Source organism: Amblyomma maculatum, chromosome 6 (genome assembly GCF_055883805.1).
Source record: "Amblyomma maculatum isolate TAMU_Amacu chromosome 6, ASM5588380v1, whole genome shotgun sequence".
NCBI lineage: Eukaryota > Metazoa > Arthropoda > Arachnida > Ixodida > Ixodidae > Amblyomma > Amblyomma maculatum.
In genome coordinates, this window is record NC_139349.1 from 139664861 (window position 1) to 139809039 (window position 144179).

The 144179-nt window shown below is 47.7% G+C and overlaps 1 protein-coding gene and 1 pseudogene across 1 annotated transcript; both read right to left on the reverse strand.

Moving 5' to 3' along the window:
* Positions 1-40455: 40455 nt before the first annotated feature.
* Positions 40456-99638, reverse strand: LOC146186881 (uncharacterized). The gene is made up of 9 exons (XM_084608134.1): positions 99604-99638; positions 97851-98348; positions 96938-97246; positions 93809-93977; positions 93540-93679; positions 91063-91192; positions 71915-72082; positions 42926-43057; positions 40456-40632 (listed from the first exon to the last, which is right to left on the reverse strand). Exons 1-9 carry the CDS (start codon positions 99636-99638, stop codon positions 40456-40458), a joined length of 1758 nt encoding a protein of 585 aa, XP_084464260.1.
* On the reverse strand, positions 43692-48691 carry LOC146186882 (uncharacterized; annotated as a pseudogene).
* Positions 99639-144179: the final 44541 nt, after the last annotated feature.

Below are 144179 nucleotides of genomic sequence, written 5' to 3' on the forward strand. Positions count from 1 at the left end.
ATGCTAGCTTTGCGCTCTATGATTCGCTGACAAGATGAAGTTTTAAGCCGAAATAAGCGCAGCGTTACCCCAGATTGTAGGCATATTGTTGCAATTTAATTTACAATTTTGGCAGCAGCGTCATAATGGGAATGCAGTTGATCTAACTAAGTTCCCGGATTTTTAATACATTAGAGCACCTAGCTATACTGCTCTATTGATCCTGTATAAATAAAACTTCTCAGGGCAGTACTCAATTGTAAGTGTTGATGGTCGTACATTTTAATAAACAACCTATATAACTGCCTATATAACTGTCTAATTATGAACAGCTTATTTTATATTTATTTGAGTTAGCGGATGGCTCCACAGATGCTGTGGGATTGAATGGAACAGCCTTGTTGATATATGAGACAAATTTCTTAGTTTCTCTGTTACGTAAATTGTTTTTGGCCTGCGTTGTTCCTTTTTGCTACTAAATATTAAAGTGAGCTTCCCTCGATGAACTCGTGCCCCAGCTAAAGTAATTGTATAAATATAGAAACTGCAAGTCAGGTCATTTTATTGCATTATACTGGTAGCTCATTTTCTCTCTACAATTTCTAGGAATGAATTCGCTCACCTTGATGTGATTCCATTAAAATAAAAAGGGATTTTTCTCGGACCTTATAAGATTACACTGCAAAATTTATTTATCCATGAGTGCGCTTACAATATTTGGCCAAAATAATGAAGAATTAGAGACCAATGAACCGTAAACAATTAAATTTTTGTAATTAATATAATTTGCGTTTAAGATTAATAATCTTAGGCGCACAAATATTTTTCCCGATTTTTCGCAGTAGCCTAAGAAGTTGGCAAAATATTGCCTTCAAGAAATTCTGAAAAAGCAGGTCTTTCATCTTTCCGCAATGAATTTTAGACAAAGAGAAATTAAATTTAACTTCGTACTTCATCACATATTCTATCCAGGCTTGTTTGCATGTTAAAAGCAGTCAGAAAAAAGCGGTTCGCGAGAGACCTGATATTTAATCAGCTTATTTCCCAAAGCCTTGATTGCTTAGCATCTAGTCGCAAACTCTAATTAGGGCTAAATGACTAAGGACGTCCCATTAAATAGAATATGCGGCAAATTTGTTTTTTCTTTAAGATAAACCAAGGGCGACCAAATTTTCAGGCAATTGTGAAATAGTTGAGCGCGTCACACATACGACGTTTGATACGAAGCGGACCTTTGGCACTGCGCCATTACTGCCGCACCCAAGATAGCTGACGCCGGCTTCAAGTTTTTGGCGCCACTTCCACTCCAGCAGCTTTTTTTTATCCGCGCCTCTGACCTTAAGAATATTTCTGCCTTGATATGGCAGCCCTCAAGAATATGCTTGGAACCAAGTCTTGTGTCTGTCTCGGCGGAAAATGTCATCGTAAGTACTTTTGCATCTTGCATTTTCATAGCCTCATGCTGGCAGCCAAGAACGCTTTAGTGTGCTGCGGAACACAGCAAACAACTGAAGCAGGTATACTGTTTCAATGACACGTTGATTTCGTCGTTTGTGTACGATTATACGCCTGCGTTCGAACGACGTATCATTGTATTGTCAGTGAAGTATACCTACGTAAATTTCCCTCAGCAGAGCTCGCGAGCTCAGTGCTTTCTTCCCATATGTCTGCAGATATGTTTGCTGTTGCTAGTGGAGATAAATGAGTCGGCATTTTTATTGAAATAAACGCTCTATGAAATGTTCTAATTTTTGTTTCCGAGCACGAATTCAACATCTGCAGCCAATCGCAGCCATCTTGTCTGATCGCGTAACTTGGTGCAAGCACTTGCTAGAAGTTTGTAACCGATCGCTTTTTTAAAGGCCTCCGTTCCCTGGGGGAAAACATTTTCCTACCGCGCGCGTTACCCCAAGTGCTTTTTGTTGTGCCAGACGTTTCTGAAACGTGTTCTTGTGACTTTCAAGTAAAAACTGTCACAGACGCTGTCGGTCAGAAATCAATTAGCATCACAGCTTGAAGTGGACTATTTGCTGTGGTAACTTATTTTTGTGAATTAGAATTCAGTATCATAAGTGACTATGGTGAGTGCCTTTCCTTCTGTAAAATAAATTGGCAGGTTTATGCACCTAACCCTCCTTCATGTGTGTCTCTTTTCCGTGTTGACACATTGTGCTTGAACGTTAAGCACTGTTAATTTGTTCTAAAAAGCAACTGCACACTTTCGGGCATAACAATGGCGAACGCGCTTTAGCTATGAAACAGTTGCGACGGCTTACAGAACGAAAATTAGGAAGCACTTCATACATTTGTTACCTCACACCGCTGGTGCATTTGCGCATAAAACTAAGGAACCGTACCGTTATCTTTTCTATACGGAATGCGTGGGAAACTTGCAAACGTGCCGAAGCGTGGTGAGTAAAATTTTTGCGACACCTTTTCATGTTTGCGTGTGCTTTCAGTGCCTTTTTTTTCAGTTTCTATATTCTTTGCATTTTATTATTTTGGTATGGATGCTATTTCTTATATTAAATGTGGACCGCTTAGAATAAGTGGCAAATTGTTGTTTCTGTGCCCAGGGACGTTATGATGAGCACGGACTTGTAATTATTATTTGCGGTAATTTTCATTCTACATTTTGTTATGAAGGCATTGTTACGACCAAGCATCCGCAATTGCGCGCTCTATTGTTCGCCTGTGGGCATGGATAAGTTTTGTGAATATGTGGTGATGGTCCAATGGCTCTAAGTGAGCCTGTTTCCAGGAATCCTGTTTTGTAAGCATGTTTTGCTTTGTGGACAACCTGCAAATGCCAAATTGACCTTGTCAAGAGAACGTCTGGAAAAACACAAAGAAACGTCCCCCTGCGGGAAATAGCAGGAAGTGCTTTCTTTCTTTTGTTCACCCTTCCAGTCGAGAAGTGCTATCCTCCAGTGATGAATGCCTCCTATCCAAAGGAGACAACAGAGTGACATGTTCGCTGACGTGCAGGACAAGAAAGGAGCATGACTCATACGGCCATTAAGTGATTTCCCGGGAATGCAGGAAAGATTTGCAATTGTCGAAAAGGGACCATGTTGGGAGCCCTATGCGGCGCCACGTGCACTCGGGTTTCTGAGAAGTAAAACCCCTTGTCAGAACCAGCCTGTGGTTTCTTTGCTGAAGAATAGAAATGTACCTCCTCTCCTCGCCGTTCCCAAGCTTTTCCCGCCAACAAGTGATCACGCCCAACGAATGAATGCCGGACCAGTCAGTGCTTCAGACCATCAGTGCAGTGATGTGTTCGATTGGATGCCGATACCTGAGGGGCGTGCCCTGGATTTGGTTGGTCAACATCTTCAGAGAGGGGCTGGACATAGGGGGGGTTTTAAGGACGCTGCAGAGCACGAAAGGTCGCTCTGGGCCTTGGGTAAACGGCTCATCCAGTCGCTTCTCGCTATGAACTCTTAACGCTTGTCATTTTGCTGATGTACCCTTCTTTTTCATGTAAATATTCTTGTAAATACGTTTTCTCAAAGTGCCAGTAAACCTGCTTGTACATATTTTACCAACTTCGAAGATTCAGTCCTTCTTCAACCCGGAGTCTCTGCACGCTACCAAGTGAAGGCCGGGTCGCCATAGCCCCAGCGTCACGACAACTGGTGACCAGCGTTGGGATCTGAATCTACAAGCCACAACATCTGATGACTGGAGGTGGATCTGAATCTACAAGCCACAACATCTTGTGATCGGAGGTGGCATCTCAAGCAACAAGCAGGAGCAACAATCGGCCAACAAGAAAGCAGCTCGGAACATCGATCGCATGTGTGGGTGAGTGCTTGGCTTTTCTTCTGATGCGGACCAGGTTCTAGAACAGGGTTAGATTTTAGATCTGGTAAAAAGTGTTGAAACGCCTTTAGGTTTGGTAGTTTGCACAGTTGTTTTGGAAGTAGCCGACACTCGGAGCGATCATGGACCTACAAAAGCTGCAGAAACCGGACCTGTTGCTATTGTGTGAGGAATTGGGAATTGATACAACTGGTTTGGCACGAAAACCCTTGATTATAAAGGCAATCACTGATCTGGGAACCGATGATGAGGAGCTCAGTGAAGCATGGAACCTCATCGGTCAAAAAAAGGAACAGCTCAGACAGCAGAAAGAGTGGGAAAAAGAGGAAAAGAAGCGTGAAAGAGAAGCAAAAAAGCTGGACCAAGAAATTGAGCTCCGGAAATTAGAACTAGAGTTGAGCAAGAGGTCGGGCGATTGTCCCCAGCTAGCGGTACCTCTTCTCAACAAGGAGGCAGATTTCAAGATGTCAAAGTACATGCAGCCATATGTGATATCAGGGGATATCGGTCTGTATCTGGCTAACTTTGAGCGAACCTGCGAAAAACTGTCCTTCCAGCGAGACACTTGGTCTCAGAGATTATTGACGGTTCTGCCCTGCGAGGCAGCGGAGGTTGTCGCGCGGCTAAGCAAGGAGGACGCGGACAACTACGAGAAGGTCAAAGCTTGCCTTCTGAGAAAGTATAGGCTTAGCGCCGAGGCGTTTAGACAACGTTTTCGGAACGCTACTAAGTCCAGGGACGAGAGTTACCCTGAATTCCTGTACAATTTAAGAGTTAATTTGGGCGAGTGGCTAAAGAGCACTGATTCCTACAGTGATAGGGACGCTGTAGTCGAGCGAATTCTTTTGGAGCAGTTCTATAACTGCCTCCCAGAAAAAGAAAGAAATTGGTTACAGGACCGAGGCGAAATTAAGTCGGCAACTGAAGCTGCCGAACTCATTGAGGAGTATGCTTCGCGCCGACAATTCAGCAACCCAGCAGTGGATAGGCCCCGCAATCCCAAGTTCAGTGTGAAAAACCGTCAGGAAAGGCACTTTGCTCGAGTTGGAAACGAAGAAATGAAGGTTTCTTCAGGCAAATTCCCTAGAAAGGACGGCAGTGAGAAAAGTGGGGAAGTGACCAACGTGCAGAACACAAAGAATAAGCTTGAGGCTAGGAAGCCGCTCACATGCTTTAGGTGTAATGAGCAGGGTCACATTGCCGTCAACTGCCGGAAAGAAAAGATTGCTTTCTCGTATGTCAGGGACTGCGATGAAAATATGCAGCTTTTAGAACCCTACCTGCATGACCTAGTAGTCAACGGGAAGCCTTGCAAGGTACTGCGCGATTCGGCCGCAACGATGGATGTTGTCCATCCGGCGTATGTATCGCCTTCCGACTATACAGGACAGTGTGCATGGATCCGACAGGTAGTTGAGGAACAGAGTGTGTGCTTGCCGATCGCGAACGTGGTCATCGAGGGCCCTTTCGGCGAATTAACAACCGAGGCTGCCGTTTCAGGAAAGCTTCCTAAGTGCTATCCGTATTTGTTCTCCAACAAATCGGACATGCTGCTGCGAAAGAGGGGCATCCTTTTCGGAGACAGAGTTGTGCAAGCCTTAACACGTTCAAAGGCGCGAGAACTAGCTACACTGCTCATTCCAGAAAAATCCACAGCGGAGGAAACGGCAGTTAAAACAGTGGTAAATGCGGAAGATAGCAGGTCAGAAAACTTTGAGAGCGAGGCATCTCAGATATGTCAACTTGAAAGGGAGCTTGATGAGACGCGGAATGAGGACGTTCTTGAGAGTAACCTCTTGCCGCCAGTGTCTAGTAATCTCACGAGACTTTTAAGTGGAACCCGAGAGGACTTAGCTATAGAGCAAGCCAATGATCCCAAGATACAGGAGATAAGGGAGCGCCACCGCGCCACTAAGACAGCAAACAATATTTCTTTCGAGATGAGAAAGGGAGTGCTGTATCGCTTATTCAAGGATAAGCGCGGAGTAGAGCGGGACCAATTAGTCGTTCCCCAAAAGTATCGCGGAGACTTAATGCGACTTTCCCATGGCAGCTCGTGGTCATGTCACCTTGGAATAAAGAAAACAAAGCAGAGGCTGTTGCAAGAATACTATTGGCCTGGATGTTTTAAGGACACGGAAAATTTTGTACGGTCATGCGACACGTGCCAGCGGGTTGGAAAGGCGCAAGATAAGTGGAAAGCTCCGATGGTGTTAGTACCAATCATTACCGAGCCGTTTCACCGGTTAGTAATAGATGTAGTTGGGCCACTTCCTGTGACAGAGTCAGGGTACCGTTATATCCTCACTATGTTATGCCCAGCCACAAAGTTTCCAGAGGCTGTTCCGCTGCGCGAGGTGACGTCCGAGAGTGTAGTGGATTCGCTGCTGTCAGTGTTTGCACGAGTTGGATTCCCTTCCGAGGTCCAAAGTGATCAGGGTAGCGTTTTCACGAGTGTCTTCACCACCTCATTTCTCGAGCGATGCGGCATTAAGGTAGTGCATAGCTCGATCCATCATCCGCAGAGCAACAGCGTAGAAAGATGGCACTCTGTTCTCAAACGAGTCCTGAGGGGACTGTGCTATGAAAACAAGCGCGAATGGGATACCTGCCTGCCTGCAGCGCTTTTCGCTTTGCGGTCAGTGCCGCACGAATCCACTGGATTTAGCCCAGCCGAGTTGGTGTACGGAAGGTCACTGCGCTCACCTTTGCGAATGGTGCGCGAAGCCTGGGAGGGGCGCGGAGAAGACCCAACAGTAGTAGAATTCATTCTGAACCTCTTGAATCGCTTACATAACACTAAGGAACTCGTTGAGGCCAGCATGAAGTCAGCCCAGGCTCGTTCCAAGGTGTACTATGATAAGACAGCCCGTCAAAGGACGTTTTGTATCGGGGACCAGGTGATGTTGCTGAGAAGTTCAAGGCAGAATAAGCTCGAAGTACAGTGGGAAGGACCGGCTGAAGTCGTTGCAAAGCTTTCTAACACTAACTACGCAGTGAAAATTCCCGGTAGGCGTAAAGAAGTGCGCATTTATCATTGCAATCTTATGAAGCCTTATGTGCAGAGGGAAGCCGTGGTAAATCTAACGTTAAACCTTCCCGAGGAGATGGGGGACAACTTGATTTGCCTCAGCGGAAAAGGAAGCAACGCTCAGGAGCTTCTCAAAAAGACGGAGCAGAGAGGAGAACTAAAGAAATCCCAGCTGTCCGATCTGGGCGAGATAATAACAGAGTTTGAGGCCTGCTTCGTGGACAGGCCAGGCAGAACTGATTTGACTGAGCACGATATTGAGCTGACTTCAGACGTGCCAGTGCGATCAAGGTGCTACCGATTTTCTCCAAGGCAAAGAGAAATTCTGGATAGGGAAGTAACTCGCATGCTGGAATTGGGAGTAATAAAACCCTCGGAAAGCGATTATGCTTCGCCTATGATCTTAGTAGAAGCTCCAGGTAAAGACCCTAGGCCTGTGGTAGACTACCGAAAGCTAAATTCTCTCACCAGGGATCAAGTGTATCCTATTCCGAATATTGAGGAGAGAGTAGAACAGGTCAGTAGAGCGGCATATGTGACTACGCTGGACCTTACTCGAGGATATTGGCAAGTACCGCTCACTGAACGCGCCAGCAGATACGCGGCTTTCGTCACTCCGACGGGCAGCTACCAGCCAACAATGATGAGTTTCGGGCTCAAAAATGCTCCATTTTGTTTTTCACGACTCATGGATAGGGTTTTAAAGGGGTGTGAAACATTCGCGGTGCCTTATTTAGACGACATTGCGGTTTTTTCCGACTCATGGGCGGACCATATGGTACATCTAAGAGCTGTACTGAGCCTTTTGCGTCAAGCTGGACTAACCGTAAAGGCCGAGAAATGTTGCCTGGCAAGGGCGACCGTGGACTACTTGGGTCACAATGTAGGTCAAGGTTTCAGGAAACCCAGCGAGATTAAGATTTCTGCGGTAGCAGACTACCCGCGGCCGAGCACGAAGACGGAAATTCGAGCATTCCTAGGTCTGACTGGATACTACAATCACTACATCCCTAACTATTCAGCTTTGGCCAGCCCTCTGACCGACGCTCTCCGCAAGACAGAACCGACAAATGTAGTCTGGGACGAACAAAAGGAAGCCTCCTTCGTAAACCTGAAGGCTGTGCTGATTAACCGTCCGGTATTGCGAGCTCCAGACTATGGCCGAGAATTCACGGTCCAGTGTGATGCCAGTGATCGAGGGTTAGGTGCTGTTCTCTGCCAGAGAGATGACGACGGTAATGAGCACCCCGTGCTCTACTTGAGCAGAAAACTGAGTTCTAGAGAGAGGGCTTATTGCGCGTCAGAGAAAGAGTGCGCTTGCATTGTATGGGCCATTCAAAAATTGCAGTGCTATCTTGGAGGGGCCAAATTCACCGTAGAGACGGACCATTGTCCCCTGGCTTGGCTGCAAACTGCGACATCGAAGAACAGTCGCCTTCTTAGGTGGAGCTTGATTTTACAGCAGTACAATTTTGAAATAAGATACAAAAAGGGGAAGTTAAATGGGAATGCGGACGCGCTTAGCCGGTCTTTCTAAGCGGTCCGAGATGTTCCTCACCATGTATCCAAATTGATAATCAGGTTTTTTTTTTTTTTTTCGTGCGCTTGTATATGTGTGACTATGTAAAGCAGCACGTTTGGTTTTCTAGGAATACGTGGGTCCTGAACGTCTTGAGAGTGGGCTTTTCTCGAACAACAATGGCAGTTTTCTTTTGACCTGGTCTCTTCAGACGGGAGCCGAGTGCTTGTTTAGACATGTGGTTGAGTTTCAGACAGCTCGAGCAATTTGGCCTACAACAATCAAGACAACGCGACAAGCAACAGCGAGCTTCAAGCGTTCACGTGCAGGCCATTAAGTCGTCTCTTCATGCAGCAGCGGCGACTGCTGCCCTCCGTGACTCTTCTGGCGGGGGAGGAGGCTGTTACGACCAAGCATCCGCAATTGCGCGCTCTATTGTTCGCCTGTGGGCATGGATAAGTTTTGTGAATATGTGGTGATGGTCCAATGGCTCTAAGTGAGCCTGTTTCCAGGAATCCTGTTTTGTAAGCATGTTTTGCTTTGTGGACAACCTGCAAATGCCAAATTGACCTTGTCAAGAGAACGTCTGGAAAAACACAAAGAAACGTCCCCCTGCGGGAAATAGCAGGAAGTGCTTTCTTTCTTTTGTTCACCCTTCCAGTCGAGAAGTGCTATCCTCCAGTGATGAATGCCTCCTATCCAAAGGAGACAACAGAGTGACATGTTCGCTGACGTGCAGGACAAGAAAGGAGCATGACTCATACGGCCATTAAGTGATTTCCCGGGAATGCAGGAAAGATTTGCAATTGTCGAAAAGGGACCATGTTGGGAGCCCTATGCGGCGCCACGTGCACTCGGGTTTCTGAGAAGTAAAACCCCTTGTCAGAACCAGCCTGTGGTTTCTTTGCTGAAGAATAGAAATGTACCTCCTCTCCTCGCCGTTCCCAAGCTTTTCCCGCCAACAAGTGATCACGCCCAACGAATGAATGCCGGACCAGTCAGTGCTTCAGACCATCAGTGCAGTGATGTGTTCGATTGGATGCCGATACCTGAGGGGCGTGCCCTGGATTTGGTTGGTCAACATCTTCAGAGAGGGGCTGGACATAGGGGGGGTTTTAAGGACGCTGCAGAGCACGAAAGGTCGCTCTGGGCCTTGGGTAAACGGCTCATCCAGTCGCTTCTCGCTATGAACTCTTAACGCTTGTCATTTTGCTGATGTACCCTTCTTTTTCATGTAAATATTCTTGTAAATACGTTTTCTCAAAGTGCCAGTAAACCTGCTTGTACATATTTTACCAACTTCGAAGATTCAGTCCTTCTTCAACCCGGAGTCTCTGCACGCTACCAAGTGAAGGCCGGGTCGCCATAGCCCCAGCGTCACGACAGCATCCTTAAACAAAAGCGCTTATTGCATGGATTCGGAAGTTGCTTCCTTTTTTCCTGGCACGATTTGTGTAATTTTTACCGCCGTGCCGTACCCTCCGCTAAGCAGGGTCAGACGTTAGTATGGTATGTTTAGACGGCAGCCGCTGCTGCCACTGCGGCTAGGTTTGATGGAGTTTCGTAATTTTACTGTAACAGCCACGCCCCCGGGACACATTATTGGTGCGGGAGAGGTGACTTCTTTTCACCTCAAGGTACTTCTGTAACAGCCACGCGAAGAAGTAAAGAGGAGTGAAGAAAAAGAAAAGTGTTCCACGGGTAGAGGTTGGACGTGCAGCTCGGTCCACGAAGTAGCAGCCATAACTGGATTTAAAGGCTTTCACGGGATCAAAATCAGTCGGCCCTCGTCCAGATACACATGAGTGCGTCAGGTAGAGCGAGCGAGACGCCTTTCCCGCTCTCGGAGCTTCGTAGCACCACCGGAAGCAGCGCGGTGACCGAGAGCCCCGAGACGATGAACACCGAGGGGAAGACGCAGATCGATGTGGACGGGAACAAGGGCAGCAGCGAGATTCCTGGTGACTCCAGGAGTTCCTACAAGGATACGCCCCCTTCGATAGGCGCTCCTAACGTCAAAAAACCTGAACAAGCACCGGTAATGCACAAAAACCTTAGTGGCTTGCACGCAAGCAAGCTTAGATGCAGTTCAGTTCAGTTCAGTCGTTCAGTCGTGTCCGACTTTTCGTGACCCTATGATCCATATCACGCCACGCTTTCCGGTCTCTCACTATCTTTCTAACATCACATAACTTCATCTGCAGTGTCTCGAGGATGCCATCTTAGATGCAGCGCCCTACAAACACCTTCAAGATACAAAGAAGGCAAATACAGTGAATATTTTTTTTCAGCAAAAATTAATTGTTAGCTAAATATGGGCATGTTGTTTGTCTTATAGTAAAATGAACTTTTATCAGTTAGGAAATTGGATTCTGAAGCAGAATATTCTTTTCTTCCCTCCGTACGATATATACTCACGCATCAATAATGAAATCGACATAGGGACCGTCACTTTGAAGTGAATAGCGGTGCAGTCTTGCTTCACAGATCCGTGACGAACGCGCTCTCCTGTCGTCATCGCACCTTATTCTGCTTAGGTTTGGGTTTGGGCTGGGGGGTTTAACGTCCCAAAGCGACTCAGGCTATGAGAGGCGCCGTAGTAGAGGACTCCGCAAATTTCGACCACCTGGGGTTCTTTAACGTGCGCTGACATCGCACAGCACACGGGCGCCTTGCTTTTCGCCTCCATCGACAAGCGGCTGCCGAGGCCGGGATTCGATCCCGCGTCCTTGGGAACAGTAGTCGAGAGCCGTAACCACTGCTCCACCCCGGCGGGGCTTATTCTGCTTAATTTGCCGTCGAAGATGATATGTGAATATCATCTTGACGCTTATCGCCCTAACCCGTTTTGTTCAAAGTCCGCCGTTTTCAGCGTTATGAGCAGATAATCATAAGAATTATTTTGTCAAGCGCTAGTTAACAAGTTAAGTGGTCGAGCGCTGATTCTTCGATGGTCTGTGTCACTTAACTAGATCAATGGCATCACAAAGTTAAGAGGAACTGCCAAATAGTGTTGCTCGTTTGAGATAGGAGGATAGAATAAGAATAAATCTTCCGAGAGTCAGTCATGCTGACTAAAGCACTCTACGCATAGGCCATGCAGACACGTTCATGTCTTTACAAAGCGCGGTTTTATATTTATGTTGGGCGGTCACTTACTACCCGAAACTGAATTGCACGATATGCTAATGAGGACATGTGTGATATCAGAAGCGCACTTTAAATCGGTAAATATGCGAGCAGAAACTACACGTAGGGGAAGACAAAACTCCAAAGGTAGACGCAGAGGTCAGCCATTATATATCATCATTGTGTCATACAAATTAAAATAAAACAATTAGAGGAGTTCAATGCTGCTGAACCGAATATTCGGCGAAAGCAATAGCTGCGGGTGACCGAGCATTCTTCTAATTCTTCTTCTTCCCCAGCCCATACATAAAGTCCCTCTTTAACCAAGTGGTATGAATGTGCCTTAGTGGCCTAGAGGGGTAACGAAATGCCAAGGTCCTGGCAGGCTGAATCTGACATAACCGTCCCAGTGAAACGAGAGACCCAAGTTGGCAGCTCATGCCAGCTTGCGGTCTTCTACTGGGGTCGTCTAAAGGGCAAAGGTAAATGGTGGTCACCGCCGTTCCACGCTGAAGGCTCAAATTGCGAGCAGCATTGCTTTCGCAATAATATGTGAACATTACGGATCCACGCACCAAACTCTTCCCACCCCGTGCAAACGGCTGGGGAAGGCTAACGAGCGGGTGCTCCTGCGCCTGCCGACCAATACAATGTTGTGCCCGGCTACTCTTAAACATTTCGATTCTCAGTTTGATGGACCGGGCTCGCACTGTGGGGAGGTTGTCTGACATCTACCAGATGGTGTGGGCCTGCCAGAAAAACCCATCCTTGCTCTCTATCCCCAACCCCACGCGAGAGAACTGGGAGGCGACGCTGTCCGGTTGCTGCACCCTCGAGGCCCAAAAGAACTTAACGCAGCGCGCCCGGGCTGCGGCAAACATCAGTAGAGCGCCTATCTAGGTATTCAACCTAGTGGCTATACCTCTTTGTAAATATAGCAATAAATGTTTTCACCACCACCACCACCATACCTTTAAACGCACAATTAAGTGCCTTGCCCACCCCTTGAGTGCCTAAGGAGTTGCAGCTTCTGAAAGCTCCATTTTTAGTTGAATAAGCACCTTTATCCGTGAAATGAGGTACTTCACTACGCACAATTCAAATATATTTTGTTCGTCACGCCCCCATGAGACATTCGCTTGACTATTTATATGACTATTTTAAAGGTGTATTTCTCATCAAGACAGTCAGGTACCAGTGCAACCTAGAAGCGCCAAGCACTAACATATCGAGACTTTTAAGGAAGACCTAAAACAGCACGACTCCCTTGAAATGTACGAGTCTAGATAACCGTGTTGCCCCCTTCCGTCCATGAAGGACTCATCAGAAGATATCTCGAGTACTCATGCCACACTCACTAGTGCTTTCTTGGAAGCCAACTGAAGAAATTGTATACTTTGAGGCCTATACTGTTATTTTTAGCGTAAGAATGGGCACTGAACATTTATTTCATCGATCTGCAAAATTGTCACAATTTTCATATGCGGCCAATAAGATATGCGACCAGAGATCCTTTCAGTCGAGTGATTCTCTGACGTTTACTTTTAAATGATTTTGATGGTCACAGTCTAATGAGAAAAATTTGCAGAAGTAGTTCTTTTTGTGTATGCGCGTCAAATTACAAAGCTCTCCGTAAATGTTACGATTTGCATATAATATTTCAAAGAAATGTAGCTCCTGTGTTACAATGGTGGCACACTAACGCGCGTAATCCACTCCTCCCTCTCGGGCATACGACGGGGAATGTGGATGAGCCATTACTCTGGCTGGACGAGGTGAGGGGCCGTGCAGACCCGTTTTGTTTATTTTTCCTGGCAAGTCGGCTCCTATAAGCTGATCTGGAAGAGAAAAGCGATTTCTATGATATCATTGGTGTTAGTTAAAAAAGCGTTTGGTGTGGTTACGAGTGACGGAATACCGATTACTAGTGCTCTTTTCTTACAATAGTAGACATCCTTTTATCCCAGGTAGCACAAAGTGGGCTATGAAGCGTTGGCCCGGTGGGCCCGATGTAGGCAATGCAGGACAGCCCCGGTGGGCTGAATGGGGGTGCTGCAAGAGGGGCCGACGTAGGCCGGAGGCGGCTGTCGACAAAGCCCCGATGGGCCCCACTAGGGACCGATGCAGGCAGCCATTGCGGGGCTGCCCACATATTTCCGGCATTGCCAAAAGGGCACATCCCGCCAACTCCCCCCGATGGTCCTACTTTGGACAGATTTGGGCAGCCGCCCTGGATGATCTTTTTTTTTTATTTCGGTTAGCCCCTCAGATAATGAAATAGGCCCGATGCGGGTTCTATAGCGCAAGCCGCACTTGGGCTTGCCCACATTATTCTCATAGGGGTCCGACGCAGGAAATTGATGGAAAGCCCTAGTCCAAGTTTTCCCAATCAGTATTTATGCACATAATTAAGTAATTATTTTATACATGTCTGTACTTTCTAAACAGCCAAAATATAAAATTTTACAATAATTCATAAGATTCATCTAGCCTAAATCACTTCATGTACATCTTTTTCATGCTACGGAGATGTGTGGTCTGAACAGTGATATTGTGCAGAGTTGCAGGCTATCCAAAGCGACCACATAAGGGGCAACAGTTAGCAATCAGTTTGTTTTAGTATTTTAGCGCAATTTGCATGAGCGCGAGAACTAAAGCCATGTAAATTTCTAATCGACTTAACATGGCAACAACTGTTATACAAATCATCTCTAACAGTAATTTAGGGCAACATCTAATACAAATAGAGGTTGGAAACAATGATTACGCAATTGCACACACGCCTTCTAGCCCCATTGCGGCCGATGTGGGACCTACAGCGGTTTTGTGTGGGCAGGCCCAATTGGGCTGGGTGTTGGCTTTGAACCTAAAGCCCACTTGCTGTTGCACGTGCCTTCAAATTCCCCACAAGGGACTGATTTTGGTATCATGCAGGCCCTCCCGCCTTCCAGCCCCATTACGGCCCATGTGGGATATAAAGCACTTTTATGTGGCCAGCCCCAATTGGGCTGGGTGTTGTTTTTGAACCTAGAGCCCACCTACTGTTGCACGAGCCTTCAAAGTCCCCACAAGAGACCGATTTTGGTACCATGCGGGCATGCCCGTCTTCCAGCCCCATTACAGCCAATGTGGGACCTAAAGTGGTTTAACTAAGGCTGCCTCATTTGGGCTTCACGAGGGCTTGTCCAAATTGAGCTTATTCATATTTCCCCTGCCCTCAAGTATCCTACAAGGGGACGATTGGGGCAGCATGTCGGCATGTCCGTTTTTTTTTTGCCCCACTACGGCCGATGTAGGTCTGGCAAAGTTTAAATGGCGGCGGCCTCATTTCTGATCTATGAGGGCTTTCCCATAAACAGCCCACATTTAGGTTGAATTGCCCTCATATATCTGGCAAGAGACCCCTGTGGTCTGGAGGAAGGAATGTGCTCTTCCTTAGCCCGAGCAACGCCGCTATGGGACCCATGTAGGAGGAACAGCGGCAAGCCCAAATGGGACTTGCCCCATTGAGAGCAGCTCTCCGAGAAGAAGTGCTTCGGTAATAAAAGTTACAGAACAAGATAAGAACCACGTGTAAAAAAAGCGCTAACGTGACATAAACAAGAAAGGAGACACATCGCGGAGCAAACGGGCACCTTGCTTTTCGCCTCCATCAAAAAGCGGCCGCCGAGGCCGGGATTCGATAGCCTCCACTACGGCACCTCTATCTCCCACTCTCATTTCACTCCCACCGTCCTCCCTTCCTTAACGGTGTGGCACATGTGTCCGCAGAGAATTGTGAGATATTGAGCCTTTTATATCCTGTAAATCAATTTGAAATGCCGCTGATGCCTGCTGTACTAACGCCTCCTAGACATATGGGTCTGCTTCTGTTTGCTGTGTGGTGCGGCGTTCAAGGAAGCAAGGCGCCGAACGGACGCCTGGATCGGACGCCCGGCGGGGTCAGCTTCGTCTATGCGTGATTGATTGATTAAAACTTTATTTTTCACCGATTTAGGAGACCCCCTACTCCCCGCTCCTGGCACGCAGGCCTGAGGAATGGGGACTTGAACCTCCGCGACTAAGGACTGGCGAATATACACTGGTGATTCACGGCCTCAGCCGCCAGGCGGCGTACGGCTCTTTGCTGGTCAGCGTGGACATGGCTTCGCAGCAGGGTCACAAAGGCTTCTCTACTTTTAAAGTTGTCCCTAGCGCCCTGAGACTTAGGGCATTCCCAAAGTATATGGTCGAGAGTCCCCCTCGCTTCGCAGGCTTTACATTTATCATTTTTTCTCTCATCTATCTGGGTGTAAAACAACCAGACAGGGTTTGGGAAATTTCCGGCTTGTAACCGCCGCCAGGCTAAGGCCTCTTTATTTTTTAGGCTAGGATCCGGTGGCGGCATCATACGTCTTCCTAATCTATAATTTTCGGTGATTTCTTTATAGGTTTGCAAACGTTCGCCCATCTCCTGACAGTCGAGCGGCTCCGCATTTGCCCGGAAGTAAAGATCTCGGGCTAAATCATGGGCCGCCTCGTTGCTGAGGACGAACATGTGTGCTGGGACCAAAATTAGGGTGATTTCGCGATCGCTGCAGCTGATAGAACTCTGACGGCTTCTTGTGAAACTCTACCTTTTACGATATTCCAGATAGCAGTTTTACTTTAGCTAAAGATCAATCTAGCCTTCATTCTGACGCAAGCGAGCGCTATTGCGACCTCTTCAGCCGTGTCTATTTTTCTGCTTCGGATGGTGGCAGAGATGGTTGGTGCGCCGCTACCATCGACTACGCGGTGACTGCCGCCCCGATCGGCCTCTTGTAGCGTCTATGTAGGCAACTTCTTTTACTCTGAATTCTTTTGCTCTTTTAACCACTGCTTCTGCTTTCTTTTACCGTCTCTCCTTGTGGTATTCAGGGTGCATGTTGCGGAGGAGAGGATGGACAAAGATGTTCTCGCGACATTGCGGTAGGGCAACCTTGTCGGCTGTGCCTCTATCTGTTATTCGACCCACCCACCCTAAGATGGTTCAACCCGTACTTGACCTACTTATTCTCTCATGTTGGGTGATTCTCACCGCTTCAGCAAGTTCCGCCCAGCTATTATAACACTCCCATTTCTAGCAGGCGTTGCGTAGAGATGGAGATGGGAAGTTAAGGAACAGCGCAAGGCTCGGTGCTCTCCCCTTTGCTCTTTAACGTGGTGATGAGAAGCCTTCTCGTCGCTCTCAAGATCATAAAAGGTCTTAAGTTTTGTAATACGCACTGAGTTGTCTGAGTTATGATACACAAAATAGGCATTACATTACTTCAGTTTCCTATCACTGGGTGCTTTGTGCCCATGAAGCTGGTAAATTAAAATCAATTATGAAGCCCTAGAATGGTAGTTGGGTGAAACAACTCGCCTGAACGCCATTAAAATAGTCGACTTTGTCTATTCTAGTAATGAGTATTGTATATTGTGAATCTATGCTATGATGGTGCTGCATCCTAGGCACCTAAAGACTTGTTTGTAAAAGTGTACTAAGCAAATATCGTCACAGGTCCTTCACAAAGGCTGTCGGGCATTCTTAGGTGACGCTGAGAGTAGGTGCGAATATTTTTTTGGGTACCGGATCTTCAGTAAGGTAGTTCAATAACTGTTAGACTGCCAAACTAGTATCCATGGAGCTCAGTATTGTGCTTATATATGATTGTAAATACTTCAAACTTTGTACATTAAAGCCCCACTAAAGTTTAAATTTGTAGGACATACAATGACAAGTTTTGAATTAAACATTTTCTGGTACCTCACGTACTCCACACTTCGTAGCTTATGGTCTTAAGCTTAGATTCCTAACTTAAAAACGATTTATGAAGACGAGCAGGCTTCATGAGTCTATTGCCAGCTTCTGCATTTCTTATCTCGTTCAGATAATTAGCTCAATTCCTTCAAACCTTCTGCTCTTGGCTTTGATAAGCCCAGCAATGGTTCGCTTGATTTAAGTTCTTACACTGTAGTTCATCCTCTTGACATTTCTTTGTGCTTGGTTTTTCATGAGTGTTGCATGGCTACTGCTGATGGAGATTGGTGTTCATTTGTAAAACAATACTTTGTTGAGTGCAATAATATTTTTCCAGTTAATATGTATTGTTGTGCAGTAGTGATTCAGCAGGTCTGCACTCACATACAGATGCATGCCTCCAGTACCCGCCTTCAACTTCCTCTACTATGGGCGAACCCCCCCCCCCCCCCCTCCTGCCCTCCCCAATTTCGGGAAGGCGTTCAGCCACCTATGACGCTGCATGGACTAACATAGGTGCCATTCAGGGATACGTAACAGCACTTTGCGACAAGGGTGTCTTTGTAACAATACAACCGAGTGCCATAGGAAATGCGCATTCTCCTTACCATCTCTGATGACGCGAAAGAATGCCCGAGGAAGCAGCTGAAACATCCCTCTGGCATAGGCCAGAGCGTGGGAACTAGAATTTCCCCTCCTCTTCCGCTCCGAGCCATCAATCGCCTTCAGTATAGAGGCTTTACAGCGTTTTCTATGTTATTCTTGGCAGAATACAATCAAATTACACGTGGAAGCGCATCAGTGGAAAGAATCAGTGGACGCAGGATTCGCATGTTCAGGAGTTGGCTCTCATCAGTGACAAATGCAATTTCTCGTTGCCGTACTTTTCTTCCTTCTAAAATTAAACTTCAGATATATAATGCATTATTCGTCTCGCGTATGAATTATTGTTCTTTCGTTTGGCTCACAACTACTAAAGCAAACATACAGAAAATGTATCTCCTTCAAAAGAAACCCATTCGCCATAAATCAAATCTTGGTTACTTATACCCATACTCGGGTATAAGTAACCAAGATTTTATTTGACCCATACTCGCTGTGACAGATTTTCTGTTCTTGGGCTCCAAGATTACCCCGGAAGGAGACTGCAGCCATGAAATTAGGAGACGCCTGCTTCTGGGAAAGAGAGCAATGGTTAGCCTTGACCGCCTAGTAAAGAGCAGAGACATTAGTCTGCCAACCAAGATCCGTATAACTCGTGCTATGGTCTTTCCAGTTGTAATGTATGGATGCGAGAGTTGGACTATGAAAAAGGCTGACCGCCGAAGAATTGACGCGTTTGAATTGTGGTGCTGGCGAAGACTCTTGAGAGTACCTTGGACTGCCAGACGATCAAATCAGTCGATATTGTCGACGATAAACCCTGACTGCTCATTGGAGAGTCAAATTTTAAAGTTAAAGCTCAGCTACTTTGGTCATCTGATGAGAAGAGAGGAGTCGCTGGAGAAAGATTTGATGTTGGGAAAGGTTGAGGGTCGCCGGAGAAGGGGTAGGCAGCGAACGCGATGGTTAGATGGCATCCTCGAGGCACTGCAGATGAAGTAATGTGATGTTAGGAAGACAGTGAGAGACCGGAAAGCGTGGGGTGACATGGTCCATAGGGTCACGAAGAGTCGGACACGACTGTACGACTAAACGGAACTGACCCATACTCGACAAGCTCTCCAGATATATAATGTAGTAAGGATTCAAAATACGTATGAATTCCGAATTCTTTTGTTATATTATTTTCCTTCCAGCTTCAGAACTATGAATAAAGATGCCACCCTGTTGAAAGAAACTAGACATCTAGTGAACACACGTAACACAGAAAAGGGGCTGGTACTATTTTTTGCATGGACTATAGGCTGCGTACATTAGAGTATACTCTTCCCTCAATTTTAAATAAATTAAGACATAAATCAGTCCACTAAAGCTACACTGCGTCAGTTTTTTGTAATTATGTAACCCGATGGTATCCTCCACAGTTATAAAGTTCGATCTTATTTTCATTCATGGCCTCTGTTATAATTTCGCACTTAAAGCGTTGTTAAAGTATGCACTGTCTGCGGTCAATTTTTTTAGTGATTCTGTGAATATATCCTGCTAGTTTGTTTTGCTTGCAGAACTGATATTTAGATGCTGTTGTGATATACCTATGTTTTCATTGCATTACTTACATTAGTGATCCCGTTAGCTGCATTTAGGACATGAAAAAAAATGTATTTCCTTCTTGTTATGTATGTATATTATTTTATTGTATGCTGGCCTGCCTTATAATGGCTGCGTGGGTCTCATCAAGCTGTTTACTCGCAGCTTTTAGCCCAGGCAGCCGACCAGAACATTCTGGGAAATAAAATTGAAATTGACTTGAGTTCGACTAGCAACGAGTGTGTCGATGGGGCGACAGGGTGCAGGGGGCAAGTGGAAAGACAGCCTCCCGACGGGAGAGGGTTCTATATCTTACCGGAGAAAGTGCTGCTGTATGTGTTTTTGACGTTAGTTCATATAGTGGGGCCCAGGGTAGGGCTAAAGTGGCAATACGAATTGACTTGTCGGCCCGGCCACTGGAAATTACTGCCCTTATTTTTTTGTTAACCAAGTGATTGAAGAAAGGGTAGTTCAGTCAATTCGGAGCTTGGACTCCATGCTCAGTCATGCAACATGGTTAGGTTGTAACCATTAAGGAGCTTAGGCCCTAACCATTTAAATAGCAGAAAGCAGTTGTTTTTGGTAATTCAATTATGATCCCTCCAGGTTTACTCTGAATATATTGTTACGATACGGCAAGCCGATGAAAACAGGATAACAGAGGACAGAGAGATGGTCGATGACAGTGAGATGACGTTTAATGAAAATGTTGCCGGGCCTAGCGCGAGAGCTCCTGTCCGCGCCACTGCCCGCTTCTTCTTCCTTGATGTCGTCCGTAACATGACCCGGGGCCACCGAGCGATCGTCCCGATCGTGGACGAGGAAATGCACGATGTTGATGATTCCATGGCATGATGATGGGCGTGTCTAGATGCTTGAAAAAGAAGAGGAAGACGGAAGAATAGAATGGCTTGTCGGCACAATGATTCGCGATGAACCTTGGCAGGACGCTCTCGGGCCACACGTTACCACAACTCGATGGCGGAGGCCAAGGCACGCACCGCATGGCATAGGCAGGGGATAGTATAGGATAGGATAGGAAATACGTTAGTTTCTCAAGGAGGGTCTTGTGCTAGTGGCAGAAGAGTTCCATCTTCCGCCTTCTCACAGGGTCGGTGCCCCTATTCCAGGGCTCCGCTGAGCTTCGCTGCTCGCTGGGCGTGCTGGATTAGACCTAGTTGGCAATCCAAATCGCCGCTGGAGAGCCGGCTCACCCACTGTTCCGCACTAGGGTCTTTACGAAAGCTGTCGTTATTACTGCATTGCCACGTGATGTGGTATAACGAAGGTGTGCTACCACACCATGGGCAGGTGTCCCGATATTGTGACGGGTAAATTTTGCTTAGGATATGCAGGTTAGGGAATGTTCCTGTCTGCAGTCTTCGCCAGTACACTGCCTCTTGTTGTTTTAGATCCCGATGAGGCGGCGGATAGCGGATCCGTACCCCCTTATAGTAATTCAGAATATCTGAGTACGTAGGGCCGACTCGCTCGGGTAGATCGTCCGATTGGGAGGAAGCTCGGCTCGTGTACCCTCGAGCTACCTGATCGGCGCGTTCGTTCCCCGCTATGTCGGTGTGTCCTGGCACCCAGTAGATGTTGTGTTTGACTTTTGATGGGGTCGCGCTCTGGAGGAGCCTGAGCGCGGCGCGACCTATGCGGCCGTTCATGTGGTTACGGCACGCTTCTCTAGAATCTGTGAGAATGGTAAGGGACGTTTTGCTTCGATACCCGGCTACCACCGCAAGAGCAACGGCCAGCTCCTCCCCTTCGGTTACCGTGCATTCCCTGACTGAGGCGCTAGCTAGTTCCTTTAGGTTGGAATCAATAGCTACCGCCACTGCGCTATTATGGGAGCTTCCTGCATACGGAGCCGCGTCCGTGTATACCATCGTGGATCTTGTAGCTAAATTTAGTTGTACATACTTCGCCCGGGCTGCTCTACGGGCCACATGCAAGTTGGGGTCCATGTTCCGGGAAGGGAGCTAACCTTAAGCGTCTGGCGAATTGCGTCCGGTATGCTCGCAGTACGATTCTCGATTTCCGCAGTTGTAGTGGCGTCTTGGGTCGTAGGGTCCTTGGTCGGCACATCAGGTCAGTGGGAAACATGAGGTCATTCGGGTCTCTCCTTGTTTCTTGTGGTCATGTGTGGCGTCTCGGGTAAGTCTCTCCTTCGTCGTGTCTTGTGGTCGGGGCGGGGGGGAAGGTCTCGCTGGGTCCGGAAGGCTGGGGAACAGCCATGCAGTGCCTCCTAACCTTTCGCCGACGGCGCAAGAAGTCGCAGGGCGCTGATGCTCCGGACCAGGATGGGGGGGGGGGGGGTGATGATGAAGTACCCAGCACCTCCAACCAAATGTTACGATACGGCAAGCCGATGAAAACAGGAGAGCAGAGGACAGATGGTCGATGACAGTGAGATGACGTTTAATGAAAATGTTGCCGGGCCTAGCGCGAGCGCTCCTGTCCGGCGCCACTGCCCGCTTCTTATTCCTTGATGTCTTCCGTGACAATATAATATGCTCTATATATATGCTCTGCTATCATCACCTTCAAGCATGCCTCCTGGTTTACCATGTCGAACTACACGACTGATACGGATTCTGGTATTTCTTGACGATAACATCTTTGACACTGGGTGGCACTGTGCTCCTGGCTGAAAGCGAGAAAATGGCCACTTTATGTCTTTGTCATAGCTGATCGAAGATTAGGACACAGAACAGTACAACTGTCATGAAGCAAACTAGTTTATCATTTCAGTTCAGTTCAGTTCAGTCGTTCAGTCGTGTCCGACTCTTCGTGACCCTATGGACCATATCACGCCACGCTTTCCGGTCTCTCACTATCTTCCTAACATCACATAACTTCATCTGCAGCGCCTAGAGGATGCCATCTAACCATCGCGTTCGCTACCTACCCCTTCTCCGGTGACCCTCAACCTTTCCCAACATCAAATCTTTCTCCAGCGACTCCTCTCTTCTCATCAGATGACCAAAGTAGCTGAGCTTTAACTTCAGAATTGGCCCTCCAATGAGCAGTCACGAAATATGGTCGACAATACCGACTGATTTCATCTTCTGGCAGTCCAAGGAACTCCCAAGAGTCTTCTCCAACACCACAATTCAAATGCGTCAAATCTTCGGCGGTCAGCCTTCTTCACAGTCCAGCTCTCGCATCCATACATCACAACTGGAAAGACCATAGCACGCGTTATACGTATCTTGGTTGGCAGACTAATGTCTCTGCTCTTTACTAGGCGGTCAAGCCTAGCCATGGCTCTTTTTCCCAGAAGCAGGCGTCTCCTAATTTCATGGCTGCAGCCTCCTTCTGAGGTAATCTTGGAGCCCAAGAAGAGAAAATCTGTCACAGCTTCCACTTCTTGTCCATTGATGCTCCAGGACTTGATAGGGCAAGAAGCCATGATCTTTGTCTTTTCAATATTCAGTTTAAGCCCAAACTTCTCACTCTCTTCTTGTACGCGCATCAGAAGTCTCTTGAGTTCCACTTCACTTTCTGCCATTAAAATGGTATCGAGGATCCGGGTCGGTGTTGCCCTTACACCAGCTGTCACTAGGACGTGGACACACTTCCAACACTTATATCCTCGCCCAGGATGCCCGATCTGTAAAAACGAAGACGTCGAGGCCGACATCCACCACTTGCTTTGGGAATGCTCAGTACTCAAACCAACACGAATCCGGCACCTGAGCATAGCTGGCCTTTCAGCAACCAATCCTGCCTCATACGTCACTTGGACTCAGGGACCTCATCATCGCTCACTTCTGGACTTCATAAAATCAGCCAACCTTTTTCCATTAATTTAATCATTCATTCATCCTTCATCTCATATCCTACTGATGCCCTGAGGCAATAAATATCAACTAAAAAAGTGGTATCGTCGGCATATCTAATGTTGTTGGTACATTTTCCAGCAATCTTCACTCCAGCTGAAGACACGTCCAGACCGGCCTTCCTCATGATGCACTCAGCATATAGGTTAAATAGGCAGGGCAACAGTATGCAGCCTTGTCTCACTCCTTTCGCAATCGGAAACCAATCAGTAAGACCATGCTGCGTTCTGACTGTGGCCCCTTGCCCTTCATACAGGGTTCTGAGGAGACAGATGAGGTAAATTGGAACTCCCATCTCTTGGAGAGCTTGCCACAATCTACTGTGATCTACGCAGTCAAACGCTTTCACATAATCATTAAAGCAGAAGTATATTGGTTTCTGGAACTCTCTTGCCTTTTCCATGATCCAGCAAAGGTTGGCAATCTGGTCTCTAGTTCCTCTGCCCTTGCGAAACCCAGCTTGCACGTCCGGAGGCTCCCGATCCACATACTGCTGCAGCCTGCCTAGAAGGATTTTCAACATCACCTTGCTTTCATGCGAAATAAGCGCGATCGTGCGGTAGTTGGAACAATCTTTGGCACTGCCTTTCTTTGGAATGGGGATGTAAACTGACCTCCTCCAATCCTGTGGCCACTGCAGGGTTGTCCAAATTTGCTGACATAATATATACAGAACGTTAACAGCGTCATGGTTGAGGTTTTGAAGCAACTCAACTGGAATGCCATCAATTCCGCTAGCTTTGTTCTTAGCAAGGCTGGCTAAGGCCCATTCAGCTTCACTCTTCAGGATGCCCGGCTCGAGATCAGTAATCACAACCATCTTATGTTGGGTTTGCACATCCGGGTTTTTCTTGTACAGGTCTTCTGTGTATTCCTGCCACCTCTTCGTTATCTCTGAGGCTTCAGTGAGGTCCCTGCCTCGTTTGTCCTTTATCACGCCCAGCTTAGCGCAGAAGCTACCCAGGTAGCACAAAGAGGGCTCTGAAGGGTGGGCCCCGGTGGGCCCGATGTAGGCAATGCAGGACAGCCCCGGTGGGTTTAATGTGGGTGCTGCAAGAGGGGCCGACGTAGGCCCGAAGGGGGCTGTAGACAAAGCCCCAATGGGACCTACTAGGGGCCGATGCAGGCAGCCCTTGCGGAGTTGCCCACATTTTTCCCGCATTGTTAAAAGGGCACATCCCGCCAACTCTCCGCGATGGTCCTACTTTGGACCGATTTGGGCAGCCGCTTTTGAGGAACATTTTTTTTTTATTTCAGTTAGCCCCTCAAATAATGACATAGGACCAATGCGGGTTCTATAGCGCTAGCCGCACTTGGGCTTGCCCACATTATTCTCATATGGGTCCGACGTAGGAAATTGATGGAAAGCCCTAGTCCAAGTTTTCCCAATCAATATTTATGCATATAATTAAGTAATTATTTTATACATGTCTGCACTTTCTAAACACCCACAATATAAATTTTACAACAATTCATAACACTCATCTAGCCGCAATGACTTCATGTACATCTTGTTCAGGCTATGGAGATGTGTGTTCTGAACAGTAATATTCTGCCGAGAGTTGCAGGCTGTCCAAAGCAACCACATAAGAGGCAACAGTTAGCAGTCAGTTTGTTTTAGTATTTGTAGCGCAATTTGCATTAGCGCGAGAACTAAAGCCACGTAAATTTCTAATCGACTAAACATGGCAACAACTGTTATACAATTCATCTATAATAATAATTTAGGGCAACATCTAATGCAAATAAAGGTTGGAAACAATGATTACGCAATTGCACGCACGCCTTCTAGCCCCATTACGGCCGATGTGGGACCTACAGCGGTTTTGTGTGGGCAGCCCCAATTGGGCTGGGTGTTGGTTTTGAACCTAAAGCCCACTTGCTGTTGCACGTGCCTTCAAATTCCCCACAAGGGACCAATTTTGGTATCATGCGGGCCCTCCCGCCTTCCAGCCCCATTACGGCCCATGTGGGATATAAAGCAGTTTTATGTGGGCAGCCCCAATTGGGCTGGACGTTGTTTTTGAACCTAGAGCCCACCTGCTATTGCACGGGCCTTCAAAGTCCCCACAAAGGACCGATTTTGGTACCATGTGGGCACGCCCGCCTTCCAGCCCCATTACAGCCTATGTTGGACCTAAAGCGATTTAGCTAAGGCTGCCTCATTTGGGCTTCACGAGGGCTTGCCCAAATTGAGCCCTTATTCATATTTCACCTGCCCTCAAGTAGCCTACAAGGGGCCGATTGGGGCAGCATGTGGGTACGTCCGTTTTCTTGCCCCACTACGGCCGTTGTTGGTCCCACAAAGATTTAATGGGGGCGGCCTTACTTCGGACCTATGAGGGCTTTCCCATAAAAAGCCCACATTTAGGTTGGATTGCCCTCAAATATCTGGCAAGGGACCCTTGGGGTCTGGATGCAGGAATGTGCTCTGCATTAGCCCAAGAAACGCCGCTATGGGACCCGTGCAGGATGAGCATGGGCAAGCCCAAATGGGGCTTGCCCACTTTTGCCCCATCGGGGACCGATGCAGGTTTTATGACGGTTGCCCCAGCCCCACTTGCCTACATCGGACCAACTGGGGCCCCACATTCTGTGCTACCTGGGTACCTTTGATATCTTTGATTGTTTTATACAGAGCTGTTGTGTTCCTCAATTGGCTGTTGTCCTCAACTGCTTGGCACTGTATATTCATGGAGGCATTCTTATCTCTCCTTCTCATTCCCTCATTCTCATTCCTTCTCCTTCTCCTCATTCCCCTTCCCCAGTGCAGGGTAGCAAACCGGAAGCTTTCCTGGTTAACCTCTATACCTTCTCTCTCTTTCTCTCTCTCTCTTATCTCTCCTTGCTATTTTCTGAAAATCCTCACTGAGAACCTTGTATCTTTCTCTTTCCCCATAACTTTTACCATCCTCCTTTCCTAAGCTATTTGCAAAGCCTCTTCAGATAACCAGTTTGCTTTCTTGCATTTATTTTGCTTTGGAACTACCTTAGTAGCAACTTCAAGTATTATATTGACACGCTGCATTCTTTATCTTACCTCTGCGCTGATCGCGAGTGTGTGCCTCCTCGAGGCGAAGAAACTGAAGTTCTGTGGAAGCGGGCCTGCTAGTTTCCTGCCGCACTGTGACTTCTGTAACTCCTGTGTCCGGCGGTGACTTCTGATCAGACTTCACACCGCGACATCTGGTGGAGCTGCTGGGTAACGCACCCATGCTCCGAACACCTCCAACCAGCCGAGACTCCAGCCCTCAAGGATCTCCTGCCATCGAGATTACGCCTACCCATCAGAGTAGCCGGCGACTTCGAGGTCTTGATCCCGAATTCGCGCCTCTCAAATTTTCTCGTACTGCGAGGCCGCCACCATCTTCTCCAGCAGCACCTTCGGAGACAACACAACCACCCATAACGACGCAAGTAGACACGACTGCCCCCTCCTTCGTGTTGCAGCAGCCGCGGGAGATACCCATCTTCCAAGCCTTTCCCGGTGACGACCCGGAAGACTGGCTAGATAAATTTGAGCGAGTAGCCCAGTACAATCGCTGGGGCGACGACCAGAAACTGCAGCATTTATTTTTTGCTCGACGGTGCAGCTCGTACATGGTTTGAAAATCATGAGACTTATATCACAACGTGGAGTTCCTTCAAGGACCAGTTCCTGCAAGCGTTCACCACCGTTTTTCGCAAAGAACGCGCCGAGCTGCTCCTACAAACGAGAGTTCAGCTCCGTAACGAGAGCGTCCTCGTTTACTTCGAGGACATGACGAGGATATTCCGTCGCGCTGATCCAAACATGTCCGAATAAAAAAAACTTCGCTATCTCATGATAGGAATTAAGGAACAGATCTTCGTTGGATTAGTGCAATGTCCCCCTAAGACCATCGGGGAATTTTTATCCGAGGCCACTACCATTGAGAGGGCTCTAGAGATGCGATTTAAGCACTACGAGAGGCCGTCCATCCCTATTGCTGCCGCCATCGTGGACACTGGTAGCACTGACGTGCTCCGCGAGACCATACGGGCCGTCGTACGCGAGGAGCTGCAAAAACTATTTCAACGGCAGCACCCGCTCAGGTATCCAGCCTTTCTCAGATGGTTCGGGAAGAGGTCAACCAGGCACTAAATCCACCCGAGCCACTCCCGACAATGCCACCACAGGCCATGACCTACGCCGCTTTCACTCGTCGTGCCTGTCCACCTCCCAGTCAGCATCCACCTCCCAGTCTGCACCAAGCAGCCACTGCATACACTCGTCAAGCACCTCCCGCTCGAATTTCTCAGGTGCGTCCACGCAAAAGCGACTTCTGGCGCACTCGCGATAATCGCCCGCTGTGCTTCCACTGTGGCGAAGCTGGTCACCTGTTCCGCGATTGCTATTACCGACGAATGGGTCTGCCGGGATTTAGCGCCGACGCGCGAAAGCCGCAGCGTGGTGAACGGCCCCCTGCCATTGATGCGTACTTGGCTGAATCATCCGGAACGCCTTATGACTACTCGCGGTCGCCTTCACCGCGCCAATACTCCTCGCAGACACATGGTAATGCCGGCCTGACGCGGGTCCGCTCCCCTAGCCCCCATCGGGAAAACTAGACGCGGCAACCTTTGGAGGGAAGGTCGCTCATCAACGAAATTCTCAAGCTCCTCCACCGCTGCAACCTGATGGTCACTCCATTTCACGACGACACGACGCGCCCCAGAATGATCCGCTGCCTCGGCGCTCCAGTTCTCCGACGACACGAAATCAGCTGGTATAACACCGCAGCCGTGACCGGACCCCGCGACGTTCCGGCAACACCACAGCCGTAACCGGCGTCCTGAACATTTCAGTGGACGAAACCGACGTGACAGCGCTTGTGGATACCGGCGCCGATTACTCTGTGATGAGTGGGCCTTTCGCCGCCACTCTGAAAAAGGTGACTACACCCTGGACAGGCCCACAAATTTGTACTGCCGGAGGCCACTTGATAACGCCTACCGGTACCTGCGCTTCTAGGGTAACAGTGCAAGAAGAAGCGTACTTAGCAACCTTCGTCGTACTTGTCCAGTGTTCCCGCGACGTCATCCTTGGCATGGATTTCTTAACAGAGAATGGAGTCGTTATCGACCTGCAGACTAAGTCAGTGACCTTATCGACTGAGAACGCAATACACAGTGCTTCAGAGCGACCGACAGCACTACACATCCTTGATGATCACGTCACTATTCCGCCCCGTTCCAGTGTGATGACGTCTGTGGCTGCGAATACACTACGAAACTTTGAAGGTGTCGTGGAGAGCAAGCAGATCTTACTTTTCGAACGCAGTCTTGCTGTAGCCAGAGGAGTCGTTCGCCTCGAAGACGGCAAAGCAGATGTCCTACTCACAAATGTTGGCGTTGAGCACCAGCATTTAAGCACTAGGACTGTAGTGGCCCATATTTGCAGTATCACGCATGTTCGAAAAGCCTCTGGACTTGCGACGCTGTCATTGACCGAGATGGAGAAGCCTACCACCGATTTACATTTCGACATTAACCCTGCGCTTTCTCAACAGCAGCATCGCCAAGTGAACCAGCTCCTCCAGCGCTTTCGGGCGACCTTCTCCAACCCTTCACGTGTTGGCAGAACCGATCTCGCCAAGCATTCCATTATGACGGATGATACCGTGCCACCTCTCATACAGTCACCCTACCGAGTGTCTCCGACTGAACGCGCCGCTATCACCCGCCAAGTGAAAGAGATGTTCGCGACGATGTCATCCAGCCCTCGCGGAGAGCATGGGCTGCACCTGTAGTTCTTGTGAAGAAAAAGGATGGTACGCTGAGGTTTTGTGTGGATTACCGCCGGCTAAACAAAGTTACAAAGAAAGACGTCTATCCCCTGCCACGCATCGACGATGCTCTGGATCGTCTCTGTCCCTCGAAATATTTCTCGTCAATGGACTTGAAGTCCGGATACTGGCAAATAGAGGTAGATGAGAGTGACCGCGAGAAAACGGCGTTTATTACTCCGGATGGGCTCTACGAGTTCAAGGCTATGCCCTTTGGTCTCTGCTCTGCGCCGGCTACTTTCCAACGGCTTATGGACACCGTACTTGCAGATCTCAAGTGGCAGACATGTCTCATTTACCTTGACGACGTTGTGGTCTTCGCTGCAACGTTCGAGGAGCACCTTCGGCGCCTTGAAACTGTTTTGCAAGCCATAACATCCTCTGGCCTTACGTTAAAGAATGAGAAGTGTCATTTTGCTTATACGGAGGTCAAGTTCTTGGGGCACGTGGTAAGCCACGCTGGTGTCCTGCCGGATCCAGAGAAAACGACAGCTATTGCCAACTTCCCTCCGCCCCAAGACCAGAAAGCTGTTCGACGATTTCTTGGCTTATGTGCCTACTAGCGGCGCTACATCAAAGATTTCGCTCGACTCGCCGAGCCCCTAACACGTCTGACAAAGACAGACACGCCTTTCACTTGGGACACACCACAGGAACAAGCATTCAAAGAGCTTCAACGGCGCCTACTAACACCTCCCATATTGACTCACTTCGACGAAAACGCCGACACGGAGCTTCACACCGATGCAAGCAACATAGGCCTGGGCGCCGTTCTAGTTCAACTCCAGGGCGACCAAGAACGTGCGATCGCTTACGCCAGTCGTTGTCTATCTAAAGCGGAATCAAACTATTCTGCAACAGAGAACGAATGCCTAGCCATTGTGTGGGCGACGTCGAAATTCCGGCCATACCTTTATGGGAAATCATTCAAGTTAGTGACTGACCACCATGCCCTATGTTGGCTTGCAACCCTAAAGGACCCTTCAAATCGTCTTGTAAGATGGAGTCTACGATTACAGGAATTCGACATAACTGTCACGTACAAATCTGACCGTCAGCATTCGGACGCCGACTGCCTCTCACGGGCCCCTGTAGATCCCCCCGCAGATGAAATTCCTGATGAGGCCATACTGTTAAATGCCATCAGCACAGAGTGAGTCGCTGAAAGACAATCTGCAGATCCCGAACTTCGTCACATCATGGACTATCTAAACGGTGCATGCACAACCGCTCCGAGAGCTTTCAAGCGTGCTCTGTCATCGTTGTGTGCGCAGTGGTGTCCTCATAAAGAAAAACGTTTCCGCCAGCCAAACGCCGTACCTGATTGTTGTACCTATGTGTCTACGTGATGAAATCTTACAAGCTTGCCACGATGAACCAACCTCTGGACATTTGGGAGTCACCCGCACGCTTGTAAGGCTCAAGGAGAGGTACTACTGGCCTCGACATAACTCAGACTTTTCACACTATGTGAAAACGTGTCGCAGCTGTCAGCGTCGTAAGGTGCCGCCGACTAAGCCCACCGGACTCTTGAAGCCAATAGACCCACCATCGAGGCCTTTCAAGCAGATTGGCATGGACATGCTGGGACCATTTCCCCTTTCACACTCCGGTAACCGGTGGGTCATTATTGCTACGGATTACCTTACACGATACGCGGAAACCTCCGCTCTACCCAACGGTACTGCCTTAGAGGTTGCAAAGTTCTTCATAAATTGCGTTGTCCTGCGCCATGGCGCACCGGAGATTTTGATTACTGACAGAGGAGCCGCATTTTCAGCCGAATCGCTGCAGCAGTTTTAATTCACAGTCATACTGAACACAGAAAGGCGACACCTTACCATCCCCAAACGAACGGCTTGACCGAACGCTTGAACAAAACTTTCGCTGACATTCTCTCAATGTACGTCGACGTAGAGCACAAAACGTGGGATGAAGTGCTCCCGTACGTTACCTTTGCATACAATACAGCAGTCCAGGAAACAACGAACATGACACCTTTCCGTCTGGTCCATGGCCGTGAAGTGACCACAATGCTTGATGCCATGTTACCACATCTAGACGACGGCAACCAACAACCAGATGTTCACACCTTTCTGCACCTCGCCGGAGAGGCCCGTCAGCTGGCCAGGCTGCAAATTCAGAATCAGCAACGCCGCGATGCCCAACGATACAACCTCCGACACCGTGACGCCCGGTACACAGCTGGAGACCGTGTCTGGATTTGGTTTCCTGTACGTCGACGAGGCCTCAGCGAGAAACTGCTGTGTCGTTACTTTGGCCCGTACAAAGTGGTAAGCCAAGTTGGGGACCTAACCTATGAGGTTGTTCCTGATGGATTTAAAAAGTCCCGACGCTCCACGCTCCCGGACGTGGTCCATGTGGTCCGCCTGAAACCGTATTACGACCGATAGTGTTGACTCTTTCTGTGCGCGAGCAACTGCCCTTCGTGCAATGGTTTTTTTTTTTATCTCTACCCACACTTCCAGCACCGGGGCGATGCTTCTTGTACCGGGGGGGGGGCAATGACACGCTGCATTCTTTATCTTCCCTCTGCGCTGATCGCGAGCGTGTGCCTCCTCGAGGCGAAGAAACCGACGTTCGTCTCCTCGAGGCGAAGAAACTGAAGTTCTTCTGTAGAAGCGGGCCTGCTAGTTTGCTGCCGCACTGTGACTTCTGTAACTCCTGTGTCCCGCGGTGACTTCTGATCAGACTTCACACCGCGACAATATCACGAACATCAGTCCACATTCCTTCAGGCTCTCTGCCTTCTAGATATATTTCCTGAAATCGATCCCTCACTTCCACAGCATATTCTGATGGAATTTGATCCAGATCATACCTGAAAGGCCTTCTAGTTTTCTACGTTTTCCTCAATCGTTTATCATTTACTGGTTTGTAATAAAAATATTTCATGTATAATATCTGAGCGTGCGTTCTCATGAGAAAACAACACAGTTCCTGCTCACTCAAAGCTGATGGCAGTAATGACGGAGTTTCAGCCGGAAAACACTGCTGTAAAAATTAACCATGGATAGATAACACTCATGTGTCAACCCGAAGTGAAAGCATGAAGTGGGGCTTAAGTAACAGTGGAAACACTATGTTCCAGCCAAGGGCTATGTTGATCATGTTGTGTACATGTGGTAAGTAGTTTTGCCTTTCATATAAGCGGCACGTAGAGCAACTAATAATGTGCACTTATGCTTTATGTTACATAGCTACCGTATCGAATGTTCTTTGTTTACCTGGTGCTCCTTTATAGTTTCACATAACTCGAACAATGCCAAGCTTGCTACTGTTGCCTACATAGCTTCAAAAGATGTAAAGTGAAAAGTGAGAATCGTGCCGAAAGCAATACGTTTCAAGAGAACTATATTTTGGGCGCAGGCACAGTCATAAACAGTATGTCGCTATTATGTAGACATTGATGCAATAGTGCTTTAACACAAGTTTGCACGTTTACTGAAAGCAGTTTGTGACACCTTTTAGAGCTAACATGTTGTCGAAACTTTGTGGCTTATTTAGCGCTTAGCAGGATGCAGCAGAATGTGCGGCTGGGTGTAAATGTTGAAAATGCTTTGCTATAAAGAGAACAAGCAATCTGATATCAGGTGCTGCAGGTACACGGCAATCACTGCTTGCGCCAGATGATGTACCTTTAACCGTGTATTTTGCAGTGCAAAAATAGAGCATTAGAAAAGTGGCAAATGGAAGCGTTGGACATCTAGCATCAAATAAACACGATATTTGAGGGGAAGCCTCCGTTCACTAGCAAACATTTCAACAAGAGGACTTCTCTTCGTCCAGGTGAAGACCAATCCTCTTGTTGAGATGTTTGCTCGTAAACAGGCTTATGCTCAACCCTTGTTTGGTTTTCTTTGATAATGTGTATACATCTTCTCATTCTGTTGAGTGCTTATGCACACTTGAAATACTGTTGTGCACTGCATATGCAGAAAAACATTCAAGAAGCTGTGGAATTAGGTAAATACAAGCCGCTGTCGTGAAAGCCATCGCCTTTAATAATGCGTCATCAAACATGAAAAAATCATGACTGCGTTAGCTTGCTCGTACAGCTGATAAAGCTCCTTTTGACGGCTGTTTTATGAGACATCCTTTAGAGCAGCTGCAAATCATTTCTTACAATTATTTGCCAGGTGTTCAAGAAAGCACACTCTACGTATATGCAAGGAAGGTTGTATGCATCAGTTTTGTATGGCCAATCTGCATTCACTTTCACTTATTCACGGGGGTTATTTATGCTCCAGTTGACGAGGTGCTGTGTGGATAAATCTGCCAAATCATTCATTTGTTTTGTTAATATCCTTTCCTTAATGTGCAATGCTTACTTCACTTTTACTTAAGCATATATCACATATATGGAATTTCCTAGAACTAAACTTGATTGTGGCAAGATGTATGAAGGGCCATCAGAAACTTGAGTTCAAAAGATCAGCTCAACAAATTTGCATTTTGAACACAGATAAGCTGTTGATTTCAATATCGTTTTGAGTTAATTCTACAACCCCTTGATTGTTTGATTACTATAGTAATGAAGGTAATTCTGGATCCGATGTGTGTATGTATATGTATGTATAAATACATTCACTGCTCGTTTAGTAATTGGCGAGGTGTGATACGCATGCGGGCAATTGACCAAATAAGCGCCCTGAAGCGGGCTTTGACCCTGGCGAATTGCCGTTTATTTGAGAGTAAATAAAAAAAATAAAAAAAATGGCTGTGGTTTAGCTTGGTTTAGCCTGGTGATTGCGAAGCAACACGTGGTACTACTATTGTACCGCTTGTGGTGATGCTTGGCTGCGCTATATTCACCATGGTGATGCTCCGGTTATGTTTGCTGTTATGGCTATGGTGACGCTTGACTGTACTATGTTTAGCTATAGGTATTTTCTTGTACACGTCGTTGTCGTCTACTACCGTTCCATCGCTCCGAACTGGTAGTGCTGCTAGTAGATGCACGTTCCAAATTATCGGACCAATTCGTACCTTCCTCTCCTGCTTCTGTCGTCGATTTTGCTACCGAAGACATTGACCGCCTTTTCCGCCTAGCTGCTTCTTGCGCTCGTCGCTTGGAAAGCCGTTCTTCTCGCTCTTCTGTTTCGGTGGCTCGCTTTTGCTTCCTTTTTGCAGTCTGCCTAAGCGTTTTGACTGTAGGCGGCATCTCATGGCTTGACAAGAGGAGGAGTCAGGCCGTAACTGCCACCGCCTTGATGCGACGTTGGGCCCCCGCTCTTACACAGATGGTATGACGTCACGCAGCGCGCAGCGCCACTGGTGAGAGGAGCAGAAGTCACGCGGTAACTGTCACCGCGCAAGGCGACGGCGCGAGTTGAGCTACGCTCTTACACAGATGGTATGACGTCACACAGCCAGGTCACGCTAAAGTTCAAGCGTGGCTGCTACCGCCGGGCGTTTTGACGGGCTGAGGTGGTAGCTAAAGTAGTATTGCTTTGCAATAAAATAGATGCCGCGGCTCGATCGGTTCACCGCGCATAGTCGTCAAAGCCTTGTCGCCGACAAAACTGTACCGATTCGGGGATCTTATGCAAAAGTAATAAGCTGCGACGAGGAAAGTGAGCGCCCACATACCGGAGAACGATCACGCAACGGGCCCAATTCTCGTAACGTGCGCCGTCCAAGATCGAGCACAGTGTCACGCGCTGCGTGGCCCGCAGATCTCGAGACACCTGCTTGACGTGGCTAACGTGGCGAAGAATTCAGCCGATCTTCGTAGACTGCTCCATTACGCGCATTTGATGATGACTTTCTTAGCGGATTGAGGTTAAAAAGCGCCTTGATCAAGCTGTCACAACTAAGAGTTGTTCATACGTGCTTGATATCGACTTATGTATGCTACGCGAGAAGTACGTATTGCAGTAGTACGTATTGTTTACTGGTACTTATCTGTAGGTGTTCCGTGATTGTAGAAATCAGTTGATACCAGGAAAGAAATCGTGCAACAAACACTGACGAGGCTATAATATATAAATTGTCGACGGCACGTTCAGTGCGTTCCGCGGAGATTGGAAATGCATCGATTCTCTGGCGCTGATCCCTAGAGCACGAAGGCAATACATGAAACTATGCACCACTGTGCTGACACGCACTGCGGAACGCTGCTGAATATGTTTTCTGTTGGTTTTTGTCTTTTTTCGTGGTGCTACGAGTGCTGTGCTCACGGGTTTCCATAGCGCGAGCGAGGGGCGTCTGCTACTGAACCTCCTTGGCGCGTCGCATGATTTCGCCGCCAGGTGCCGCATGAATTGCTGGAATCGCGAATACTCAATGCATTGGCGTTGAGCCTCAAGAACCATTTAAATACAGAGATGCCTCCAACCTCAGTAGAATCCAATGCACTTAAGTCGATTGCGGAAGTGGGGCGTCATATATCTGACGAGAAGAGCAAAACGCGAAAAGCACTTACCTCGCTAATTTAATCTCAGTAGACCTCATGCATACAGTGGTCATTGAAACGGCGTTTGAATAGCGGTGGCGATGTCACACGCATCCTGGGCAGCCTTGTCTTAACTGTGGTAAATATAGAATCTTTTCCATACATTGAGCGTGAGGCGGATCCGGTCTCATAAATGGTGACACTAAAGATAATTTTTCTGCTATTGATGTAATAATGAAAAAAAAGGGAAATCTAGACACTAATTTAAAGATGATGATTATGCTCTTGACAAGAATGACGTGTCAGATTTCAGAACAGATTAATTTTCGCAGGTAGCGGCTAGGATTAAACGCAGGTGTATTCAAAACCACAGTCGTCGGTTTACAGACGAAGCAGCTGTAATCACAGTAACTTCACAGATATCTAACCAGAACACGAGAGCACGCAAAACTCCTCTGAATTCCTAAATACATACATGTAGAAAAACTGCAGAATTATAAGGTACTCAATGACAGCGTCGCAGGAAATAATTTTTGGAATATATTTCTCGTCGGTGTTTTTGGTGGCAGTGGTTTAAAGAAAAAAAAGAGGGAGAAGGAAAACTGTTCTTGCCAGCCTCGATGATTGCGATCTGAAGCACCCGAGCCTCTGCTCGAGCTGCGGCCGGCGGAAAGAAACTGCTGTTGTTGTTGTTGTGGCTGCAGGAAGAAAGAAAAGAATATGCACAAGCCTGCTACTCGCTCTGTCATTATAACGAGGGAGAAGAAGAAGAAGCTGAGCAACCTCCGCTGCCTCATGCGGACAGAATAGAGAATGTAGAGAAGAAAAAAAGTTGGCGGTGGCTTAGCTTGTGGTTCCTTGGCGTAGTTGTGGCTGACCTTGTTCACGGTTGCACCTTGTACATATTCCATGGCTTATCACGGTGAAACATTGATTACAGCCGTACATCACATAAGATTAAACTTTATTCCGATTACACATCCTTATCTCCTTCACGCTTCTGTATAGACAAATACAGCTCGGTGAAAGCGCGCGGCACCGGTTAAAGGTCAACCGGCGTAGTCGCGGCGGCGGTTGCGGCGGGAGCGGCGGATTCGACCTCCAGAGCCTCTCCTGTGACGTCACGTGGTTTGCACATGCGCAGCTGGCTTTTTAGGGCGTCCGTCTCGGCTGCGGGAGGTGGTTCGTTCGAAACCCGCCGCCGGACACCCACCGGTAAAAATGGGTACAAGCGTCCCCCGGCCTGGCGCCCGGCTCTCACAGGGGTGTGCGCTTGGAAGAGGCTCCGCAAACCCCGCTGCGCTCCTTCTGGGGCAAAATAGTTTCGAACACTTCAGCCTGCAAAAGGTGGTTCGAGTTACCGTGTTTCACGGGGTTCAAAACTGTAAACGAGTCGTGTCCTGCACACGCGAAAACTCAGAAAATGCCTTGTTTCAAGTGCGAAACGCTTTAAGCCAGCGTGTCGAAAGACGTAAAGGTTCACTGTCACTGATGAAGTTCACTTCTCAGAGATCACTGCAGTCCCACGGCAAGTCCGGATTTCCGGCCTGTCTGACTTTGCGAGAAAAAAAAAAAAGGGCCACATAATGGGCTTTTGCCGCGAGAGGCGGACTTATTGTTGTCCGATGGCGGAACGAATCACTGCCACATCGGCGCAACTATTTAGGCCGTGACACCTTTTCCCAAGCTATTCACCCCTGAAGAGCCGAGCACCAGGCCGGGGGAAAGCTTGTACCCATTGAAAAACCGGTGGGTAACCGGCGGCACCAGGGATCGAACCCGGTACCTCCCGAATGCGAGGCGGATGCTCTACAAGTGAACCTTTACGTCTTTCGACACGCTGGCTTAAAGCGTTTCGCACTTGAAACACGGCATTTTCTGAGTTTTCGCGTGTGCAGGACACGACTCGTTTACAGTTTTGAACCCCGTGAAACACGGTAACTCGAACCACCTTTGCAGGCTGAAGTGTTCGAAACTATTTTGCCCCAGAAGGAGCGCAGCGGGGTTTGCGGAGCCTCTTCCAAGCGCACACCCCTGTGAGAGCCGGGCGCCAGGCCGGGGGACGCTTGTACCCATTTTTACCGGTGGGTGTCCGGCAGCGGGTTCCGAACGAACCACCTCCCGCAACATGTGGGACGCCTTCCAACCTGGGGGGCTCATCTTCCGGCGCCATATCGATAATGGTATTGTGACTGGCCATAGGGTTTTCTTGGCAGGAAATACTGGAGTGGGTTGCCATTACCTTCTCCAGTGAATCACATTTTGTCAGAACTCTCTGCCGTGACCTGTCTATCTTGGGTGGCCCTACACAGCAGAGCTCACGACTTCATCGAGTTTCGCAAGCCCCTCCGCCACGACAAGGCAGTGATACTACGCCAGGTCTAACCGCTCGTCGCTGTGTGCCGTGTCCTTCTCCATGACTGTGGTCCCCTGGCAGGAGCTGCTAACTTGGTTCTCTTGTTTCACACGGGACTGTTATGTCAGACTCAGCCTGCCAGGGCCCTTGCATTCACGTTACCCCTATAGGCCACTAAAGCACGTTCAGACGGCTTGGTTAAAGCGGGGCTTTATATGTGTTCCTAACGACGTAGCACACGTGAGACTCGGAGTTGACTAGCCTAGTGAAGCTTTTCGCTTCAAAAGAAAATGGAGAGAAAGACGCACGCCGCAACAGTCGTCCAGCACCTAAGCGGTGGCGTGTGCAACGACGGCCTACAACAAATAAAAATTCGGTGGCAGGCTAGCCCCTACCGGAAACGGCGTTGACGTACCAATCCCAGCCCCGTAGGGCCAGGAACAGCCGCTCTTCATCACCTCCCCGGTGGAAAGAAAAGGAGATGGAAGCAATATCAAGAAAGTACAAGAAGTGCTTTTTACTGTATTTACAAAATACAAAAGGCAAACGCTTTCGCGTCACTCATATGCAAGCGTCCAATCTCTACCCAAAAAACGGCAGCACGCGAGCGGCCCCGGCAATATTTACACAATGCCCACATTTACAGCGTGTCAATTTTCAGATTGGTTTGGAGAAATTGTGCAATCATGAGTGATTGCTGGCTTTGCATGGCTTGATATCACAAAACGACTCAGGCTACGTGAAACGCCGTAGTGGACGACTCAATATATTTCGACTGTTTGATGTTCTTCAACGTGCACTGACATTGCACAGCGTGCACACGTATGCCACTCCGTCTCGCCTCCATCTAAACGCAGCCCACGGCGGTCGGGTTTGAACACAAGTAGTCCTGTATAGTAGTCGGGCGTCATAAATTCTGCGCTAGACGCCAGCACGTAAGCATGAGGGAATTCATAATTTAAGATAATTTGGTCCTGATAATGGAGTGAGGCTACCATAGCCGGAAGAACGCCAACAGGAAGCAAGTAGAACTTTATTATAGACACAACAGGCCACTATGATATTCGCAGAGTCCACTGGCACACTTCTGCTGGGCTCTCGCGATGTAGAAGCCAACGTGTAAGCGCCGAATAAAAAAGAAGCAGAAATCGCACAGGACGTGAGCGATAGCGCATCTCCACTTTCGCAGCGTTGGGAAAAGGAGCGGTGACTGCTGGTGCACATGTGCAATGTAAACCACACCAAGTGAAATGTTTGTGTATTCGCACTTTTCACGAATGGCGGCGCCACCGACAAGTCAAACATGGGAAGCCGACATGTAATCATTTATATTTGTCGGTGTCATACAAAGAGGCGATACAATTTTCACATATGGGAACTAAACATTTGTGGCCTACAGAGCATCCTTAGCGATTGCGATGCCAAAATCGCTGGAGTTCGGAGTTCAGTGTTCCTTCATGTTAGGAAAGCCAAGAAAATGCGAGCACGTCTCCGAATCGATGCTGTGTTGTTAGAGATAAGCAGTACTTTACGAAGTCTTCGCATTACTTTACAAATCTGCACTCGTTTGCGATATAGGTTCACTTTTGACACCTGCCTAAATTTTGTTCTAGGGATCCGCATCCCCTTAACATTTACAAGCGACCGTCACTTGAGTTTAGCAAGCCATGTCCTTGTCTCCGTACGTGTCTACACTCAGGCGGAAACTGGGCGGCGCCAACTGAGGCGCGAGGGCACGAGAATAGTAAACGTGAACATCTTTTTCTGCGTTTAATCGTCGGTAATACAATTTTTAGGGTCAAACCAGGTGTGGTGCAATTATTTGATCAAGACTAGTGCGTATATGTATGGTCCTTCTTCAGCGAGTTAGCTCAATGTTCCACGCCGCTTGACATTTTCTCCCCGCTTGGTCTATACATTTCCATGCCACCGATCGATTCATACCCATGGCGCTAAGGGCGAGAATGACAAAGAGCTGTGCTGTCTAGCCCGAGAAATCGAGCCATTGCGCGTAAACAGCTGGGGCCGTTATTTAGCATAGTATATTGTGGATAATTAATCGACATGGTGCATCCTTTTCGACTGTGAGCACTTCGGGCAGTTTGAAGATTCCCTAAAGCATAAACTAGAGACTCTCATTGTTTGAAATCGCAATAAGCAGGAGACAAAATGTGACGCCGCCTACAAGTTATAACACACGACTAAATACAAACCGAAATACAGCGCTATAAGGATACGCTATAACAAGTAGAGACCAGGGTGCGCACAAACGTTCCCGTTCCCGTTCCAGCATCGTAAACTGCAACTTGCATCTAAATATACATTCAGTCACCGCGCAATATCAACACGCAAGAGATAACACTCAAACTACTTCTGCGTGCATTTCGTATACACGCTTGACACGAAGCAAAGAACATGGTTCTAGAGCACTTCGTACAGACTTGCTGCAGAAAGTTTCACAAAAACAAATAATATTTGCACTGTCATGAACACGGCTATAAATTCTGACATGCGTCAGCAGGTTGGGCCTTTGAACGATGGATACGTGGCGTTGTATATAAGAGGCATCATGTTGAACTGTATTCCTCGTCACGGACAGTTGGGGTCCGTCGGGTCCTCTCTGTACCGGTAGATCTGGCTGATCCTGATCCTTCCGTTGAGGACTTGAGAGTAGGTGGACGTGCACGCGTCCGCCCAGTCCTCGCACTCGATGTCGAATAGAGCCAGGCTTACGTTCGGTCCGTACCGGTGCCTGACTTCGCACAACTGCATGGACGGGAGTATGCAGAAGATAGTTACGGAAAACGATCTTTTGGACGAGACTTGATAGAGTCCCGTGTTTCAAAGCACGAAACTGCATGTTCTGACGCTGCGGCAACAGGCGGGAGCGCCGCTGGCAGTCTCCGCGGGAGCGGCCCCGATACATGAACCCTTGGAGACAATAAAAGTGGGCAAAGGCTTTATGCGCTAAAGTAATCCGAGGAAGGCTTTCTATTCAACGTACGTTTGGTATCAAAACAAAACATTGGTAGAAAATTAATTCAGTCTGCCTGTAAAAGACTCTAGATGCTCTGAGGGCCCTTTCAGAGAGATAACGCGAAAACTGTTGTGGATGTGTCTATTGTAGCGTTTTTGAGACACTTTAAGGCAAACTGTCATTCAGGGATCTGCTAAGTAACATCAACTTCCCGTGGTTGTTGATACTCAATCATTAATTTTAATAAACAGCGTCAGCAACACGAGCCCGTTTAGCATTACGAGACATGGGAGTTTTCTTATCCCACATCGCGCGTTTGATAGCTACCGCATCCAGAGAGAGACCGACAGGGGAATCGCCAGAAAACTCCGTCTTAAGTCCTTCACAAGGTACAGTGGGGCCTCTTATTTTGCCATGAAGATAGCAGGCATGTCTTGTCATGTCCGTCCCATGACTAGAGGACGTGTAGACCTGTAGTTGCTCAGCACCGAAACACACCATTGATAGTTGACGTTGCCCCCTGACCTTAGAATTTAACCTCTGACCTCAACTATGGTGGGCACGTTGAGCACACAATGTCTGCGCACAAGATCTGATGACAGCGACCATGCACATAGAAAGGCTTTTAATACAGTGAGACAGCGTAGTGATTTACTGACTAGTGAAACCTCCTTTTACATTTGCCTGTTCTAGCTCTCGCAGTCCTTTATAAAGCAAAATCGCTAAAGGCCACTTTCACCTAAAATTCCTCCGGCGCATTGTCTGCGTTGTGAGGGAAAAATCACGAGCATGTTGTTGGCAGGTGGTAGCTGGCAGCTGACGTAGCCGCGCACTGAAATGACGTAGTCCTGGCGGAACTTACGCTTGGCAGGAGCTGCCAATTCCTGCCTCAGCTTCTATATGCGGGGCCACATCAGCAACAGCCTTCCGAAACGCTGGCATTCACGTTACCTCTTAGGCCGTCGAAGCACGTTCGTACGGCTTGAATAAAGCGGAGCTTCATATGCGGGGTGATATCCTATGCGCTATCACGTCGTACCTTTAAGGCGACGCCTAACTGTGGCACATATTTTTTTTTTAAATGGCGACAACCATACTCCTCAGTCTGCTCATGGGGACGCACACGTTGTCGCAAGCACCGTTTCCGAGAAGCGAGCTCTGTCGAAATCGTTGATGTATCCATCTTCTGACGCATGCACATTCTGTGGTCGTTTCTGTGGTGTCATATCGTATGCTGACTTTGTGACACAATTTCACACACACAACACCGAGTAATGACTCTGAGGCTTGAGCCTTGCGGCACACAACTGCAAGCAAACGGCGGCTGCTAGCAATAACGAAAAATTAATGCCACTCCGCTACAGGTTTATTTACGTAGATAATGCCGCGTCAACGTTTTGATAAAAATTAGAGAAATGGCGCTCGCATGTGCCAGCATAGAAGCTGTGATGGCTCAGCACACATTTTTTGATGAGGAATTGGACCTAATGAGACCACATAAGAGAAAACTGGGAGTAGCTGCCAACTCGATTTGCTCATCCGACATGGGAAGATGCAATAACAATCAACGTTCCAGTGACCTTGGATGAAAGAGTCAGGTATGGTAAAATTACGCTTGGAAAATACTTTCATACGGCTTAGTTAAAGCCAGGTCTTTATAGGTCGGGTAGGAGGCTAGATAGGTTTAGGCAACATTAAAGCTTCGTTAAATCTCTGAAATAACGCATTTTTACTACCAGTTTTCGTGTTTCTGTGTCGCTTGGTGATTATCGTGTGCGCGAAGTGTATGTGTTCGCGTCTGTCAGGATTTGGAAAGCTTTGTAATATATCCGCGGTGTTCAGTTGACGCGATCGAGTTTAAGTTTTTACTGCGTGTGCTAACGTGTGTAGTGGCGCAGCATATATGGGTAGATATAGCATTTAACCGGTTCGTGAAACGTGACAATGGTGTGCGGCGCAAAAATGTTTCGCTTTCTTCATGGCTTCCCATACTGCTGGAAAACTGAACCGATAGTTATTTCCTTGTACGGAAGCGACCGAAAGCAGAAGAAATGGCGCAGCAAATATAGTTAAGTGCCTCACCTTAAACGTAGCAGTGTAGTAGTTCTCGAAAGTTGTTAAGTATTCGCTGTAGTTAACCGGAACAGCGAACGCAACAAGTTCGCCTGGCACGGTGATGAAGTCGAGATAAAATGCTCTGGGGTCATTGCAGTACTGAAAAGAAAGTAGAACGTACAAAGTCTTGTAAAGTAGGTGTGCATATATCTCCTGGGATCATAAGCACTATATCACGCAGATGTCACCTTAAGTATCTGGAGGCCATCTTCTGTGCAGGCGACGGGATTAATGATCGAATCTTAAGTCGGACATAATAATTCCACGATTTCTTGTAACTCTTCGTGCCTTTGTAAGAAATATTATTAAACTACGCAAATTTTAGCTCACCTCGGATATAATATGGCGTATCAAAACACCGCCGCTGCTAGGCCCGTAGAGAAACTGCATTTTTCTTTCATTAGTAACTCCAGCCAGAAGGGAAACGCATTAGTGTTTATGTGGCGGCTTAATGTTCCTAGCCAAACAACTCTTCAGCTTTTTATTAGTGCGGTGCAGTGTATGTTTTTCCGCAACCTAAACAATGTACAGAACTGCACTTAAGCCTTCTTAAGAGCGGGAGTGTTGAAAGTATATTTACAGGACCTATTTCACTACCTGTATCGGCATTTTCACCCTACTTTTAGTATCATTACCATTCTCGCTATTACCATCGTCATTATCACTCACTGTATCGTCGTTGCCACCACTGTTATCATCCTCACGCTAGACGACGAGAATTGCGATCGCATTCTCACGAGCCCGGCGCGGCCGAGATGTTTTCGTGCTCTGTTGGAGCTTGGAGAGCGAATCCCGGAGGAGACAACCCTTTAAGTAATAACTGGTTCACAGGAAACGAAGGGCGCATTATCTCTCACACCTCTTCTGTGGACACCTAACTGGGCTCCGAAGTAATTGCGACCACCTGGGAATCTAATGTGCACTCACCCCGCGGAAGTGGGGTGGCTGCTAATGGCCCCACGGGTATACCACGGGGCTGGGAATGGTAGCTCCCGCCATTTGCATGCCACCGGTGGTTGTACCTGTTGTAGGCCGTCATTCCACCCGTCACCGCTGATTGCTGTTGTTGAGACTGAAGGATGAACGAAAAGGAGATGTACGGGCCTGCTACCAACGCCACTTAGGTGCTGCTGCTGGCTCTGTAGCTGAGCCGCCTCCACTGCCTCGTGCGGACAGAAGAGAAAATAGAGAAGAAAGAAAAAAAATTTTGCAGGACGCTCAAGCTTCGCCTTTTAGAATGGAACGCGATAGTGCAAGAGACACCGTAGTGCGCCCGGCACTGGTAGACGCAACCGCTTTCATTACACGTCTCTCAAGAGTGAGCTCATGTTCCGACGCTTCATGCCCTAGCGGTGATGTCATCCCTACCCCTAGCGGGCTCTGCGAGAGAACCTTTCGGCTCCAGTTCGCGCGTACAAGCGTTTCTTCGCTTACAATGCAGCTGCGGCGTGCACTGAGAAGTAAGGCTCTGTTTCGAATTCCTACATAGAGCAACTTGCTATACTCATTTTTATTTCTTAATCCTTCCGGGACGGCCAGCCACTTTGCCGAAACGCGCGGGCCTCAAGTTGCAGTCGTAGTTCGGCGGCAACATCGTTGCCGATCCGAGCCGGTGCGATGAAGATCTCGGAGGCCATGCCCTGTACCGTGCGCCACACGCATGATGGCGCTACGTGCACGCCAAGCGAAGGGGAAGTACAGCGGAAAAGTAATTTGCCACTTAACTGCGTGTTCCGTAGTTCTGTAATTTAAATGCTTACAGTTATTATTATACGCCACAATACACTTCTCTGGGGGAGATTTCTGAGACAACACCGCTATCAATAGACGCGCCATTGTCCTTTTCAAACCATCTAGCTGGCTAGGTGGAGTTCAATATACAAGCACAAAACCAACGGCGACAGGAAGCAGCCTTGACTTACAGAGCGTCGCACTTGGATGCGTTCACCCACCTTCTTATTTGCTATTAGGCGCGTCGTGCACCCTCTGTACGCCATTGCGACCCCTTTGCAAATAACTGCATGAGCCCACATTTACATACTCTAAAATTGATAACAAGACATCATGCGGCAACTTGTCGAAGGCTTTCTCTAGGTCAAGCTGGAGCATGGCAACGCTCTCATGAAAAACGTCGCAACACTCCAACACAGACCGTGCCTTGTGGATATTAATGCCGCAGGTCTGATGCAGTCCTACTAATTCTTCCATTACAGTTTGAAGCCTTTTAGCTAGAATTTTCACGAAGATTTTATAGTCTGTGTTTGGCAGGGATACTGGTCTGTAACTTGTTGAAGCTTGGCTTCGTCAACATTTTTTGCTATATGAATTGTATGGGCTGTTAAAAAAGACTGGGGAAAGCATATCCTTGTCATAGACCTCATTAAATAATGTAGTCAAAACTGGGGCAAAATTGTCTTTGAATTCCTTACAAAGAGCGGCTGCAAGCCCGTCTGGTCCTGCAGACTTTCCAGGGTTGAGGTCTTCTATGGCTTTATTTACTTCTCCTTCGGAGATTGGCAGCTCTAAACGTCTTTTTGTTTCGTCATCCACCCTTGGCATAAGAGAAGGGTAACTGGACTGAACTGTTCGATTTTACCTTCTGTGTGGCTAAGAAGTCCGCTGTAGTAGTCATAAAAGGCCCTCTCTATATTCGATTTATCTCAATAGACTACACCTTTCCATTCTACTTTTGCTATGTCATTCTTGCTGGCATGCTTCTTTTCTAGTCCAAGAGCATGTTTTGTGGGCATTTCGCCCGCTAACCGGTGCTGTGCCCTCGCCCTCACCATCGCGCTTTGATATCTCTCCGTATCTATTGCCTCCAATTTCTGCTCGACGGAGCGGATTTCTTCCATGCACGATCCCGGCTCATTGCACTCTTGCGTCAGCAGAAACGCGAGGTCATTTCTAAACGCCTTTTCTTTTACCTTTTCTTGCTGTTTTATAGCACACGACCATTAAATCGCATTCATCTTTATTTCCTCTTTAAATCTTTCCCATTTTTCCCATTGAGATTCATTACTGGCAATTTGCATCTCATTTAAAGCTGACACTACTTGTCCCACAAAATTGTCGTCTTTCAGAAGCCTCTCATTAAGTTTCCAATTTTCTCATACAAATTTGTTTCGTTTTCTATTTCTTTTTCCAATCCCAAGGACAACAAGACAGTGGTCACTAAACGGCATTGGTTGTACGCGGTATTCAAAGCAGTATGGTATTAGTTCGGCAGATACGTATGCCCTATCCAAACGTGCGTGGCTTCTTCCCTGGAAATGAGTGAAAAGCGCTCCAGTAGCGTTTCCGGTGCAATCGCCCACATCATCAAGATGGCATTGCTCAATTATGTCACTCAAACAGGCAGTACGTGCATCTCGGAAAGGCGTAGTACTAGTCTTGTCTCGGGTCGTGCATACGCAGTTGAAATCACCAAGTAAGACGACCATACGTTCTGTGTCACAGTAATATCCGATATTCTCAAAACGTTTTCGCCTCTCATTTGAATTAGTGTGCGCGTAAATACAGATAATGCGCCACTTTAAACCAGCTAATGTGATGTCACAGATAATCCAACGGCCGCTATCAGTGGTCACAACGCTTTCCACAACCGCACCCAACGATTGGCGAATCAAAAGCATACAACCTGCCGAAGTCGCTACCGCATGACACACGCAAACATCCTATCGACTGCTGAAAGGGCGCACCATACTGTCGGTCTGGTCTTGACTCTCGATTTTGGTCTCCTCCACCGCTACTATATCTAGTTCCTGCTTTGTCAACAGTTGGCTTTGCCTCCTTCTGCTTCTGAAGGACAGACCCCCGATTTGAGCATTGCTACTAGAATGCTCCTTTCAAATGACGCCAGCAAGACCATCGCTTAGCAAAACCAGTACGGCGCTTACTTTTGCCCGCACAGCGCCGCGCCATGTAGTGCCGTCCCGCCATTGTTAAGTATTCCGGATTGTCGCCGCGAGGAAGCGACGACGATCGCATCCCTCTCGTGACGCGTTACTTTACATCGGCGACACACCACTGACATTCTAGACGCCGCAGTCGCTGCTCCTGGCTCTCTCTAGTCACCTCATCATGGCGCCGTTTAGCCGTCGCAGAGTCAAAGTCCATAGCTGTCTTGCTGTCTTTTCCAGTGGAGTTCAGGGCAACTTGCGGCGAAACGGTAGTACTGCTTGTGGTATCCGACTATCGTGGACTAAGCTTTGACGCAGGAGTACCTTCTTCAGCGCATCCCTCTCCATTGCTCTGACCTGCGTTCGTTTGTTTATCAACCGCATGTTCGAGGCTGCCTTCTCCACTTCATCCTCGTCCATGTGCATCTTGCTGTTATCGCCGAACGCTCCTTTTCGAGCAGCTCGGGCACACGATCTCGTGCATTCCGCCTCTTCGTGCCTAAATGCGTGGCACTCATTGCATTTGGCTACACTGCAGTCACGCCGGATGTGGCCAGTCTTGTGGCAGCGCAGGCATATCGGCGCCCGCCCTGGGACGACGACTAAAATTTGGAGGACGCTTAAGCTTCGCCTTCAAGAGTGGAACGCGATAGCGTTATTGCACCTCGTCGAGAAAACTTATTACACCAAGGGTATTGGGGCATCCTCGCACCGGTACCCGCGCGGCCCGAAGGGGAGAAGCGGGTGAGCGAAGATAGTGATCTAAAGAAAGAAAAGACGCTTGATTTTACAACCCGTGAGGGTGCACGGCGAAACGTCAGGGGCGAGTGGCGCGCCACGTGTCGGGGCAGCGCCGCATATTGCGAGGAGGGGTTCTTCTGTGTTTGCCGTTTATGAAGTGCATGCCCGGATTTATCACTTCACTGCCAACGACGCTGACGACACCGGCTTTTCTGCGACACGAGCTCCTTAACGCTACCGCGTTAAAACGGTGGCGTTCCCGATACGCATCTGATGTGGTATGCGATCCAATTACCTTCACGAAGTATCAGCCGAACAACTCAGTGGTCGAGTCAGCGTTTTGAAAACCACCGGTCTTCCATTTGTCGCCAAATACTTCTTTCACTTCGCCGTATACGGCAAACGCGCGTTTCAACGTATCGTTGCTGACGTTGAACGCGCACCCCTGCACTTTAAGTCTTACTTCTTGCCTTTCGGGGTCAAAAAGCACGCACGTTTTTCCTTTAACAAGGATTTGCACTAATCCAAGTAACTTTTTCGGTGCCTCTTTGGTTCTAAAGTTGATTGGTTGGTTGGTTTGTAGGGTTTAACGTCCCAAAGCGACTAAGGCTATGAGAGACGCCGTAGTGGAGGACTCCGGAAATTTCGACCACTTGGGGTTCTTTAACGTGCACTGACATCGCACAGCACACGGACGCCACTCCGTTTCGCTTTCATCGAAACGCAACCGCCGAGGTCGGGTTCGAACCCGGGTACTCCGGCACAGTAGGGTTCTAATCAAATAGGTAGGGGGTATCGGCGCATACCAGGTATCTCATGTCTGGTTCTAAAGTTGACTAACCAGACATGAGACACCTGGTATGCGCGGATACTCCCTACCTGTTTGATGACACCGGCGTCTTTCCTCGGTTGGCAGAAATAATCTATCCTGTAAGGTCCTCCATTGATGTCGCAGTGAAGAACAAGCATAGTTTTGTCCTTCCCCGGCAGGCATAGGTGGCAGTACAATCTTGTATTCATGAAGTCCTTCCAAAAACGATGTTTCACGGCCACCATTGGCGGTTAACACAGCTCGCGAGGAACCAGCCATCCTATGTCTGCACACTACGGCGTCCAGAAGCAGAATGACTGAGCATTATCGAGAGCAGGAGTATCCGAGGTTTTCGTATGCATGCAGCTGAGGTCCGCATACTCGTGTATGCTGATGACATTGCCGTCTTCTGTACCAACTACGAAATCATTCGCACTGTTGTAAAATTGGTGAAGGACCTTTGTCCTGTGAGTGGTGGGGCTGTGAACTGGAATAAGTGTCTGGGTTTCTGGCATGGAGAGTAGCACACAACCACTGCGATTTTCGTGAACATGCCTTGGGTAACAACCCCAGTGAAGTATTTAGGAGTGCCACTGGAAAACTACCGAGACAGTTAGTCATACTGGAACCAGCAGGCTTTAGAAGTACGTGAGGAGGCCGACAGACTAAAAGGATTCGTTTAGTCTATGTTTGTATGTGCTACGATTTGTAATTTATTTCTTGTTACCAAGATATGGTACGTGTTACAAGTACTGCATTGTTCTCGTGTGAATGCGCAGATTTCACCTTGTGTTCGCCATGTTTGTGTGGGGAAGTACTTGGGAGCGCACCCACCGAACCAGCTTGTTCTATCGCGTCCGCTTGGAGGAGTTGGTTTGTATTTGCGCCAATTGGTTAACTGTTTTATGTTCTTTCGTGATACAAAGGACCCATTTTTACGAACTGTGTGTCAGGTTAGATTGAACAGAGTGCTACCAATTTTTGTTGTAAGTTCGGCGAGCATGCAAAGGAGGATTTTCGGAATCCTTTAGGAAGTGTACATGTCATGTCGTGTATTGCAAGCCCTTTTTTCATTTGACTATTTATCAACTGTGACGCGAAAGAAAGTTTACAAGGACTTGTGCGACATCTTTCACCCGATCTAATTGTACAGATCGTTGTACTGTGCAGGTCCATGGAAGTCAGTCTTTAAACTAGTAAAATTATGGCTGTACCATGGGGAGCAAAAACTCTTTTTCAATTTCCATATCAATACACTAGAAGTTAAGACTTATTTAGAAAGGAAAGGTTTTTTGTACCTTGGGGAAATCACTGTTTCATATGCCGCAGACCGGAAACTATCGAACACGTTTTCCTAGATTGTTGAGAAGCCTTTTTCTTCTGGGTCATTCTACAACGAACAATTAAAAACGACCTACCCATGGATGCATTCGGAATTCGATTTTTACCAATTAAAGATGATGATGGGCTACCGCTGGACATAATCATGCTATTGGGCCTGCACAGTATCTAGCGATCCAGAACGGCTTTCAGGCATGTAGACATTGATGCGAGGAAAATACGGCAGTATTTTCGAGAAGCCGTTGCGAGTGTTATTGAAGTTCTCAAAACACAAGACGAAGTGCCTGAGTGGCTTCCGAGAATGGAAGTGTTGCTGCGGATTCCACTTCCGGCTTCCGTGGGAGACGGTCGTGTGATGGCAAGCTCTGAGCGTGCTTCGTTATCGGTCATGTCTGGCCGAGGATGCGGCGAACGACGCCCACCACTGGGCTATCGCATGGTTCTACCTACATTTCCTTCGAGAGAAGCAATGAAGACAACGGTTTTCCTTCACTGTGATATTGCTGGCCGGCCTTATCGCATACAAGATTTTCGTGAGCCGTTGGAAAAGGCCGGTGTACTACCCCACGCGGCTGGCATTGGGCCCTTCCAAATGTCCCATATCTGGATGCTGAACATGAAGACATAGGAAGCGAAGGAACGCCTGCTGACAGAAGGCGCGCTGGAAGTAAAGAGACGCTACTGTGCGGTCATTGACCCGAACAAGCGTGAGTTGGTTTTCAGGGTGCACTGGGTGCCTTTCTACGTTTCCAGTGAATCGGTGCGGAGGGCGTTTGAAGACTTTGGAGATGTGAAAGAAGTCACTCATGAGCAGTGGAACAGCCCGGATTTTGAAGAGGCCGAATCGACAGCTCGGCTAGTAAAAATAGTGCTCAAAGAGGGGCTTTCAATCGATGATTTGCCCCAGATGTACAACTTTTACGGAGAGCTTGTGTTAGTGCGGGTGCCTGGACGGCCACCAATATTCTTAAGATGTAAGAAGACAGGCCACATTCGACGTGAATGCCGCACTCCGAGGTGTAGGTCGTGTCATATCTTCGGGCACGACCGGGAGGGATGCGTCCGCACGTATGCCCGTGTGGCCACGGGTATTGTGGCCCCGCAAGACGACGGGAGCGAGTTGATCATGGACCAGGAGGAACTGGAGAGCGCTGGAGCCCTACCCCCTACAGGATCCGTAGAGGAACCTGCTGTCCAACAGCCGGAGCACACCACCGGCGGACGGAAGACGCAAGCTGGCGAACCCGCTGCAGAAACGACTGGAAAGGGGGCGGAGGCTGCTGCGTCGTCAGATCAGCCAACAGCGGAAGGCACTTCGGAAGGCAGCGTCGCTGAGCCCCCATGGATATGACAACCGTCTCCATGAAGGGACCTCAAGAGTACGAAAGGGTACCAGCTACAGAACGGGAACTGCGTCGACAAGAAAAGCAGTGGAGGGTGGAAGGCGCTAAGAAAGGCAAGTTAGCCTTATCGCAAACCTCGTTGCGGTCCTCGTCGCTCACTCGAGACGAGAGACAGAAGCAGTGGGCCTTTAGTCATTGTTTGTTAGCTGGGGTTAAAGTATGGCTTATTGGAAAAAGCCGCTAAAAGTGGGCACTCTAAACGTCCGAGGGCTCGCCTCGAGACGGAAGCAAGTGCAGTTGAATTGTTTGTTAAGCGAACTAGATTTAGACATCGTAGCCATACAAGAAACAAAGGTTGAGGATTAGCAGCAAACAGATAATATGGTGTTTGGTTTTCGGTCACGCTTCAATGTTTGCGTAAGCCATGCAGTCGGTTTGTCGGCAGGTTGCTGTCTTTTCCTAACGAAAAGTGTAGGCATAGCAGTGGAGCAAGTAATAACTGTGCAAGGGGGCGTTTCGTCGTGTGCGACATCAAGTACGAAACCTGTGCGGTGAGGGTGGTGGTCCTGTATGCACCAACGACACGAAAAGAACGGCGCGAGGTTTTTGAGCAGTTGGTGCCTATCCTTGTATGCAGTCGTGCGCTTATATTTTGGGAGATTTCAACTGTGTTGTAGGCTCTAAGGATGGTTCGAATAGAAATGTTGGAAAAGACCAAAGTGCCGAATTGCTTAAGTGTGTCCTCAATGAGTGCAGCTTAGAGGACGTAACTGTCCTGGTGAATGGTGAGAAACGTGTGCATTTTACACATTTTCAAGGTAGTAGTCACGCGCGACTTGACAGAATATATGTGTCGCCGGAGTTTTGGCGCTTACCTGTGAACAGTATGAAGTGAAGCAAGTGTCATTTAGTGACCATTGCTTAGTTACAGTAACGCTGGGCGGAACGAAGCAGTGTAAATCGAAAATGAACTGGTACTTGTGGAAAATAAACTCGAGGCTTACAGAAGACGAACTATTTTTAAGAAAAGTTAAGGAAAGCATGGATATTTTTTTATCAGAGCGAAACAGGCTGTATTGAATCCTGGGAACGTTTTAAACAAGTGGTTAAAATGAATGCAATTGAGCGCTCTTCCATTATTAGGTATGAGGAAAAGAAAAAGAAAAGAAACTGTAAGAGCTCTTAAAAAATTTAGGGCGTGAAGAAGAACAAATGCCGGGTATGTTCATGCATGATATAAAAGGCATCAAAGTTAGGCTAGAAGCTTTGGATGCCCAGAAGTACAGAGGCGCTGCGATAAGAGCGCGTACGGAAAAATGGCTCGGTGGCGAGACGCCATCAAAACGCGCCCTCGCTGATGAAAAGCGATATGCGCGTGCGAACGAGATAACGGTTATCGAATACAAGGGGCAGAGGCATGATGATCAAGACGGAATTACGAGCGCCTTAGTGGAGCATTACCGTGAGCTGTTTTCGAGCAAAGCACCAAGTGAAGAAGGGTTTAGAGATAACTTTTTGCCTCTGATGCCAATATTAGGAAAGGAAGGAAAAGAAGTTACTGAAGAGTTAGAGAACGAAATAAGTGTGGAGGAAATAGAAAAAGCCATTGATGAATTGCATGTCGGAAAGTCCCCGGGACCATATGGTTTGAGTGCGGCCTTTTACAAGATCCTTAAAAGTGAGATATGGTGACGCCCGATTACTGTTCAGAATTCCCGGGTTCGAACCCGACCTCGGCGGCTGCGTTTCGATCGAGGCGAAACGAAGAGGCGTCCGTGTGCTGTGCGATGTCAGCGCACGTTAAAGATCCCCAGGTGGTCGAAATTACTCCGTAGCCCTCCACTACCGCTCCTCTTTCTCACTTTCCACTTCAACTCCCCCTTCCTCCCTTCCCTTACGGCGCGGTTCAGGTGTCCACAGACGTAAGTGTGACAGATACTGCGCCTTTCCCTTCCTTGTTAACCAATCATTAATCTATCATGCTATCATGAAAAGGAGTGCTTTGATGTCGGTTATCTGCCACCGTCATTTAGCAACGCGCATACGGCCTTGGTTCCCAAGATTGATGAGCCAGCCATGCTTTTAAAAGTTACAAGCTATAGACCGATCTCGTTAACAAACGTTGAATATAAAATTCTGATGAAGGTGTTAGCTAAGAGATTGCAATACATTATAAAAGATATTGTTGGACCTCATCAACCACGTGGAATAAAGACCAGAAGCATATTCAATAATATTCATGTAGCGCGTAGTATGTTCGAGTGCTGCGATGCTCTAAACAGGAGAGTGGCCATGGTTCAAGTTGATTTTGAAAAAGCACTTGATCGTGTGTCTCATGAAATATTGTACTGTTTGTTGGAACATATTGGTGTTGGTGTCATTGTATTGAAAGGAGTTAAAATGGCTTATGCATGTTGTTCTACACGCCTTATGGTTGCAAAGCGTTATCTGAAAGAATCGATGTAAGAGCATCTGTGCGGCAGGGATGTCCACTGTCTCCTCTCATCTTTGCTATATATATATATATATATATATATATATATATATATATATATATATATATATATATATATACATATGTGTGTGTGAAGACCGCGAAAGCGTTTCGGAAGCTTTGAAAGTAACACAAAGGTATTGCAGGCAGACGGTAGTGCTGGTAATTTAAAGAAATGCCTCGGAGTCTGGCACGGGGAGAGGAACCGGAAATTTTCTGTGGAGTAAGGTGGGCTACAAAGCCCGGAGTTTATTTGGGAGTCCCTTTGGGCAAATACGGGGAAAATACGAATTACTGGAATGAAAAAGCGGAAGAAATACGGGAAAGGGCGAAAGGATGGATGGGACGTAACCTCTCTATTTTCGCGCGTGCGACTGTATGCAATACCTTTTTGGTGGCAAAATAATGTATTTACTTCAAGTATTGTATTGTGCTCGAATCAATATCCAAAGGTTCCATCGTGTATTTGCGGTCCTCATTTGGTCGTCCAATTGGGAACGAATTAGCAGAGATAATCTCTTTCGGCGAGGTAAAGACGGAGGGTTGTCTCTAATGCATCTATATGTGCGGCAGATGGTTTTAAGGTTTTGTTTCCTACGTGAACAAAAAGATGCATTCCTGCGAACGTTTATGCAAATCATGCTATCCAGTGCAATTCCAGAGTTTATAGCCTATTCATGCTCTGCTCGGAGATACACTGTGTCACGCTTCCTGTGAGAAGTGGTGTGGTCATTGAGGTTTTTTCGCGTGCGCTACTCTGTATTTAGCGACGGTACCACCTAAGCGGCTGTACAAGGATCTTATTTCACAATTGTTCCCAGCTCCATTGTAGAGAACCTTATACTGTGAAGGCCCAGAGAAAGACGTGCTCAAGCGAGGTAAAAACATGACTGTTGCACAGGGCGTAAAAACATTCTTTTTTAAATTGCATACAGGAACCCTCCCAGTCAAAACATGGATGGAAGAAAAGGGCCTTTTTGTACCTTGGGGCTCAAACTGTATACTATGTAGGTAACCTTAAACAGTTGAGCACGTGTTCCTGGATTTCTGGGATGCGGTTTTTTACTGGGATGTGTTACAAATGACCCTTAAAAAAGACCTGCCATTGACGCCACGTGGAATTCGGTACTTGACAACGGTTAATGATGATTTTCTGTATGACCTCATCACGCTATTGGGCCTTTACAGTATTTGGAGGAAAAGCATAGCTTATAGACATTGTGATGTGGATGCGCGATCTGTATGTGATTATTTTGTTGAACAAGTGTTTAAACTAAAAGAAATCTTGAAGCAGCAAGACGCTGCGGATGAGGTCTTGAGTCTGATCGGCGAACTTGGGGTAATGAAAATCCATTAGACACGGTTGTCAGCCAAGCAGCATGGCAACCACGATCTTTTATTGATGTATTTGTACCAATTCATGCAATAAAGAAAAAAAATGGAAGTGTTGCTGCAAATGACTGATTTGTAATGGATCAAGCAGCCCAAATCGCGTGGTTTTAACCCATATTGTGTATTTGTCACGTAATATTCTGTGTTTGTGTGTGTGTGTGTGTGTGGAGTAATGTTCTTTATCTGTAAATCTGATAATAAATTAGGAAATGCTCGTCTCGCAGCGTGCTCGTCTCGCACTTCGAAGACCCACGTTCGATTCCTCGGGTCGGCGATTTTTCCTGCTTGTTTTTAATTCTTAATGCTTCTGGGATTTTTCGCTCACCGTCAATGCCGGACGACGCGGGACGGCGGCCGCCGACGACGACACCGACTTTTCTGCGACACGGGGCCCTTAACGCTACAGCGTTAAAAGGAGTGAAAGACGCGCGTCGGGTCAAGGGCCGTCATTCACCACCGAAACAGTAGCAGGAGCAATGACGGCCTAGAACCAATAAAATTATGGTGGCAGGCTATCCCCCTCCGCAAATCGCAGTGACCTGTCGTTGTGGCTGTAGGAAGAAGGAAAAGGAAATGCACGGACCTGCTACTGGCTCTGTAGCTGAGCCACCTCCTCTGCCTGATTGATTGATTTATAGGAAGGGAAAGGCACGGTAACTGTCTTTGTTTTCTGTGGACACCTCAACCACGCCGTAAGGGAAGGAAGGAATGTGGGAGTGAAAGTGTAAAGAGAAAAAGAGGAGCCGTAGTGATGGAGGGCTACGGAGTAATTTAGACCACCTGGGATCTTTAATGTGCGCTGACATCGCCCAGGACACGGCGCCTCTTCGTTTCGCCTCCATCGAAACGTAGCCGCAGGGGTCGGGTTCGAACCCGGGTACTCCGGCACAGTAGTCGGGACCTCCGCTGCCTCGTGCGGACAGGAGAGAAAGTAGAGAAGAAAGAAAAAGAAGAGGGAGAGAAAGACGCGCCTGCAACAGCCGTCGTCCACCACCGAAGTGGTGGCGGGTGCTATGACGGCCTACAACAGATAAAAATCGGTGACTGGCTAGCCTCCGCCGCAAGCGGCGTTGACCTACCGTCCCAGCCCCGTAGGGTCAGGAACAGCCACCATTGACCTCCTCCCCGTCAAGCGGCAGTGACCTACCATTCCCAGTCACGTAGGGCCAGGAGTGCCACCCACAACCGCTTCGGTGGCGGACTACGGTTGTTGCGCGCGCGTCTTTCTCTCTGCTTCTTTTAGGTGCGCAGCTCTTTCGCGCCCGTTCCTGGGTTTCGCATCCGCGTCGGCCTAGTAACTAGCTTCGCCCCACTTTCAACCCCTCCAGCTCAGCCCCCTCTACCTGCGTGGCGCCGACCGCACGTGTCATCTGTTTACATTGTGTTGTTGTTGTGGCTGTAGGAAGAAGGAAAAGAAAAAATTTGAAGGACGCTTAAGCTTCGCCTTCAAGAGTGGAACGCGATAGTGAAAACTTATTAAACGCAAGGGTATTGGGGCATCCTCGCACCGGTAGCCGCGCGGCCCGAAGGGGAGAAGCGGGTGAGTGAAGATAGTGATCTAAAGAAAGGAAAGACGCTTGATTCTACAACCCGTGAGGGTGCACGGCGAAACGTGAGGGGCGAGTGGCGCGCCGCGTGTCGGGGCAGCGGCACATTGCGAGGAGGGGTTCTCCTGTGTTTGCCGCAAGATGGCTCTGCATGTGCGCAGAAGAAATGTAGCGGAAACATACTTCGCTACTCGTGTAACTGTGACTTCTGTAAGTAACGTGCTCATATTTACCGATATACACCGCAGTATAACGTTCTACGGCACGTTTCTAAGGCAACACCGCATTCACTAGAAGCGCTTTTGTACGGCTTTCAAGCACCGAACTCGTGTATTCTACTTCCGGCCACCGGTGTGTTCGGACGCAGGATCATGGGCTCCACCGAAGCAGCGATAGCGGCCCAGGCTGGCCGCGGTAACAGGTCCGATGTAAGTGAAGATAGTGAATATCAGATTGTTTTGCCGCAGCTGCCCGCAGGGCGTGTTGCTTTAAACACGGTTTTCTTGCATGGTGACGTTCGAGCTAGGCCCTACCGCGTAGAAGACTTTCGGGATGCACTCGCCGAGACCGACGCGCTCGCCGAGGTTGTAGCCTTGGGGGCTTATCAGGTTAATCACGTGTGGGCTGTCACCTTCAAGAGTGCTGAAGCCACGAAGCGTATTGTGGCTTTGAAAGAGCTGAAAGTGAAGGGCCGACGGTGTGTTATTATCGACCCTCAAGACCAGCAAGTCCAACTCAGACTACATTGGATGATACACGGTGTCGCAGATGAGGACATTCGCACGGCTTTCGCCGCATTCGGGAATGTGACGGAGGTCACTCGAGAACGGTGGCGCGTCCAGGGCGTCAGCGAGAAAGGCTTGACAACGAGGTCAGTACTTCTCAAGTTGAAGGCCGGGATGAAGGCGGACGACCTGGTTTGGGGTCGCGAGTGCCGGGGTTGCGTACCGCTGCGGCGCGCGGCCCCTCGGTAGCGTTGGCCTGGCGGCTCTGTGGACGGCGGACGGCATCAAAGGTGCCAGCAAAGACGAGGCATCTTTTAACGAAACAACCTTTACTACAACATCGTGAAGATACGGGCAGAGAAGCTGACCCGGAGAGATTACAGACACTCTCACACAGCTGGTGTCTAGCGTCGTGCCAACGGCGCGTCAAAGTAGTCTCTCTCTCAGCGGAGTCGGCCGCTGCTTTTTATAGTTTTTCCAGTTCACAGGGAAAGGGTAAACCCTCACAGGAAAGGGAGAGCCAAACATGTTGGTTCACGACGAATGACTCAATCGCAGGTGTTCCGACCTCATCTCCTCCACCTCCTGCAGACAGGAGAGGGCGACGCACTTTCCCTCGATCTCCAGGCTTGGCCAGCTTTGGCACACACACGCACGCACACACATTTGGCGCGTGGCAGGAACACGCTGAGACTTGTCGGCGGGAGGAAGCGTTGCGCGGCCGATGAACGGCGTCGAAATGGACGATCCGCTCGCGGTTCTGCCTGTTGCTATGCGGTGGCCGCGTCAGCTGTCCCACTTCTCGGTGGAGAAACGTAACAGACTGCCCCGCCGGGGGAGGGAGATCCCGAAGGGCAGGGGACTGCATCCGCTGTCCGGAGGGATCGGGATGTTGCTGCTAGCCGGGATCATCCGACTCTGTTTCTCTTGAGCCAGTCAGCCTGAAGAATTCCTTGGCAAGTCCGGGTTTCCAAGGCACTCTGCAACTTGTCTTCAGGAGAGATTTCTGACAACCTACAGCATCACAACCACGCTAAAAACTCAACCGGTCAGCCAGCAAGCACGGCACAAACTTCACTAAGTTTTGCCAGACTATTTCCCTCTTATGCCCCCATCTACATTAAAGGGCAGCTTAGCAGCACTTGGAACGCGTCCACAAATTTGAAAATCGCATTTTCAAAACAGCATTTCAAACAAAGATAATACAATACAAATGTTCAAAATCCTATGCCAGGAAGAAAAACACCAACTAGTGAATACAGGCTTCTTCTCACGTTAGCGGCTCCGACTTAAGCCATCGGCATTACCGTTGAGATCACCCTTTTCACTAAAGCTTCGGCTGTCCGTTTCTCGGAACAACCGTACCTTCCTGTTTCTGTGCGAAGAAACACATGAGCATGAATCACTCACATTTCGGAACAACCTATCCCTCTCCTTACGTGTTGCGCACCAGTCACGCATTTTCTGGGCACGGGCGCATTTGTGCCTTTGGGATAGTCGCTTTCTCTTTCGCGATAGCTTACACTTGCTCCATTCTTTCTCGCGCCTGCCTTTCCGCTTTTTTCTACGGCAGCACTGAAACACATGCTTTCTGCTTTCTTTTTGCAATCGTTTCAGTTTGCTCTCCTTACGATGGCAGCGTTCTTTCTCGCGCCTGCCTTTCCGCGTTTTTCGTCGGCAGCGCGGGAATACTAGCCTTCTGCTTTCTTTCTGCAATCGTTTGAGTTTGCTCTCCTTACGATGGCAGCATTCTTTCTCGCGTCTGCCTTTCCGCGTTTTTCGGTGGCAGCACTTGAATACTCTAGTTCCACTTTCTTTCGGCGCGAGATCTGGCAAGCTAGCGGTAACCGGAGCTAGTAGGACACCGGTGTCGTCGAAGCGGTCAAAGTGCGGCGCCGCGTCTGCATCGCGGCCAGCAGCGCATGACTCACCTTCAGACAAGTCCGAACAACAACCGCTCACGCCTGCCCCTAAGCTAGGCATTTCCTCTGGCAGCGCCGCGGCTGCATCGCTTGACTCACTTTCATTCAAATCCGAACAACCGCTCATGCCAGCCCTCAAGCTAGGCATTTCCTCTGGCGGCTCGCCACTCACGTTACACGGGTCCTCCGATGAGCCGCATTGCTCAGCGCTAACCGGCGCACGATCAAGCTCATTCGACAGCTGGGGCGCTTCGGATAGCGTGAGGGTCATGTGTGCTACGTCCGCGTTCGCACTGGGGTTGCTTTCGCGAATACAACCTAGCGTGGTATCAGGGCACGAACGATTCTGACTCTGCTCTGGTCGCTCGCTGTCGCCTTCGCAAGTCTCGCTCTCTACAGCGGACGCGCACTCCTCGTCGGTCTGCCCTGGCTGATCACAACTCGCGGGCTGCGCAGTTTCCCTGATCGGCACTTCGTTTTCCTGCGTGCCCTGCTCTACGACACAGCTGATTTCAGAAACCGCAATTTTCTCACTTCCAAGCTGGCTTCCTTCTCCGCCACGCTCTACACAAGCTTCTGCATTGAGAGGCGGTTCAGTTATTATCAGTTCCCCACACTCATTTGATGGAACTGTATCTCCTACAGCTACTTGGGTCGGCATGCAGTTCACCTCGCTGGACAGCGTCCCTGCGGATTTCTCGCCGATTAAGCCTGTGCTAACCGTCTCAGCTAGTGGCTCGACCAAGGTAACACGATGCTCTTCTGTTCGAGAATCGGTCGGCTCACTACTGCGGTCACGTTGCTCGGCCGCTTCTCCAAGCTGTTTCTCACACTCCGGTGCAAATTCGATTTGCTCCGGAACTTCCGCACTGTCTAGCCATTCGCTTACAGCGGCTTTCAACTGATAGGCCAAATCAAAGTATGCCTCGTTACAATGTTTCTCGCTCTCATATCTCTTCCGAAGATCCTGAGGCGTTATCTGATATCGTATCAGCAATGACTCTTTTAGTTCATCGTAATTTTTCAAGCGGTCGCCAACCAATAGCTTGATTTCTTCCGACGCTTCAGCGGAGAGAAGAGCTACCAACATCTGCGCCCAACTATCTCGCTCGAAACGTTTACTTCTGCAGACATTCTCGAAGTCTGCCAAATACTCGGCCACATCGTCGGCAATGAGGAACGGTGGCGGACCATCTCGCGGTATTGAACCGTTACACTGAATGGCATTGCAAGCTTTAATCCTTTCCACGCTCATTCTATGTGCTGATATCTCCAGCTGCATCAGTTTCCTTACGCGGGCGTCCTCTTTCTCGAAACGTTCCCTACGTTCACGCATCTCTTTCTCGTAACGTTCTCTACGTTCACGTTCCTCTTTCTCGTGACGTTCACGTTCCTCTTGACGTTCGTCAATGATCTCAAGGCATTCCAAAAGCTCGTCATCTTCAGCTTCCAACTCAAGAATAGCCTTTAACACTTCTGGTTTTCTGAGTTTGTCTGACAAATTCAGACCCAACTCCTCCGCAAGCTCCAGCAATTTCGGTTTGCGCAACGACTTCAAATCCAAATTCATGGCTGTTCCGAGTGCTGCCTTCTCTACTGCCCACTATTGCCTTGCTGCAATTAACCCAGCAACAACGACAACACAATTACCAGCTCTGTTCTCTACTTAACAAAAGCCTGGCAAAACTCAGTAGAAGAAAGTCCCGCACTCACCAAACCTCGCAGCCAAGAATCCAACGCAGTCGTTCCGCTGCAGGCAACCAGTCATCACACAGGGCTCTTTGCACTGCTCCCGCCTTTCCGCTGAGCTGCTTTGATTCACGAGTCACGCCTCGGACATCTCCGCTCTTCCCACCAGATGTTGCACCTCGGTCAGGCCTGGCTCGTTTCACCGACCACGGTCACTGCTTGGTCGTCCTCGTCTCTCCGCTGTTCACCAGTTGTTGGACGACGGTATCGCCTGGCTCGTCCCTCCAACCACGGTTACGGCTTGGTCGTCGTCGTCCCACCGCTGTTCACCAATTGTTACATTTGGTGTCGCGTGCTCAGCCCACCGCTGACGCCAGTTGTTACGTTTGAGGTGGCGAGTGCCGGGGTAGGCGTACCGCTGCCAGCAGTTATTACGTGCGGCGCGCGGCCCCTCGGTAGCGTTGGCCTGGCGGCTCCGTGGACGGCGGACGGCATCAAAGGTGCCAGCAAAGACGAGGCATCTTTTAACGAAACAACCTTTACTACAACATCGTGAAGATACGGGCAGAGAAGCTGACCCGGAGAGATTACAGACACTCTCACACAGCTGGTGTCTAGCGTCGTGCCAACGGCGCGTTAAAGTAGTCTCTCTCTCAGCGGAGTCGGCCGCTGCTTTTTATAGTTTTTCCAGTTCACAGGGAAAGGGTAAACCCTCACAGGAAAGGGAGAGCCAAACATGTTGGTTCACGACGAATGACTCAATCGCAGGTGTTCTGACCTCATCTCCTCCACCTCCTGCAGACAGGAGAGGGCGACGCACTTTCCCTCGATCTCCAGGCTTGGCCAGCTTTGGCACACACACGCACGCACACACATTTGGCGCGTGGCAGGAACACGCTGAGACTTGTCGGCGGGAGGAAGCGTTGCGCGGCCGATGAACGGCGTCGAAATGGCCGATCCGCTCGCGGTTCTGCCTGTTGCTATGCGGTGGCCGCGTCAGCTGTCCCACTTCTCGGTGGAGAAACGTAACAGCCCCATCAAATAAGGGTAGCAGGTGAGCTGGCCCTCGTCGTCGTTCCCGGGAGGCCTATGCAGTGCCTACGTTGCAATGGTTGTGGCCATGCACGACGCGAGTGCAAAGTACCGCGTTGTTCTCGCTGTCGACGCTTTGGACACACGGAAGTTGACTGTGTCCGCACCTACGCTGCGGCGACAGTGCCTGCTCTCAGAGAGGAGACGCCTGAAGATGTAATGGATGTTGTCGAGGCGGAGGAAGCAGCAAAGGGAAGCGAAGACGCTGGAACCTCTGCGGCATCCGTCAATGTGGAAGCACCGAACATCACCGACAAAGAGGCGGGTGATGACACAGGAAAACAACAGGAGTCGGCAACCGGGGTGCCAGCGGCGTCTGCGAACGAGAACGCACCCTTTCAAGACGCGGGTTCTTTGGAGCCTGCGACGAAGGTGACCATTGCTACGGGAAACGGCGGTCGGTCAACGAGCGCCGGCAGCGCACCTAAACGCCCCCATACAAAGGCAGGAGACGGGAGCGAACAGCAGACCCTTAAGAACGAAGATGAGCCACCTATGAAAGCGACCCTGAACCGGCGACCTCCTTTCAAGCCACGGCGCAACATCGCGGCGGGCAGGAGGCCCGAGGAAAAGCCACCCTCGCAGCAAGTCGAGCCCGTAAAAGATGATGGAGGTGGGCATGCTGGAAACGTCTAGCGCCATGCTAGACGTGAAAGGTAAGCGACATGCTCCCGGCCTCCTTCTAATGCATGATTATGGCGATGCATCAGTGTCTGAACGTTGCAACGCTCAACGTCCGAGGGTTGGCTGGTAGAAGGAAGCAAAGCCAAGTACTTCGCCTTTTAACAAAGCAAAACATAGACGTGCTAGCAGTTCAGGAAACTAAAGTGGAGGGAGAGGGGGAGACAGGGAGCATGGCGCAGCGTTTCACGTCGCGGTACGAAGTGGCTGTTAGTCACGCAGTGGGCACGTCGGCTGGGTGCCTTGTCAAACGGTTTTTTTTAGTCGATATTTATTGCCTCAGGGCATCAGTAGGTTATGAGATGAAAGATGAATAAATGATTAAATGAATGGAAAAAGGTTGGCTGATTTTATGAAATCCAGAAGTGAGCGATGATGAGGTCCCTGCGTCCAAGTGACGTATGAGGCAGGATTGGTTGCTGAAAGGCCAGCTATGCTCAGGTGCCGGATTCGTGTTGGCTTGAGTGCTGGGCAGTCCCACAGCAAGTGGTGGATGTCGGCCTCGACATCTTCGTTGTTACAGATCGGGCATCCTGGGCGAGGATATAAGTGTTGGAAGTATGACCACGTCCTAGTTACGGCTGGTGTAAGGGCAACATCGACCCGGATCCTCCTAAGCTCAACCTCCTCTGCACGGGTGAGACCGCGGGGAAGGGATATCGCACACGGAGGGATAAGTGCACGTGTGCGGCGCCGGAGGTGCTCCTTTCTTGACAAAAGGAGGGTAGCGTCGTCGCCTTCGAGAAGCCGTGGGATTGATGCGTCTTGGTTCACGAGGCGGGTTGCAAAATCAGCTTGACTTTGGGAAGGCAGCAGATCCCGTGGGACCCACTCAATGCGTATTGATTGTGGGATGCGCGCCGCAAGCTGGTGGATGTCCTGGCAAATTTTAGGGCAGCGGCTGACACGTCGGAGCAGACGTACTGCTTGAAGTGCGTCAGTGCGGATGACAACGTGGGCTGTAGGGAGCATGGTTATAGAAGTCATGGAGCAGAGTGCCTCCTGAACTGCCACAAGCTCAGCGCAGAAAGATGTAAGTGGTTCCGAAAGCTGAAACGTAGTTGTCTGATTCAGACTAGGTCTCCGTGGACAGTAGATTGCCGTTTTAGCTTCACAGCCTTGCAGGCTTCCATCTACGTACACTACTATGGAATCTTGAGGCAGGTTAGTATCTTGCTCTTCAAATCTCTGGCGTAGCAACGATGCAGAGTTGGCAGACGTCGGTCTGCGGATGTCAGTTGGCTTGTTGTCTCCTAACTGTATAAATTTCCAGGGAGGGAGAACTGGCGCAGGTGGCTGAAGAATAATGTGTGACGTTGCATACGCCCTCAGTGCTTGCGTGGAATGTGACAAAGTGGCCTTGAGTCTGCGAGCATCACGACGCTGCTGCACCAGTTCATCGATGGTGTTGAGCTGCGCATTCTCCTGTAACGCTACGACCGGTGTGATTCGTGAGAGGCATGTTATGGTCCTCATAGCTTCTCGATTTACGGTTTCAAGGCGATCCCATTGTGCCCTTGTAAGATGCTGGAACTGGGCCTGATAAACAATACGGGGCTGCAGAACCGCCCTCACTAACTGGCGTGCAACAGACGAGCCAGCCTTGTCAAACTGTTGCCAGCACTATAGTGCAGGCCGTGATTTTGTCTACGTGCGGAAGGTTGATTGTTTGTGACCTGGTTTTGCATAACAGTGAATGGCGCATTCTCTGCGTTTATGGACCAAATTCAGCTGAAGACGGGCTCATTTTCTTTAAATAAAAACATCGAACGATACTTAGATTCAACAAGGCAGCTGATATTTATGGGTGACTTCCACTGTGTTTTAAACGCCCGAGACAAAACCTCTAACCGCCCCTTTAAAGATGCAAGCACCGATTGCTTGTTGCCGAAGATTGCAGAGTGTTCATTAGAGGATGTTGCTGAGTGCTTAGAGGGAGCACGCAGCATGCAATACACCCATTTTCAGAGTTCTAGTCATGCTCGATTTGACCGAATTTATTTATCGTTGGGTGTGATTCCAAAGTGTAAAAATTATTCTGTTATCCCAATGTCCTTCTCCGATCATTGTCTGGTAAAATGCACTATAGGAGCTAGAAGCCCAAGCAAAAATTTTGAGTGGGACCTTTGGAAGCTGAATTCCAAACTTTTAGAAGACGATCACTTAATCGAAATTATACAGAAGCTAAATGACATAAATAAACGACCTAACAGCAGCATTGGGGAGCAATGGGAACTGTGCAAGCAAGAAATTAAAATGAAAGCGATAGAAAGAGCCAGCTGTATTCGCCATAACGAAAAGCGAGAAGAAGCAGGCCTAAGATCAACATTAAAGAAGTTAATAGCGCAGGAGTGTAAGGAGCCGGGGGTTTACATAGAGGACATCAGGAAGATAAAAAAGAAAAGAGAATTATTAGACCAGGACCAATATCGAGGAGCGCTCGTTCGCGCCAGGGCCGAAAGATGGGTCGCCGGCGAGACGCCCACTAAGCGGGCTCTGGGTCTTGAAAAAGCACAGGCTCATCGAAATGACATAACCGAAGTAGAATGGAACGGAAGCCTCGTGACAGATAAGAACGATTGCACGTGCGTTCTTCGACTATTATCAGGAGCAGTTTGCTTTTCGGGACATGAAGTTGGAGACGTTTAGGCAGGTGACTGGAAAATTGCCTACGTAGTTCCCGTGTATAAGACAGGCGATAGGAATAGTAAAAGTAATTATAGGCCCATATCTCTTACATCTATAGCGTGCAAATTACTTGAGCATATTCTATCTTCCCAAATGATAAATTTTCTCATCAGTGAGGATATACTTTTTGCTAACCAGCATGGTTTTCAGCGTGGGCGGTCGTGTGAAACCCAGCTTTTTGAGCTAACTACAGACATCCACTACAGTTTACACAATTTAGAACAGATAGATGCCGTATTTATTGACTTCGAAAAAGCCTCTGATCGCGTAGCACATAAACGATTATTACTTAAAATGAGGCACATTAACATTAATAGCACAGTGGTTAATTGGGTTGAGGAATATTTGAGCAATAGGCGACAGGCCGTTAAAATAGAGCATGCCCTATCTTCATTTCAGGTAATAAAATCCGGTGTACCCCAGGGTTCCGTCTTAGGGCCCACATTATTCCTGATCTACATAAATGATATCTCTCTTAACATTACTTCTTCGCTCAGATTGTTTGCAGATGATTGCGTTATTTATCGCTCTGTGACTAACCTCACCAAATGTTTACAACTAGAAAATGACCTACAACGCCTAATCAAATGGTGCTCTGAATGGAAGATGACTATGAATATTAAAAAAACTAAACTTGTTCGTTTCACAACACGTAATCAAGCAATTTACTACACTTATAAGATTGATAACCTAGCCATTGAGAACACATCCAGTCACAAGTACTTAGGAGTATACCTGTCAGCCAACCTGTCTTGGAACACACACATTGACAACATATTAGGAAACTCTTACAAAACCCTGGGTTTCATGCGACGGTCATTACGTCATTGCAACAAAGACACTAAACTTCTTGTTCGAGGCATATTCGAAACTCGAATATGCCTCGATTATCTGGAATCCTCATCAATCATACCTAATAGCTAAACTTGAATCTCTGCAAAACAAAGCTGCGCGTTTTATTGCATGCAATTATTCCTCGTATTCTAGCATTTCTTTAATTAAGCGAGAGTTAGGTCTCCGGCTTTTAGAGATCAGGCGAAAAATTAATCGCCTAATATTTTTCCACAAGCTTTACTATAACCCTTCAAATTACAGCATCGAGAAAATAAAACCGGCCACTCAAATCTTTCCTCGCCGCGACCATGATCACAAAGTGGAGCCTTCTTTTGCGCGAACAAATTTGTTACAGTATTCATTCCTTCATCTCTCAATTAGTGAATGGAACGATCTAAATAAAAATATTGTTTGCCTCACGAACCATGAAAAATTTAGAGAAGCCTTGAAAACGATGTTCCCTGCTTAGTCGGAAATGTTTAATAAATTGAGAACTACGCCTGTTTTATAGTTTTTTACGCTCGTTTATTTTTGTTTTTCTCTGATTTGTGCTCGTGTTGCCATTTATCTACGTATGTAATATTGTTTGTAATTGTTTGTTAGTTCTGTATATCACTTTTTCTCATTTTTTGTTGTTAACATGTGATGGCACTATGAAACGTTTGAACAATGTTATTATGACTTCTCCCCCCTATGTAATGCCCACTTGGGCCTTTAGGGTAATTAAATGAAATGAAATGAAATGAGGTGTTTCTTTCCTCCTTGCCACGACTGGATGCCACCACAGTCGATTTCCGAGGACGAGGTTGAACGCGCCATTGATAATCTGAACCCAGGAAAGTCGCCTGGGCCCGATGGTTTGAGCGCAGCCTTTTAAAAAGCAAAGCTAGATCTGTCCCCATTGTTAGCTGCAGTATTTACGAAGGCTATGAAATTGGTGCACTCCCTCCTTCGTTCGCATCCTCACACACAGTGTTAATTCCTAAGTCAAACCAAAACAGAGAAACTAAAATTTGTGACGTCATACAGGCCTATTTCTTTAACAAATGTGGATTACAAAATACTGATGAAAGTTCTGGCAACCAGGCTACAGACAGTGATAAAACATATCGTTGGCTCCCACCAGACGTGTGGTATAAAGGGCCGGTCCATTACAACAAATATTCATAAGGCGAGGTGCGTACTGGAATGTTGTGAAGTTGCTTGCGCGAGGGTCGCACTTCTTCAGCTCGACCTAGAAAAGGCGTTTGACTGTGTTCCACATGATGCATTGTTTGCAATATTGGATTATATCAATGTTGGTTCTATTATCAGAGAGGGCGTAGCCCTGGCGTACCGAAACTGCACAACGCGATTGATTGTTAATAAAGTACTAGGGGAACCCATAAATGTGCGGCGTTCGGTACGTCAGGGTTGTCCCCTCAGCCCTCTTCTATTCTGCATTTATATCGAAACTTTATGCCTGTCTATTATGCAAAATCCATCTACCCAGGGCTTTCAACTGTACATGTCTGAGGTCAAACTTTTGGCGTACGCTGATGATGTGGCAGTGTTTTGTACGAACAAAGATAGTATTCGCGCCGCAGTTGAAGTTGTGAAAGATTTTAGTGCGAACACCCGAAGCCCAGTAAACTGGGGAAAGTGTCTTGGCTTCTGGAACGGGGCGTGGACATCAACGCCTGACTTTTTTGCCAACGTTACATGGGTTACAACACCCGTGAAGTGTTTGGGCGTACCTCTAGAATTCTATGAAGACAGCAAGCCATTTTGGCGCGCCCAAGTTCAGGAAATACGCGAGAAGGCTGACAAGTGGAAAGGAGTGCCGCTGTCTATCTTTGCACGAGTCCCTGTGTGTAATCTATTTTTTGTTGCCAAGGTGTGGTACGTCATGCAAGCACTTCATTGTTCTAGGTTGAGTGTTCAAAAGCTACACCGAATATTTGCTGTGTTTGTATGGGCATCAAGCCGGGAAAGATGTAGTCGGGATAACCTGTTCTGGCTAATTAAAGACGGAGGTCTCGGGCTTGCTCACTTGTTAGCCAGCTTGTAAACAGATTTATTTTCTTTCGCGACGTTACCGACCCCTTTTTGCGCACTGTGTGCCAAGTGAAGCTCGCGCGGGCGTTGCCCAGATTTGTTGTTGCCACGGAAAGCATGCCAGAGCGTCTTTCTTGTTTTTTCAAAGAGGTTGTCAGCAGTGTTCGAATTCTGTCAGCTCGCTTCTCGACAGAATACTTAAGTTCAGTGAAAAAGAAGAACCTGTATAAAGCTGTTTGTGACGACGTCTTCTGCGTTCCTGTGTACAGAGCCTTGTATAGCGGCCGTTTAGGTCAAGGCGTACTGAAGCGTGTCAAAAGAATGCCAGTTTCTCCTGGGGTAAAGACGTTTTTCTTTAAGTTACATACAGGAATATTATCGGTACGAACGTTTTTTGAAAGCAAGGGCTTTTATCTGCCATGGAGTTCACTTTGCATAATATGTAAACAGCCAGAGACAATAGACCATGTATTTCTGCACTGTTGGGAGGGCGTCTATTTTTGGGATGTGCTGCAACGAACTGTTAAAAAAGAATTACCATTAGACTCATACGGGATTAGATTCCTGCCAACTGAAAATAATGATGGGATTCCACTTGATACGGTTATGCTAATAGGCCTGCACAGTCTATGGCGGTCCAGAATGGCGGGTTTTCACTGTGACCCTGACGCCCGCCCTGCAAGGCTCTACTTTCGCCAGAGTATACACGCATTGGTTGAAATGCACAAAGTGAAGACCACTGTGCCAGACTGGATTTCAAGAGTCGAACCACTATGCGAGATGAAGGAATTTTAACTTGACAAAGGCAACTCGTATGAACCTGCCGGCTTCTGTATTAACAGTGTCATGCTTGTGGTAACCGCTCTGCTGTGAGCGTTCTGTTTGTAGCGCGTTTTTGTTGCTTTTGTTTTGTGTTGGTGATGACCGGCAATAAAGAAAAAAAAAACTCGTGGCTGAGTGGTAGCGTCTCCGTCTCACACTCCGGAGACTCTGGTTCGATTCCCACCCAGGCCATCTTGAAAGTTGCTTTTTATTTATGAAGTGCATGCCGGGATTTATCGCTCACGGCCAACGCCGCCGACGACACCGGCATTTCTGCGACAGGAGCTCCTTAACGCTATCGCGTTAAAATGCACGGGCCTGCTACTGGCTCTGTAGCTGAGCCACCTCCGCTGTCTCGTGCAGACAGAAGAGAAAATAGAGAAGGAAGAAAAGGAAGAGGGAAAGAAAGACGCGCGCCGCAACAGCCGTCGTCCACCACCGAAGCGGTGGCGGGTGCAATGACGGCCTACAACAGATAAAAATTTGGTGGCAGGCTAGCCCCCGCCGCAAGCGGCGGTGACCTACCTGCCCCAGCCCCATCAGGGGACCCCGTTCGTCGCTGCAGGCACCGTGCACCCGCCAGGAGTCTCCACCAGCCGCGCTGAGTTAACCGGTGGCATGATGGAGGAGCCTTACGGCGGCACCGAGTTCAGCGCCATCAGTGGCGAGTTTGGCGTCCCGAGTGAGTGCCGTAGCAGACGATTTTCGCCACCATAACAACGGGAGCCGGCGCACCGCTGCTGATAGCTGTCGGATTGCAGCCTGCCTTTGGGCTGACAAGTTTTTTTATGCGAAGCATATTGCTAGAGGTAAACCACAGCCCTTCGTGACGGTTACACGCCGTGCAAAGAATGTGGAATGTACGTCACACCACGTGATACGCTGACGTCACGACAGAGGAGAGACGGGGGACCGGCTCGCGCCGTCGGCTGCGGTTGCACGCCGTGCGGACCACGTGGTATCGTGACGTCACACCACGTGATACGCTGATGTCACGACAGAGGAGAGACGGGGGTCCAGTACCACCGTTGTTGCACGTCAAGCCGGCTGGACACGGGTAGTTTACGGGGAGGCTTTCCCATACGACCGTGTTGTTGCCGAAGAAATCAAAATCGTTGATTCCTTTAGCACGTCAGTGTTCTAAGAGCTTTTGCTTTGCGTACATATTCGCGTAGTGGCAATCGAGTATCGCTGGCCTGGGGGACGACATGTTCGTTGTGCGTGTCGGTAACACAGTTAGATTAGAGATGAACGAGTCATGCTATTACCTAGTTTTATGCGATGGGAAAACATTGTGCATTCCAAGCTTAAACCGTGTAAAAGCACGTGTAACCAAGGAAAGAAAAGTTTAGCTAAGTGTAACCATGGAAAGCCGAGTTTAGCAATCAATATGCTTCGCATCTGACCAGGATTAACCAAGCTAAGCCTCAGCCATTTTTTTCCCAGGTGTGAACATAGCCAAATGCATCCAACTGTTTGCATTCGGACATGTTAACGATGTAAAAGGATATTCGACAGAAAACAGCAGCGAAGTGTCGGCGTCAGCGGCATCACTCAGTCGCTGCTACCTGTTCGTCGCGCAACGTTCCTATGGGCCCACGCGCTGCCTCCCGCAGCCTACCGATAACATAATTGGTCTCTACATTTCTCCGACCACAAAGCTTCTTTCATGACAGCCAAGAACTGTTAGCGGAGTGTTTCTTGAAGGAATACGTTGGTTGGTTGATTTGTGGGGTTTAACGTCCCAAAGCAACTCAGGCTATGAGAGACGCCGTAGTGGAGGACTCCAGAAATTTTGACCACCTGTGTGTATGTGTATGAAATTCTATCGGAAAGGTGAAACAGCTGATGAGCCGCGCTCAAATTCCGCATTAACGTATTCGTTGGCAATTCTTTATTTTAATTTTTTCTTCTCTATTTTCTTCTCTGTCCTTAAGAGGCAGCGGAGATTGCTCACCTACAGAGCTAGAAGCAGGCCTATGCGTTTTCTTTTCGTCTATACTACAGTCGCAACAACTGACATCGCACAGTACACGGACTCCTGTAAGGCGAAAGCCTTTCTTCGCTCATGATAAATCTCCTGTGCGCAAGGTCCGTTGCGCGAGACGTGTTCTTGACCAGCGTGTCTGCCCTTCTGATGGCAACGCGAGGAGCGCGACGACGAGCTGCGCCGTACCGGTAATCGTTATCTTCCAGGAACACTGCAACGAATGAGCGCCAAGGAAGCCCCCGCGATAGGATCGACGGTGTACCGTCCAATCCCACACTCGCAGGAGCAACGAACGCGCGCCAGGGAAAGGACATTTCCACTTACGAGCCCAGGCCTTCTCAGTAAAAGCTATTACAAGAGGCCCGTAATGTACCGTGTCCAGCAGCAACGCTCAGGCTATCGCATTTCTCCTCTGCAGATTATGCAGTGCTCTCGCAAGTTTTCCTTCTTAACTGTGAGCTGATGTGAACATTTCCTGCGTGAATTTCGGCAGCTCGTGAGCCTAGAAATGCTTGCACCTTAATGTGCAAGGCGAAACATGAAAATTACATCCGCATCGTTTAGAAGTACGACGCTTAGTGGCTTCTGTCGACACACACACACACACACACACACACACACACACACACACACACACACACACACACACACACACACACACACACACACACACACACACACACACACACACACACACACACACACACACACACACACACACACACACACACACACACACACACACACACACACACACACACACACACACACACACACACACACACACACACACACACACACACACACACACACACACACACACACACACACACACACACACACACACACACACACACACAATACCAGGAGCTACGTAGGTAAATATGGAGGACATGTCTCCTCACCTCTTCCGTGGTGCCCGGTGGAGTGGTGGCGTTCACGCAGGCATCCCCGAATTGGGCGTCATTTTGCGTAGCAGTCATGTAGACGCGCGTGCATAATGTCAGCGACATGGCCACCGATGGGTAGATATTCCACGAGGTGCTCATATTCACCCAGTCCAATGCCTGGAACTGTCCGGCCAGAGCAGTCACAGCGACGAAAAAAACACCCATACACAAGCTAACAAAGTGCGCATCTCTCCAATATGGCACATGCATATTATTAACGTGACGAAATTTCCATACCTTTTTTCTCTAACCGTGTCCTGTGGTGTGAATAGAATTTAGTTGATATCAAACTTTGAAATAGCTGTGTGACGTAATAAAAAAGGTATTTCCTGTCAATGAAAAAGTTGCATGAAGTAATGATTCAAGAACTGTGAGGCATTGATTTAGGAGCATAAAATTGGAGAGTTTATACTTTGTGGCTATTATTTTCAAATAAGTAATATAGAAATAAAACTAGTCGTAATCTAGGGTTCAGCGAGAAGTCTATTATTTTAGACGCTAAGGCCGTGAGTGTTTGAGGGTGACATATTAGTCGTCCCAGAAAGTTGCAATCAATCGTAACATTTAAAACATTTTGTGATCATTGCAGAATCTGCACTAGAGAAATGGAGAAATGGGTCAGCCTGAACGTTGTGTTGCCCGCGAGAAGTGTCAGCGAGATTCCGCGAGTGACAGGTACAGCGCCTTTCCTTTCCTGTAAACCGATTCCAGAACGCCGGTGAACTGAGTAAATGGAACGCTGGTTGCGTCCGGCAAGGGTCGCGCGATGTATCGTGTGCGGCAGCAACTCTCAGACCTTGGTATTCGTGTACTGGACATTCTGCAGTGCTTTCGAAATTTTGTAGCGAGAGCTACATTACGCGCAAGTTTCGCCATTTCACCGTGGCACCAATTTTGTCATGGCCGCACGGTTCTGTTGAGCCGTTGGCTAGCAACTGCCGTCGCCTAGTGACGCCAAGCACGCAGCTGACAGGCGCCTCGCCACCGCACCGAACGCCAAGATGGGAGCAGCCCAGACGCCCGAACAGAGACTGATTGAAAAACTTTATTTTCCACGAGAAGAGGGCGATCACCCCCGTCCCCGGCACGCAGTCCTGGAAGACGGGGGCCGCCGCGTTAAAGACTGGCTGCCAGGCCTTGGCCCATTCTCCGCCAGGTGGACGATGTTCCGCTGGAGCTCAGGGTCCGAGCTTTGCAGCAGGGTCTCCAAGTTCTCCCTAATAAGTATATTTTTCCCACCCTGGTAGAGTGTGGGCATTCCGTTATGTGGCCTAGGGTCCCTCCCGCCCCACAATCACTACATCTGTCATGATCTCTCGTCTCGGGGTACACATGGTACACCAAGACCGGATTCATGAACATATTATTTTACAAGCGCCTCCATGCAACAGCTTCTTTGTTGTTCAATTTTGGGTCTGGAGGGGGTACCAGCCTACTTGCCAATCAATAATGATTCATTATTTTCCCACAATTTAGCAACCGCTCTTCGTACCCCAGTCGTCGTGGGGTCCCATGGCTGCCCGGAAGTCGAGGGCTCAAGCTAGCTCATCGGCCGCCTCGTTGCCAGGGACGGAAGTGTGCGCGGGTGTCCAGATTATCTCAAATTTCTAGTTCAGTGATTGTTGGCTAAGGATCTTTGCCGCCTCTGGCGAGATCCAGCCTTTTTCAAAATTTTGAATGGCAGTCTTACTGTCGCTTATGATAAACTTTTATTTTGCTCCTGCGTAAGCTAAAGCGATCGCCACTTCCTCCTCAGCCTCTATATTGCGTCCCCGGATAGCTGCAGCGGAAACTGGCACTCCTCGGTCGTTTACGACCGAAGCCACCAGCGCTCCGATTTGGCCTCCGGCCGCAACAACGTCAGCTACCTCACTGTCATCCATGTTTTCCAACTTTCCCTTTAAGCCACCAGCTCGCTTCTCTCTTCGTTCTTTATCACATTCCGGATGCATATTGTCACGACTCAAGCCACAGGGAGCCGTGAAGGTACACGTAGACGAGAACCCGAGAATAAGGTCGGATTCTAGTTCCGATCACAGAAACCAGCACCAGCGCGCCTCTCGAGCCAGCAACCACTACGTCGTCATCGGCACCAAGCACGGCAGTCGCGCGGCGCTAGGCACGTGGCAATATTTTTAGGAAGTGGGGGGACTACCAAGGTATTCTTTATCTTCTGTATGTCCACTTTCTTATTCAATCCTCTCTCCGGGTTTATTCCCACTTTCGCAAGAATTACCCTGCCCGTATTCGTCGCGCTAAGTCTCTCTATCTGAGATACTTTAACCGCTTCTGCTAACTCCCTCCCGTATTACGTACTCCCAGAGCGAGAAGTCGCTCCATACGATTGTAAAAACGTACATTTGGGACGCCCAACGCTCCCCCCTACCTGAGTACGATGGGGTGCCTAATGATGCCCTAGAAGCTTCCATCATGGAGACGGAGGTGCGGGCAGAGATTTTGGGGCTCAAAACTAAATCCGCCCCAGGTCCTGATAGGGTTACGAATAAAATGCTCAGAGATATAGATGATTACTCGACTTGATACCTAACAGAGTACATTCAAGATGTTTGGGACAGAGGGCAGCTTGCAGAGCAGCTGAAGACGGCAAATATTATACTTATATAAAAGCCGCGCAAGCCGCCACAGCTAGAAAATCTTAGACCATTTTTTCTGATGTCATGAGTAGAGAAATTGATGGAGCACGGCGTCCAGACGAGGTTAAAGCCCTTCATGACGCAGAACAATCTGTGGCCGCACGAGCTGGTCGGGTTTGGAACACACTTGCGCACGCAGGACGTGATGCTCTAACTTCAACATGACACAGTGGACTCGCACACTAAAGACGCGAAGGTAATCTTAGGGCTAGATCTCACGACGGCGTTTGATTACGTCAACCATCACGGGATCCTCAACGGGCTCTATGATCTTGGGGTAGGAAAGAAAACATGCACATGCATCAAGGACTTTCTGTGAGGCAGGACTGCTTGCGTTAACTTTCAAAATTTAAAATCGCAGTTCAGGTATTTCGAATATCAGATAGCAGATACCGGGGCTGGCAAACATCTTTTCTTTCCTTTTTTATATACAATAAAAAACCACCACCACCACCACCTATTATAGACCTGGGAAGCAGGGTACGTCGCAGGGTTCGGTGCTATTCCAGAAAGCTCCTAAGCAAACTCGCGGCGTCGGAGGGGTTAAAAATGAGTATCTACGTGGATGATATTAACCTTTGGGAAAACCATGGGAGGGATGCGGAAGACGAGAACTTATTGCAGTCTGCTACTGACATCATTGTTGAGTATGCAGCTGAGAGGAGGCTCGCGTGCTCGCCGCAAAAATCGGAGCTCTTTGTGTGCAATCCAAAACAAATCCGGTGCAAAACATCCACGGATATAAAAATTGAGGTGGCAGGTAAAGAAGTACCGAAGGTGGTGTAGGGCCGCACCCGAAGATATTCACTTGCAGGTGCGTGTCTCTGCATGGCGCCGCCACCCGCATGTGTGCTTCTTGTATTGTGGACGCGGTCCCCTTTCTACAAATGTGCCGCGTGTGGGGACAGCCGATCGGACCGTCGGCGCCAGATTTGTGGGACCGTTTTATCCCGAAGGTCATTCATGGGGACAAGCGCAGCGGAACGTGCTGCCGAGTGTTCACATGTATGGCACCCTTCGTACTGGCCGGTAGCGAGCACCCATATGACTTTTAAGCCTTTGTTTTTACACTGCGACTTTGAGCAGCGCGAAAGGCAGTCTCGTTTATCCTGTCTGCAGATGCGACAAAGAGCGCCCGAAGAGGCACTCAGGAGTTGACTCGGGTATTGTTCTCAGAGCAGGCAAGCCAGAATCTCCCCTTTAATCCGGCGCCAGGCCTTCAGCATGGCGGCTGGTCGATCTTTCCCTTCCCACGTCATTGCTCGTAGTGGTAAACACAGGGTGGCGCGGGGCAATGCACTGTGGAAAGGGTTTAGCCAGCAGCGAAAGCGTGGATGGGGCGGCGGTGTGCGCGACACAAGTGGGAAGAAACCCGAGAGGAGAGGGTTCGACACCCTCACCGGGGAAAGAGTTTCGCCTTGCTTTGTTTGTTGTAATTTGTATTGCTAGTGGGGCACAGGGGACTGTGCCCCTCTAGCATATTTTCTTATTGGACAGTTGATGTTTGGGGCTGGCCTCTGAAAATGACCATCCCTATTTCTTTGTTTTGTGAAGGTGTAAAACGGGACGCGATCTAAGAGAGTTCAGTCCAGTCTGAGCTGGGGCTCCATGCGTAGGCACGTAACGCGGCTGTTCTGCTTAGGCTCTAACCAGTTTGGTCGAAGAGTAAAGTAGCGCAGAGTTGCTTTTTGTAAATTCATTTCAACTTCCAGTTTTACTCTCTGTGTATATATGTCCTGCTGTAAATATATGCTCTACCATCGTCACCTTCAAGTACGCCTCCTGGTATTCCCTACGCCGAACTACATAACAGGAACGATTTAAAGAACCTTCCGAAGGGGAACGAACGACATAAATTCTACTGGTGGAACAGATTAGGATATTAGGATTGATCCTCGAGGCCAATGGGTATAATGGAGAGGTCATAAAGAAGCTAGAGCATCACGTGATACAGACTCTGGGCCTCATTAGACACATAGCAGTCAAGGGCAGAGGTCTTAAAGAGAGAAACCTAATGAAACTAGTACAAGCGTACGTGAATAGCAGAACTAGCTACGCAACGCCCGAACAAAGAACCCTTTGCTAAGTGGAGACGCCACGATGCAGAGCGCAATAATAATAATAATAACAATAATAATAATAATAATAATAATAATAATAATAATAATAATAATATTATTAATAATAATAATAATAATAATAATAATAATAATAATAATAATAATAATAATAATAATAATAATAATAATAATAATAATAATAATAATAATAATAATAATACGAAGATGACGAAGCGGCAGTGGCGCGGGGCGGAGCGCGCGCGCCAGGCCTACTGGCCATTAAAGCATATTTCATCGTCATGTCATCACGTCGTTCTGTTTATGTTGTGTGGCTGTGTTCCATCACTTGTCATGCCACCACGTAACAATTGGTGGAGGTGCGGTTCATTCCCATCCTCGCCTTGTACCGTCGAAGCCAACCGTACGCCGGGTCCATCTGCCGAAAGCCCGTGGAGATCGCCGCCCAGCTCTGCCCCAGCCCTTTTTGCTCCGACCCGACCAGCCGCTGTACCCAACCTCGTCCCCAGCCCTGATCACAACACACGACGACCAGGTAGAGCCCAAAGCCGACCCTATAGACCCTACCGACCCCACGACGAAGCGACCTCACGACCACTCGAGCGAAGACAGCACCCCCGCCCAAGCCGTTCTGCGTGTCCATGAGCCTTGGCCTTCGGCAAATGGTGAAGATTGTACTTGATGCTTCGGTGCAAGCATTCTTCACATCTTCCCATTCATGGTGGTGTCCAGTGTTTCATGTCCCAATCCTGTATCTTTGTTCATCGCCACGTCATGCACTGGATTTCTAGCAATCGATCGGGACGATCGCTCGGTGGCCCCGGGTAATGGTACGAAGATGACGAAGTGGGCAGTGGCGCGGGGCGTAGCGCTCGCGCCAGGCCCGCTGGCCATTAAAGCATATTTCATCGTCATGTCAGCACGTCGTTCTGTTTCTGTGGTGTCGCTGTGTTCTATCGCTTGGCATGCCACCACGTAACAATATTAATAATAACAATATAATAAATTAAAGAGCACTGCAGAATCTGCATGAGAGTAATGCGAAAGCACGAATGCTGCTGTTGGTTGTTTCTGGTTGCTTCTATACACCATGTTTGTTTCGGGGTAGGGTGGCTGTCCTGGCCATACGTGGCTGGGACGATAGGTCAACGCCGCCTGCGGCAGGGGCTAGCCAGCCACCGAATGTTTATCTGTTGTGGGCCGTCATTGCACCCGCCACCGCTTAGGGGGTGGACAACGGGTGTTGTGGCGCACGTAGCTTTCGCAATAATAATAATATTAAATTGACGGTGGCTTAGCTCAGCTATGCCAGGATATATGTAGCGAAAGGTACGTTACTCTGACTGAGGTTGTGGTGGTCATTCGTGTTTAGCAATGAGACAGTTTTATTTATGTCATAGAGACAATTTGGACCACTGAAGTGCGATGAGGCGAAAGCGTCTGTTGCGTGGTACTGAAGCCCTTCACTACGACACCTCTTTCTCTCTATTTTCACTCCCACCTTCCTCCTTTTCGTTGCCGCTAGGTGTCCGCGAAGGTCCGCGAACTGTGACAGATACTGCGCCCTTTCACTCCTGCACACCAATTTGAATCGCTGCTGATGCCTGCTGCACTGAGCCCGCTTCTATAGACCCTATTCACCCTATTTAGCAGGCGGCAGTTGTCTCAACCCTGTATTGTGGAGACACCGTAACGTTGGGCGGTTTGAAACTAAAAGCATACAAAAAATAATTCCGACGCATTGGACACTTGAGATGCCCTCCACCTCCAGGACCTCCACCAATCCAAATCACAGCCAAATTCCGGGGCTCCCCTGCCTCCACAGGCTCCCCCCGCAAAACAAGTAGCCAAACCGACATCTCCGCCTGCGACGCCAAAGGTGCTAACACCACCCGCGGCGTCAGACACGGAGGAGGACGCAATGATCATTGATCAGTGCAGGCCATCTCCCCCGCAGAAACGAAGAGGCGGGGAAACGGATCCGCTGGCGGCAATAGAGCGTAGCCTAGACGCCAAGTACGGGGCGAGACTCGAGCGGCTTGAGACAGGCATGACCAACACCGAATTCAGGAACAATCTAAACAAACAAACGCGGCTCTTGCTGCTATGGCAGAAAGGCAAACAGTGAGAGAAGGGATACTTGACCAATTCCAACATGGGCAAAACGCAACCAAAGATTGATTCGACGGTATGGCAGTGGAACTGCCGAGGATTCCCGCGCAAGCGAGCGTTAGTGCAACAACATCTCGAGCAAATAGTTGAAAAACCTCTAGCCGTAGACCTACAGGAAACTGGCAAAGGAGTAATTAAATTATCAGGATATCAAGTGTTTGCTAGTGGACGGAGAGAAAAAATCCCGGGTCACTACATTCGTCAAAAGGAACGTAGCGATGATCGAAAATGAAAATAGTTCTCGCGACATCGAGGCGGTTTTCGTTGAAATCATCACGGGCAGGAAGAAGGAACCCAGTATTTTCGTCCTAAACATATATAGCTCTTCTCAGCAGCGCAAAGTTAGGTTCAAGACATTATTTCGCAAAGCAATGAAGGCAGCTAGAGCTAATCCCCTGCTAATTGTAGGAGACTTCAACGCCTGCCACCAAGAGTGGGGATATAATAGGCAAGATCCGAAGGGCAGGCAGTTATGGGAAGATTTTCACGAATTAAACCTCACCCTGCAGACAGACTCTGGCTGCCCGACCAGGGTGGGAAACAGTGTGAGCAAAGACACAACCCCAGACTTAACATTCACCAAAAACATAGAGGAGCTTAAGTGGAAGAACACAGAGCTCAATTTTGGAAACGATTATTACGTCCTCGAAATAACGCTCAAACGCGGAGTCAAAGTAAGAAGAGAAAAGATCATCAGCGTAATCGAATGAAATTCAGACAAATTAGGGAATCTGCAAACATGGACGAAAATATTGAAACTATCGACGATTGGGCAGAAACCCTCATGCACCACGTTAAATCCGCTACCATTACCCTAGAGGGGGACGATGCACCGAAAACAGTCGACAGGAAGCTCCTACACATCTGGGAAGCAAAAAAAGGTATGGAAAGACGCCTCCGGTGTCAGAGATGGAACCGAAACCTAAGGCGAAAAATAGCCAGGCACAATAAGGAAATTGAGGATTATGCAGTTAAACTCTGCGAGCAAAACTGGTGTAACAGGTGCGATGAAATGGAGGTCAACATGAGCCTTTCAAAGACGCGGAGCCTGCTACGATATCTTCTTGATCCCGACAGTTCGAAAACACAGTCAAACACAACAATAGCAAAGGCAAGACACGCGTTCGAGGGGACTGACGCGGAACTAATAACTAAACTCGTAGACACATATGTCGGCGATACAACATCCCTCCCTCTTAGGCAATACGCGAGCCCACCGAACGAGGCCCTCGACGCGCCCATCTCAGAAGCGGAAGTTAGATCCGAAATCCTGAGCTTAAAGACGCGATCAGCTCCCGGCCCCGATGGAACAACAAATAAAATGCTACGAAACCTAGACGACGCTTCCATAACGGCACTCACCAACTACATGCAAGAAGTATGGAGTAGCGGTCGTCTTCCCCAGCAGTGGAAAACTGCAAACGTTGTGCTAATTCCAAAACCTGGCAAGCCCCCGAAATTGGAAAATCTCAGACCTATTTCTCTAACCTCATGCATTGGAAAGCTTATGGAACGAGTAATCCAAACAAGGCTAACTAATTTCATGGAGAAAAACGACCTGTGACCGCACGAGATGGTCGGGTTCCATCCGGACCTGTGCACACAGGATGTAATGCTCCGATTACAACATGACATAATTCACTCGAAATCCAGAGACTCGAAGGTAATTCTAGCACTAGATCTAAAAAGCATTTTACAACGTAAAACGCCAGGCAATTCTCGCGGGACTACAGGAATTAGGAGTCATCGAGAGGACATATAATTACGTAATGGATTTCCTGACAAACAGGACGTTGAAACTAAAATTTTAGGACCTAGAATCCCCCACTGTCCACCTGGGAAAAAAAGGAACTCCGCAAGGCTCGGTGCTCTCCCCCTTCCTTTTTAACGTGGTGATGAGAGGCCTTCCTGCTGCTCTTAAAGTCATAAAAGACCTGAAGTTCAGCATTTACGCGGACGACGTTTATCTCTGGGTGAACAATGGCAGCGATGGCAGCATAGAGTAACGCCTACATGCGGCGGTGGACACCATTGTGTCCTACGCGGCCGAAAGGGGTCTTTCGTGCTCTCCGCAAAAATCCGAACTTTTTATATATAATTGAAAATCAATGAGGTGGAAGGGCGACTTTAACGTAGAAATTAAGTTCGACGGCAAAACCGTACCTAGAGTCCAGCAAATCAGAATCCTTGGACTTTTTATTCAAGAGGACGGGTATAACGACGGAACGATAAAAAAACTCATTACTTACGCGCCGCAAGTAACAGAGATATTTAGGAGGATTGCATTCAAAGGCAGAGGCCTCAAATAGAGAAGCCTCTTGAGACTGATGCAGGCGTACATAATAAGTCGAATATGCTATGCCACACCGTTCCTCAACATCAGGGCCAATGAAAAAGATAAGATAGACGCATTCATCAGGCGTTGCGTACAGAGGGTGCTGGGTCTACCCATCTCCTCTTCTACGGAACGCCTGATAGAAATGGGAGTGCATAATAGCTGGACGGAACTTGCTGAAGCGGTGAGAATCGCCCAACATGAAAGATTAAGTAGGTCGAGCACGGGTCGAACCATCTTAGAATGGGTGGGTCGAAAAATAAATAGGGGCACAGCCGACAAGGTTGCCCTACCACCACAATGTCGCGAGAACATCATTGTCCGTCCTCTCCCCCGCAACATGCACCCAGAATACCACAAGGAGAGACGGGAGAATAGAGCAGAAGCACTGGTTAAAAGTGCAAAAGAATTCAGAGTAAAAGAAGTTGCCTACGTAGACGCTGCAAGCGGCCGATCAGGGGCGGCAGTCGCCGCGGTAGTCGATGGTAGCGGCGCACCATTCGTCTCCGCCACCATCCGAAGCAGAAACATAGACACGGCTGAAGAGGTCGCAATAGCGCTCGCTTGCGTCGGAACGAAGGCTAGATTGATCTTTAGCGACAATAAAACTGCTCTCTGGAATATCGGAAAAGGCAGGGTCTCGCAAGAAGCCGCCCGAATTCTAAAAGCTGCAACAAAAATCGATCGCAAAATCACCCTAATTTGGGTCCCAGCACACACGTCCGTCCCCGGCAACCAGGCGGCCCATGATTTCGTCCGAGATCTCTACTTCCGGGCAAACGCGGAGCCGCCCGACTGCCAGGCGATGGACGAACGTTTGCAAACCTATAAAGATATAATCGAAAATTATAGATTAGGAAGACGTCTAATGCCGTCACCGAATCCTAGCTTAAATAATAAAGAGGCCATAGCCCGGCGGCGACTACAAGCCGGAAATTTCCCGAACCCTGTCTGGTTGTTTCACACCCAGATAGATGAGAGAAAAAAATGATAAATGTAAAGACTGCGAAGCGAGGGGGACCCTGGACCATATACTTTGGGAATGCCCTAAGTCTCCGGGCGCTAGGGACAACAATAACAGTAGAGAAGCCTGGGTAACCCTGCTGCGAAGCGACGTCCCCGCTGACCAGCAGAAAGCCGTCCGCCTGGCGGCTGAGGCCGCGAATAACCAAAGTATATTCGCCAGTCCTTAGTCGCGGAGGTTCCAGCCCCCGTTCCTCAGGCCTGCGTGCCAGGAGCGGGGAGTAGGGGGCCTCCTAAATCGGTGGAAAGTAAAGTTTTAATCAATCAATCAATCCATCTATACGCTGTGTGGTGCGGCTGTCGTAAATGCGTGTTGTTGTTGTTGTTGTTGTTGTTAAGAACTTTGTTTTTCCACCGATGTGGGGAGACTCCCCTGATGGGGCTGGGGCAGGTAGACCACCGGCGCGGGGGCTAGCCTGCCACCAAATGTTTATCTGTTGTAGGCCGTCATTGCACCCGCCACTGCTTCGGTGGTGGACGACGGCTGTTGTTGCGGCGCGCGTCTACTTTCCCTCTTCCTTTTCTTTCTTCTCTATTTTCTCTTCTGTATGCACGAGGCAGCGGAGGTGGCTGAGCTACAGAGCCAGTAACAGGCCCGCGCACTTTCTTTTCCTTCTTCCTACAGCCACAAAACAACAACAGGAAGCCCCCTACTCTCCGCCCCCGGCACGCAGGCCTATGGGACAGAGGCCGGGGCTTCCGCGACTAAAGACAGGCGAAGCGACAGTGCTTTTTCGCGGATTCAGTCATGGATCGCCTGGCGCTGCCATGGCCGAATGCGACGTGAATACGATATCACTTCTGGTTATTTCCGGAGTCCTCCATTACGGCGTCTCTCATAGCCTCAGTCGCTTTGGGACGTTAAACCCCACAAATCAAACCAAACCTATAATACATGACCGAATGAGATGTCATGACGACGTCACCATGTGATGACGTCTAGCTTATCATTGTCAATAGTCATGTGGCTAATTAGGACTAGTTAGTCATTAGTTGGCACTGGTTAGTCACTGGCTAGCCGATAATTAGCACTGGTTAATGACTAGTTAGGCATCAGTCATTAGCACTACCCTAGCGATGCAGCTACTACACTGGTGATGTAGGAGCGGTGCGATCATGGCTCTGCCACCAGGTCGACGTGGCCACAGCCAGAGCAAAAATGCGACTTTGCGGCAAATGTAGCCAACGCCACACACACTCTGTGTACACCTGTGTGCACTGACATCGCACAGCGGACGGGGGTCGGAGGGTGGCTGGTTCTAGCCCTGATGGGGCTGGGGCAGATGGGGCAGCTCCGCTTGCGGCGGAGGCTTTCTCCCTCTTCTTTTTCTTTCTTCTCTAGTTTCTTCTGTTGTGGCTGTAGGAAGAAGGAAAAGAAAATGCACGGACCTGCTACTGGCTCTGTAGCTGAGCAGTAGCAGCAGCTGAGAGAAGGAAGGAAAAAAGAGGGAGAGAAAGAGCGTGGCGCAACAGCCGTCGTCTACCACCTAAGCGTAGCAAGCCCGTGCATTTTCGTTTCCTTCTTTCTACAGCCACAACAACAGCCTACCAAATATCTCTTGTAGGCTGTCAATGCACCCGTCACCGCTTCGGTGGTGGACGATGGTCGTTTCGGTGCCGGTCTTTCTCTCCCTCTTTTTCTTCTGAATTTTCTCTTCTGTCCACACGAGGCAGCAAAGGGAGGGGAGGAAGGTGTTGAGCAGTGACTGGTCCTAGCGCTACGAGTCGGGGACGGTAGGTCAACGCCGCTTGCGGTTGGGGCTAGCCTGCCACCAATTTTTATCTGTTGTAGGCCGTCATTGCACCCGCCACCGCTTAGGTGGCGGACTACGGCCATTGGGGCACGCGTCTTTTTCTACCCTCTTCGTTGTTCCTTCTCTACTTCTGTCCGCACGAGGCAGAGGAGGTGCAGTGGTAAGACGCCCGACTAGCTGTGCCGGAGTACCCGGGTTCGCACCCGGCCTTGCCGGCTGCGTTTCGATGGAGGCGAAGCGAAGCGGCGTCCGTGTGCTGTGCGATGTCAGCGCACGTTAAAGATCCCCATGTGGTCGAAATTACTCCGTAGCCCTCCACTACGCCTCCTCTTTCTCTCTTTCCACTTTCACTCCCATCTTCCTCCCTTCTCTTACGGCGCGGTTGCGGTGTCCACAGAAAACAAGTGAGACAGTTACCGCCCCTTTCCATTCCTATAAATAAATCAGAGGTGGCTCAGCTACAGAGCCAGCAGCAGGCCCATGCATTTTCTTTTCCTCCTTTCTACAGCCACAACAGGCAGCAGAGGCGGCTCAGCTACAGAGGCAGTAGCAGGCCTGTGCATTGTATTTTCCTTCCTACAGCCACAACAACAAGAACATCGCACAGCACACGGACGTCTCTGTTTCGCCTCCATCGCTCCGCCGCGGTGGTGCAGTGGTAAGACGCCCGACTACTGTGCTGGAGTACCCGGGTTCGATCCCGACCGCTGGTGGCAGCGTTTCCATGGAGGTGAAACAAAGTGACGTCCATGTGCTGTGCGATGTCAGTGCACATTTGAGATCCCCAGGTGGTCGAAATTACTCCGGAGCCCTCTACTACGGTATCCCGTTCTCTCTGTCTGCTTTCGCTCCCACCTTCCTCCCATTCTTTACGGCAAGGTTCAAGTGTCCACGGAACAAGCGTCACAGATACTGCCTTTCCTTTCCTGTGAATCAATTATTATTATTAAACGCAGCAACCGGCAGAACGTAAAGAGCGGTGCATAGTAGCAGCAAAGAGGGAATGAGAGTAAAAAGTTGGAGAGCAGCGGAGACGCCCGAACAAGGAACGGCTTCTCAAACAGGGATGCCAGACTGCCGAACGTAATAGACAGAGCATAGCCGCCGAAATGGGGCCTATGGAAAAGTTGTCAGCGGGAACCAACAGAAGAGGTCCTGACGCTCATTGCTTAACATAAGGGCCTCAACAAGCTCAGCCAGAAACGTACAGCCTTTCCGCACAAAGCGGCTCTGAAGCAGACACCCTGGGCTCTACGCTTTTGACAATTGCTGCACCTCTCGCTACGTATATCCTGGCATAGCTTAGTATAAAAAAGAAGATTCAGTGAACAAGGGTAAATAGGGTACTCCTCAGGTCGCAGATGAGCCAACGTTTAGACAAGTGGACTTGTCTTCGTCTGGGCAAGGGTAAATAGGGTACGCCTCAGGTCGCAGATGAGCCAACGTTTCGGCAAGTGGACTTGTCTTCGTCCGGGCATGCCCAGACGAAGACAAGTCCACTTGCCGAAACGTTGGCTCATCTGCGACCTGAGGCGTACCCTATTTACCCTTGTTCACTGAATCTTCTTTTTTATACCGTGCGAACCATCTTCTTCCTTTCGTTCTACCTGAATCCTGTCATAGCTTAGTTAAGCGACTGTCGTTTTTTCATAACTTCGATGATTCCGCAGTGGCATGTGCCATCGACGCGCAACAAAAATTCCGAGAGCACTGTGGAATCTGCACTACAGAAAGAAATGCTAAAGCCTAAGCGTCGCTGGTGCACACGGTTCTTCACGTTTGCTTTCATTATCATTATCATTGTCAACTAAATGCAGCGTGATTATCCTTTCTAAAGTCATCATTGTCATTATAACTAATCGCAGCGTCAGTGTCATCGCTACTATCATCCTCAGGGTAGACAAGGAGAATTATGATGTGCGCTGCACGATCCCATGCGAGGCGCAATTGTTTAAAGCGCTCGGCTGTGGATGCAAGAAATGGTGGTTCGATTCCTGGCGGCAACATGATTTATTTTTTTTTTTTTATTTTTAACTGCATTCCACACTATAGACAAGGGCGATTTTAATGGGCGTTTCACGATACGGACCATGCCGCAGTTGGTTAAAGCGCTCGGCGGGGGTCCAAGGATGAAGGTTCGATTCCTGCTGGAGACAAGATTGATATTCCTCTGATGATGTCATCATGATGTCACCTGATTGACAGCTATAGTTTGACCGGACGAATTAACGCCGGCAGTAGACCAATAAAGGCTTTCACCTTAATATAGGTCTAGCGATCACTATCGTCTGCACGGACAGCATCAATTTGGTAAGCTCACGTCATCCGGTGCTGTAAGCGTTGCCACGTTGCTAACTTCAGTGATGTAGCTGAAGCGGGTTCTTTTTCAACGTTCTGTTCAACTGCGTAACCCATACATCAAAGACGACACGGGCCAGCTGCTGTTGATGCGGCGTCGGACGTACGTAAATACAGTATTCGGAAGCTGTATACAAGCGGTGTCGGACGGCATTCTATCACTGCTTATTTTATGCATTGCTGTTGAAACGTGATTTAGCATGAAAAAATGAGAAGGGTTCAAAGCTGCTGAACCTAATGTGGAGCGAAAGCATTAGCTGCGGGTGAGCGAGCATTCGTCTTCTTCGCTCTTTTAGTCTTCTTCTCAGTCTTCTTCGTCTCCTTCGTCTTCATATTCTTCGTATTCTTCCTTGGCTTCGTCTACTTCTTGATCTTTGTCTTCTTCTTAATATTTGGTTTCTGCTTCATCTTTGTCTTCTTCGCCTTCTTATTCTTGTATTTACGTCTCTTCACGACGTAGGTGATAGAAAAATGCTCGGAATATAACCAGCCCTTATATATAGCATTCATTGATTACGAAAAAGCATTTGACTCAGTTGAAACCTCGGCGGTGATGCAGGCATTGCGAAATCAGGGGGCAGACAAGCCGTACGTGAAAGTGCTGGAAGATATATATAGTGGCTGCACAGCAACCATAGTTCTGCATAAAGAAAGTAACAAAATTCCCATAAAGAAAGGTGTTAGGCAAGGAGACACAATCTCCCCAGTACTATTCACAGCTTGTTTAGAGGAATTATTCAGAGACTTGGAATGGGAGCAGTTAGGGATAAGGGTAGATGGAGAATACCTCAGTAATCTGCGATTTGCTGATGACATTGCCTTGCTAAGCAACTCGGGGGATGAACTGCAAATAATGATTGATGACCTAGACAGGAAAAGTAGAAAGGTAGGCTTGAAAATCAATATGCAGAAGACTATGGTAATGTTCAACAGCCTCGGGAAGGAACAGCAGTTTACATTAGGCAGCGAAATACTGGAAGTAGTAGGCGAATATGTCTACTTAGGACAGGTAGTAACCGCAGATCCGGACCATGAAAAGGAAATAACAAGAAGAATAAGATTGGGATATAGCGCATTTGGCAAGCACTCGCAGATTATGACTAGCAGCTTACCGGTATCGCTCAAGAGGAAAGTATACAACAGTTGCATCTTACCTGTACTCACCTATGGGGCGGAAACGTGGAGGCTAACCAAGAGAGTTCTACTTAAGTTGAGGACAATCCAGAGGGCTATGGAACGAAAAATGGTAGCGGTAACATTAAGAGATAGAAAGCGTGCAGAGTGGGTCAGAGAAATAACTCAAGTTACCGACATTCTAGTAGAAATTAAGAAGAAGAAATGGACATGGGCAGGACATGTAGTGCGAAGAGAGGATAACCGATTGTCGCTGAGGGTAACAAACTGGATTTCAAGGGAAGGAAAGCGTAGCAGGGGGCGGCAGAAAGTTAGGTGGGCGGATGAGATTAAGAAGTTCGCAGGGGTCAAGTGGATGCAGCTAGCACAGAACCGGGTTAAGTGGAGAAATATGGGAGAGGCCTTCGCCCTGCAGTGGGTATAATCAGGCTGGTGATGATCATGATGATGACGATGACGTAGCTGCTGCCACTCGCAGCATTGAAAACCTACCCCAGTGTAGCTTTCGCTACAACATTTATGTTGTTGAAGCGGGGAAACCCGTGAATGTTCCTCAATCGTGCACATAAGTGTTTGGCGACAGCCGCCTGTTTTTGGTTGCATGTGGTACACCACGGTGGCGTTGCGTCGGTGTTCCGTCGCGCCGCATCAAGATCACAGAGGAACTTCGCTCCATGTAGGTGGCCCTTAATAGCTGCTTCGCATCGCGTTGTCCTGCTTTGTCGCTCTAATACCACGTGACTAGGAGGGAGGAAAGAACGGTGATTACAGTTTGTTCGCCGGCGGTTGTTCCTCTACTTTCACATGAATTAGGTGCGCCTGAGCGACTGCGTCAACTCTTTGGCAGCGTAATCAGCCCGTGTCGCTCATTCAGCAGAGCTTTACACTCTGTATGAAGAGGTTTAGAAGAGTTAGTCTTCACTTATTTGTAGCTACCGCTTCCGCGGTGCAATGCGCTTGCAGCGCGCATTGAATTCATCGGAATAAGGCGTGAGTGTTGTCGGGTGGTCCTACAGTGTTCTTGCTCGGACAACTGCTTCCTTCGGTGATAAGACGAACTGGCGTATCGCATGCGCAATAATTTGGGGATCGTCAATTTTTATTTCATAGTATATATTGTCACGAGCCAGGAAGAAGTTGGCACTGACGTGGGCAGGGACGCTAGCGCTAGATCTGCAATTTTTTAATAAACGTCATCTACTATCGCCATCGGTCATGTTCTGTCTCCTTTCTTCATCAGCTTGCCGCCTCGTAACAATATAAAGATCCCCAGTGTTCGAAGCACCTGAGTGTGTGATGTAAATATTAAAACCCCGATCGCACCTGACTGAGACGCATGAACAGAATTGTAAGCCAGCTTCGTTGTTGTAGACGTGAAGTGGAAAACTATGCTTGATTTCACCTAACCAGAGCATCTACATGCAAATCAACCATTTAGGATCATGTTACTACTGTGTTGTAAGCGCCTATATATACATTTGCATTATTCTCGTTCTTAGGCGTTCAAACATTTTGCTCTTTTGTTAACATGAATATATTGTTTAGTCTATCAGTTTTGGATTCCGCACTGCATAAATGCTGACATCAGAATGTAAACAGTAAAGGAACCCCCCGCCACTCTATTTGCATACTGTACTCATGGTCGCTTATATAGAGCTACAGATAAAAAAAAAATTACGACCGATTTACATAGTTAATCAAATGCAAAATTGGTGCGTAGCCATTGCACTTCAGCACGTCAAGCACGGCGAACCTGCGCCGCAGTACAACGGCCCGGCTTCATCCATTGCGACGCGAAGCAAACGTGCGGCGCAGCGGCGTCCTCAGCTTTCCTTACATCATCTTCCGAAATGAACGAAAACAGGCACAATGCACCTCTTTACAATGCACTGCTCTGCGGCCGAAAGGTCTGGGGTGGTATCATGGGGGGAGAGAGAGATGGAAACGCACTTGAAAGCGAAATCCAGTGAAAGCGCGGAGGTGGGCACATGCTGCTGCACGACGCGGCGAGCATCTCGGAGTCGAGACCCAGGGATCACTGCACGTGAACGTCTGCTGTCCGTGAAGATTGAGGTGTGACTGATGCAAGGAGAGAAATGCCGAAGTTGAGGACGCGCGAGCGACGCACGACTGCTCACTCCGGAGTAACACACGCTTGTGCACCGCTGCCCAGTGACAGCCGCCAAGCCCGCAACTGACACGCCCCTCTCTCACTAGAGAGTTTTAGTATAGGGGGCCCCAAGCTTTGGGGCCCCAAAGAAGCTTGGGGCGTTGACATGCACATGCGCAGAAAGTAAGGTGCGCTTGGGATCTTGGGTTAACGCTAGGGGCGGCCCCTATTTTTCGAATATAGCGTTCGCCCCAAGCCGCGGTTGGGTCGCTTGGATTACGGCAATATGGCGGCGTCCGGCCAAGCGGCGGCCGATCGCCTCGGCACTCATTCGTCGTCACTACTCAATAGTGTCACGCGTTCATAGCAAACGAAAGACCAATGAAGCTTATGCTATGTCTCATGATGCCCGAACCAGCAAATTTTAGCGATAAAACGCGCTAAATTTTCTGATTGGTTCCGGATTTACCGAGCTGCTAGGCTTGGCTAAAGTCCCTAGATCCGTTTTTTAACAAAAACTTAAAAAACGGATCTAGGGACGTTAGGCTTGGCGAGTTCGCCTCGTTTGGTTGCCATGGGGACCAGACGGCGGAAAGCGCGGAAGGTTCAAATGAGGTTTCCCGGCCTCGGTCTGGATTGACAATTGGCCGATTTCGTCTTGTCTGACGAAAACTGTTTATATAACTGGTAGTTTTAATATATTTTTGTGCAATAATAGTACTTTTTGATGAATAAAATAGCGTTACTTAAATGCTTTTCCTTGGTTTACCATCGTGGCGCTGCAATCAATGAGCGCCAGCACAGCTGCGCTGCGTCGGGAAAACCCTTAAACTCGCCACTCGGCTAACACATTGTACCGCGGCACGCTATTTCATTGGAGGCCCCAAGCCTTGGTTACCCCTATTCTAAACCTCCCTACTATCTTACTCTCTCACTGGGTGCATTTATGCGGCCGCTCCGCCCCCTCAGTGTTAGGTCGCGTAATGCGGACGTCGCCACCTTTTGTTTCTCCACTTCAAGTTCACGAGGAGAGAGAGTGAGCCGCTTCGGACAGACATCGGCGAAATCCGTGATTGCGGCTAGTAGCTCTACGCACAAAAAAAAAAAAAAAAAGCCCTCGTGAGTTTAAGTTAATTTAGAAGGGAAGCAAAATTAAGTTTCTGACGGAGAATATGGGGCCTCAGTAATGCATTGCGGCCTCTGTGGCAGTAGCAATGCGAAGAGCAGAGGAAGGCCTCATCAATTACTGCTCGCAAGCACAACATCAATACAAATGCAAATATTTTAGGATTGCTTTACTATTGTGCCATATCATATAGAATCACTTAAGGCGAAATACTGAAGACGGATGACCTTCACCCGCTATTTCCTTCGCCTCGGCATTGGAAGGTGAATAATATATGGTGCCATTTTGTCGGACGCCCGTTTGATGCTCGGGCTGGGCAGCGACCAGCCAGCCCGTATTATGCGTACAGTGCTACTCACTATGCTAATGGTGTAGTTGCTTGCGCTCCTCAGAGGCGACGATCCCGTAATGATGCACTGCGGGTAGCCGGCAGCAAACTCGTCCTCGGTGAAATGTGTCCAAGGTATCAGACCTTCCACCGGAAACCGCCTGGGTAAAATACATAGAAAAGAAAAAAATTTAGGCTGAAGAGCATAATAGCAATAGCCTTTTGCGCTTTCGTTTCTACGTCTCTGCTTTTATCTCTATGTTGCGTGTGCGCACTTATTTTAATTATATTTATTTTCTTTGGTTTTATCGTCGGCGGCAATTGCTTATCAGGACTGCTCTCCTCGACATGGGAGTCTGCACTGACTCAGACGTGCCCTACGAAGCTTTTTATAGCGACTGAGCCTAACTAGACGAACGGTGGAATTATGTCGATGTCAGAACTTATTGCGACGTCTCGCAGACACATCTCGTGGAATCTCGCAACACAGCAAGCTGATAGCAACGTCTCGCGAACGCGAGATTTTCACCTTTTGCCTTATGATAGCTTCGCCTTGTGGAAGTTATCGCCTTATGATAGCTCTTACACTCTGGGAGGACTCCATATTACCAGGAGCCTTCTGGCCTTCACACCGTACGCCCCGCCCGGGATACCATTTATGGTTAATTAGGTCAGTATTATGAACCATGCAGCCCACCGTCTGAATAAGCGTGAGCGAAATTATGAAGAATGATAAATCTGCAATGGAGTGTCGCAAACGTCCGCGATTAAGCACCTATAAAGAATGAGAACTTAAAATAGTATGTTTATCTCAGCAAACCAACTAAAAAGAAGACGCCTATATGAACAACTCATAGCTGTTGTTTTGAGCGCAAATGTCTGTAGACAACCATTCTTCTTTTTTGAAGTCAGGGTTTCAGTACGCGGAACTCGACGTGAACGCGACGATGGTAAGTGTCGAGCGAAAGAGAAATGCATTTGTCCTTTGATGGTCGCTAAGGCGAACTGAAACAGAAAATTTCGCTGGCTGTCGGGAAGCGCACGCGCGATCAGCCAATCAGTCTCTCGCTGGCCGTTTTCACTTTGTCACGTAGCTGCTCCCCAGAGAGAGAGAGGGAGAGAACTTTATTGTGGGAGGTAGTGTTACTGCTGGGTCTTAGTGAAAGAGCCAAATGGCTGTTAGCTGATGGCTTGCGGTGACTTCTTCAGCGCGATTTACGGCGCCCAATTGTACACCGGGGCTCGCGTTATGCAGCACTTCCTGCCAGGATTCAAGTGAGAGAGCTTCTATGAGAGCCTTGGGAGGCGGGTACTCTGAGTAATTCCATAGGATATGATTAAGGTGAGCTTTCTTTCCACACCTAGTGCAGGATGAGCTTATGCTGTCCGGAAATATGTGTGCGTAAACTTCAGGGTCGGGTAAGGAGTTCTTTTGTAGTTTACTCCAAACAATGTCTTGTCTTGTTAGTCATCTGTTTGGTGGTGGGTATAGCGAATGGCATAGAATTGGAGGCACTCTTGTCAGCGGCTTGAATCCGTGTCGCAAATTGGACTGAAAATGGCAAAGAAGGCGGATACTAAATACGCGAAACTGTGCATAGCACCACGCCGAACGCTGCGCAATGAACCGCTTCGTCATAATTTAACACGAATTGACTTGCGCGTCACCATATTGCGTAATAAAAAGAAATAAAACAGAATAACCGACAACGTTACGAGAACGTTGGTGGTGGCGAGCAAGTCGACAAGGCTCTAACACTTGTTTCACGGCATCAAACATTCCGTCGCACAAACGCGTTCTCTGAGGTAATGCATGCCCTCTAAGCCAAAACTGTCATGGGGGAGGAGGTGGTGAAGGGTGGCAGCTTTGGACATCAACGCAACTTGGTGTCAAAGAAAAATATGCGTCGGCATGGCGCGTAATGCGATATCCAGATAATCGATGCCGTCTTTGGAAACGTGATTGAATTTCGTTACAAGGAAAGCGTAGGAGAGACTGCAGGAAGCCGCGTGAAGGGTGTGATTAGGAAGTGTGCAGGGAGTTATGCGACCAACGCAATACATGATTACGTGGAGGGACGTGAAATAACCTTTTGCCCCGCAATGGACGCAGCTAACCTGGTGCTGCTGATAGCTGGAAGTTGTGCTCCCTTGGCTATGGCGGTTGTCTCGAACGGACAACGCACCTGAACGTTATTCGTTAACTATAAGTAACGCAGTGTCTAATAGTGAATTACACGATGGCGTTAAGGTGCACTTTATACATTCTAGCGCAGAAACGTACATATAGCGGGTGAAAAAGGAAAATAAAATTATGGACAACAGTTAATTGCTGAGGGTTGACCATGCAGGCACAGCCTGATAATAATGCTTTGATCGCAAGGTGGTAGGCTATGCCATGGCTCTTTACGCAAATATCTAAAACCCACTTTGAAAGGCACTAGAAGATTGTGGACGGCAATAAATACAGTAGGATGTCAGCAAAAATAGCGACCTTGGCACACTTACTCCAGTTGTTCGCTTATGTTCCCGAGGAAGGGCGCCTGGTTGTTCGGCCAGATCCGGAAGCCGAGGATTATGAAGCCGCCGCTGGTTGCTTGAGCGCTAGGCTGAGTGCGATTCATTTCGCGTTGCCTGTTTCTGAGCTCCTGCAACCAAGCGCATTTCAAGTGCGCCCTTCAACGTGGCGAACAAGGTTGAGACTGTGTTTTTGGTACGCACAAGCGAAATCACAAGGAGCTGACATTTCTTGAAAATTACATAGCAGCCTTTCGTACCCTTAGGAAGTTGAAACACGCAGTGACAGCATTCTGGATGGGCACATTTTGCCATGGTTTGACTTCCAGATCGAGCACGGCGTGGTGGAATATGTTCCTGGACCAGTAATTCTGCAGCTTGGTCCGGCCTGTCGAACCGCTCACGTGCGCCATCGCGTCAGCGATCCTTCTGCAACAGTATAAGCCATATGAAAGTAAAGGCTCGCCGGAGGCGGATTTCATGTCTTCTCGAAGACGGGGACACACGCCCTGTTTTTGGAGGGGGTAAAAGCGAGGCGGTAAATATGCTGTTTACTTAGGGAGGGCTACGACTCGGTAAATTACGTTTACAGTTGCCGATACGGCTTAAGGATCGTCGGCAAGAAGGACTCCGTATTTCGCAATGCCAGATAAATAAGCAGAATACTTTCGATATTGCTGAGCCTGCCCTGCAAACGGAGAAGGAATGTATCATTTACCAAATATTCAGATACTGGCTGGCTCAAAATTACGGTAGGAGTCCTAAATTCAACGGAGTGATGTAAAAGAAGCGAGCAATGCAATAATCTTCACAAAGGGCATAATATTTTATGTTTATCCTTATTGCGTAACGATCACTAAAAAGCTTGTTGTAGTCTAAGTTGCTTGAGGCCAGTCTAACTTGGAACAGGCAGGGTTTAAAGTCAAGATATAACAAACATCAATTTGGTCAGATTTTGTAAGACATAATATGAAACTAAACGCAAAACGAATATCCTTTTGTTTGTTTACGTTAAGTCCTTTTTGGGACACCGTCAAATGTTTTCTCCTTGAACTTTTGCCCAAAGACTCTCATTTGCTCGCCTATAGTTCAACGCAAAAAAATCGGCAGAGGACATGCTTGCTATGTAGGTCAATATGTTAAATGTTCATTTCCCTTTAAATTAGTAACCTGATTGTAGAAACACAATAATTGGACTCTGCAGAAATTATTTCAGGAAAGTATAATTTCTGACTGCACGCCCAGGGATGATATTTAAAAAAAAGAAAAAAAAACGAATTGCTCCAGCGCAAACCCTGAAAGGCTGGAAGATATATTATAATGATAAGCAAATGAACTTTACCTCTAATCATTCTGGAAATAGTATAACGTAACTTATATAACATATTTCTATGTAACTTTGACGCGATGACAACTTGCACATTCTTAGCTGCCAAATAAACCGAATTACTCGAGAATAACTTTAATTGAAGTTAGATTACTTGATTATAAAGCAAAGCATATGATGACTAATATCAAGCATATAAAGCAAGCTAGAAACTTTGAATTACTCGTAGGAAAACGCACAAAAATATTTTCTCTATTTCTGCGCCGTTCTTTAGCCAGATGTCAATTGAATCAGTTTAGCTAATTGCATAATAAAAGAAAGCAATGTAGAACTAAATATTTTACCTTAAATTCCGCACCTTTATAAGAAGGTAGTTTTTTCTGCTCTGCTGCATATGTGTTGCAGAACTGCGGAATAGGACGAGAAGCCTATAATGTAATTCTTCACCGACATAGCTTTGGCAGTTGTTTCCTTCCTTTTGTTTTTGTGCTATTCACGCTGTGTTAAGACTGTGCTCGAATTTTATTCCTACCATTAAGATACCGGTTGTAACACCATTGACAACGCTGGTCATGAATGTTGTTTTGCAGCGAAAACTCGCATGCTCCCGTTGCAGCATATGCAGCGCAGTGCGGTTTTAACGAATTACCCTTCCCGAAACAGTGCTCACCAGTTTTGGTGGGCAATGATTTCCAAGCTCCGTTAACGGCAGTCTTATGTGCGCAATGCGCACCCAAATTGATACGCAGGGAAGTCCAAAGAGCAGTGACAAAATCGGCAGTACATATCAGCTGCCCGCCGGTCATATCGAGCCTTGTCACACCATAACACGTATAAAGTGTAAACTTTGTTATGATTTTCAAAAATATACATATGCGCGATCAAATCTCGTGAAACCTTCGTGATGCACTTGTGCTGGCCTGAATCGCGCTCTTTTTGCCCCTTGGAGCAAGGCCATTTCCTATTTGGCTGGCTTCACTCCCTCGCACTGGCGCTTGCGGGGGAAGTGTTGCTCAAGAAATTCTACGTAACCTGCAGGTAGAGACCCAGTCCGTTGAAGCCAGACGAAACGGTTTAACCAGCACAACCCTGAAAGTTCGACACAAATTTGCTGATTGCAATCTCCTTGCTTATTTATCCACAGTACACCTGTGCCGCCATGGGGCCATTATCACAGGCGAGACAAGCTTAAAACGATGCGTTCATAGGTCAGGTTAAGTAGCAAGAAGTTACAAAAGCGCGGGCTAAAACCAAGTTCAACAAAAGTAGTTGACAATGATACAATGTCACAAATATCGAGGAGAAAGAAAATCGTGATGATGTCAAGCACCCATACTTTTTCAAAGTTCTTGGTGAAAAGAATTTTCAAAACATTTCTTTCTGTAATTGTATGCTCCCGCTTTGGAGTGATGGTACCTGCTCGAGACATGAGTTGGTTCGGACAGATTGTTGCGTCTGTTGATGCCTGTAAGGTACGATAATTAAAGCCTTAATTGTTTCTTCTGGTGGGTAACATCTACCAGCCAAGCTATGCGTTTATCTTGCTGATACGATGAAAAGCACAATTTTTGGAGACCAAGCGTAATGCTTCGGTGAGTGTGACTGCGTTGCTATCAAGATTTTCACAATGTAATCTCAAGAGGAGCATGGTGTGGCAGAGGAAGAAGAAATGAATGATGAAAAGAAAAGAGAACGAAGGTCACGGCGGACACAGTCTTTCCACAAGCAAACCACTGGCGGACCACTGATCTTCAGTTATATGGTGTCACGGGAAGTATTCTATCAGAAACAAAAAACCTGATGACGCTTTATACAGGCATTTGGCAGTGGTCAAAGTTCTGGACCGACTGCGGGTCTTGTTGATTATCCCTGTTCCGTTCCGAAACCACAATTGATCACATTAGTGATTTGTTTGAAAAACTATATAATGTTTGATAATACCCGATTGTCAAGTAATACAACTCAATACGTACTCGTATATGGTTTTACTACTTGGCCCTAGGAGATAACCTGCACGTGATATTTTTTTTCGCCACATCGAATGGAGGAGCGGAGATCTTGCCTGTGGGAGAAGTTGACGGCAAAGCTTATGCTCGGGAATCGGGCAACCATGGCGAGCATCTTCTGGAGGTCCGGGTGGCTGTCGTCTAGCAAGGTGTCCCGGCTTGCCCGCGCGTACAACGGAATGAAGGCAAAGTCGCACGCCTGTGTCAGGGTTATCGCATCGTAGTCCTGCCGGAACGTGCCGAACACGCACCACACCATCCTCCTTGGCATTGGTCCTGGAGCCTGTGGTGTTGGAACCGGCGCTGAGAAAACAAGCAGCAGTGACCATAAGTGCTTGCTTGTGATCCAACGCTGGATGCTAGACCTACGCGGCACCCGAACTGCTTGTATTAGGACTGGGTAAAGTAGAATATTGCTGACTGCATATCTGCATGCTTATGTCCTGCTTCTATGTTTACGGTATTTCTCCGGTGATCTGCAAACCCTATGAATGGTAACAATTTGCACACGCCTCAACGTTGGACAGCCTCAGATGCAGGGGCTACAATTTTCGAAAATACAGATCCCCTTGGTATATTCCTATGCATTCTGACTTCCTAGAATCGATGATAAATCTGTCCACCTGTTCGCTTGCGGTGCATTCTTAACACTTAGCCGTACTTAAAACCGATCGCCGCATATTTATTAAATGTCTATGTATATTACAAATAGGAAGGCACTGAACGACGTTAAGCTAGTGTTCCCTTGCTTTTATCGCAGACACAGAAATGCCCTACCCGCGAGTAAATGAATATTTAGCATTGTATAGCGCTTCGTCTTGAAGAGTAAACTATCCTATATGAAAACGAAGCAAGTGCACTGAAGGTCGTTCTCATGAACTCTTAGACGCACTACGCTTTCACAGTAGCTCGCCTAAATATTAGGACTGGGCGTGCGCGCCGCGGAACAAAGGACAATGATAGACATACTTGTAGTGGTTGTGGTCGTTGTCGTGGTAGTTGTTGTGGTAGTCGTAGTTGTGGTGGTGGTCGTCGTCGTAGTAGTTGTTGTTGTGGTAGTCGTAGTTGTGGTGGTGGTCGTTGTAGTTGTTGTGGTAGTCGTAGTTGTGGTGGTGGTAGTCGTAGTAGTAGTTGTTGTGGTAGTCGTAGTTGTGGTGGTGGTCGTTGTCGTTGTAGTTGTGGTAGTCGTAGTAGTTGTTGTGGTAGTCGTTGTTGTGGTGGTTGTAGTGGTAGTACTCGTAGTTGTGGTAGTTGTGGTTGTTGTGGTGGTTGTGGTGGTTGTGGTAGTTGTGGTAGTTGTGGTGGTTGTGGTAGTTGTGGTGGTTGTGGTAGTTGTGGTAGTTGTGGTCGTAGTTGTGCTTGTGGTTGTAGTTGTCGTGGTTGTTGTTGTAGTTGTTGTGGTTGTGGTAGTCGTGGTGGTTGTGGTGGTAGTTGGGGTCGTTGTGGGCGTGGTAGTGACCGGAGGATCTGCGAGGGAAAAGAGACAATAATTTACACGCAAAGGTAACTGACGCCGGGATACTGACGCTATAGGTACGCTGAATAACATGCATTTCACAGAATTTTCACAGCGTCGCAAAAATATTTATTCAAGGTTGTGCAATAAAAGTGAATCAATAACAATGTGAGAGCAAAGTCAGGATCACGCTAAACTAAATCGCTCGTCACGTACACCTTTGCGAGCTTATTGTTACGCAGATTAGGGCTATATTTTTACTGCTAACTGCGTTTGCACTGCTCGACCTGCGGTGAATGGCTGGGTAGTGCGAAGATTTGGAGGAGCGTGGATATACAGCGACTTTTCCAGTATAGTTGAGAGGGCACAGTCGTGGAGGTATCGGTGGCGCCATCGTGAGACCGGCCGTGACGTTGGTTTCCATCCACTTCATCCCACTCCTTTTATCACGTAAAATATCCCGACCGAATTCAGCAGAAATGACACTTCACAATATATATGAGACCTAGATGCCAAGAATTTGTTGTTTTTCTGTTCAGCATAGCTGCGCCGTATACTGCGCACGTAACAGCAATCTCTGCACTTGCCCCTCAAGATGATGAGCAGGAGGTAACCCATCAGAGCCAGCAGTAAGATGAGGAACGAGAAGAGCAGCAGCACGATGCACCGGCTCCCCCTGGCAGGGCAGCAGGAGTATAGTTAACAAATTAATAACAATCCCAATAAAGGAACGACGCATGAAAGCGATCTGAAGCTGGTATTTATTGATAAATTACAGCTTTTTCATGAAACAGATTCTGCTTAGAAGGGAAACGAAGCATGTATGACGAGCCTCCTCCCACCTACCCACCATCCATTATTTCGGTATTAAATGCTGTTCTCGCCGCCACAAATCACTCTCCCGCATTAAATGCATTGGCTGAAGTCAATGCATTTTGGAGGGTTTATTAATCACTGAGGTTTCTTCTAGCCCCATTCACATCACAGCAGTGACCAGGGATAAATTTTCGTTGGTCACGTCACGAGCTAAGTGCCGGTAAGAAAAATGCATGTCCTGAAGTTTAACTTTCCTAGCGACATATGCTTCTTTTCCTGTGAAAAAATGATCGGCATAGTGATGGGTATGCAGTAACATTTACTGGGTAAGGAATGGCACGGTGCCGGCGTCATTTGCTACTCAAAAATAAAGTTAGTAAAACTAAAAGCCTGTGAAATTGAGCGCATGAAAGGAGATTTGCGAAGCTATAATTATAATGTACTACTCACCTCAACCTCACAATCACTAAGCACGACTCAGCCATAAAATCCTTCTACAAGAACGTCTTCCTACGATCAAGCGTTTCCATAAATTTATCCCTATACTTCAAAGAATTTCTTTTCTAAAAATTTTAGGACAACGCATGCTTGCTCGCCTGTATTTCTGGTTACCGGAATTGATTAGTCAGTAACAGCACCTTTAATGTCGTTGCTGCTCATTTGTGGCACTGGGGCCTGCGGAACGAATAAAAAGATAAAACTGGTCGCCTGCTTAACATCGCTAACGGCGCTAATGTGTGGCCAAAAGTGTGATAGCAATTTGATATTGCATCAATATATTCGCACAAATTTTCATTTAGTAAAGTGCTACTTAGTAAGCATATTTTTCGATTGACGCTTTCACGCACGTTCTACGAAAATTCTTTTTCCATCTAATGTAACTGCACAGAAGAACAGCTCTGAATGACAGGTCCAAAGGAACTATCATTTAGGATGCTGTGTACGTACCACGAGCCAGTTGTGAGCGTGAAGGGTGAGGGGGTGCCATGCACTTCAATCGGGCTGAAAAATAGCGCCGCATGTCTGATATTAGAATGACAAACCGATGAATCAGCGACTATATTTTGCCCCCTCCCCCCTACCCTGACACTGTGGTTCTGAAAGAAGCCTGCTTCTCCGGTGTGCTAACGGAGTGCACATAGCAATAGATGGGGTCCGCTCCACACTAACTCGCGCTACAGAGAAAGCTTGTTCACGGCTTTGTGAACCAGGTAATATGTCGCAAAATTAATTATTGATCTCAATCTTTGGGCATCCCCTTATGCAAAGTTACATCCAAGACAGTTTTTTGCTTCGTCTAGTCTAAAGAATGTTTAGTTTAGACGCAACGAATGTCATATAAATCAATACAGTGGTTGCGTCATAACAGAGGTACTTCTCCTGTGCTCAATTTGCAAGCAATAAAATCGTCTGGACATTTTCCTGAAGCTTGAGGAGACGACGGAGTGCCTCAATTGAAGAAGCGAGTCTGAACCAGACTGCTGGTTAACACCAAATGTTCCAGACTAACAGCCGCCTCTTGAACTTCTTGACGTGCAGCAACATACCCGCGAAGGAAAGTTCTCGTTCCTCCAGGACAGGCATGTGCCCGCCCTGGCCAGCTTCAAGTTTTTCCAAACTCGTGGCCAGTACGACCACTGATGGCAGTGCCATACAGCGACAGAAGTTGGAACATTCGGGCCAGTGAAACTTCGGTACGCTGAAATTCATCAGTACGCACCAATCATACCCAGAAATTTTCGGATAATTCCAAAAATATTCTTGAAACCATATTTTTGGCACATATATCTTCCTTGTACCATAAAACATTTATACGACAGATAGCTTCCGCCAGCTTCGAGTGTGCTTAATGGCGCGAGGTCTTACTTCACACGTTTGGCGATTTCTGACGGTTTGTCCGCGGCTCCAAATTTTTCTAATTCCGAAGCAGTGTTATCATGGAGGTGAGCCACCATAGCTATCCAAGATGGCGTCTACCTGAAGGTCCGAAATTCGACTGCTGCTAAACGCTAGTTGAGCTGAGCTTTAAGGTGTGTGACATAGTCGTACCGACGATCTCTAGTCCTCGCAACCAACGAGTGTGTAACTTAGGCGACCGTGACGACGAATATGAGGCGGCCGTGACAAGTGTTAAATTGAAACGTTTAGAGGAAAGGAAAGTAGCATGTTCTGTTATACTTCTCTGTGGACCCCTAACCGCACCGTAAGGGGAGGGAGGCAGGTGGGAGTCAAAGAAGAATAAGAGAAATGGGTAAAGTAGTGAAGGGCGCTGGAATACTTTTTGGCCACCTGGGGGTATTTAACGTGCGCTGGCATCGCACAACACATGGCGACTTTGCATTTTGCCTGCATGGAAACGCTGCCGCTTGTGTATTCGGGTTCAGTAGTTGAGCGCCTTAATCACTAAGCCACCGTGGTGGGTATGGCGGATCAAGCAGTAGCAGCAGGAGGACGCGGGTGGTAAAAAGCTAATTGTCTTTACGTGCTCAACTTGGTACACGAATTTACAACGTAGGAGTGAAATTGCAACGTGCCTACTGCTCAGTTGGGAACCGCTTTAGACCGCTAATAATCTTCCATCAAACGCCGATCTATGCGATCTCAGATGCATATATATTAATATAAATATGTAATTACGTTACAATTATGACCCTATGAGTGGCCGCAGAAAGATCGGAGTGGTGTCTAACAATTACCTGGTATTGTACGCGTAAAATCACAATTCTAAATCTACTCTCATTTTGATGCGGCGATCGGGGAGTCGCACCATCGACTTTTGGGGCTCCTATACAGACAAATGTCGCGTTTTCAGAGGGTGCTTATCTGGCGAACCACTGTTCGTAAACGATTCACCTCTGCGAGGTCTATCGAAGACGAGTTTTTGATGGAATAGCTTACGCTCTTACATTTGAATGCCTTTTGGCGTTGGCTCCATTTTTTTCTGCTATCTATTATATGCAACGCATCATGCTGGATTTTTACTGCTGTCTCTATTACTCGTTATGAGTCCAGGACGAAGTTTAAATGCTAGGTAGCAGATGTTTAGACCATTTATATCAATATTATCTTATCACACTTAGGGCGCTTAGGGTTAGGGCGCTCTATAACTATGCCCAAGGATGCAGGACCGAATCCCGGTCGCGGCGGCCGCTTTTCGATGGAGACGAAAAGCAAGGCGCCCGTGTGCTGTGCGATGTCAGTGCAAGTTAAAGAACCCCAGGTGATTAAAATTTATGGAGCCCTACACTAAGGCGTGTCTCATAGCCTGAGTCGTTTTGGGAAGTTAAACCCAACAAACCAAACCAAACTACCCTAAAAAGGTGACTTAGAGTTAACAGGTGCCCCAGAAAACAAAGCTTGATGATGCATGGATTTGTTTGCTGTCGGTTTTAATAAGAAAAAGCCCTTCATTTTGAAGAAAAGCCTATATCAGCACTACTAAACTTTTCGCGGTCCAGGTGCTGAAAGGAGATGTAAATTCTGTGAAATTCAGTTTTTGCCAGTGCCGTTACCAGCACTTCGGAACAGCGTCGGTAGGGCGAGTTTTGGTCGCTCAAGAGAGGAACGGAAGAAGCGACACGAGTGGATACAACGAAGCTTCAAGTACGATCCTCAAAGGCGGCTTCCAGCCAATCGCGTCGATTGATTCTCCTAAAGTACGTCACTGATAATCCCCTTAGGTGTGACTGCGGGATGTCACAGGTTGCACTAGGTGATAGCGGACGCATCAAAGAAGGATTTACCCCTGTGTCATGAAAATCGCTCGTTGCCACTGCATAAAGGGCCTCCTTTGATTGGCATATCTGCCGTTTCGTTCTGTAGTAGTGACCGTCTAGACAGCTACGCGGAATTCCGTGGATTCCAGATTCGGACTTCAACGAGAGCGGTGTGGCCGCAGATATTCCCGATACCACGGGCAGGCGCACTATAGGACACGCGGCACACTGCCGCCCGTCGTCTGCATCCGGCCAACGAAACGAGAGGCATAGCACAGCACGGTCCTGCCCCCTTCCGCGGACAAGTTTCCGGAGATGGTATTACCCGATGAATACGTCGCACGCGGAAAGATGCATCGAGCACTGCTGCCAAGCTCCATGTGTGACATTTGCTGCTGATGTCGCCCTTGGCCTACATGGTACCGTTTGAAATTTCGGCAAAAAAAGAATCGGAGTGCATAGAGGTGCTGCAATAATCTTTTTGTGCCCTCTAACATGTATAACTGAATGTTTGAAACCGGATAGGAAACTACTCCCCCCTCCCCCCATAAGCACCACAATACTTACATATGCGCTGAAAGAAACAATAAAAATAATGAGCTGGAACAGTCTACGAAGAATACTCTTTTCGAGCGTCCAATCATGTTATGTCACTGTGATAATGCGCTCGATATTTTGCGAATAAATTATCCAGCTTTTTTGATATTCTCTAGACTATCAAGGCAAGAAAAAAAGAAAGCAGGAATACTTAGGCACACAGCAGTCAGCGGCGTTTTTTTTTCTTTCTGACCCCGAGAAGGCCCTCGGTATGAAGAAATAAGCGAATTACGTGTGAGCAGTTACTACTCTAAAAATTGCTGCCAACCATTGGGAAATTGGCCGAAGCAGCATAATTTAGGGATAATCAACCACAGCAGCAGCTGCGCTAAGTGCACATTTTAAACACAGGCATATTTACGCGTCAAGCCGTCGGCATTTCCCTCCCATCTCCCTTTACTGATGTCCCGGTGCGGTATCAATTGACATGGATTAGCGAATGCTGAAAGGGGAGGTGAATGTGAGATATATGGCGTGTTATGTTTCGTGCCATGACATTTGAGATTTGACAACTGATAGTTTCACATTGGCCAAGAGAGAGAGGTCGTAGAGAGCTACTCCAGTCATCCACCTCCCTTCCCCGTCTGATGACGGGAGATGCCGAAAATTATAATTTGAGCAAGGGACAAATGATGAGTTCGAGTATAAGGAAGAAAGTACCGAACAGTCCGATAGATCACTGTGCTAGCTATGCTTTTCCGCCTTTTCCTGGTCATGTAATGTAAGACCGGCGGCGAAGCAGATCACTTGCGAAACTTGTTTTTCTCTGCACATTAGGAATCACGCACCCGGAAGAGGTAGTCCCCAGAAGACATTCAACAGCTACGTATTGAATATTTACGCGCGAAACGACCCGTGCAAAAAATGCGACCTCCACCGGTTCGTCTCAAAAAAGAAATTTGCTTTGTTGATGGTTCCGCAAGGAGCATTTTATTTGCGCATATTCCTGTAAAATGTTTTCTTCAAGTTCTCGCTCTTTGAAATTTCCACCACGAATGAAAAGTTAATAGGAGATAAAAAGTTTCAAAATATAATGTGAAAAAGGAAGCAATGGCGAATATTGTTCTCGAATATTTCACTCGCGGAGTTTTTCTACCTAATTGCGCGAATGAAAGAACGTAAATGTGGTCGCTTTTTCTTGGTTCCGTAAAATGAAAGAGATGGGAGTTTGAAAATATTTTTCAGCAACCTCAGTGTCGTTTGAGCCGAAACAATGTTTCACTCCCTAATGAATTGGTATAGTTTATGTAAAAAAATAATTTAAGCTTGTTAAACAAAAAACGTACAAGAATATATAAACTTCGCGAAAGTTGACGTTTTCCTTTGTGTATATGGGGTAATTTTAAGAAGGCATAAAAGTTTAAAAAAGAAGATAACTGCCTTTGGATTTATTTTAATATCGTGACTATTTTGAGGTTTATGGCACACATGCTAAGAGACCAAATGTTTCAATTAGCACGCTGAACTAATAAACACGTTACTTAATATTTCCTGAATTTTAGCTTGAGGGGGTATATTTCATGTGCAGCATTAGACCTCATCTTCCACATATTCCAGCGAACAAAACATTTCTTAGAAAATTTGAGTATGACCAACTGAGTAGTGAGTTGCGGACTTTGTGGCCCACCACCAGCATTTCCCCGTTAACTTCCGAATTTTTCTTTGGCTCGAATTGGACCGAACTTAATGTGTGACGTAAATTTATATGGTCAAATCAATGGTTACTTTCAAATTCGAGTGGCCAACCTCATAATTTTATGTACTTGACACAGAAATATGGCACATCCTTCAAATCTTGACAATAAAACCGAGCAGTTCTAAGCAGTTATAATTATTTTATTTATTTATTTATTCAATACTGCAGGCCTTTACGGCCCAAGCAGGAGGGGCATACAAATAACATCAGTGTACAGAATGAAGATAGCAAATAATGATTTCAAAACAGTTGTTCTTTGGCCAATAGAATATGAGCAAAACAAGGAGTAAACGAAATGCAAACTGAGCTCTTCCTTATGAAAACTCATGAACGTAAACAAACAGATGCAAGCGAATTAACTAAATATCCAAAAATGAGATGTCAAACATGCAGCAAGGAGAAAAAACACGATCAGTTTGGGGAACCAAAACGCAGACAAGAAAAACATTTGAGATCAGCAATTCAAGGTTTCAATTGAGCCAATGTTGGTTAGAACAGGCAGAGGTAAGTTGTTCTAATCTGTTATTGTGCGAAAAAAAAAGGAATATTTACAACATTAGTTCTGGTGCTGTATGGCATTAGAGAGTCGTCGTGTCGATGTCGTGTTCGGCGTGCCGTAAGTGGTGTTATGTACGGGTCAGGAGTTAGAGCAAGAAGGTTATTTTTAAGAAGGAACATGAACTTTAAGCGCTGAACTTTTCTTCTTAGTTCCAGTGTCTGTATTCCATGTTGCTTCATTAGTGCTGTCGGGGAATCAGTTGTACGGTACTTAGAAAAAATAAACCTGACTGCCTTACACTGGATTCTTTCGAGAGCGTCAATGTTACTTTTGGTATAAGGGTCCCATACTACGCATGCGTATTCAAGCTTAGGCCTTATTATTGATGTATGTGCTAAAAGTTTAGTTTCGGCGGGGGCGTGCCTTGTGACAGAGAAGGCAAAAATTATGACGGAGAAGGCAAAGTTTCCCAAAGGCTGTGTCACATACGTTAGTTATATGAGTGTTCCATTTTAGGCTATTTGTTAGTGTGACGCCAAGATATTTATACTCCCTCACTTCGGGTAATGGTTCTGTCCCGAGGGCGTAGGGAAAAGAAAGGTTATTAAGTTTCTTGGATATTTTCATATACGCTGTTTTGTTAGCGTTCAATTGCATATCCCAACAGTGACACCAGAAAAGAATATATTGAAGATAATTATCTGGTCATCCTCACTTGAACCTTCCCTGAACAGCGCACAATCGCCTGCAAAAGTTGTATTTGAAGAGGTTCGGTAATTATGCTCACAATGTAATTCACATATTGCCACACCGCTGTCCATCTTCTGGCGCAACAAAGTGGCCGAATGTCTTGGCTCGTGGCTGAACGTCATCGTCGTCTGTCTCGAGCTTCGCTTGATTAAAAAGGGCCAGCTCGGTTGTTCTTTTGTTTGCTACGAGTGTTGGTGACATTTGGTGGAGGTGCTGGGTGTCGATCCCATGTACGGTGCCCCCGAAGACGTCAGTGACGCTGCCCATCGACGCTCGGACGCCACTCCCGTCCATGAAGTGAGCCGTTGCCTGCGAGGTCTAGAACCTGAGTTCGAACCACTGACCTCACCGCTGCGAGCGATGACATCTACGACGGGCAGCCAGACAAGTCAGCATTCCAGCAACGCCCCACTGTACGACCTTCTCGCACCTCGATCACCCCCATCATTCCACGGTGATCGGTTCGAGGATGTCGAAGACTGGTTGGCCACCAGTTTTGACCGTGTGGCCGCATTTAACCAATGGGACGACGAGCGAAAGCTAATGAATGTGTACTTCGCTCTGCAAGACTCGGCCAAGACGTGGTTTGAAAACCACGAGGCGTCCTTTGTCAACTGGACAGTCCTTCGCCGTGAGTTGCTCACAACATTCAGTTCGAGTGCGCGTAAAGAAAACGCAGAGATTGCGATCCATTCGAGGTCTCAGCAGTCAAATGAGAGCGTGGCCATGTTTTTCGAGGACATGACGCTACGTTTCAATCGGGCCGACCCTACCATGCCCGAGGCAACGAAAGTACGGCACCTCATGCGCGGGGTGAAGGAACAGTTGTTCGCTGGCCTCATTCGCTGGCCGGGTGTGTAAGTCACCTCTCGGTGTCACAGATTTCGCTAGAGAAGCTACCAGCATGGAAGGTTCACTGCAGGAACGTTGTACCCAATACGGCTGTCAGACAAGCGTCGCAGCCATACCCTACTGCGCGGCCGTGCCAGCAGCCAGGGACGAGGCATTGCGGGAGATTGTCAGGAGCATTGTCCGCGAAGAGCTGCAGAACTTCCACTTGGATGCACCACCTGCAGTGAATTATTCTACCGGGGACGTCATTCGTGATGAAATCCGGCGAGTGGTGCAGCCACCACCAGAACCGCAACCGGAGCCATGCATTATGACTTATAGTGATGTGCTACGTCGACCTGCCCCCGAGCCTCATTTATTTCGCCCCGTAGCCGGACCACCACCTCGCTACCTGCGCCTCGTCGATCAGCAACAACATCTGCGCCCCGTCGAGCCGCAGCAAGACCAGCGTCCCGCTATCAGCAAGGCGCACTTGTGGCGTACGCCAAACAGACGGCCGCTCTGTTACCACTGCGGCGAGCCTGGCCACATTCTTCGCAATTGTCCATACCGGAGAATAGGTTTAAGTGGTTTTCCACCAAACGCGCCTCGACCTCGCTATGGCGAAGTACCACAGGAGATTGAGAAATACCTGGCTGCTAACGAGATGCACCCGACGTCACCGCAACGGCAGTCGCGATCGTCATCCCCGAGTCGTTTTGCTTCGCCCAGTCGATACTCCTCTGTGCAATTCAGAGGCGCGTGCCCTCGCCGGGAAAACTAAACACGGCGACCTCCGGGAGTGAGGCCGCCGATACGACTCAGATTAAACAGCCTCCACCCGACGATTTGATACGACGGCCCGAGCGGCGACGACCCGATCCGACGAACTTACCGATGTGCTGCGAACGCATTGTTTCCGGGGAATTTTGTGTAGTCGCCGACAGTTGTGATGTGACCGCACTTGTGGATACCGGCGCCGATTTTTCCGCCAAGAGCAGCCAGCTAGCCACGACACTCCGTATGGTTCTGACGCCTTGGTCTGAGCCAATGATGCGCACTGCCGGTGGCCATGTGATGACGCCGCTTGGCATGTGCACCTGCCGCATAGAGATCCGCGGTTTAACTTTCACTGGCACCTTTGCCGTATTACAAGAGTGCTGCAAAGATCTGATTCTCGGCATGGACTTTCCTCAAGAGTATGGTGCTGTTATAGACCTTCGGGAGCAGCTCATGGTATCGTTTTTAACCAAGCGAGCCAATGATAGCAACACGGACTTCCGGAAAACGATGTTGCGCGTCTGTGACGACCACATAACAATCCCTCCGCGGGCGAGCGTCGTCACAGTTCGTCACAGTTGAATGTGGTCACAGCACCGGCACGCGTGGCATTGCCAAAGCTAACATGTCACTGCTTCTCACTCGACATGTTTGTGTAGCTCGGGGCCTTGTCGAACTTGTCCGTGGGCAAGCAGAAGTGCTAGTGACAAACTTCATGTGTGAACCCCAACATTTGACGGCGAACACGACGGTCGCTTATTTTGAAAAACTTGGAGAATGTACAGGCCAGTACGCTTCAACCAACACGTCAGACTTCGACAATGCGACGTCTACAGCCATTCAGACCGATGTGAACCCACACCTCTTGCCCAGTAGGAAAGGCTGCATAGAGAATCTCGTCGATTCGTTCCGCGATTGTTTCGCATTAACCTCCAAGGTCCGACAGACGCCACTAACGAAGCACCGAATTATAGTTTCCGACGACCAACGTCCACTATGTCAGCTTCCTTACCGGGTGTCTTCAAAAGAACGTGATGTCATCCGCCGCCAAGTAACAGAAATGCTCCAGGACGACGTTATCCAACCGTCAACGAGCCCCTGGGCTTCGCCTGTTGTCCTCGTCGCTAAGAAGGATGGAACCTTAAGGTTCTGTGTGGATTACAGACGCCTAAACAACGTCACGAAAAAGGATGTGTACCCCTGCCGCGCATTGACAACTCCCTCGATCGGCTTCGCCATGCCACTTACTTTTCGTCCCTTGAACTCCGCAGTGGATATTGGCAAATAGAGGTTGACGAGCGAGACCGTGAGAAGACTGCTTTTATTACGCCGGACGGTTTGTATGAGTTTAAAGTGCTCCCGTTTGGCCTGTGTTCGGCCCCTGCCACATTTCAAGGAATGATGGACACCGTACCTTTCTGGCCTGAAGTGGCAGTCATGCCTCGTATATCTCGACGATGTTGGGATTTTCTCGGACACGTTCGACGAGCACCTGAAACGTTTGCGCGCAGTTTTCGAGGCCATCCGATCTGCCGGTCTCTATCTAAAACCCGAAAAATGCCCCTTTTCTTTTAATGAGCTGAAATTTTTCGGCCACATTCTCAGTGCTCGAGGTGTTATCCCAGACCCAGAAAAGACAGCCGCTGTAGCTTCATTCCCCAAACCAGCAGATAAACGAAGCTTGCGTCGATTTCTCAGCCTCTGCGCGTATTATCGTCGCTTTGTTCACAATTTCTCTAAGATCGCTGAGCCTCTGACCCGCCTGACAAAAGGCGCCGAAACATTCGTTTGGGACCCCGACCAGGAAAACGCCTTCACGGAACTCAACTTCCGTCTCAAATGTACGCCTGTACTTGGCCACTTCGATGAAGAGGCCGACACGGAACTGCACACGGATGCCAGTAACGTTGGCATCGGTGCGGTCCTTGTTCAGTGGCAGGATGGTGTAGAACGCGTCATTGCTTACGCCAGTCGACACTTTGTCCCGTTCCGAAGTTAATTATTCAACTACGGAAAATGAGTGCCTCGCTGTTGTGTGGGCAGTCATGAAATTGCGTCCGTACTTATACGATCGTCCCTTTCGTGTCGGGAGCTACTATCACTCGCTGTGTTGGCTGGCAAACCTGAAAGATCCATCGGGTCGGCTTGCTCGATGGAGCCTCCGGTTGCAAGAATTTGACGTTACTATCGTGCACAAGTCCGGCAAGAAGCACAGTGATGCTGACTGCCTGTCCCGCGCCCCTACTCCCTGCCATACGGACGGCTCCGACGGCGATTCCGCTTTCCTCGGAGTTATCACGACGTCCACCTTAGCCCGAAAGCAGCGGGCCGATTCTGAGCTTTTCCCCCTCATCGAATACCTCATAGGAACCGTGTCATCTCCTCCTCAGCTCTTCAGGCGCGGACTGTCGTCATTTTGCTTGCGCGATGGTGTGCTCTACGAGAAGAACTACGGTCCAACAGAAACTGTTTATCTGCTTGTAGTACGCACAACGCTCTATGACGAAGTTCTTCGTGTGTGCCACGACGAACTTTCTTCTGGCCATCTCGGTTTTTCTCGTACATTGGCACGGATACGCCGAAAGTACTGGCCTAGGCTAGCTGCTGTTGTCCACCGCTACGTCCGTACCTGCCGTGAGTGCCAGCGGCGGAAGACACCGCCCTTTAAACCAGCTGCGCTCTTGCAGCCTATCGATCCCCCGAAATTCCCATTTCAACAGGTCGGCATGGACTTACTGGGCCCATTCCCGAAGTCCTCCACGGGTAACAGTTATATAGCGGCTACTACTGACTACCTCAGCCGCTACTGTGAGACCAAGGTCACACCCCATGGTAACGCAGAGGAAGTAGCGCATTTCTTCATTCACAACACTGTACTCCGTCATGGTGCCCCAACAGTCGTCTTAACTGACAGGGGAACCTCGTTTACGTCGGCACTCACGAGCGAGGTCCTTCGATTCAGTGGCACCACCCACCGCAAGACAACTGCCTATCATCCTCAAACTAATGGACTAACTGAGCGTCTTAACAAGACAATTGCCGATATGATTTCTATGTATGTAGGTGACGATCATGGGAACTGGGACCGAATTCTGCCGTACATCACGTTCGCAGACAACACTGCACTCCAGGAAACTACACGCTTCACTCCATTTCATTCGGTTCATGGACGCGAACCTTTGCCTATGCTGGATGCCATGCTTCTTCCGGATTCTGCTCCCTGGACTGTCCTGGGGGCTGACCAATTTATTCGTGACGCAGAAGCCGCACGCTAACTTGCCCGACAGCGAATTCGGCACCGACAAATACACGATGCCCAGCACTACAACCTGCGACACCGAGAGGTGACTTACACACCCGGCGACCAAGTCTGGGTATGGAGCCTCATACGGTTGTGAGGGCGCTCTAAAAAGCTTTTGCGCCGTTACTTTGGACCCTACGAGGTGCTCTGCCGCCTAAGCGCGGTGAACTATGAGGTGCTACCGCAAGGCACTGTCCGCTCCTCTCGGCTTACGAAGTCTGAAATAGTTCACGTCGCCAGAATGAAGCAATATTACAATCTTTAAACCGTTTTAGGGTCCAAACGACAGCGAGAGACTCCCGTATAACTTGACCCGCATTTGTATTGTTCCCCTACGTTTGCGGCATCGGGCCGTTGCCTCTTGGAAGGGGGGCAATGCCACACCGCTGTCCTTCTTCTAGCGCCACCAAGTGGCCGAAAGTCTTGGCGCGTGGCTGAACGTCGACCTCGTCTGTCTCGAGCTTCGCTGGATTAAAAAGGGCCAGCTCGGTTGTTCTTTTGTTTGCTACGTGTGTTGGTGACAATATATTAAAAACAACAACGGTCCTAACACACTGCCCTGAGGGACGCCGGAAGTAACTGGAAGCTCATGGGAGTAGTAAGTATCATTATTATCAAACTGTCTACGATCAGTGATGTACGCAGCAACGCAGTTAATATTGAAAGGAGGAAGGTTAATCTTTTATGTTTTTCTATAAGCTTAGAGTGTGAAACAAGGTCAAAGGCTTTCCTGAAGTATAAAAAAATAACGTCCACCTGGCCGGATTTGTCTACAATTGTAGCAAGGAAATGGATTACAGTTGTTAATTTTGTCACCGTAGAAAAACCTTTACGAAAATCATGTTGTGCAGGTGAAAGTATATTGTTATCCCCCAGAAAATCTCTGATGCAGTTCGCTATGATGTGTTCAAGCATCTTACAACAAGATGTTAGAAAAAATGGATGGTAGTTTGTAACGCAGAACTAATAATGGAACTAGGCACGAAACTCGGAATCCTTTCTTATTTATGCACATAATCAAGCCTTATGCGCTCCTGAAATTGTAATAGAAGTAACATTCGCTCGCTTTTATTAACATTCTAATGACAAAAATTCATTAAAGTTGCCTTTATGTGTATTTTAGCCATATTTAACAGCTCCGCTGGATGCCTACAATTTAGAAATTGTTTTTAAAAACTGCTTCTGACGGCAGCTCGCAACCGATTAGTGCGACACCTCCCCGGGCGCTGTCATGTGACCTGGACGGGATAGGGTATGGTGGGGCGCGTCATGACTTTTCTTCGTTTATTGCTTTCGCGCCAGCGTGCGGCCAGGCCAGTTTATAAGTGAGAGGAGGAACATCACTTTCGATCGCCGATATATTCGGCGCCAATGAAGCTAGATTAAAATTTGTGCGTTGCGGAGACGACTGATGGTATAAGCTGTTGCTCGAGCGCGTTTTCTAGATTTATAAACTTTTAAAGAGCCTTTTAGGGCACCCTTGTTAATATTGAACGTTCCATATCCAGGGAACCTTGATGCCGATTCTGAAGTTGCACACATACAATAGAAAATCTAGGATCGATCACTTCGATTCTGTAATAGAAGATCTGGGATCGATTGCTACGATTCTGAAAGCTTCTAATTCCGCATATCAGTCGTGCCCTGAAGCCAACGCATGATGAGCTTACAAGGTTAGTTGTCTTTCTGTTGTGCCCTGGCACCTAAATCATCCTAAATAAACTGCAACGAAGTATCTTGCGAGATTTTCAAAAACGGAAATAAAGTTTAAAAAAGAAAATTACACTGCTCTCACGCAAACAGAGATGCAGCGTTCTAGGTTGTTTCGACTACGAGATGCTGCTCACGTTTGGGACTAGAGCTGCCTTTGTTGAACCCGGTCTTGCGCTCCGAAACTCGTCCACCTTGCGTTAATGTTACCTGTCTGCCGGCTTCCCAATGTTTCAATAAACCCTTCTTCACAATATTGAGTACTTCGAAGAAAGAACAAGCTGTGTAATTCATGAAGTTGATAACGGTTATAAAAAGTGACTTTATTAAATATTTCCGCAGTACTCATGATGCTTCATGAATATATGGTTACTATTGTGGGTGGAGCAGTATACATATTTTTCGTCTGTTTTCACGGCCCGTCTATAAACATTACAGCGATGTCAAAGTAAGCTTTGTGTATTGACGCATACCATTAATCAAGGGTGAATTTTTGTTATGCACATGCGTGATGCCCAGCTTGAGGGAGCAAGTCGAGGTAAATGAACTCAAGGAAAATTCCTGAATCTCTTCTGTGTGTTTGCCTCAGTTTAGCGACTTAATTAGCTGGTGATTAGGAGTGGACTCTGCTTTCGATCGATCTCGGAAACCACCTTTAAGGTAGCGCTGATTCGTTGCGCTAAGTCCTTAGTGATATTTGGATTAAGTGTCTCTGAGGTACACTGTGGAAACTGCAAAGGTAGTAATACAACGAAATTGCAAAAGTTATGATGGTAACTTAAGACTGCTTATGAGATGCGGATGCGAACTCATTTCGGTAGCAACGCACCGTTGTTTCACAAGCAATGACTGAACCGCTCTTACAGTGCTCTTCACGGACCACGTAGTTTTTTGGATGCTGCTATATCCGTATCATTCCCAAGACACCATATCAGAGGGAGCAAGGTTTTGCCTGCACTTTAAAGGGAGCTGCAAACGTCCTCTGCATCATGAAAAAAAAGCTGAAGAGGGACCCTCGGCGATCTCATTTCGATAGCACGGCACAGTTGCTTCCAGTGTAATAAATTAAATGCTTTCGCAGATAAGAATCAATATTTGACATTGAATTTACCTTCTGCAAACTGCGCACTGCTGATGAACGGTTCTAATTATAGCTTTCTTCTCGTCATCTTGCGATCTGAAATCTTTGCTGTAACATTACACGATGCCTAGAGAGGGTCGCGAAAGAACTGAAACAATCGATGACCTGCGGTGAGAAATCCGGGAAGACCTTAGAAATATAAATGATGTTCTGCACGATGTTACACAGCTAAAAGATAACAAGCAAAAACTGACAACAGAATACAGTGAGCTCAAGATCTAAATAGTAAAGCTGTCACGCAGGCTGGAAGAATTAGAGCAGTACCTGTGCTCGAGCAATCTCGAAATCAAAGGCGCACCCTTTGATGGTGAACTGATTAGTGTGATTCAAAACATTGGAGGGCTAGTCGAGGTCACAGAGGCTGATATCGACATTTGCGACAGAGTTCCAACTTCTCGACGAAACGAAACCCAACATAATTGTCCGGCTTGTCCGTAGGGCCAAGTGGTTTTCCGTGCTCAGCAAAGCAAGAAAGGTTAGGATGGACGCGGAAGACCTATGTTTTGAGGAATCTGACAACGCCTACTTTAACGAACGCCAGACTAGATATAGAAAACAGCTTCTTTGTGCATAAAAAGGAAAAAAGGTAGTAATAGGGAAATTAGCCTAAACAAATGGTGGAAAAGTCTTTCCCCCTTCCAACCCAAATAATAAGAGGGGTCGACTGTCATCAAGGCCGCTTGCAAAGATGATCTAAAGCTTCGTAACGACTTATTGAAATATAGAAGACAGAAAACTGAATAGGTTCGCTAACAATGCATGTGACTGCCTTCGTACTTGCAGTTCCGATAAGTCAGCCAATGATGCACACATCCAATTAATTGTTTTTCATCTCACCACTAAGCATACAAACAGGGTGAATTTTATGACTTACTTTTATCGTTAGTATTTGTCTTCGACATTTCATTATTCACAGAAACATGGCTGACATTAGCTGGCTAACCCTCTGAAACACTGCACGACACGCCTTCTTACTTGAGCAGCTCCGCTTTGCCTTTGTAATGATAGGTGACGAAAGTATCAGTATGTTTGATCTGATGTAGCTCCATACATATAGCTCAATTAATTTGCCACTTAGCTCACGTGTGGAAATGTTACCACGAAAACAACACGCTATTCATAAACTGCAACGTTGCTTGACGTATGTGCGATGAACGTACCTGACTCTATGCCGCTGAACTGCTATCATTAGAGATCAGCGATCACCTTCCGAGTTTTCGCTGCATAATGCTTCCATAAAAAGCAGTAAATTGGAAGAAAGGATATGTTTTTCCGTTATCGAAGAAAGAACATTACAAAAGCTCTATTTTTTTTTAATCCCCGCGGCTAAAAGAAAGTAACCTTAAAAATTCCTACAGCATATTCTTGACAAGCTAGTCATATGATACGATGAAGAGTTTCAATTACAGCAAGATATACGTAGAAAGGGGAAAAAAATATATGTAAACTATCAATAGCTTTAAGAGAGTTAACTGCGGAGCTAGCTGGTTCGAGATAATTATAGCGTATTCAGCGCAACACAAACACGCACTAAAAAGAAGACGCCACCGGCGCTTACTCCAACTGTCTAATCAGAGAAGTTCACATTTATAATCTTCTCGGCTAATTCGCGCGCGTACAAGGTATCATATAAATGGCATCAATCGTATCAAAGCAGGCGTTATAGAAATGTTTGCTCAGCCTCAAATAAAACCGACGTGTGACTAATAAAATTCAAACCTTTTTTGATATAGAATGCTTCTAGCGTTTCACGAGCCGTCTGATGTCTGCCTCTGCCCAGAATTCTCATGTCGCGAAACCGTGGCACACAACTGGTGCAAGCCTTAAAATGCAAAACAAGTCGCTCACCCTCATTGATTTCAATGTCTTTCGCATGTTCCCTAACTCGCTCATTCAGGCAATATAGGATATAGGATTTTTATAGGATTTTTCACAAGACAAGCGAATTTCATAGACAATACTGGTGGCGCACTTTGCGAACCGCTGGGTCTGACAGCCGACTGTTTGGCGTTCGCACTCCATGCGACGGCTTAGCTGGGCAAGCTTGCGGGAGGCCGAAAATACCACCTGTACATTAAACCGGTTTCCTACCTTTTACAGGCCGTGAAAAACGTTTTTGACATGTGGAACGACAGCAGGTCTTTCTTTTTCCGCCAGTTCATTCCCGCTCACACCAGCCGTGATCTTCTTCAGAAGAGTTTCCGTCATTGGCCCTATGACCGACTCAGGGAAGCCGGCTTCAAGAAGCGGAACCAATTGGTTAATAAAGCTGGCTAGCATCTGAAGTACGCACCACTTCAGACGACTCTATGCAGATGGTTTAGATCCTTCTTACTATCTTTGAGTTGGCAGAATCATACCGTAAGAGACCCTTTTCCACACGAGGGGAATAAGCCCAGCGTATGTGCCCATCCAAAAACTTTAAACGCCTCTAGAAACTGAAGTATGTCGTTGTCCGGTAGGTGAAAAGTGAAATTTAGCCCTTTTCCAAGTTATCTCAAATCCTACAAAATATTGTAAACCGTTGTCTCAATCGACAGAGTACGTTACATGTTTAAAACAATTAAAATTTGTCCATATAGCTAAACACCTTAGGGACCCGGTCATTATTAAAATGGTTAAAACGATTGTGTAAGGCGAGATCGATGGACGATAAAATGATGTTGCAAAGTATAAGTTTATGCAAAAGCCGATCCAGATGCCTTTCTTTTGCAAGCTAGGTTGCTCGTAAAAAGTTATGAAATTTGTGCTGCGAAGATTAAAATCTAAAAGGGCCAGAAAAGTATATGTGGAAATCCCAGCGGCGTTTTGTCTTCTTGCGTGTGTCTGTGTTACGCTGAATACGCAGTATTTATGTATCGATAGCTCCTTCTTTGTTAAAATATAAAAAAAAAGAAAAATCATATGTATCATGATTTTGTACATAATGCAGACATTTGCATGAAAATTTTGCAGTGCTCTCGCAATGTTTGTTGAAAAAATGCACGTGTTTGTTTATTATTTAAAGGTGGCGGCTCACACAGAATAAATAACTACTGATAAATATCTGTTTACCGCTTTTGAAGCCATAGATTCACTAAACGAGGTAGAGCTAAGTTCACCGTGTGCTTCCGATGACCTTCAAAAAGGTTGGAGATCAAGTTGTAACTTAAGCCACAGCCACTTTCTCTGGCTATGTTCCCACCAAAGGTCAGGGTAAAAGTCAAGGTCAAAGGCCAACTGTGTGGGAGGTAGCTTAACGCGTGAGCGGTTGCGTGGCGAGACTTGATCGCTGACATAGAGGCGCGCCACGCGCCTCGGCGGGAGCTGTCGCTTCACACTAGATTTAACCGAAGCTAAGCCACAGCCAATTTTCTCTAAATGCTTGAAAGTATTTGGATCAACAGACAGAAAAATCTTTTCAATACGTATACGATAAATGAATGCAATTTGGGATTCGAGAAAAAAAAAAAGCGGAAGAACTAGCATTATGCCATAATTGAAAATCTTTATATGTAAAATTTATACTCTTCATTTGTATCTTGACTTAATTTTGTCTCACATCACTCTTTTATGTAAACTAAATAAGTACGGGGTGCATGGTATTGTACTAGATATAATACACAGTTACTGATCCGATCAGTATGTTAACGGAACCGAGGGGATGTCCTCGGTGAAAGCTTACAAAAAGAGGTCTATATTTTGGCGTCTATTATTGTACCGCTATTGTTCATATTCGATTTAAATAATCCTTGGAGAATACCTAACACGACTGAAGCAATGTTCTTAGACGATGCTGTTATTTTTGCAAGTTGTTGAATATTTCAGCTTTAACATGATCTGAATGATTACTTGGAGCTCTTTTCCAGCTGTCTTGAATAATTTGCAACTAAACACCAGCATGACAAAGCATGTAATATTTGCCCCGATCTATAACCCACTAAATCAAATATTCTTCGCAATTTTGATGATGGAAGTATAAGGCGGGTTAAAGTTCAGAAATATCGAGGTGTGAGGTTCCAGGACAACTTATCATGGAATGTTCACGAGTCCAAACTGGCTGCCGACTTAAGTAACACTAATGCCAGTAAGACCACAATGTTTGAAATCATCGTTCTTCTATGGGCTATTTTATTCCAGATCATTCTATTGCTGGCTAGTGTGCGGAACGACCACGCAAAAAGTTTTCAAAAGCTGAGTACTTTACAGAAGTGGTTCCTGTCTATAAATTAGAACTTGCACGAGCACTCACGATATTTATCGACATGTCGTGTCTTTAAAAATATTACTAACAATGACTCACAAAATATGCTGTTATAGGCTCTAGAATATTATGTACAAAAGAACAAACTTTAGAACAATGCCAACTTCTCGGCACTGTATTGCTTTCGAACACATCGCAGGAAGATACCCATTGATACTGTCATTCATTCATACTGCTAAACAAAATCCATATTCTGTCGTGCACTGTGCATATATGTTTGTCTGAGACCTTTTTCTGACTTGCATTCTTCCAGGTTTTCTATAAGGTGTTTGGTAGAAAATATGCAAGCCTCAAACGCTACATAAATATTTACATTTTATATTTGAGTAACTGTTGTGTTTGCAAATGTGGGTGTACATGATTGTGACTCCTGTGTGCTGCACTGCATTCGGATCAAATGCCTTTGTCAGGCTTCTAGCCTTTTGCCTTTGGTTAGATTACTGTCGCCAGAATAAACGAACTAAATATATTTCGAATAAAAACATGAACGGTTAACATTATATTTAGTAGGCATTAGTAGCTCATTGGTAATATATTAAATCACGTGTATATCGCAGAATGAAAAACAAACGCAATCGGCCGAATTGCCTATGCCACTTATGAAAGCATCTGACCGAGCCCAAGCGCGAGTGTGCTACCTCGGGCTTTTGGGGCGCTTTATCTTTATTTGCAGCTGGATATATGCTTCAAGTATTGACTGCGCAAGTAACCGCCGAGACAAGTAGCAGGCCGATGACGTCACACACAATTTTTTTTGCGATTTCTGAACGCCTCTATCACTCACTGATCGGTTCCTTTGCTAATGAAGGATATACGGCCTCCACCTTAACACGGATGCTGCAGATTTCAAACGTGATAAGCGTTAAGGTACACGTCCTCCTGAAAACATCACGTTGGCTTTCTTTTTATCAGCGTTGCAAGCGGGTATTCACGAATGCGCTTTAAAACTAAATTATATTGGTTGACAGGAAAGCAAAGGCGCAGCATATGTAAAGCTTTATGCGCACCTGACCCGCCCTGCAAGAGAATACAGGAGGATGGGAGTGAGAGTGGATAGAGAGAGAAGCGGGAGCCATTGTGGAGAGGCTACGGAGAAATTTCAACCATGGGGCGGTCTTTAACGGAGCAGTAGTCGGGCGTCTTAGCCACTGCGCCAGCGCGGCAATATGTGCGATATCTGCGTACGTTAAGGTCCCCAGGTGATCGAAAGTGGACTGGAACCCTCCACTACGGAAACCCTTTCTCTTTTATTGCTTTAATTTCACCTTCCTCTCGGCCCTTTCGGCGCCGTTCAGTGTTTACAGTACAAGTGTTACATATACATGCACGTTTCCTTTCTTGTGGATCAATTAATGAAATACCTACGCGCATACCACTGACATCGCACAACACACGGCCGTCTCTCCGTTTCTCTTCTATCAAAACGCAGCTGCTGTCGATCGGGGCAAACCCGGGCACTCCGGGCAAGCTTTTCTGGATGGTAGTTGGAATTAAACACTGCCGGGCACTAAGCAGTTCCTGATTTGTGCGAAGTCACGAGACTACAAGACACAGCTGAGATGCTAAGAGTTGCCAACTCGTGCAGCTGCTTTCAGATGCATGGGAAACGAACCAAGCATGACCCCTGGATTCCGAGTCAGACCTGCTCCTTCCATATTACGCACGCGCTTTGATGCTGCTAGGTTACAGTGGGATTTTAAACCTTTGTAGAATAATCTAGCAAATGATGCGGCAGTTTAGAATCGTTCGCGCGTGCTGGTTTCATTTAAGTGATGTATGCTTAGGCGAGTACATGCACGTGAAGGAAAATCCACAGGAGGAACCTTAGGCGAGGGCCTTTAACAATGCCTCTTCATACCTTTAGCGAAGGAGCCCAAGTGTGTCTAGGGACAGGTAATAAAAAAAAAAAACTTCTTAGCATTTCCATACACGCATTCGGAAATGCGAGCAATGCATGGTCTGGTTCTAAGCGGTACTTTACGATATCTCTAGATAATTCTCTCCTCGTTGCTTATATATATATATATATATATATATATATATAAATATATATATATATATATATATATATATATATATATATATATATATATATATATGTGTGTGTGTGTGTGTGTGTGTGTATACTTGCGTTGGCTCAAAATCTCCCAGCATTCACAAGCACGAACAGAGAATCCCTTCGCCGGGATGTGATGTAAGGGCTTACACTTTTTTTTTTTTAGATCTTCCGATGTTCGCGTTATCGCATGCAGGTAAAAACAAAGCTGCAACCTTTTTTTACACAGTGAACTGCACGTTTTTGTACGAGTAGAAATAGTACGGCAAAGAAACTAGAGCAGGCTCTGGTGCAAAGCACTCAATATGATCATGTACCCAGAGACTCTGCCCTTTGCAGGTTACTTTATATCGACAATGCGCCCAGTGCGCCTTTTATCATGGCTAAACTTTGGGTGTCATAACTGGCAGCGCCACGTTTTCCAATGGCCACATTTGTGTGGTGAGAAGTTCTCGCGAGGCCAAAAAGAAACTTCGCGACCTTTACACCTTCTTCTTCTGGCCACTTTCACCTTCTTTTAACATTTGAACTGCCTTTACTTCGACTCACTTGCAGAGAGTAACATTCAATACTAAAATTAAGTTTAGCCTATAGTCAACGTCTGATATATACTCTGGACGCACCTTGATCCAGCGGTGGCTGTTGAAGCACGGGAACTTCTGGAAGAATGTAGCACATAAAAATCGCAAGAAAGCTGCGAGTTTGTAACATGACGCTAACTCTCCTCTGGGTGCGAAATAACTGAGGCATATTAGCGGGGATGCTCGAACAAGGCGACCGTAGACGAGGGATGCTCGCCTCGTGAGCAGGAGGAACGTTTTTACCGGCAGTCAGAAAAGCGTTTCGACGTAATTTGTGAACGCCGAACACAAGGAAGTACTTCGGCATATTTCACACAATGTTATAAATGATAAGTTTTATAGAGTTGTCAATAGGACTGCCACGGAAGAAGGGTAAGCGTATACACGTTTCAGAATCCCGCATAATCGTTTTTCATAGATATGATTAGGCATGTCCTCGTTCTTACGCTTTTAGGTTGTCGTCTGGGTGATTAGGGATTCCAAATGTAGCCTTCACGATTCGTTTCTTTTGGTTGCCAAGATTGCGAAGAAGGGCTCTGTATGGGACCCGAAATGTATTTTTCTTTATTTGGTCGTTCACCTTGTGTTCATATTTTAGTAATGCTTCATCTTGACTAGACAGTGTCCCGATCAACGGTAGGCTAAGTTGGGCGTTATACTAAGTCATAGAACTTGCCATAATGTTTCCTCGTTTTGGCGTCTGTATTTATTTATTTATTTCAGAAAAGGCCGGCAGTATTTCTGAAGTAAATAAATAAATAAATAAAACGAGACGCCAAAACGAGGCAGGAGTGGGATTACATGCATTGTTAAAGAATAAAACACACAGCAGAAAAGAAAAACCAGCTTAACAAGAGGAAAACCTAAGAAATAAAAAATCATCGTCTCGGTGTCGACCTGCCACCAAAAAATGGATTAAAAGACTCGCACATCAACACGCTGTTCGTACAGTGATATTGACCACCAGAAAAAAAAAGGTTAAAAGAAAAAGGATACATTTAAAGCCGACATATGAAACCACATGCACAAGGAAATGGTAAGAGCAATACAGGAGAAAAATACTCGAACAGATACGCAACGGCAAACCACATGTACGAGAAACGCCAACAGTAATACGTGAATATATCAAGAACAATTTTTCAATTTTGATAGCAGAGATTCGACGGTCGGGTATTCTGCAATATCAGCAGGAAGTGAGTTCCACTCGCTGACTGTTCTAGGGAAGAAAGAATTTTTATACACGTTGGTTTTGCATGTGTATTCTTTAACTTTTTTAGGATGATTTGCACGCGTATTGCGCCGAATAACAGGTTCGATATATAGCTTCTGGTTTATTCCTACCTTAGAACGGTATAGAAGATGCATGTACTTCAGTCGTTCATGAAAGCGACGTAACTGCAAAGGGTCTAAATTAGCTTTTTGCACTAGAGCAGTTGCTGAAGTGTGCCAACTGTACGAACTATAAACAAACCTTGCTGATTTTTTTTTTATGTTTTCGAGTTTGTTAATATTCATCTTAGTATAAGGATCCCATACTGCTGAAGCGTATTCAAGAAGTGGCCTGATAAATGTTTTGTAAGCTAGAAGTTTTATTTCTTGAGCACACTGGCGTAGGGTTCTTCGCAAGTAACCAAGTTTTTGCATCACATTTTTTTTTTTCAATGTGACACACATGTTCATTCCATCTGAGATCAGAGGTTAGAATTACGCCTAAATATTTATAACCTTCAACGGATGCTAGGAGGTGACTATTAAGTGATTATGGAAAGGTTAGGGGCTTTAGGTTTCATGACGTACTGCATGAGCGTTTCATGCTGCACTGCAGTGCGTTCAAAGATACGCATTAAGAAGACCTATAAATTGAGCGCTGCTGAGCAATGAGCTTTCTTCCTCACCGCTGTGCGATGCCCTCGATTCCTCAGGCGAAAGAGACGACCCTGTAACCATGGGAAAACAGATATAAACGAGCGGTTCATGTCGTTTCCCAGTGACGACTTAGAGGCCGCGAAAACCATCCTGCATTTAGTACTTCTAGACGTGAAAAGAGGCACCAAATCGACTCACCCCTTTCGAAGGTCGTCAGGTTGGTAGCGGTTGTGTAATGAGTGCTGGTGGCTGCACTTTCCAAAGAGGTGGCCGACGGTAAGCCACCCTCGGGAGTGGCGACGTTCCCTGGTTGGGCTGACAACCATGCAGATATTGTAGGTAAGATACGCCTTGTGGTCGAAGTGCAACATCTATTGATTAGGTCTGTTGGTACAGGAACCATTATCCCTCAATGAGTAATAGTACCCCTGGAGACAGAGCTAAAATAAATACCAGCCAGAAGTAACGTCCTTCCAGAAAGACAACTTTCTTGGAGACCAAAACCTTGCAGTTAATTCTAAACTACTCACTTTTTATTTTTCTTTAGAGTATTCATATACAGTCGCGGCCAGAATAAAATGAACCACATCTTCGAAAGAAAAGCGCGGGCCAGCGCCATCTAGGGAAAAGGCTGACTGGCGTCCAGACGTCCGCGTGATCATGCGCGCCCTCTTTTGTCGCAGCCTGTCCACATTGCTCACTTTCACATTGTACGCCATTTAATCGTAGCAACTAGCGCGAGATGACGCTGCCGAAGCCCCCACATAGCGAAAGAGATTGGTAAAGAGAGGACACTCTCATAGGGCTCCATCGGCCCATTCGACTGTTGCGCACGAAGCGGCTGGCGACAACTATTTCCTGTCTTGGTGAAAGGCGGGTGATTTGAATGCTAGCATGCGCTGCGCCTTGCCCTTTTGGCACATTATTTTGGTTTTACATGGCCTGCTAGTGTTTGTATTTATTTTCAGCATGCATAACAACATAAAAAATAGATTCCCAGTGCTCTAAACTGGCCATCAACGCAGCTGCGCCATATCCTATACAAAACAGTATTGCAGAAGAGGTGCCAAGTGCTTTGTGAAATTAGCATTTATTTTATTGCTTACAAAACACACAAGAGATGCAACAGATGTAGACGAAGACATTGACAAAACTTGGCACACATTAGGCGATGTACACGGTACAGACAAAAAATACACAAGGCAGGAAACAACACTTAGGTAAAGAAAAAAATAGCATGACGTTGATTTCCGAATTATGGCAAATGCAATGTAACAAAATAAGCACAATACATAAAGTACACAATCACAGTCGCGGCCACCTTATCAAGAGTAACTCGTATCATTCAGGGCAGAGAGGAGTACTGATGCTTGGGGGAAGGCCACAGCGTTCACTCGTCGCATCTGCCGTGCTTCGGCTGTAGTCCATATGCTCATGCAGCGCTGTTAGGAAAAGAATAAACATGATGCAGAAGGTTTCAATGAGCTGTAAGGTCCCTGCACCACGCACGCATCTGTTCATGTGGGTGCGTACTAAGTTTGGTTAGCAGCCCAGTCGGAGAAAACTACATAAACTTTTCTGTTGTTACGACAGAATTTCGGTGTGGTTTTTGACGGGAAACCTCTTGTGACAACAGAACTTTGTGGTAACATAAAAACTTTGTGTAGTTACAACAGGAACGTGCTACAGAACTAACGACAACAGAATTATATACTACAAAAAACTACAGAACTAAAGCAAAGTACTACAGAACTACAGAAAAATGACGTTTACAATAGAACTACAGATTATTTTGTCGTATTTTTGACACGATTCTGTAGCTTTTTTCGACTGGGAGCAGTTATGGTCCAGAACAGGCAAGCTTTCATTCGTAGAATTGGTACAAAAGCCACTCTTGCAACGTACAGGTCGGGAAATGCATGCTACAGGAACCTATCTAAAATGTATTTCTACAGTGAGTGAAATAACAGCCACTAAACTAACAATGTGCCTCAAGTTCACTGTACAGCTGAAGCAATGAAGCTTGCAGCGCCATAAAACATTACTCACTTTAACGCTGTCCCGTTAAATGCAACGCGGCACCACGCAAAACTAGCCGTTCGCAAAACCGCGTCAGGGTGACCAACGTGGCTTGGCCTCAACGAGGCCGGCGAGCACGCCATGTTGGCTCGCCCTTCATACGCGTCTTTGTGAAGCGCAGACCGTCGTGCTGAGCTAAACTGCCTGAAATGCCGCGTAGTATGACAAGAATGAAACATTTCTCACCTTGCGGTTGGCCTGTTAAACGCGACACTAAGCAAAACTAGTCGTTCGGCAAGCCGCGTCAGCCCTGAGTAACCGCGTCAGGCATGGCCATACAGGCCGGCGAACACGCCATTTTGGCGCAACGGCGTGTATTGGTGCCTTCACATGCCGCTTTGTTCAGCGTGCTGAACTAAACTCTTCGAAATGCAAGCTAGTTTTGCAGGAGCACAATATATTACACCTCGCTGTGGTTGGAAGCTGCCGGAGCATCACAAATTGCTCCTGAACAGCCGGCTGGCCACAAGGAGTGTGCACCGCGCCTCTTCACGAGCTGCGAAATTTAATTGGTAGCGGCCGGCGCGGTGAGCCTAAACTGCTCGAAATGCAGCGTAGTTAGCAAAAAATGTTGCTCACCTCGCCGTCGTTCCAAACCGCAGTCGTTCCGAGTAGCAACCCAAGAGAGATAAAAATGTGCGGTCTGTACCGCACAGGCGAGGCACGCGCGGCAGCCAGCCCCTTCGACAACATTGTGTCATCTGCTCTGGCGGGCTGCCGCTGCATCGGGTGCCACCGCGCGCGAGTCCGCGCTGGTGGCACCATCCATCAATCAACGGCAGCGCAACACGTCGCGTGTCATTTCCTGGGGCCAGCTTTCGCTGAGTGTCCGCTCTTTACCAATCTCTTTCTCTATGGCAGCCACTGCTGATGCGCAGTCGGAATGGCTTGCCGTCCGATATCCTTTTCCGCGCTCTCCTCTCGCGCTGAGGACTGCAGCCTTCGTTTTGCCAGCAGCAACATTGCTGACATACAGGTAAACGAGGTGAAATAAACAGTAAGGACAGTAAGCAGAAAAGAATAAAGCTGGAAGCCCCACAGGCCAAGGGCCTGTTGCTTGAATTCGGTCGCGTCATGACCGGTGGTTTGCTGTGCACAGCGAAGAACAGACGGCTGGGGAGGCGGCGCAGATAACATTTTCTCTTCCTCTAAAGTCAACAAGCAGGACCGCAGCAATATAGAATGCACATTTGGTTCTCGCTTCAATTTTGGACGACAGTCGTTATCGGCTGCGCTCTGGATAGACATGATTAGACGATTTTCATATTACGCGCGCCTTGAATCTACAGTCGCTTCTTGGCGCACAAACCGGCAAAGAATAACGAAAGAAGAGAAGGATCAGCTAAATGTTGCTGCAGCTGTAGCGGGTCCGATTCTGAAGCATGCAGGGTTGATCAAGAGAGCGGTCGCCGTCTGTGCATAGCAATAAAACTAAGCAAACACGCATAAAATGCGCTCCTGCAGTGGTGCACTAGCCTACTTGTATCGTCGAACACGAGGGTTTAAATTTTTGAAATTGTGTGCTGCATGTAACTTTAAGAACTGATATTCGCTTGTAGAGGAGAAATCGATGTTTACGAGCTCTGGCTTCGGCTGTGCTTGTATGGAGCACTCCCAACCCACATAAAACCTTCAAGGCGATGGAAAAGCAGTCAGTCTTTGGAAGTCAATTTCTAGCCGTCGGTGACAGGGACTGCAGCCGGAAGTATGGTTTGCACGCCGAGTAGTGCACCACGTTCTAGAAAAATACCCCAGTGCTGACTATGGAAGCAATGTTTTGCGACCGCAGCACAAGTAATAAACCTGCTATAAGATCCTTAAAGCCCTGGAGCATAACACAGAATACGACGAGTATCAACAGTAAATCGCGCACCGTCATTTTGCTGGCACGCTTCTAACCGAGAATTCGCCATCTAGAGAGAGACACGCCACATAATGCTGCCGCCATCTACGCGGTATTGTCTTCAGGCGGTAGAAAATGCTTGCGGCCGGCTGCGGCACAGACGAAGCAATAGTCAGCGGGCGCAATAGCTGGATGCGGCGAGCAATCATCCGCTCTCGTGCAGCGGTGCCATCTGGCGTCTCTTGCTACGATTAGAGCGCATCAAGCAGAAGCGAGCAGTTTGGAGACGCTGCTAATAGATGGGGCGCGTATTCTCAATTCAATAGTGTGCCTCGAGCACTGTGTAAGAATAATTTAGGTGAGAGGATGTCGCGGAGGCGACGCTTCCTGGGGAGAGGATAGTTGAGCTCTGGTTAGAAGAGCCCTCGAGAGGTGGCGCGCGAAACTAGCGCCCGCTAGGGTGCCTCGATACCAGCGCCGCCGTACAGGGTGGTGACACCATTTGGCATGCCCCGCGCCGCCGCACTCTCCGCGCTCGCCATCTTGGGGCAAGTCGCTTCGTGCAGTTGCTGCAGAGTGTCCGAAGCGGTTGTGTTCTGCGCTGGGCGATTGTACTGTGTTCAGTCATGCAAACTGTGTTTTTCGAATAAACTTTCAGTTGATAGTTGCGCCTGTCCTTGTCATTACTCTCTCGTTGTTCTCCGTCGCAGCGCTCGTAATTTGCATTCGCTGCAGATAAAACCGAACGTTAGGGGCTAACATGAAGGCGGTAAGGTCATGCTATTTATTTTACTGGACGATTTACTTTGGCCTCGCAACGGTGTCGTTGCGAGACCAAGTTGGCTTCTTGTTTACTTGACCCACCTATTCTTGCACCGTGACATCGCCCACACAGCGACCGGGCCTCAGTTGGTAGCGCCATCTGTTGGAGAACTTGAGAAGCAGAGCTTCCTTGCGGAGCGGAGACCGGCGGCGTCCTCTCACCTAAATTATTCTTACACCGTGGCCTCGAGGTATCGAGGCACCCTACAATTCAAGGTCTCTAAACCAGGCACTGCTTCCCCTAGATGGCGCTGATCGGCGTTTTTCTTTAAAGCCCCTCGCCGTGATCCATTTCATTCTGTCCGCGACATACGATGTCCGTAAGAAAGCCACAGGCCAGGCCTTTTCAAGGAGGAGCGCACACAAACTGTCGGAATCAGCCCGGGGCTCACTCACCCATTCGCGCGTAGACGGGCCAGTCAACGCGCGGCCGCTGGTGCAGGCAAAGTCGCTCGGACAAGTGGTCGAGATGCGAGGCAGATGAGCTGTAGTTGTGTTGCCCTCGAATTCTTCTACTTCTTTCTCAGAAAGGGCTCATGCACATGCAGTAGGCTTGGATTTTCTTCTTTCTTTCCTCTATGTGAATAGGGCACATACTAACAGTGAATGATTCGATCTAAGCGCAAAGGGTTGTTGTTGTTCTCGTTCTTTGTCTAATGGCAAATGCCCATGAAGGTGGAATATTGTTGTTGCACCCTGGGATACTAGTAGAGCTTCGAATCTTCTGAGCTTGAGAGCGGCACGAAGCCATGCACGCATAAACTGCTTCACAAGATTGCAGTACAGTTTACCAGTGGGAGCAAATTCAGCTCAAGGAAAGTCAGTCTGAATTAGACCGCCTAATCATTAAAATATAAAATACGAATGAAACCAGGGAAGGAAATAAAACCATCGTTACGTTTAGCTAGTGAAGTGCTGCGTACATTCTAGGAAATAGAGTCAGCAACAAGGGGCTGAAATATTTTAAAACACACCGGTGAATAAGTTAGCCAATGGCAACTAGAGTCTATTATTCTGATCGGCTAACTAATCGTCTCCTTGGTTATCTATGCCATCTCGGCCGCGACAGTCAATCCCAAAGCGGCGGAGAAAGCCGAGGAGGCTGCGATAGCACTGGTCTGCGTAACACGGAAGCCTCATTCATCATCAGTAACATCAAAACTGCCATTATAAATTTCAGCAAAGGAACAGTTTCAGTCATCGCGGCAAAATATTGAAGAAAAGATAAAACTATAAAGAGCACTGCAGAATCTGCATTGGAGTAATGGGAAAGTACGGATGCTGCTATTAGTTGCTTCTGGTGGCTTCTGGATGCTCCTAGTTGCTTAATTCACTTCTTGTTTACCCATTGTAGTCTTCAGTATACTTTCAAATTACGCGCCAATCCCTTCGTATGCCCTTTTTCGGCTCTACTTCCGGTTGCGTGATGTCACATCCTCTACGTCACAATAATTCAGTTCTTGCTTAGAGAGAGCGAGAGAAGACTTTATTTACACCCACATGGACCTAGTGGCAGGGGAGGGTCTCCTCCTTGCCGGCTTTCCTGCGCTGTGGCCACAGAGAAGTTCTTGGAGTAAGCCTCCTCCGCCAGGCGTTGAACGATCTTTTGTTTATTCGCATTTGCGCTGCAAATGGCGGACTTCCAGGTAATTTGATCAAGGGGACCAGTTTCTTTAGCTCCCGGACAATCGGGGTATTGCCAGATTAGATGATTTTGTCTCAAAGGCAAGTTGCAGAGATTGCAAGCCTCTGGGGCATCTGTCAACTTATTATGCAGGGTTGAGCAAAGAAACGATTGGCCTGAATGTTTCGTCAGGCCCTGCATTCTGAGGATGCTAGGGACCTATCTGGGTTGGATAGATGCTTCTGCTTAGTCTGGGAACCTCAGAGAGCTCCTTGTAGGTGATGAGGGGGTCTTTGTCTCCGGGTAGCGGGGTCACTATGGCCGCTCGGATGTATACATCTCGAGCGAGGCGATGAGCAGCCTTATTGCCTGGTATTCCCTTGTGATTCTGGAACCGAGATGAAACCTCCCCATTTACCGGGTGCTTTCTCAGTAGACTTGCCGCCAGCTTGGAAATTAGGTCCCATTTTAGTCTTTGGTACTTTCAAATTGCTCGCTAAGTCCTTCCTATGCCCTTTTACTGCGATCGCAATACTGCGCCTGGTTTCGAGTCGTCGCATAGTCCCGGCGGAGGCCCGTTTGAAGAATGTAGCAGGTAAAAGAAGCTTCCGCCGTTGCTATCGCAATTCAACAAGGGTTAACCAGAGTTACACCAGAATTAATATTTTTCGTCTCTACTTCAGACTGCGTGACGTTGCATCCTTATCGCCACATTAATTCACTTCTTGTTTATTCATTTCATTCTTCGGTACATTCAAATTGCGCGCCAATCCCTCCGTAAGCCCTTTCTTTGGCTCGACTTCAGATTGCGTGACACCACATTCATGACGCCACCTTAGTTGACTGATTTAATTAACTATTTTAGTATCTGACACATTCAAATCTAGCGCCAAGCTATTGGGTAATGAGACCATTTTCGCCTCTACTTTTGCATTTTTTGCCACTAATTATTTACCTTTTTGGCCTAACTATTTTTTCGGACTCAACATTACGACACCCTCTATCGATTGACACCACTCGTTAACCTCTACCATTTCTCAATTACAACTGCTGCGAACACGATTTTGGGTGATCTGCGTGTGATTAATTGCATAAAAACTAATTGGTCTAAATATTTTCTGTAGATTGACACAACACATTAACCTGCATCACTTATCAGTTACATCTTCTGCGGACACGATGTTGTTGATGTGGTCTGCGGACAGAAATCTGTGAACATAGCGAAGTAATGCTTTCGCATTAATAATTTTGGGCGCCGGAAACGAGGCGGCACATGAACTAGCCTTAGGTCGCTACATTCGGATTGGCCCGGGGCCGCTCGATAAAGAGAGCGGGTAACACATGTTTAAATTTAGCGATCGGACTCAGCATTACAAACTGGAAAGTATTAAGGTGCCTTCACCAGATGCATTACTTAACAACAAACAAGCAATCGCCTACAGATGACTCCAGACGTATACTTTCCCAAACTCAGTTCTGGTTAACACTTGCTACCCAGACGTTATCACTGTGGGGCAAAAGGTTCCCGTCTCCACATAATACAGAAGTGACCCTTCATACAGAGAGGCGCCGTAAATACCGGGGGACCCTGCTGCGCAGATTAGAACCTGATGTCCAGCAGCCAGCGATCCAACTGACGAGGACGCCGCCGAGGAACAAAGCAGCACGGCCAGCATCCGAGGCGGAGTGTCACTTTAAACATCAGGAGCTCATCACCACTTCTCTTGGAAATAAAAGTTTATTCCCTTCCGCTTCTATGCACGCTATTTTTTTTAAACAGGCATTAGTTGGTAACAAAATGTAGCCAGTAGCAAACGATTCGGCAGCAGAATTTGTTCATCACGTTTATTATTAGTTATGTTTCTTTTAAGAAATGGGAGATTTCGATTCAATCCCAGGCAAAGAGCTTTTCACGAAAATGCTTCGCCTAAGAGCAGAAACGCCAGCGCCTAATAATGACAATAATGCTAATAATAATTCTTTTCGAGAAAATGAAGTGTGAGTATCTCATACCTGAATCACACTCTAAGGAAGGAGAGGAAGGTTTGAGTGAAAAGTGAAAGAGGTGCAAGTGCGTAGGGCAGCAGAGTAATTTTGACCAGCCGGGAAACTTCAACGCGCGCTGGCATCGTATAGGGAACCAAAGCTGGAGTTTGCTCCGCGACGCCAGCGCTCGGTTTCCAGCGGAGCGGAGAGGAACTACAAAACCTACGCGCATCCGCGCCCGCGCTGCGCGTGGCTGTCTGCGGAGTCTGCGCAGCCCGCTCGCTCGGGAGCGCGTGCTACGTTCAGCCGCGCGTGCACGCGGAGCGGGAGAAGGAGAGTGAGGACGAGGGGGGTTGGTGGCGCGTTCTCGCGCGCAAAGCCCGCGCTCTTTGCCAGGGGGGTTTCTTAATTTTGTTTTTTTCTGTGCCCCGGCTGACATAGAGGCTGGCTGGAGGCATGTTTTTTATCGGTGCTTTTGAAAGCAAGAAATTATGATTAATTGATCGCCAGACATTGTTTTCAAAGAGCGCTTGTTGGCAGGCTCAGACATACATAAAAAAAAATGAACGCGAATTCGCTGCTTGAAGGCGGGAGGCAAACGACAGGTATCTTCAAGGACTTGAGGCGGCACCTCTTGATGCCTCTGTCCATGTTCACAGAATGAAGGGTCCAGCCTGCGAGTGCTCCTTCCTTTCCCTTTGTGACTGGTCACTTCAAAGGAGCCTATTCAGCTCTTTGGGGACAAACGTTTTAGGCAGTGCTGCCGGCGCCGTGGGGCCTGTTTTCGGCGCGTTTAGGATGCGTTCCCTACAAAGGCACAAAGCATGCCGCCTTACCCTTTGGTTCCTGCCGACACCGGCCAGGGGAAGTTCACTGCTGCGGCGCTGCCATCCGAAATCAATGACCTAGCTACCGTTAACGATGAGGGGTTTCTTAACGACCTGGGTCATTCCCCAGAAGCCGAGGCATGCCATTTTTGCGGCAGTTTCCTCTCCACGAGACGAACAGCGAGGAAATGTCTGACGACTTTCCATGCAGACGGGGACATCTCTCCACGGAAATCTTTGTCTTCTTAATTCCACTGTTACGCTGCGCAATTCCTAGTTCAGTTATCTCCTATAGCGAACGCGCAGTTTTGAGCTCCCGAAGCAGGATCGCGTATGAGGATAGGATGATTGACGTAAAGTGATCGCATTAATGACGAATATCTGTTTCTTGAGGCCCACCCGTTTCCACGATGGCTGCTTCAGCACCGCCAGTTAGAGAAGTACGACACACGAACGGTACGAGATATCCCCCCCCCCCAAAAAAAAAAAAAAGAAAAGAAAGGCCCACAACCATCCCATTACCGTTTCCACACAAGCTTCGCGAAAAAAGTGCGCCGTCATTATTTTCCTTCTAGTTCTTTTCTTTCTTCTTCCCCCCTCATTGTTAGAGCGCGACGGTGGCCACAATGCGGCCGGAGGAGGAGAGAAACAACCGAGCGCGCGCGCGCGAACACGTGCTGGAGAGCAGCGCGGAGCAGACGACAACATGCTTTTCTATGCGGCGGCTAGCAGACGACGCGGCCGGGCTGCGCGTAAATTTTGACGGGGTCTCCATGGAGGGCGCTGACGCACAGAGCGGCGCAGCGCCCCCTGGCCCAGGTTTTCTCCCCTATAGCACATGGAAGCCTATCCTTTTCACCTACGGCGAAATACAGTTGACAGAGGTCGGGTTCCAACCCAGGAACTCCGGATGCACATATCACTTTGAGAACTTCCTTTTCATTCAGCCGTTTTTCTTTGTAAATGCAAACTGTGAATTGGATTCTTGGAAAAGCGCAGTATCTGTGACATCCCCGGGAATGTCTGAACCACGCAAGAAGGTGGAATCGAAAGATGGGGGGGTGGGGAGAGAAAGAGATGCAGTAATGAAGGGCTTCCTGATATTTTAGACCGCCTGCAGTGATATATAGCACACGAATGCATCTCCGCTTCTCCTAGATCAAAATGCTTCCTCCACGCTCGGGGTCGGATCCTGGTACTCGGTACTCTGGATCACTGGGCCCCTCGAGGTGGCTCAGTGGTTACAACGGCCGGCTGCTGAAGTGTAGTACGGGTTCACACCCATCGCTGGCCCCTGCGTTTGAATAGAGAATAAACGGAGAGGCACCCGTGTGCTGTGCGATGTTGTTGTGGATTTAGGAAGAAAGATACGAAAATGTGCGGGCCGGCAACCTGGCCACCACTGCTACAGTGCCAGTGCTGCTTCGTGCGGACACGGGGGAATTGAGAGAGATAAGGAAGTGAAGCAGAAAGAAAAATTGCTGGGGTTTATTCCTGGCGTGAACTTAGTAATGCGAGCTTCACGATGCTTGAGCTTCACGATCATGACAACTACCACTATTTTACGTGTGAGCATATTATGGCATTTCTTAAGAACGGTGTTTGTTCAATAACCAGGGAACATTTTCAATCCTGTCACATTTCTTACAGTGTACTGGCAGGTTTCTGGACGAAGAGCTAATACATCATTGCTGTATTCTATAAATGTATCTTATTGATACATCGGCCTGTTTGGCCTCTGTATGCTTTGTCAGAAGATAGTGGAATGGAGTATATGACGATTTCTGAGAATGTTACGATGAGATTCTTGTGTCATATTGTGAGAGTTGTTACAGTAAATAGCTACTGCAGCCGCTGAACAAGGGCACTGAGAGAGCTGAACCAGGAATGTGGGCAACGGAAACGGCCTACTCTTCAGCGTCCTCTACTTCTACCGATTGCGCTCATTCTGCTTCTACCTCTAATACACGTGTCACTGCCCCCTCCTTTGGAGCATCTCCCCGATGCAGTGTTACCGTCAGAGCGAAGAGCAGGGAGAAAAAGCGTTCAAAAGTTACGCCACGAGTCTGAAATCAAGGAATAGACTGCATGCAGCCTGCAATTCTGTGCGGGGTTGCTCGTAGTATGCTTCCTTCGTACCACATGCACAACGTCACTGCGCTGGCTGTTGTGCGATGCAGGAGCGGGCGAGGCTGGTGCAACTTCGTACGTTACGTCGCTGAGGCGGTGAACAACAAGGTAAGGGCCGAAGTAGCGGCACAGTAACTTTTCGGACAGCCCACGGCGACGAACGGGCGTCCAGATCCACACATAGTAGTCCGGTTTGTGAGTAACGTAGTGGCGTCCAAGGTTATAGCGGTCAGCTTTGATCTGCTGCTGACGGTGAACACGGTGTCTGGCCAGTTGCCGCGCTTCTTCCGCACGCTGAACAAAAGTGGCGACGTCGACGTCAAATTCAGTCTCACTGTTAAGGTGGTCCACGGGTATTATAGCATCCAGGGGGGTGGTAACGTGGCCACTGAAGACTAATTTGAATGGAGTGAACCGCATCGTTTCTTGCTGCGCGGTACTATATGCGAATGCTGCGTGTGGAAGAATTTGGTCCCATGTTTTGTCTTGATATCAACATACATGGAAAGCATCTTGGTCAAGGCCCTTTTGAGGTGTTTGTGTGCGGGTAAGAGGCCATTGTACGTTTATGGCTGGTGTGCGTGAGTTTGAGCGCAGGCGGAGTGAAGCGGGCCGTAAATGCAGCTCCACGGTGAGTAATGATAGCAGCAGGAGCGCCATGACGCCGGATGGTGTTGTGGACAAAGAATACGGCGACTTCAGCAGCAGTACCGTTTGCAAGTGTGTCACAAGCTGCCTTATCTGCTATACAGCGGAAGTTGCGCGAGCTTCTGCCTCAGATATAGAAACTCGCGGGACCCCGCCGCTCCTCTGAGCAGTATTCAACACGTCGATGGGGAAGCGACCGCATGTCCTTGACGCGGGCGCGGCGCAACAAGCCGAGTGTATAAAATGACAGACCGCAGAATGCCCGCGCTACTGTGCTCTGGGAAGATTCAGTCTTCCGGGCTTCTCTCGCGGGTGCTCCGGGCAAGCGTATTTTGTTTCATTGGCCCACGATCGACGAATCGTTCTCCTCACCTGTACGGCCACCGCTACCAAACAACCCAGCCTTCGACTCCTCAACTAGCAAGAAAGCCGCGAGAATCCCATTTCGCCACAAACTGCTGTTCAATCGAACATTATTTTCGCTTTTTTTAACCCTTACCTGATTTAGTAATATTTTACGTTGTGATGTCTATGTGACTGTTGCCCATACTTATTATTGCTATAGAATACTTGCTTTGTTATATTTATATTCATCTTTTGTCGCAGTGTTTTGTTCATTGTCGTTTTTTTTTTATCTTATCGTTTAACTAGTATTTTATTAATATCTTGTCATGGCGTTTTATTTTTTAATGTACTCAATTATTATGAAGTGTGTTTCGGACTACTATCTATAAATATTTCCATCGTTTGTAAGAGAAAGTGACCCATTTGAACCTATTCTTCAGACACACACCGACACAGATACTTCTCAGGTTGACCGGCCTAACTTTAAATGTGTTCTCAAACCTTATAGTGGGACAACGGTAACCGTAATGGAGATCCCGCGCCTCTTGTGACCGTAAAGGCGGGGGTTTGTGACAAAGTGACGTGGTCTCAGCGTTCCGTGCCAAGTAATCTGTCGATAACCACAATCCAACGACTTCGGAAGAGGGCCAAGGTGGTCTATGTCAATTTGCAGAAAAGGGGTATTTGGGGGTGCTATGGGCTGCAGAAAGCCGGTTGGTTTCAGAGGAGGAGATCTGTGCCGTTGGCACTCTCGGCATGGCGGAGTATATGACGATTTCTGCGCATGCTACGATGAGATTCTAGTGTCATATTGTAAGAGTTGTTACACTAAATAGCTACAACAGCCGCTGAACGAGGGCACTGAGAGAGGTGAACCAGAAATAAAGAAGTGGACAGGACGTGCGCACGTCCTGTCCCCTTCTTCCTCTTTCCGACTTCAGCCGAATTTTTGCCAGTGTGCCACTGACCCCCAAGTACCCAGCGGATGGTTCATCATGACAAGCGCTCAAGATATCGGAGCGTAACTGGGATGGCACAACAAGCAGAAACGTCTCCTCGTTGCTGTCATAGTTGTCACACTAAAGAGCAACTGCAGCCGCTGAACGAGCGCACTGAGAGAGCTGAACCAGGAACGCGGGCAACGGGAATGGCCTACACTTCAACGTCATCTACTTCTACCGATTGCGTTTCTACTTTTAATTCACGTATCAGTATTTAATACATACAGCGTTTCTCTTTGTTGTACGCATCAATAAAAGACCAATGAAGCACAGCAATGATAATAAATGTTCACTGTCCAGCAATTTGCAGTCAACGGTTGCAAGTAGGACAGCAGTGCAAAATGTTCTGTTTTTTAACAAGCGACAAACATGGAAAAGTGCCAGAAAAAGCTCACACACGAAGTAGTGGAAGCCGTCAAGAATGAATGATGAATGTGAGAGCACAGCCTCTGTTTTCGAGCAAGGAGGCTGCATTCATCTCTGGTTTGACCTTATTTTTCTCTTGTTCTTTTTTTGCACCCTTTAGATGCCCTTATTTTTATATTTTTCTATTCAATAGTCAGATTCAGTACTTGTTTGTCTTGTATATTGATCAGTGTTCTTTTATAGTCGTGCTACGCTATGCTGAAACTAATTATACACAGGAACAGTAGCGCAACGACGAGAGCACGAAGAGAGAAATAACACAAGCGCACACTACCAATTGTTAATATGAAAACAAGGAGCCAAAACGTCTTCCTTCTAACAAAAAAAAACATGACACACTGTAGTAAAGGGTTCCTATCACCTTTATTACCTTTCTCCGAATAAAAAGTCTCCACGTATCTTAGCCAAAGCAGTGTCCATCCAATGAAAAAAAGCCAAACAAACATAGTAAAAGCACAGTCACACGTTCAGCCCGGAAGCAGTCACGAGCCAGACACACCTAAACACAAAGCAAAACAAACAGAGCTGCCATTCAACCCTCTCAACAATACACAAAACTACTTCAAGATATTTCATTTTTTTTGTGTGGCTGACACATCTGCTGCCTCTCGTTTTTATCAAACAAGCTTCTAAAGTTTTATGTGTCACTTCAAGAGTGTGGGCATGCACTGCTTTGGCTTATTTGGTAATTTTTTTTATTCTTGGAAAGGACAAATATTTCATTGTTTATTAGCCTTATGTGCAGGTAATAGAAGGCTTTTGCGAGGTAGCCATGTGTCATCAGCCTGGGTGTGAATGAAGAAGTTTGACTTTTTGTTTTCATAATATTAGCTGATGGTGAGTGCTTGCGTGTCTCCCTCTCTTTGTGCTGCTGTCGTTGCACCGTTCTTCCTGGGTTCATTGACAATCATACAGCGAGGCACTGACAGCACATCCGGAAAATCTGAGCTCCAAGGAAATAAGGAAGAGTGGTCTGCTCATATTACAGGAACCTGCTGGTCCATGGGTGCCGTAAAACCTTCCTTCTTGGTCAGAATTGAGCACTGTGGGCTATAATAAACCTGTCAAGGCTGCACCAATGCATGACATCATCTCACTGTATTCCATGCACAAAGATAACAATTTCAGTGGAGAATATGAGTGAAGTCAGCCAACTTTGCCGAACCTTTAAACTCGCCGATGCACTTTAACTCCACAGTACAATATACTGTGCAGTATAAGTTTAATCACTCTGCAGACCAAAGGAAACGAGTCAATATCATGCGAAAGTAATATTTTTATTTGATTATCAGCCTAATTGCTCTTTCCATGACGCAGCTATAGCCTTATTTCGGCACTAATACGCTAGGCGAGAAGGACACATTTAAAAAACAAAAAACTTCTGAATTAAAAAGATGGCAAAGTTACACACCACTGCAAAGTCCTGGTCGTTCTAACAGTATAATTCAGCAGCCATGGGCAGTGTCGAAAATACGTGCGTCTTCGATACTATCTTCCTGTACATTTGTACACTGGTACTACATATCGTGTGTTGAAAATGAGAGTATCGTTGTATCGACATCGAAAATACATTTTTAGTGCATTGTGTACTTTAAAAATACTTATTACTAAAAGAAGCTGCACATTCTCAGGCCAGCTTGAGCCATACTTTGGACCGGCGGTGCTCGCTGTGCGGCATCTCGGTTGGTGTTATACCGTCGTCCTCAGCAGATTATAGAAGAAGCTGTTGACTCTGTCAGCACGACAACGGCCATGCATTTTTCCACTGCCGATTAGTGGGTTTGTGTCTGCGCTGCAAGCGAAAAGTAGCCAACCATAGCCTAGATGTGGCGTCTTTCGAGTTCACCACTGCTTCATCAGCGGCAGGAGCATAAAATGCGTCAACTGACGCATTCTTTTATTTTGGAGGGAAGAGTGCTACAACCCCACGTATAGTTTTGAAGAAGCGCTAGGTAATCTTGAGTTTTTTAGCTTCCCTCAGGATCCTCTTGTCGGCGCGGCCAGATTTGGTAATAGGTGCCTTGCTCAATAAAACATTGCGAGATGCTAGTCTGCTCCTGTAGAGACGTTTTTATTATTTGCCTCGCTTATAGCATGCCCACATCGCGAGGCACTTTGGAATCGATGTTTGGAACGGATGTTACTTAGGGCTTTCAAGTAATGGTAACAGATACCCTTGCGGAAATGCCATATCTGGACTTATAAAAAAATCCATATCAGGCATATCAGGAATTGGACATATATGGTATATTAGGACAGATCTAGGCCAGATAAGGCATATCTGCCCAATTCCTGATTTCGAGTACCAGGTAAGGCATATCTGGTCAGATATGCCTTATCTACCCAATTCCTGATTTAAAGATCTAGCCCGCATGACATGCAGGTTTTGAACTATAGATCTATATATCTGCATATCAACATAACACTTTATTACAACACACACAAGACAATTTCAGTATTCCAGCAAACGCACGCTCAATCAAGTTTGCCAAGGGAAACCCTAATTTCCCCTTTGATTTCCAACCTTACAGGAAAATAGCTTTGAAACCACAGGTTTTCATTTTTCCCTGCCTATATGGAATCAATCAAAGATGGGCCTGAATTACGTGTGTATACCGAGGGTCAAAGACATGCTTTTCCATTAGTAAATATTGAGATTTTACTCATTTAGGCGCGATACTATAACAAACTAATGGGATATCTGAACAGAATAATATCTACACGAGCAGCTAAAGTCAAATACATTAACCTATTAAATTAGATATTACATTTTTATTCTACTCTTTTACACACAGAGCTTTAACCAGCAAATGCTTTTAGTTTGAGCTGGTTTACTTGCGAAGCTAAATAAAATAAATGGCTAATAATCGAACTAGACTATTGAAAGGGAATTTAAAGGTTTGTCGATACCCGGAAAAGGTACCGCTAAACCGCAGGGCGATAAAACACACACTGCTGGGGCTGCTGATAATACCTAAACCCTAGCAAAGTACATATAGGCTGTCAGGAAGTACTGGTGTTACCTTATGCAGAGACTGCAGTGCAAAATGAGCGAACGCGCCTAACTCGTGGTTGCTTTTGAAATTAAGAGAGAAAACAAAGAAAAAAGCATGTCCGATGGCATTTGTCATGACAGTGACAGCTCTGTCCCTAAAACAATTCAAGTATGAAGCTACTTAGGTAGTGCAAATAATAATAATAAACAACGAAGGACCATCCACCCACTCAAATTTGTTAAAATTGCTGGGGCGAAAGACAAATTAGCAACGATATGTATGGAAAAATATCACATACTGGCAATTACCATCCAATTTACTGATTGGAAAATTTTTCCATCAAAATAATAAAGTGAACAATATCTTGAGGCTGGCAAGTGCTAGTTCCCGACAAGTCTCACGCTCACGGTTTTGGTGATCGGGCGTGAAGATGAGGCGGCACGATGAGGGTGTGATCCGACGCAATGGTGAAGATTTGGCCGGGCCACCCAGGGCAGAAGCCTCGAAAAGCTCAATCGACCATCAGGTTCGCTGCCAAGGATGGGGAGGCAGCTTCCACCCGAAGTGGGACACTGTAATTTCCTCTGTGCCGACAGTCAGACTGAAGCTCTTGTAGGTTTGCTGTCGCATTTTTGTTACACGCACACAGCTAATAGCGAACAGGCGCTGGCACACACACACCAGCATATGCAACTTGCAGCATGCCCGCCAGCCGCACCGAACTCCGATGTCTGCCACCGCGAAAGGAACGAGACAAGTGCTTAGGCGCACGGAGTTGAAATGGGGAGGGGAAAGAAGCAAACACACACAAAACGAAGAGCTCGCGGCCTACGCGGTATAGAGCGTGGCAGCGAGGAGGAGAGATGAAATGCGAGCCCGTGACGCAAGGGCCGCCGCTGTTTGAGAGGGAAGAGGGGAACGCGGGAGAGGACGAGTCCCTGTCTAGCCAGTGCGGCCCTCCACGCAGCAACCGCCTGCTGTCTCTGAGGGTGAGTCACCGTCTAGACAGCTCGGAGGGGGCCGTATACTGAACTGCCATCATGTTCTTGATATTTTTAATCGCTCAACTTAACCGACCATGCGTTTGTGCACCGGACCACCGCCGCATTTTAAATGAAATCAAGTTAGTAGACGGAAAGAGGAGCATGTAGCCATAACCCAGCGCCCTCCTGGATTAAGGAACACATGGTGTAATACTTATAGTGCAGCGAAATCTGCAGAATATTTGCAATATTAGGAGTCGTAGCTATTTTCTAAATTGGATACAATTAACACTAAGCATGGAGCCCATGCTGAGTGTAGAAAAATTGAAGCTCGACCACATGATGCCAATATTGAATATTTGCAGAAGGTAGCCAAAAGCCATATATTGCTGATATACAATCACTATGGCGCCTACATAATTGAGGTCCCGATGAGGTTATATAAAGTCCTGTTGATGCCAGGCATATGGCCCTGGTCTGTCTATATAAGGTCATGACGATGCCATATATGCCCTTTATCAGGCCACATAAGGTCGCGAGGATACCATATATGCCCCTGATCAAGCCATATAAGGTCCCGTTACCGGTTCAGATATTTATTATATGTTGTATGATATGGCCAAATCTGAGCCATATAAGGGCAACATTTTGTGCATTATGACCTTATCTGGCCCAGATAAGGTATTATTTGCTGCCTTATATATTTGTATCTGGCAGCATATGTTCCATATCTGGAGCAGATATGGGATTTCCGTAAGGGTATGTTTGTCTTTATGAAAACTTTCAGCCATTTTACTTTATGCTGTTTTTCTTGCAGGTTGCAACAAAAAATGTTCACTTCAAAAAGTCTGTCATCTCAGTACTGGCAAAATACTTGTTCGGTTCCCTATGGGCCCGGAGCTTGCACCATTTAGCAGAGGGCAATAGCAAAGGTTACCAACAAGTCATGCACCAAGCTAAAAAGAACAGAAAAAGTTTCAGACTTGTTTCAGAAAGTTTCAGACCCGGGCCGCAGCCCGGGTCATCCTGGACGGCGCAGCGACGCTCGCCAAGTCCCCACCGGGAAAACTAAAGACAGCGACCTCTGGTGGCTGTGAGCGATCTGGATTTTACGGCACCGACGACAGTTCCTACGCATGAACATCGACTCTCGCTGGACATACCCATGCTTCTCGACGGCCATAAGGTTAGCGCATTGGTGGACACTGGCGCGGATGTTTCGATTATAAGCGGGAAGCTAGCAGCGCTTCTAAAAAAAGTCATGACATCATGGTCGGGCACGCAGATTCACACCGCTGGCGGACATGTCGTAACTCATAGTGGCCTGTGCACGGCACGAGTTCAAATTCGCAGCTCCACGTTTATTGTAAGCTGCCTCATTATACCTGACTGCTCCCGTGACGTTATCCTTGGGGTTGACTTTCTCCGGGAATATGGAGCTATTATCGATCTCCGGAAGCGCACAGTGACATTTTCAACCGAGAAAGCTGCTGATACTGATGCCAAGAATAGCCAACGCCGCGCCGCCCTTCGAATTTCCGCCGAGAGCGTTTCGATTCCGCCACGCGCCAGTGTTTTTGTGACTGTTACTTGCGACGAACTGCGTGACGAGCATGCGGTCGCGGAAGGCAACCAGTCACTTTTGCTCACCCTTGGCATCTGTACAGCGCGCAGCCTCATCCACCTCCGCGACGGCCGGTCTGATCTCCTGGTGACTAACTTCACCAAAGAACCCCGGAATCTTTTTCGTGCTACTGCCATCGCGTTTGCTGACTCCTTAGCGGATGTTTCTGAGTGTTTTACGTTTGGGGCTGTTAGCACTGTGCAGCCCCCACTTGACCGTCTTGATATTAGTCCGGATCTCTTGGACACCCAGAATCGTGAGCTACGTGCCCTCCTACTATAGTTCAGCATTGTTTTGCGTCCTCATCGAAAGTACGGCAAACGCCTCTCGTGAAGCACCGCATCATTACTCCTGACGACGCCCGAACTATCCACCAGCAGCCGTACCGTATCTCAACGACGGAACGTGAAGCGATTCAGACACAAGTTCAGGAGATGCTTTGTGATGGTGTCATACAACCATCCAACAGCCCGTGGTCATCCCCTGTCGTGCTGGTAAAGAAAAAAGATGGGACCCTTCGCTTCTGTGTCGATTATCGAAAGTTGAATGCCATCACTAAAAAAGACGTCCACTCCCTGCCCCGTATCGACGATTCGCTCGACAAGCTTCGTCGCGCCCAGTACTTCTCCTCCATTGACTTGAAGAGTGGGTACTGGCAGATTGAGGTCGATGAGCGGGACCGCGATAAAACAGCTTTTGTCACCCCAGATGGACTGTACGAGTTCAAAGTGCTGCCTTTTGGCCTATGTTCAGCACCGGCTACTTTTCAGCGCATGATGGACACCGTCCTCGCCGGCCTCAAATGGCAAATCTGCTTAGTCTATCTCGACGACGTTGTCGTATTCTCTGAAACCTTTGAAGAACACCTCGAACGTCGGTGCGCAGTATTAGATGCCCTCCGGTCAGCTGACTTGACGCTCAAGCCCGAGAAGTGCCACTTTGGCTACAAAGAGTTTAAGTTTCTTGGTCACCTTGTGAGTGCCGCAGGCGTTAGGCCAGACCCCGACAAGACTTCTGCTGTCGACAAATTTCCTGTTCCTGCAAACAGAAGTTTGAAACGCTTCTTGGGTCTCTGCACGTACTACCGCCGCTTCATCGCCGATTTTTCCATAGTTGCCGCCCCCCTGACTCGCCTCACGCGCGATGATACACAGTTCGTGTGGGGCGCCGAGCAACAAGAGGCTTTTGCGGAGCTGCGCAGCCGACTGCAAACAAGCCCTGTTCTTGCGCACTTTCATGAAGACGCTGACACTAAAGTCCACACCGACGCCAGCAATATCGGCCTTTGCGCTGTACTCGTTCAACACCAAGCTGGCGTCGAAAAGGTAATAGCGTATGCCAGCCGCACGCTCTCCCGCGACGAGACAAACTACTCCCCTGCGGAAAAGGAATGCCTTGCGGTTGTGTGGGCAACCATGAAATTTAGGCCTTACCTCTACGGCCGCCAGTTTAAAGTTGTCACCGATCATGATTCCTTGTGCTGGCTGGCTAACCTCCGCGACCCATCGGGGCGCCCAGCACGATGGAGTCTTCGCCTCCAAGAATTCGAGTACACCATTGTGTATAAATCTGGCCAGAAGCACGAAGATGCTCACGCGCTGTCGCGCGCACCCGTTGGTTTAGTCGATGAGAGCACGGACGATGAGAGCGGTTTTCTTGGAGTGGTGAGTGCTTCAGACATGACCCGACAGCGAGCTGACCCGGACCTTCGACCTGTCATTGACCATCTGCAGGGTCGCGCTGCTGATATCCCTCGGCAATTTGCTCGGAACCTGTCTGCTTTCTGTGTCCGGAATGGCATTCTATACAAACAGAACTCCAGCACTGTTGACCGAGCGTTGCTCCTCGTAGTGCAAGCCGACCTCCGTGCCGATATCCTTTGTGCTTGCCATGATGAGCCCACCTCTGGCCACTTGGGCTTTGCA

Bases quoted from the DNA above. Each gene is read 5' to 3' on its own strand.
- LOC146186881 (XM_084608134.1), bottom strand. From the start codon at position 99,638: ATGGCTGAGTCGTGCTTAGTGATTGTGAGGTTGAG. The intron at 93,978-96,937 runs GCAAGATCTCCG...ATACTGTTGCAG, and splicing joins GCCGTCAACTTCTCCCACAG to AAGGATCGCTGACGCGATGG. The intron at 93,680-93,808 runs GTACGAAAGGCT...GCTTGGTTGCAG, and splicing joins CGTGTTTCAACTTCCTAAGG to GAGCTCAGAAACAGGCAACG.